Consider the following 144,179-nt stretch of genomic DNA (forward strand, 5'->3'; position numbering starts at 1 on the left):
TATGCCTAAAAGTAAAAATTACATCTCATTCACATGCATGGGACCCTAAGACACACTGTATCTAAAAAAACAAAACAAATTCTATTGATTTATTTGTTTGTATGTTTGTTATTGCATGCTCTAAAAATTCCATCGCTTCTGTCTAATCTTGATGCAGTTAATGCCAAATTGTTTAAAATCCCCTTCATATAGTAAAACTACAAAATTAGTCAAAATATACTTAAAGTACCAAAGGTAACAGCACTCATTATGAAGCCGGGACCATTTAAGAGTAACACATCCGTCAGGAGCCGGTGGAGATACAGTAGTGGAGGAATATAAATATCTGTGGCCGATCTTTGACAGCTTATTAAGGTTCTCCTCTAACACGGACGAAATGCTCAAGAAATGTCACCGGAGACAGTATCTTCTTAGAAAGCTGAAATCATTCAGTGTAAACAAGGACATTGCCACTACATTTTATTATGCATTCACTGAAACGGAATCACATATACGGCAGTCAGATAATGTGGAGACTTTTAAATCAAGACTGAAATTCATTTGTTTTCCTTGTTTTATCATTAGTTTTGTTGTGTTATGTGTTTTTATTGTTGTGCTCTTTTATGTTTTGTCTTTTTATTGTGTTTTTAACTTTTTATTCAGTTTTTTCTCTGTTTTCGGTATTGTGTCGTGTAAAGCGCCTTGGCGCTACAGAAATTATTCAAATTGAATTTGATCTTCTTTTTCACTTGCTGGATTCACTCTATCACCCTGCAAAACAGAAATTGTCTGCTGTATGTGGCCAAGGTTTGCTCTAAAATCACTGGGCAAACTGTTCGGTCTCTCACCTCATTATGTCATCAACTGACTGTTAAAACTGCTTGCAAAATACTACACAACTCTACCCATGTGCTTTATTCAGAGTTTGAGTGGCTCCCTTCAGGACGCAGACTTCCTTGTCCATGCTGTTGGACCCAGAGGAGGAAGATAGCCTTCATCCTCAGGGCTGTCAGCTCCTCAGCGCTGAACATTAACCTCATCATGGTTTGAAACTGATGCTTGAAGCACATTTTAAAAGCACTTTATAATTCAGCACTTGTAACTTTTTTAGCTGTTGAATGTGGTTGCATGTCCTGTGTATTACTGATGGTTATGTACGTATGTTTTGTTGTTGTTTTTAAGTCCTGCAAGCTACTGTCGTCATGCCTTTTTACAATTGGCCCTTGGGGATAAATAAAGTGATTTGAATTGAACTGACATATCATACCAACTCCAAATAAGAAAAAGCTGGAACAATATGCAAACTGCAAAATCAAAAACAAAAAATAAACGAACAAAAAAACAAGCAACAAACAAAACACAGATTTTAAATTGACTTCAATTTTATTGCAGACAGTATGACCACGTTTCAGGTCTGCAACACATTCCAATTTTTTCTTTTTTTTTTGGAATGTGTTTTGGGTGCTTAGACCAAAGGTGGTGGCTAAGTGGTTAGTGTGGTTTCAGTGTGGAAGGTTCCAGGTTCCCACTGCCACATTTTTCCATGTAATGTGGAGTTATGTCAGGAAAACCATCCAGCATAAAATTTGTGCCAAATCAACAGGCAGATCCACCTCGGATCTGCTGTGGTGACTCCGAGGGACGCTGAAGGGACTTTTTTGTGAATGTTTTGGCTTTGAGGATACCTATCTAACCTTTCAGGTTGTATTTTCTCCCATTGTTCCTACAAACACATCTTAAGGTGTGCAACAGTATGGAGTCATGGTTGTTGCATTTTTTCATTTCAAAATTCACCACATAATCTCTAGTGGGAACATGTCAGGAGTACAGGCAGACCCAACCAGTATCTCTCACTTCTTCTTCAGGAGCCATGCCTTTGTAATGTTTGTAATGAATGTGGTTTTGTTGAAAAATGTGCCCTGTGATAGACTGGCATCCTGTCCAAGGTGTACCTGACTCTAGTCAGCGGATGTAGAAAATGAATGAATGACTGAATGAATGAAAAATGCATGAACATCCCAGGAAAAGATGCTATCTTGAACATGTCATATGTTGCTCTAAAATGTTAATTTACTTTTCTGATTTAAACTTTACTGCGCAAACCAAACAAAACAAAACAAAAACAAAAAAATCCTTATGTCAAGCTTGTCCAGAAGCAGTATTGGCTTCTCTGGGACCAGAGGCATCTAGGTTGGTCCATCACACTGTGGAATTGTGCATTGTGGTCAGAGATTCAGTTTTCCAGAATATGGATGATGTGTGCAAATGGTAAATGGGCTTCATTTATATAGCACTTTTCCATCTGCATCAGACACTCAAAGCGCTTTACAAATCAATGCCTCACATTCACCCCGATGGCAGGTTGCTGCCATGCAAGGCACCCACTACACACCGGGAGCAGCTAGGGGATTAAGGACCTTGCCCAAGGGCCCTTAGTGATTTTCTGGTCAGGCTGGGATTTGACCAGAGGATCCTCTGGTCTCAAGCCCAGCGCTTTAACCACGAGACCATCACCTCCCTCAGTGCACCGTGTTACTAACATATTACAGTATATTACTATCAGCAACAAGTCCAAAAGTCAGGGTCTGTGGTGGTATGGGGTTACATTAGTGCCCTTGACAAAGGCACACTGCTGAGATGGCAGCATTAAAGTTGCATTTGTGGATGTAATGACATATTGAAGTCTTTGACTAAGGTTCCCTAAAGTAATTCCTTACTGTGCGTTATATCAGCTATTGATGAATGACGGTTGTTGATGCAGTGGCATCTTAGATATTGAAGATCATGGCCATTCAGTTTGGAGTTCATACTGCCTGCAATGTTTTTTGGTTGTTATTTTGAGGAGGCAGTGCCACTGCACCGTCTATTGATCAGTCACCCCTGAAAATGACTTTTCCCAGCTTTTCTGAGTGTTGTGCTTGTGAGGTAAGACTAATTTATTTATCATTGAAAGTACTATAAGGTACTACAATGTAGACAAAGACTATTTTTAAATTCAGTGATACTGCTCATATTGTAGTTTGATGTGTTTTTATTCAGAGCAATGGACAAAAGTTCCTTGTTTTCATTGTTGGTTTTAAAATGTAAATCAAAGATGTATTTCTCTCTCTCTTTCTCTTTCTGATCCAAAAATGATCCTATCTTTTGCTTAAAAACCATGGTCTAATCAGAACTGTAGGTTTTGCCATCGCTTATGTAGTGGCTGCACTCCGCGTTGTGTTGTTATGACTCCGCCCATTCGCTCCCCTCGGGATGCGAACTCACGAGCTCTGACATGGGAGTCGGACTCTCTAACCAGAAGGCTAAAACCCAGGGCTCTGGCCTTGTGACCAGAGAATCCTTTTGAGCTGTTGGGAGTGAAGTTTACTAACTACATCTGCACAGCGACACCTGCTGGCCTTCATTACACTTACACTCCTAATACTGTGCCATCTCTAATGCAGTGTACAGGATGTGGATCACTACGCCACAGACATTATATCGTCTGCTCAAAGATTCCTCTAACAGCTCTTTGTCTGCAATCAGTGCTTTCAGAAATCCTTTGCTTCTCATTCAGCCTGATTATTATTATTATTACTGTTATTATTATTATTATCATCTGATCCAAAGTTATTAGTTAGTGCAGATTGGGTATATATTTCTTTTTATATAAACTCAATAATCTTTAATACAAAAACACACATTAATTTATAGTGGTGATTACATAATGAAATGAAAGGTAAAAAGGTAAAGGTCTAAGGTAAATCATGCACAGTAGACTTTTTGTTTACATGCCGTGTTTGAAGCCTTGTTGCTAATTACAGGGTCCTGGTTGTCACTAAAGCCACTGTTGCTTATATAATACCACTTACAAACACTGAAGTATTAATGTAGTGGCTGCACTCTGTGTTGTGTTGTTATGACTCCGCCCATTCGCTCCCCTCGGGACGTGAACTCACGATCTCCGGCATGGGAGTCGGACTCTCTAACCAGAAGGCCAAAACCCAGGGTAGGGCTCTGGCCTTGTGACCAGAGAATCCTTTTGAGGTGTTGGGAGTGAGGTTTACTAACTACATCTGCACAGCGACACCTGCTGGCCTCCGTTACATTAAAATATTTCCTTTAGTCATTTTTGAAAGGACATAATCACACTCAAATGTCTGACATGGATTTGTTGAGCTCTGTGCAGTTATTTTTACCCGAGGCCATTGCATTTCCATACGTCTGTTTGTCTGTCTGTCTGTCTGTGCTCTGCATAAGTCCAGTCCTATTACTGCAAAGGTCTTGAAATTCACAGGGACATTCTTGGGACACACACCTTGGACAAGTTCAAAGATGGCTAACCTTGGCCTATTTTAAGACGTCAAAAGGTCACATCCTGTTTCCTATTTTTTGCTTATATGGCTGAGGGTATTTCAGCATTGTGTTATATTTTCTTTTTTCTGATGGGTTTTCACATAAATAATGGCCCGGGGCTTCATGTACAAAGACTTACGTGGATTTCCTACTGAAATATGATGTAAAACTAACTAAAACCCAGAAACTGGCATAAGCCAAAAAAATATCTGCATGTATCAAAGTGTGCGTACGTTCCTTTTGTACATCCCACTAAATGTGAAATTGAGATGTACGAAGCTCCTCCCTTTCCATGCCCATATTTAAATATATAAATGCATGTAAATAGGCCCTGGGAGCTGGGAATCCCCCTCCATCAAAATAGTCAACATGAACAGAGAAAAGAAATTATACTGTGTGATCTACAGATGACTGGAAATGATGTGGAGACACACAGGGATAGTCTATATGGTACCCTGTTACACGGAATAAATATGAAATGGTAAAAATGTTAGTGGAAGTGTGTGTGTGTGTGTGTGTGTGTGTGTGTGTGTGTGTGTGTGTGTGTGTGTGTGTGTGTGTGAGGCTGTGAGCTCAGAGAAGCGCACATACACACGGAAGTAAAAAAAACGGATCTGCCACAATTGACAATGTGTGACATTCACAACAGTGCACGCGCATTTTTTGACAAATACTGAATACAGAGAGACAATCGGGGGCCTGCTAAGATTATGCAGCTCTAGTTTCCCAATAAAGAAAAGGAAAAGACACTAATATCAATAATAACAAAAATATATATATATATTTGAATGCACACATGTCCAAATGTGCCCACGCTGGATTTGTTTGGAACAATTACATGAATAAACTATTTACCCATGCAGCCATCCATCGTGCACTGTGCCAGCCTGTCTCCAGCTCAACCCAGTGCATCACATATGATCTGAACAACAAAAACACATTAATCATGTGATGGCCTTTATAGCAATAAGTGTGCAGTCAATAGCTTTGATTACGTTAGGGAAAACAGCTTTTGCTGCAAATTGTGCTTTAATGTTGTAATGTGATGTACCTGGATGACATTTGGATGATTGCATTCCACACAGCTGGCATGGCTCGCCTCAACATTGACAGGCACACATGCTGACTGATTGGCCAGCTCCCGCTGGAATGCCCCTGTTGCCATGAAGCCCATTGTGATCAGCAGCTGTGTGGGCACAGACAACCCCTGGCTCCTCACCGTATTGTGCTCTGGGCTGGGCCACAGTTCTGCGCGCAACTCCAGTAACAGTGGCGGTGGTAATGGAAATCAACTTATGAGCCAATTATCGTCATTTGCAGGTAAATCCTCTCGTTCCCAGAATAGTCGCTCACGTTGGCTTGCACCATTTGCAAGGTCCTCTAACAACACTAATGCAGCCATTGTTAATACCATTTTCCTCATCACTTTGCGTGTGCATTTATACCCATCCATATAATTGCAAACATGTGGGTGTATTAATTGTAAGTGTGTCTCTGATGTGTGCATCAGTCTGATGACTTGTTGTTTTCACACTATTAACAGTTTCCCAGCACCACCTCTATGTGTTGGCAGTGGACCAATAGCTGTGGAAACGTACGTACGCCAACCAGGAATTTTTGCGTGATGTACTGCACATTTCCACAGTCATTTCACAGTTGATACATCTGAACGTTAGCATGGAGACAGACCTACGCCACTTTTTGTGCATGTGCAGCCTTTGTACATGAGGCCCTGGTGTCCCTGCATGTACTATGCCTGGCTTCTCCCCAACCCTGCAAAACTTTTTCACATATTTTTTTAAATATTTTGATAGTGCAAATCAGCTTCAGGTTAATATAACTCAGATTATTCAAGATTCCTTTATGGATAATCAGATTTTTAAATCTCTATTTACACACACCTATTTGGAGTGTTTCATTACAATTTTACTTATTTAGGGTTTTCAACATCATTCTCCTATCTTTGAGCAAAGTTGCATCAACAGAGTATTGCAAAGTATCCTAAGAAAAACGGGCCCACTGACCTGAATGTATTCTGACCAGTGGCACTCACACTGGATGAAGACATTGGAGTGGCTCTTCCGTGACTTCCTCAAACCCCAGGTGCAACACAGCCAGGACTGTCTGCAGTTTGCATATCGGGCAAGTGTTGATGTGGAGGATAAATGGACTGCATTTATATACGAGGGCTGTGATAAAAGTATCCGACCTTATTATTTTTTTCAAAACCCATATGGATTTGAATCACGTGTGATTACATCAGACAAGCTTGAACCTTCGTGGGCATGCGAGAGTTTTTTCACGCCTGTCGGTTACGTCATTCGCCTGTGGGCAGTCTTTGAGTGAGGAGTGGCCCACCCTCTTGTCGTTTTTTTTCATTGTTTAGGAATGGCTCAGAGACTGCTGCTTTGTTTGATAAAAATTTTTTCAAAAACTGTAAGGCACAACTGAGTGGACACCATTCGATAAATTCAGCTGGTTTTCGGTGAAAATTTTAACAGCTGATGAGAGATTTTGGTGTGTAAGTGTCGCTTTAAGGATGGCCCACGGCGCCTGACGGCAATCTGTGCTCCGAGGCGGCGTCATCTCGCTGTTTCAAGCTGAAAACTTCCACATTTCAGGCTCTGTTCACCCGGTAAGTCGTCAGAGAACAGAGAACTTTCAGAAGAGCTCGGGATCAGCAGTTTATTCGGACATTCCACTGTTAAAGGAGATTTTGTAATGAAAGCACGTGCGGGCAGAGTCGCATGTTGGGCCGGACCTGACCGCGGGGGGTCACGACAGGAAAAACACCTCCGTTGGAAACCTTAACGGACAAGTTGGAACATGCCCAGCTGTTAAACAATTTCTCAGATACTCACTTGCTGAAAGCCATCAAAAGCCGCCTGAATTTTACAAATGGTTTTCAACACGGAGGTGTTTTTCATGTCGCGGCGCAGACGGATTTGCCACGTCGTCACGGATCCGACTCGGCAAATTCGTCCGCACGTTCTTTCATTACAAAATCTCCTTTAACAGTGGAATGTCCGGGTAAACTCCTGATGCCAGCTTCTTCTGAAACGTCTCTGTTCTCTGACAACGACCTGGGTGAACAGAGCCTTAAATTAGGATGTTTTCAGCTCGAAACAGCCAGACGGACGCCAACTGCGACCGCGCCGCGCCGATCCGCTTTGTGGGCTGTCCTTAAAGCGAAAGAAACTCCACAATCTCTCATCAGCCGTTAAACTTTTCACCGAAAACCAACAGAATTTCTCAAATAGTGTCCACTCGGATATCCCTCACAGGTCCTGAAAAAATTGAATGATAGATATTTGCCCAAGTTAGAACTCGGGCGAATATCTGTCATTTTGGGCGACTGGGCATGGACGGAGGGACTCAGAAAATGCATACTGTCCTCCAAAAGCATGTTACTGTATTATTATTGTTGTAAAGTGCTTTAAGTGTCTGATACAGATGAAAAAGTGCTATTTAAATACAGTCCACTTATCTTTTTCTTTTTACTTTCACTTTTGATACTCTGTGTGCTGCTATACAATGTCGCTGGAACCTCAATTTCCCTAAGGGAGTCTTCCCAAGGGATCAGTAAAGTTCTATCCAATCCAATCTAATCTAATCTATTGAGCAAAGAGTATGAATACTTATGTACATGTGATTTCTTAATTTTTTATTATTATTATTTTTTAAAGAATTTGCCAAAAAAAAAACCTTTTTCATGTTGTCATTATGGGGTGTTGTGAGTAGCGTTTTGAGGGAAAAAATGAATTTACTTCATTTTGGAATGAGACCGTAACATAAAATGTGGAAAACGAAACGCCGTGAATACTTTCCGGATGCACTGCATAGACACACATTCACACACTTACAGTCAACTTAGAGTCAATAATTCACCTAACACGCATGTCTTTGGAAATAAGAGGAAGCCGGAGCACCAGGACAGAACCTATGCAAACACAGGAAGAACAAGCAATCTCCACACAGAAAGGTCGAAGTGGGAAGCGATCCCATGACCTTCTTGCTCTGAGGCAACAGTGCTAACCGCTACATCACCATGCCACAGGGTTAGCACATGCACATTTTTTTTTATTCCTTGCATGCTAGTCACCAAAGAGGCAGCACAAATGAAGAATTGCACAAGTTCCCACTATCTCCTGCTTTGGACCTGCATAAAAAAAACAAAATGCTGAGCCTTTGAAATTCTTAAACACAAAGCAAAGACACCCACAGTGACTTAGTCATTCTGTTCATTTTCAAAAGACTCCATGTTTCCTCCACTGATGATTTTGATGAACCGGCGGTAGCAACTGACAATGCGTGACTGGCTCAGCTTGAAAGCCATGGACATTATTGCCATGCCAATGATGATGAAGAATGAGGTGAGCATGAAATAATTGGGGTGATTGGGGATAATATCTCCAAAACCAATGGTTGTGAGCGTGATGAAGCAGAAGTAATAAGGGTCAAATCCCTTGAATTCCTTTTCCCATAAAGGTAAAATCATACCAACAGAGAAAATGTAGGTAAACACAATGAAAAGAATCAGCACGAAGGGCACATCCAGCATTTCCATACTATCCCCCAATCCTGTGAAGTCCCATATGGGGTGTCCTTTGGGTGGTGGTGGCAAGCGATTCAGCTCTGGGCATGACAGACTCCTGAGCAGTGGGCCTTTTCTCAGTAAATTATCCCTGGCTATAATCTTCTCAAAAATCTCTTTGTTGTTTTGGAGTTGGATGGACTTGTGCCTCACATCCGCCTGGCTGTGCATCACCTGCAGAATATCAATAGGTTCACGAACCACAATGTCGTGGCTGTAAACAAAGGTTCCATCCTCCAGGGTCCATTGGTTTAAGGCACCCGCCCTGCCCTGGGGCTTCGTTGGTGACCAGGTATGTGAGCACAGATCTCTGCAGAAGGCATGAATGCGAGCATAGCATTTGGACATGAGCATAGCAAGGAAGTCTCCAACATCGAGGATCACCAGAAGCATGAGAGGGATGCCCACCATGGCATAGAAGACACACATCACTTTACCAGCCAGGGTAACTGGATAGATCTCCCCATAACCTGCAAGACCAATGACAAAAGTATGAACTGCATGATTAAAAGACACCTGGACCTCAGCTTAAACCACTACAGGACAAAAACAAATAACTGAAACTTTACAAGCATATCTCAGTCCAGTCAACACTATTTTTTAAATTCTATACCACATTATGAATAATTTCTCCTAAGTCTTTAACTTGGGTGGGCACTCATATTGCTGCTAAAAATAAAATAAGCCAGAGTGTGCTGGTACAAGGCAGATCAACAGCCATTTTTATCCAGATTTGTGATGTCACCTTGGGGATCAACTTTTATCTGTCTGACGGTCAGCCTGTAGCCAGTTGCAGTCCACTTCATGCTTGGATTTATGCCAGGATGCTCAGTCAATCCAGGTTGCTTTTTGAATACAAATGTAATATGGCTTTAATATGGCCTTCTTAGCTGGAGCTCTTGCTTGCCTCTACTGGTGGTTGGCTCTCACTGCGGTATTGTATCACTTCCTGTTCCGGAGCACAGCGGTGTTTTGCTGTATCTGTTAGCTGTTTAATCTGCGCAGTTAGATTGATCTACTTAACTAGATAACGATTTGTTTCACAGTGTAATCTTCACGTGCCTTAACTAAAGCACTCCCTCTGCTGAATCACCTCTAAATTATTTACACATTATTCACTTTGTGTGTTTTTAGGAATCCGCTAGCTTAGCGCAGCTACTAGCTCTTAGCCGGTTTAGCATGGCGGCTTCTCCTGTCTCTCCTGCACTTTTCTGCTCTGGGTGTGAAATGTTTAGTTATTCCTTGGCCTCCTTTAGCAGTAATGGTACTTGTAATAAGTGTAGCTTATCGTAGCTTTGGAGGCCAGGCTGGGCGAACTGGAGACTCGGCTCCGCACCGTGGAAAATTCTACAGCTAGCCAGGCCCCCTGTAGTCGGTGCGGACCAAGGTAGCTAGCCGCCGTTAGTTTCCCTCTGGCAGATCCCGAGCAGGCCGACTGGGTGACTGTGAGGAGGACGCGTAGCCCTAAACAGAAGCCCCGTGTACACCGCCAACCCGTTCACATTTCTAACCGTTTTTCCCCACTCGGCGACACACCCGCCGAGGATCAAACTCTGGTTATTGGCGACTCTGTTTTGAGAAATGTGAAGTTAGCGACACCAGCAACCATAGTGAATTGTCTTCCGGGGGCCAGAGCAGGCGACATTGAAGGAAATTTGAAACTGCTGGCTAAGGCTAAGCGTAAATTTGGTAAGATTGTAATTCACGTCGGCAGTAATGACACCTGGTTACGCCAATCGGAGGTCACTAAAATTAACATTGAATCGGTGTGTAACTTTGCAAAAACAATGTCGGACTCTGTAGTTTTCTCTGGGCCCCTCCCCAATCGGACCGGGAGTGACATGTTTAGCCGCATGTTCTCCTTGAATTGCTGGCTGTCTGAGTGGTGTCCAAAAAATGAGGTGGGCTTCATAGATAATTGGCAAAGCTTCTGGGGAAAACCTGGTCTTGTTAGGAGAGACGGCATCCATCCCACTTTGGATGGAGCAGCTCTCATTTCTAGAAATCTGGCCAATTTTCTTAAATCCTCCAAACCGTGACTATCCAGGGTTGGGACCAGGAAGCAGAGTTGTAGTCTTACACACCTCTCTGCAGCTTCTCTCCCCCTGCCATCCCCTCATTACCCCATCCCCGTAGAGACGGTGCCTGCTCCCAGACCACCAATAACCAGCAAAAATCTATTTAAGCATAAAAATTCAAAAAGAAAAAATAATATAGCACCTTCAACTGCACCTCAGACTAAAACAGTTAAATGTGGTCTATTAAACATTAGGTCTCTCTCTTCTAAGTCCCTGTTAGTAAATGATATAATAATTGATCAACATATTGATTTATTCTGCCTTACAGAAACCTGGTTACAGCAGGATGAATATGTTAGTTTAAATGAGTCAACACCCCCGAGTCACACTAACTGCCAGAATGCTCGTAGCACGGGCCGAGGCGGAGGATTAGCAGCAATCTTCCATTCCAGCTTATTAATTAATCAAAAACCCAGCCAGAGCTTTAATTCATTTGAAAGCTTGACTCTTAGTCTTGTCCATCCAAATTGGAAGTCCCAAAAAACAGTTTTATTTGTTATTATCTATCGTCCACCTGGTCGTTACTGTGAGTTTCTCTGTGAATTTTCAGACCTTTTGTCTGACTTAGTGCTTAGCTCAGATAAGATAATTATAGTGGGCGATTTTAACATCCACACAGATGCTGAGAATGACAGCCTCAACACTGCATTTAATCTATTATTAGACTCTATTGGCTTTGCTCAAAATGTAAATGAGTCCACCCACCACTTTAATCATATCTTAGATCTTGTTCTGACTTATGGTATGGAAATTGAAGACTTAACAGTATTCCCTGAAAACTCCCTTCTGTCTGATCATTTCTTAATAACATTTACATTTACTCTGATGGACTACCCAGCAGTGGGGAATAAGTTTCATTACACTAGAAGTCTTTCAGAAAGCACTGTAACCAGGTTTAAGGATATGATTCCTTCTTTATGTTCTCTAATGCCATATATCAACACAGTGCAGAGTAGCTACCTAAACTCTGTAAGTGAGATAGAGTATCTCGTCAATAGTTTTACATCCTCATTGAAGACAACTTTGGATGCTGTAGCTCCTCTGAAAAAGAGAGCTTTAAATCAGAAGTGCCTGACTCCGTGGTATAACTCACAAACTCACAGCTTAAAGCAGATAACCCGTAAGTTGGAGAGGAAATGGCGTCTCACTAATTTAGAAGATCTTCACTTAGCCTGGAAAAAGAGTCTGTTACTCTATAAAAAAGCCCTCCGTAAAGCTAGGACATCTTACTACTCATCACTAATTGAAGAAAATAAGAACAACCCCAGGTTTCTTTTCAGCACTGTAGCCAGGCTGACAAAGAGTCAGAGCTCTATTGAGCCGAGTATTCCTTTAACTTTAACTAGTAATGACTTCATGACTTTCTTTGCTAATAAAATTTTAACTATTAGAGAAAAAATTACTCATAACCATCCCAAAGACGTATCGTTATCTTTGGCTGCTTTCAGTGATGCCGGTATTTGGTTAGACTCTTTCTCTCAGATTGTTCTGTCTGAGTTATTTTCATTAGTTACTTCATCCAAACCATCAACATAGTCTATTAGACCCCATTCCTACCAGGCTGCTCAAGGAAGCACTACCATTATTTAATGCTTCGATCTTAAATATGATCAATCTATCTTTATTAGTTGGCTATGTACCACAGGCTTTTAAGGTGGCAGTAATTAAACCATTACTTAAAAAGCCATCACTTGACCCAGCTATCTTAGCTAATTATAGGCCAATCTCCATCCTTCCTTTTCTCTCAAAAATTCTTGAAAGGGTAGTTGTAAAACAGCTAACTGATCATCTGCAGAGGAATGGTCTATTTGAAGAGTTTCAGTCAGGTTTTAGAATTCATCATAGTACAGAAACAGCATTAGTGAAGGTTACAAATGATCTTGTTATGGCCTCAGACAGTGGACTCATCTCTGTGCTTGTTCTGTTAGACCTCAGTGCTGCTTTTGATACTGTTGACCATAAAATTTTATTACAGAGATTAGAGCATGCCATAGGTATTAAAGGCACTGCGCTGCGGTGGTTTGAATCATATTTATCTAATAGATTACAATTTGTTCATGTAAATGGAGAATCTTCTTCACAGACTAAGGTTAATTATGGAGTTCCATAAGGTTCTGTGCTAGGACCAATTTTATTCACTTTATACATGCTTCCCTTAGGCAGTATTATTAGACGGCATTGCTTAAATTTTCATTGTTACGCAGATGATACCCAGCTTTATCTATCCATGAAGCCAGAGGACACACACCAATTAGCTAAACTGCAGGATTGTCTTACAGACATAAAGACATGGATGACCTCTAATTTCCTGCTTATAAACTCAGATAAAACTGAAGTTATTGTACTTGGCCCCACAAATCTTAGAAACATGGTGTCTAACCAGATCCTTACTCTGGATGGCATTACCCCGACCTCTAGTAATACTGTGAGAAATCTTGGAGTCATTTTTGATCAGGATATGTCATTCAATGTGCATATTAAACAAATATGTAGGACTGCTTTTTTGCATTTACGCAATATCTCTAAAATTAGAAAGGTCTTGTCTCAGAGTGATGCTGAAAAACTAATTCATGCATTTATTTCCTCTAGGCTGGACTATTGTAATTCATTATTATCAGGTTGTCCCAAAAGTTCCCTGAAAAGCCTTCAGTTAATTCAAAATGCTGCAGCTAGAGTACTAACGGGGACTAGAAGGAGAGAGATATCTCACCCATATTGGCCTCTCTTCATTGGCTTCCTGTTAATTCTAGAATAGAATTTAAAATTCTTCTTCTTACTTATAAGGTTTTGAATAATCTGGTCCCATCTTATCTTAGGGACCTCATAGTACCATATCCCCCCAATAGAGCGCTTCGCTCTCAGACTGCAGGCTTACTTGTAGTTCCTAGGGTTTGTAAGAGTAGAATGGGAGGCAGAGCCTTCAGCTTTCAGGCTCCTCTCCTGTGGAACCAGCTCCCAATTCAGATCAGGGAGACAGACACCCTCTCTACTTTTAAGATTAGGCTTAAAACTTTCCTTTTTGCTAAAGCTTATAGTTAGGGCTGGATCAGGTGACCCTGAACCATCCCTTAGTTATGCTGCTATAGACTTAGACTGCTGGGGGGTTCCCATGATGCACTGAGTGTTTCTTTCTCTTTTTGCTCTGTATGCACCACTCTGCATTTAATCATTAGTGATTGATCTCTGCTCCCCTCCACAGCATATCTTTTTCCTGGTTCTCTCCCTCAGCCCCAACCAGTCCTAGCAGAAGACTGCCCCTCCCTGAGCCTGGTTCTGCTGGAGGTTTCTTCCTGTTAAAAGGGAGTTTTTCCTTCCCACTGTCGCCAAGTGCTTGCTCACAGGGGGTCGTTTTGACCGTTGGGGTTTTTACGTAATTATTGTATGGCCTTGCCTTACAATATAAAGCGCCTTGGGGCAACTGTTTGTTGTGATTTGACGCTATATAAATAAAATTGATTGATTGATTGATTCTTGTTAAATTCTTCTATTTTGCAGATCAACGTATGTCCACCATCCTCGTTTGTAACCCACAGTGTATTAAAAAATAAAACAGAATAAATTACATCAAATAAACAAGACTGCAGGAATAAATACACACCCTGAAAGACAACTGCACCCCACTGAATTTACACCTCCTGTGTTTGCACCCAGCAGACACATAAAATATCGTTGTGCTGACTGGCACTGCTCCAGTCAGCACTCAACTCGACTTGACTGAGTTGTGCACAGTCCATGTGCATGCCATGAATGCAGTTGGACTGTATTTGTGGCATGCCACTTAGTCTGCTGTCAGATTAAAGTAAGAATAAGAAGAATGCGCATCGGCTGCCGTACATAGTTCAAGTGCCACTTGAGGTCTGGGTGGAAGGCAAGAAAGGGGAGGGGCGTGGCAGAGCAACCATTGTGGTCCCCTACTTTTTGAAGACCTGCCATGTCACCCTGCTGGATTTTGAATGACATCCAATCTATGACCTGATAACATGTAACTCAGAGTCCACTGACAATCACAAGTAGCATGTATACACATGTGGTCAGATCATTACTGCCATTAGATCACTGATGTGCATACTTGTTATTACCGTGATGCATCACAGAAAACCCATATGCAGGACAACCTGGATTACATGTATCACACCATATATTGGATATCATATGTAAAATTGAAAAGTGCCAAGGCAGGTGTGGATATTAAAGCACTACACAGCAGCCGCCAACCCCCTTCCTTACTCAACACATTGTTTCTCTTTCTCTCCCACTCTCACGTGCCCCCCTCCCCCTCACACTGTTGCTCCCCCTCCCAGGACCTTAGCTCCATGAAGTGGTCACTCCGTGGTTTGCGTGTGTATCTTGGCATGTGTGTCATGGCTGTTACTTGCCCAGATGCACAGTGGGACATCCCGCTTTCTGGCTGGATGCCGGGCATTGCACCACTGGATGCTGCATAATATGAAAATTTATGTCGCAGTAGATGGCGCATTTACCCTCTGTACTTGGCTGTTGTTTCCATCTGATGTCACTCCCAGGATCACATGGATTATATCACAGGCTGCAGCCAGGCTGCATGCCAAGCAGTGGGAACTGCATCTGGAGCTGTTCCAAAAGTGATTATTTATTATATTCATACAGTAATGGCTTGGTAATGCAGTTCTGACATCATATGAGTTAGATGTTGCAACTGTCATATGATGTGTATTACAGCTGTGACAAGTTGTTCAGATGCACGCACTGCCCTGCAGTGCATATGAACGGGGTGTTACAGCCATGATGATGTGATATTATAGATACATCCTCCAACTCATAAGATGGACTAACAATCATATGATGCATATTACAGCTGTGACACACCGTTCAAACATATTGTGGTGTGCTGCGCCGGGCCACTGAAACACATTGACTTACTGTGGCGCAGCAGCATGGGGCAGATGAGATTGTCAGCAGTAGCACAGTTTTTGTCCCTGCTGTACATCTGTCGTTAACCTGGGCCTCCAGCATGGAAAATCAATTTGTGATTTAGTTTGCCCTTCCTGACACAGCCTTATTCACTGGCAGGCCCAAGTATTGTTGTTTCTGCTGCCTGCCCCCTCCTCTTTGCAAAACATGTTAACTCCTCTCCATATGCTAACATTTGGAGAGGAATTAACATGCAGCTCAAGTGAACCTGTCTGGGCACATTCCAAAGAAACAATGGGCCACATTCCTCTGTTGTGTCTGATTGAGCCTGAGTGCTAAAGTATTATTTCAGCTGGAGATGACTCAGTTTGACTGCCACCACTGCCCCTGCAACATTATTCATTTTGCAGTCAATTTCATTAAGGTAATATCTTCTTTCATGTACCAAGAGTAACCATTTTTCATTTTATATTTTATTGAGCCAACAAACAGCTTTACCCTATTTTTATCATTTGATCTGAGATACATTTTCTACTTGTCATAAAAACACTTACTGTAATAATTGCCTGTCATTTTAAGAAGGGCAGAAGTATTTCTGATGAAAATCCTTCATGAATGGTAATTTGGTTGTAGGCTAAACACCAAATACAATGACAATTTACTGTACTAAGCTCACAATGTCATAGAACTGAGATTAGCACCCCCCCCCTCCCCCAACAAACAAAATCATCTTGGAATAACAACAAACAGAAGGTATAACATCAGGAAGAAAACAAAATTTTATTTCTCCCAAAGAAAAGGCTTCTTACTATAAAAAGACTATACAAAGCACTCTCAGCATACAATTGTCATAACTAGCAGTTTCCACATTCCCAAGGTGCATCTTTCCTTTTGACAGCTTAAACTCTGTAAGTGAGATAGAGTATCTCATCAATAGTTTTACATCCTCATTGAAGACAACATTGGATGCTGTGGCTCCTCTGAAAAAGAGAGCTTTAAATCAGAAGTGCCTGACTCCGTGGTATAACTCACAAACTCGCAGCTTAAAACAGATAACCCGTACGTTGGAGAGGAAATGGCGTCTCACTAATTTGGAAGATCTTCACTTAGCCTGGAAAAAGAGTCTGTTACTCTATAAAAAAGCCCTCCGTAAAGCTAGGACATCTTACTACTCATCACTAATTGAAGAAAATAAGAACAACCCCAGGTTTCTTTTCAGCACTGTAGCCAGGCTGACAAAGAGTCAGAGCTCTATTGAGCCGAGTATTCCTTTAACTTTAACTAGTAATAACTTCATGACTTTCTTTGCTAATAAAATTTTAACTATTAGAGAAAAAATTACTCATAACCATCCCAAAGACGTATCGTTATCTTTGGCTGCTTTCCGTGATGCCGGTATTTGGTTAGACTCTTTCTCTCAGATTGTTCTGTCTGAGTTATTTTCATTAGTTCCTTCATCCAAACCATCAACATGTTTATTAGACCCCATTCCTACCAGGCTGCTCAAGGAAGCCCTACCATTATTTAATGCTTCGATCTTAAATATGATCAATCTATCTTTATTAGTTGGCTATGTACCACAGGCTTTTAAGGTGGCAGTAATTAAACCATTACTTAAAAAGCCATCACTTGACCCAGCTATCTTAGCTAATTATAGGCCAATCTCCATCCTTCCTTTTCTCTCAAAAATTCTTGAAAGGGTAGTTGTAAAACAGCTAACTGATCATTTGCAGAGGAATGGTCTATTTGAAGAGTTTCAGTCAGGTTTTAGAATTCATCATAGTACAGAAACAGCATTAGTGAAGGTTACAAATGATCTTCTTATGGCCTGAGACAGTGGACTCATCTCTGTGCTTGTTCTGTTAGACCTCAGTGCTGCTTTTGCTACTGTTGACCATAAAATTTTATTACAGAGATTAGAGCATGCCATAGGTATTAAAGGCACTGCGCTGTGGTGGTTTGACTCATATACATGCTTCCCTTAGGCAGTATTATTAGATGGCATTGCTTAAATTTTCATTGTTACGCAGATGATACCCAGCTTTATCTATCCATGAAGCCAGAGGACACACACCAATTAGCTAAACTGCAGGATTGTCTTACAGACATAAAGACATGGATGACCTCTAATTTCCTGCTTTTAAACTCAGATAAAACTGAAGTTATTGTACTTGGCCCCAAATCTTAGAAACATGGTGTCTAACCAGATCCTTACTCTGGATGGCATTACCCTGACCTCTAGTAATACTGTGAGAAATCTTGGAGTCATTTTTGATCAGGATATGTCATTCAAAGTGCATATTAAACAAATATGTAGGACTGCTTTTTTGCATTTACGCAATATCTCTAAAATTAGAAAGGTCTTGTCTCAGAGTGATGCTGAAAAACTAATTCATGCATTTATTTCCTCTAGGCTGGACTATTGTAATTCATTATTATCAGGTTGTCCTAAAAGTTCCCTGAAAAGCCTTCAGTTAATTCAAAATGCTGCAGCTAGAGTACTAACGGGGACTAGAAAGAGAGAGCATATCTCACCCATATTGGCCTCTCTTCATTGGCTTCCTGTTAATTCTAGAATAGAATTTAAAATTATTCTTCTTACTTATAAGGTTTTGAATAATCAGGTCCCATCTTATCTTAGGGACCTCTTAGTACCATATTACCCCAATAGAGCGCTTCGCTCTCAGACTGCAGGCTTACTTGTAGTTCCTAGGGTTTGTAAGAGTAGAATGGGAGGCAGAGCCTTCAGCTTTCAGGCTCCTCTCCTCTGGAACCAGCTCCCAATTCAGATCAGGGAGACAGACACCCTCTCTACTTTTAAGATTAGGCTTAAAACTTTCCTTTTTGCTAAAGCTTATAGTTAGGGCTGGATCAGGTGACCCTGAACCATCCCTTAGTTTTGCTGCTATAGACTTAGACTGCTGGGGGTTCCCATGATGCACTGAGTGTTTCTTTCTCTTTTTGCTCTGTATGCACCACTCTGCATTTAATCATTAGTGATTCATCTCTGCTCCCCTCCACAGCATGTCTTTTTCCTGGTTCTCTCCCTCAGCCCCAACCAGTCCCAGCAGTAGACTGCCCCTCCCTGAGCCTGGTTCTGCTGGAGGTTTCTTCCTGTTAAAAGGGAGTTTTTTCCTTCCCACTGTCGCCAAGTGCTTGCTCACAAGGGGTCGTTTTGACCGTTGGGGTTTTTACGTAATTATTGTATGGCCTTGCCTTACAATATAAAGCGCTTTGGGGCAACTGTTTGTTGTGATTTGGCGCTATATAAATAAAATTGATTGAATTGATTGATTGATTCCTGCATTTGCCACAGGTGTTTTTTCAGCAGTGTACACAATGTTCAGTGCTTCTGTTATTATTGCAGAGTATGCACACCTGACACTGTTTTTCTCTTCTGAGAAACTCTCATCTCACAATGATGTTGTTTGCACTCTTCCCCTAGTGCCTTTTTCTGCAAATGTCTGTTTTGAAGTTCCTCGGCGAGCTCTAGCATGAACAACTGCCAACTTTCTTTTGATACATGCTGTGTATAAAATGTGCGTTTGTGGCAGCCATGTCCAACAGATTGTAAAACACAGCCATGGGCCATATCTGTGTTCCTGCATGCACGGAGTAGTTGCGTAATTTCTGATCCATGATATCAACACCGCATTTGAAATGGTTGTAATCAACAACAGTGTTCATTTTTTGTTTTCGGGTGTCCACAATTTCCACCTTCTGATGCATGGTGCTCAGAAGACAGATTTCTTTTTTTTTTTTGCGTACACCATCAGCAAGGCACTTCCAGATGTGAACACCTGTGTTGAGTACAACTGGCAGCATGAGGTTTCCTTGGCAGTTGCTGGTAGCTCCCAACGATTTTTGTTGATGGTGCCAAGCAGAGTTGTTTTTCGTTGAGGAAGCCTGTTAGTCAAAGACAGCGAGGTGAAGAAATTGTCCATAGTTACAGTCCTTCCCTGGTCCATAAATGGTTCCATCAACTTCAAAACAACATTCTCTGACAGCCTCTCTCCCGCTGGATGAGTGGGATCTTTTCCCAAGTAAGGCATGGCATTACACATGTACAAAATTCCAAGCTTGTCAGGCTTGGATGCAATGTACTGCAGAAAGGGACAACAAACCTTTGATGGAAATAATTGCTCATCCACAGTAACATGCTGCCCTGGACTGTAGGACAACACACACTTCTTAACAAACCGCTGCCAGATGTCAGAAATTGCTGCAAATTTGTCCATTTGTAAGCGTTCCTTGCGGGTGTCCTTGTTGTCAAAGTGAAGGTACTGCTTTATTTCAAGAAAATGGTTATGGGGCATTATGGCCTTGATATCTGGGTTGCCGAATCTGTTGGCTATGGATCTATGTGGTGATTTGGCACAAGGTTTACGCCGGATGCCCTTCCTGACACAACCCCACTTTGCAAGGAGAGTTGACACAAGCAGCTTTCTATTTTGTAATCAATGCCTCTCCCATCTGAATTAAGAATACAATAATAATATGAGCGAAGCGTCGTGCAGCGGCGCGAAGCTCACTCATGGTACAGGGCATCCTGAACAGGAAGTGCCAAATTTCAAATGCACAGTAAAACAGGAAATGTTGAAATGTCAAACACTTCCTGGATTGACAGACGAGATCCCATGGAATCTTGTGGGAACTCAGTGGCATGCTCACTCTCAAACAGGAAGTGCCAAATTCTCAGTCACAGTGAAACAGGAAATGTCCATTGATGAACACTTCTTGGCATGGGTGGAGCTAGAGCGGAGGCAGGGTTTCACTGGACTCCCCTGAAATCTGATCGGACACAGATGATTGACATGTCACGGCACCACACGTCTGGTTGAAAGAGCTGTATTTTGAAATCAATACTGCTAGGTTCCTCCTGTCCAGTAGCTGGTGCTGTGTACCACAAAAAGTTCTAATCCAGTTTAGTAGAAGAAGAAAATTGTGCTTTAGATTTGAACTGAAGACGTCGTTTAAACTATGGACTTCTAATCACACCAAACTTATATTGGTGAGTAAACGACTGTATTTTATGCCAGAAATGAGGTCCAGGTTGTTAAAAGCAGCATTTCTCCTTTAATTTGGGTTGTCTTATATACATGTTTAAGCTAACAGACAGCAACTGGTTCATGCTCTGTTGGCTTCAAATGGTGATCCAAGCATCAGATTCAGCACAAATACAGCTGGAGCAAAATTAATGGAGTGACTTTAACTTTTGACCCCTGTACAAACTGAAACTGACCTTTGTCACGTTCTTGCTGCTTTTACCTCATAACTCCAGAACATTCAGTCACAAATTGTCCAAACTATACCTTTTTTTGGAATCTTTATGCTCAGGCAAATAATATTGTGTAGTTTTCTATACGATTGGAGCATCTTTTAATTTTCACTCCTGTGTAATTCTTCAATTGAACCCTACCTGGCCACCTGTGCTTGTCTCACCATTTGCAGGATTCCACTCTAAATATTGTCTTAACTGCTGCACTATATATGAGATGTAAGATGCTGCTCCTTAGTGTTTCTCAATTACCCTCAAAAGTATTGGAATGCTTGGTATTTCACACATTTGTATTTGTTTATTCCATTTCAAATACATTTTTTTTCTAAAATGATCTTCCTTAACTCAAACTGAAAGCAAATCTCCACAACTTGATATAAATTAATTAAAAATATAAAATCCAGCTTCCTGATGAAGTGGTGTAGAGGAGGATTTTTTTTAAAAGAAGACCTGAAAGTTCAGCTACAATTTGAAGAAAGTACATATGAGATGAAAGCCTAGATTTGATGTTTTGGTGAAAGAAACTTTTGTATTTCTTCATAATTGATGTAAATAAAGTCCAAGACATACGAGGGCTGTCAATAAAGTAACGGTCCTTTTTATTTTTTTCAAAAACTATATGGATTTCATTCATATGTTTTTACGTCAGACATGCTTGAACCCTCGTGCGCATGCGTGAGTTTTTCCATGCCTGTCGGTGACGTCATTCGCCTGTGAGCACTCCTTGTGGGAGGAGTCGTCCAGCCCCTCGTCGGAATTCCTTTGTCTGAGAAGTTGCTGAGAGACTGGCGCTTTGTTTGATCAAAATTTTTTCTAAACCTGTGAGACACATCGAAGTGGACACGGTTCGAAAAATTAAGCTGGTTTTCAGTGAAAATTTTAACAGCTGATGAGAGATTTTGAGGTGATTCTGTCGCTTTAAGGACTTTTCACGGTGCGAGACGTCGCGCTGCGCTCTCAGGCGGCGTCATCAGCCTGTTCAAGCTGAAAACCTCCACATTTCAGGCTCTATTGATCCAGGACGTCGTGCGAGAACAGATAAGTTTCAGAAGAAGTCGGTTTCAGCATTTTATCCGGATATTCCACTGTTAAAGGAGATTTTTTTAATGAAAGACGTGCGGACGGATCCGCGCGTCGGGACGCAGCCGATGCGGTGCGGCGGCACAGGAAAAACACCTCCGTGTTGATAACCATTTGTAAAATCCAGGCGGCTTTTGATGGCTTTCAGTGGAGTGAGTATATGAGAAATTGTTTAACAGGCAGGACATGTTCCAACTTGTCCTTAAGGCTTTCAACAGAGGTGTTTTTCCTGTGGCGGAGCGTCGCGGCGGCTGCGTCCCGACGCGCAGACCCGTCCGCACGTCTTTCATTAAAAAAATCTCCTTTAACAGTGGAATATCCGGATAAAATGCTGAAACCGACTTCCTCTGAAACTTCTCTGTTCTCTCACGATGTCCTGGATCAATAGAACCTGAAATGTGGAGGTTTTCAGCTTGAACAGGCTGACGACGCCGCCTGAGAGCGCTGCGCGACGTCTCGCACCGTGAAAAGTCCTTAAAGCGACAGAATCACCTCAAAATCTCTCATCAGCCGTTAAAATTTTCACTGAAAACCATCTTAATTTTTCGAACCGTGTCCACTTCGATGTGTCTCACAGGTTTAGAAAAAATTTTGATCAAACAACGCGCCAGTCTCTCAGCAACTTCTCAGACAAAGGAATTCCGACGAGGGGCTGGACGACTCCTCCCACAAGGAGTGCTCACAGGCGAATGACGTCACCGACAGGCGTGGAAAAACTCACGCATGCGCACGAGGGTTCAAGCATGTCTGACGTAAAAACATATGAATGAAATCCATATAGTTTTTGAAAAAATAAAAAGGACCGTAACTTTATTGACAGCCCTCGTATTGTTCATGTTTCCATCCCCTGACTTGTCTAAAGAAAACTGGCAATAAAACTGATTATTATTTACAGGTTTGATCAAGTTTTAAATATTTTCTTTCAGTTTGAGTTTGAGGAAGATAATTTTAGAAAATTTTATTCTTTATTTTTCTTCATTTTTATTTATTTATTTATTTTGTATTTCTTGTATTTAAAATGGCATAAACAAATTAAATGTGTGAAATTCCAACTGTTCCAATACTTTTGGAGGGCACAGTATCCTAACTTTATGATGAGTGCAAAATGAGTGTTGTATTATTACCGTTTTGTTTAAGAATGCTTAATTTTCACTGTTGCTGCACTTTGTGTCAAATCATAGTCATATTGTACATCATATTGATATGAAAATTCATTAAGGTATATCTTCTATTATACATTCTAACTCTAAGGTGGAACTCTACTAGTGTTTACTAAGGTACACCTAAATATCTTTAAAAAACAAAAAGAGAGTAGAGCCACTTAGGTGCCCGGTGAACCAGGGATGGTAGGTTGAAAAGCTTTTTTATCCCACGGGAACTCTCCCTACCCACCTAAGCGGCTCAAGAATATAATTGTCTAATGTTTGCATGGAAGCAAACATTAGACAAACATGTAAGCAAACATTTGCAAAAATCAATCAAATGTTTATAGAATGTATGCTTAATGTTCAGTGTGTTTGCAAACATTCACATAATGTTCATGTTGTATGTGTAAAGCTTGCCTCTAAATAAAAGTGTATATATTCTAAAATTTTGTAAAATTTCATATTACAGGAAAACATTAAATATCATTTACTGCCTACAAAAAGTTAATGTTGAACTTCATTTAAATTATGTGTGCAATCATAGGTAGAATGAACAATAGGAAATGATTTAAACACTCTGGTTACCATCGTAACCAATAATTTGTCGATTTATGATTTATTCAGGCCTACTGAATATATAATTTCAAGATTACTGTGATAAACTGACAGAGCTAACTCCGAAACATGTCTTGGGGCAACTTGCATAAACATGCACTCTGTTAATTGGAATATTCATTTTTGCAAAATAATTTAAGTCACTACAGACTGTAGGGCTGCAACAAACGATTATTTGGATCATCGATTAATCTGATGGGGTTTCGACACGATTAATCGATTAATCGGATTAGCGGGGAATTTTTAAAAAATGTGCCAGGGAAACAATTTTTCTCTCCTTCCATCACTTTATTTAACAACAGAACATTATTTGAAAACTTAAAATACTTGAAAATCAACAAACTGTCAAATGTCCCTTGGCTGTTGAAATATAAAATAATAAAGAATAAAACAGTTTATAATAAAGAACAAAAATAATTATTTCAAATGGCATTGCTTTATCAAAGGGCTGAGTTGCCATAAAACAACATTGAAACATATAAATGTTATAAAATATATGGTGAAAAAAGAGGTATTTTTATTGCTGCAAATGAGCAATTAGCATAACCAGTTAACCATAAAACCTAAATCAAAAACTGTAGCCTGACTCATTATATGTGCAACATTCTCTGTATAACTTGTAAACTGTGGTCATTTCACAGTGACACATGTGACTCATCCCACATATTTCTCTCTCTCTGTGAGGGAACGAGAGACTCTTCACTCTCGCACCGTATTTGAGCAAACGTTGGAAACATGAAGACTTTCAACTGTAAAATAAAGCCTATAAATGAATTTCTGGAGCTATACAAGCCAAAGGAGCTGGTTTTATGTGAAGACTTTGACGGAGTTTTTTTTTTTCCCCGCTGCAGTGCTGCTCGGCTCTCTGTCTGCAGGGCGGCCAGTGCAGCACAAACAGCCTGGCTGGATTTTACGACTGCTTAAACAAAAACAAACATTTGCTAACTTGTCCAGACACTGAGCTCTCCCCTTCCTCGTTGATGACTCCGATATGCTTTCGTTTGAGATGCATCATTACCGTCGTACTCCCCGCCATGTGAGGTCCGACTTGCAAATGTTGGAGTTAACAAACGTCTTTGTGTTGTTTAACGTAAAGTGCTCCCACACTTTTGAAGTCTTGATTTTCTTCTGTCTGCTTGTTTCTGCCATATTCTAAGTGTGTAGTTCTTCTACGAAACAGCGTCTGATCTGCTCTGTGCACTGGTCGCTACTGGTGTCAGAAGCTGCTCGACACAACGCATTGATGATGCAATGTGTTGCCAACGCCTGTTGTAATCGAATTTTATCGATTTTATCGATTCATTGTTGCAGCCCTAACAGACTGTGATTGTCAGCTACCAAAAATATGTTTTTTATGGAAACACATTGCAATGGCAGCTTATTATCAGGAAATCCCACAGACCTGAGTTACATACATTTTGCCAAATTTTATAAAAGCATAATATCTTTAGCATTTTTGGAAATACATTAAAGGTATTAAAAATTGATTTACAAAATAATGTTTTCAACATACATGAGCAGGAAACATTGGCATTTAAATAAAACAGCTCATAGACAAATAATATTTTTTACTGGTCACTTCACAACTTGCAGTTCAAACATTATCAGACATGTTTTTAAACAAACATGCTGAACATGAGATGAATAGTCACACGTTACAACAGAACATCAACTCGATTTCACATTTCCAGAATGAACATTTGTCCAGGGTTTACTGTTTCGCTCAGGCCTCATTTGAGGATGACTTCATGTCACAGTCGAACAGTGTTTGGTGGGAATTGTTACCATAACAACATATTTCTTGCTTTCTGATTCCTTTAATTTCAGCTGCTTAATTCATGTTTGCAGTGAGGCATGATATTATAATTATCCAGGGTAAAACATGTACGAGGGCTGTCCGTAAAGTATAGGTCCTTTTTATTTTTTTCAAAAACTATATGGATTTCATTCATATGTTTTTACGTCAGACATGCTTGAACCCTCGTGCGCATGCGTGAGTTTTTCCACGCCTGTCGGTGATGTCATTCGCCTGTGAGCACTCCTTGTGGGAGGAGTCGTCCAGCCCCTCGTCGGAATTCCTTTGTCTGAGAAGTTGCTGAGAGACTGGCGCTTTGGTTGATCAAAATTTTTTCTAAACCTGTGAGACACATCGAAGTGGACATGGTTCGAAAAATTAAGCTGGTTTTCAGTGAAAATTTTAACAGCTGGTGAGAGATTTTGAGGTGATACTGTCACTTTAAGGACTTTTCACAGTGCAAGACGTTGCGCAGCGCTCTCAGGCAGCGTCATCAGCCTGTTTCAAGCTTAAAACCTCCACATTTCAGGCTCTATTGATCCAGGACGTCGTGAGAGAACAGAGAAGTTTCAGAAGAAGTCGGTTTCAGCATTTTATCCGGATATTCCACTGTTAAAGGAGATTTTTTTAATGAAAGACGTGCGGGCGGATTGCAGCGTCGGCTCGCAGCCGCCATGACGCTCCGTCACAGGAAAAACACCTCTGTTGGAAGCCTTGAGGACAAGTTGGAACATCTCCAGCTGATAAACAATTTCTCATATATTTACTCCACTGAAAGCCATCAAAAGCCAACTGGATTTTAACAAATGGTTATCAACACGGAGGTGTTTTTCCTGTGCCGCCGTGCCGCGTCGGCTGCGTCCCGACGCGCGGACCCGTCCGCACGTCTTTCATTAAAAAAATCTCCTTTAACAGTGGAATATCCGGATAAAATGCTGAAACCGACTTCTTCTGAAACGTCTCTGTTCTCTCACGACGTCCTGGATCAATAGAGCCTGAAATGTGGAGGTTTTAAGCTTGAAACAGGCTGATGACGCTGCCTGAGAGCGCTGCACGACGTCTCGCACCGTGAAAAGTCCTTAAAGCGACAGAATCACCTCAAAATCTCTCATCAGCTGTTAAAATTTTCACTGAAAACCAGCTTAATTTTTCGAACCATGTCCACTTCGATGTGTCTCACAGGTTTAGAAAAAATTTTGATCAAACAAAGCGCCAGTCTCTCAGCAACTTCTCAGACAAAGGAATTCCGACGAGGGGCTGGACGAGTCCTCCCACAAGGAGTGCTCACAGGCGAATGACGTCACCGACAGGCGTGGAAAAACTCACGCATGCGCACGAGGGTTCAAGCATGTCTGACGTAAAAACATATGAATGAAATCCATATAGTTTTTGAAAAAAATAAAAAGGACCTATACTTTACGGACAGCCCTCGTACATTATACACAATATATTTGTAACACCTGGATACAATCATTTCTGTATGTAAAATGCAACATTCTCATTCTGGTAAAAAAAAAAAAAAAAAAAAAAAAAAAAAAAGCTTGCAGTGCTCTCCACCAAACAGTTAGTGGCAGTAGTGCACTGAGTTCGGTTAAAACCTGCTGTTTAACATGAGAAAAGAAGAAGAAGACGACTTAGCTAACTAACAGCGCCGCATGTTTTCCATTCTCTTTTGGCAAATAAAAGTTTATGTTCAAGATGTTAATTTGCCTGTTCAGTCTCTATAGAGGGTTTTCATGTGACATATCGGTCACGTCATTTTGTGTCCCGCGGCCATTCTGGATTATGACGCGGTGGCCGCTGTGTTACGCTGCGTGCATTTGGCGAACAATTGCAGAAGCTTTAATGTCGGTGTGAAGAAGCCTCACGGCACCATGGCGCTGAGAGAATTTTATTTTATTTTATTCTGCAATAAAATTATATAAGAATACATAAAAATACTGCCGAGGATAACACAAGAACGCTTCCAAGACAGATGCTTATTTACATTGTGGTCCTCCAGCACCGAGCTGCTGATCCGCAAGCTGCCCTTCCAGTGCCTGGTAAGAGAAATCGCTCAGGACTTCAAGACGACTTCCGCTTTCAGAGCGTTGCTGTGATGCTCTGCAGGAGGCCGGCAAGGCTGACCTGGTCGGCAGCTTCCTAATTCACAATATTGCAGTGTGACACTGTTGGCCAGTTTGTTAAATCACCACTAAATTCACTATCTGGTATAAGATACGGATCCACTGAACCAACTGCTACACATCTATCACAATGAATAGCTTTATCTCTAGGATTAAGCATCGTAATAACCGGACATTCTCTTCATTTTTCTATCACGCGTCAGCCTCCTTATAATCCAGAATGGAGACGGCACCTGTCCTGCAGCAAATCGGTCACATGATTGAAAACCCTCTATACTACGATTAAGAGACCACTGAGAGCAGAAGAAGAGACTAACGCTGGATGTTCATCGACTGGGATTCATCACAGAAAACCAACACAAAGCTACCACGAGTTAGCAGCTAGCTTCAAATGGTGGGGCCTTCCTACCAGTGTTGCCAGATATGAAATATGAAACAATCGTACCAAAACCTCAAAATTATCGTATTTTGGGAGAAATTATCGTACACAAACAAAACGCATACAACGTAGCTATTTTAGCGTTTTTTTAAATTTCCAAAGAATTTTATGTCACATTTTTAAACAGTAATTCACAATATCCCTATAGCAATGGGGAAACTATGGCACAAAAAGAACGCAAATGCACTACCAGACTAGAAAGATTTTTTTTTTCTGTGAAGGGACACAAACATGTGTTAATTACCAGACTAGAAAGAGTCGAATTTAACCTCAAGGTCGCTGTCGTCATCCGATGCCATGGCCACTTGTGCAGATTTTGTTGAACACAGAAAAAATGTTGACACCTCCATAAGGAACTTGAACTTTTTTATTTTTCTTGTATATCTCTTTGCTCTTGTGTTTTGTTCGTTTGTTACTGCATTTGTTGAAATAAAGTTTCGAAAAAAAAAAAGATGTTGTTTGGGGAATGTTCTTGTCACGGCACAGACTGGATGGAAACTCATTACTTTGTATGGAGAGGGGGCGGGCTTTCAAATGACGTTGTCCCGGCCGGCCAAAGCCAGCAGCAGCCCTGTGTGTGGTGTGTCTTTGACGCCGCCTGAGTGCAACGCCTGCAAAATGATTCTTGGGTGTCAGAGAGAGATGCGTGTTTGGGCAACCAACTGAAATTATCGTACATTTTGGATTTTTTCCCATTATTGATCGTACATTGTACAGAGGGCAAAACTATCGTACAAATATGATAATTATCGTACATCTGGCAACACTGCTTCCTACAGTCATCACGACGCTGTGACTATCAAAAGACACTTTAAGGTGATGGAACCTGATGTGAGCACGAACCCATTTTAGCCAGAAAAGACAGAACTTGCTTGAAGCTTGATTATGCCAGACATGGACTAATGAGAACCAAACCAACACACTTTTGACTAGCACGGAGCTAACGTTAGCCACAGAGAGGCACAGGCCTAATTCATATTTTGTCCATGTTTTAATTTATTCTGATATTAAGCCAGAAGCCTAAAGGTGTCAATAAGGTGTGTGTGGGCATCTCACTTCCAAGGACATGCAGGTTGGGTGAATTGGAAACTTTATAATTGTCCAGGTCTCACTTATAAAAGAGGTCTCGATCTCAAAGGGACTAATTTGCTTAAATAAATGCTAAATTTAAAATATACATACCTTTTTATGACCATGACTAAAATATATACTCTGTCTTTTCTTAGGTGTTGATGCAATTAAAGTTTAAGTAATGTCAGTGCCCAGAAAGAGACTTTATAAAGATAAGTTTATGATAATATTTTCAAATTATTATTTGTCTCTCCCCCCAACAGCAACCACGCCTGCTGAGATGTTAAATCACTGAATCCTCCATCTGATCAGTCATTTGAGTGTGTGCCTGGAGTTGATTCACATCAGCCTGGTATCCCGAGGTTTGTACTATAATGGTTCAATAACATTGTACAGTGTCTTGTGCCAGTAGATTCTAAAAATTCACATTCAGCAAGCAAAATATTCAAAATTTCTTGCAAGAAATATTCTGTTCTATTTGGGATATAATTTGAAAATACAGTAAAATCTGTTGTGTGGGCCGCTGAAGAGGAGGTACTGCTGGCCCACCACCACCAGAGGGCGCCCTGCCTGGAGTGCGGGCTCCAGGCACCAGAGGGCGCTGCCGCCTCACAGGAGCAGCCAAGATGACAGCCATCACCTATCAACTGAGACAGCTGACATCCATCAGCGGAGGGGTATATCAGCTGGACGGCATCTCCACCTCATTGCCGAGATATCGCTCTACCAAGGAGGTAACAAACTCAGCCAGCCATACGGAGTAAAACCTTGTTGCTTGTGTATAAAACAACTGAAGACTGAGAAGGACGTATTTGGATAAGTACTCTTATTCCTACATTACAGTGTTGTGTCTGATTAGAGGTGGAGGTGGTGTTTTCCACCCCACGTGTTGTTGGGTGCAGCCGCACCCACATCTGACTGTTTCTTTCCTCGCCAGCAGTACCGGATCCGACGAGCGGAGGCAGTGACCACCTGGGAGTTCGGGACTTGGCGGCTCCAGTATTCCCGGGGTTCGGTGGCGGAGGAAATCGGGTGGTTCCGGTTCGACTTGGACAGACGTCTCCTATCGTCGAGCCTGCCCACACGACACCGTTGGAATTCGACTTGTGACCGAAATTGTAATTTGTTGTGTTTGTTGTGCGTGTTCACAACAGAAAAGCTTTGTTATTTGACTTTCTTCATTGTCCGTTCATTTGCGCCCCCTGTTGTGGGTCCGTGTACTTACACTTTCCCAACAGGATATCTCGGCCAGCGTCATGGATCCCGAGGGGCGTCAACCGGCTGTTGAACGGCCAATGGAAGAACAGGGCGCACAGGCGTCCGCAGGAGGGGTGATCGGTGAGTTGCAGCGGATCCTCACCGCTTTCACGACTCGGTTGGATTTGATGACCGAGCAGAACGTCCTCCTGAACCGCAGGGTGGAGGCTCTCGCCACGCAAGTGGAAGCGCGCCCTCCGGGCGCCGCTGCGGCTCTCCCTCCCGTCGACCCTGTGCGTAACAGTGACGTTCCACTGGTCGTTCAACGACCCCTCCCACCTTCCCCTGAAGCATACATAAGCCCCCCAGAGCCGTACGGAGGCTGTGTGGAGACGTGCGCGGATTTCCTTATGCAGTGTTCGCTCGTCTTCGCACAGCGTCCCGTCATGTACGCGACCGACGCTAGCAAAGTAGCTTATGTGATAAATCTGCTTCGTGGTGAGGCACGCGCTTGGGCTACAGCGCTCTCGGAGCAAAATTCACGGCTCCTTCAGACATATGATGGGTTTGTGAGGGAGTTCAGAACAGTGTTCGATCACCCTAATAGAGGAGAAACCGCTTCAGCCGTGCTGCTGTCAATGAGACAGGGGCGCCGGAGCGCAGCTGCCTATGCAGTCGACTTCCGCATCGCGGCTGCGAGGTCCGGCTGGAATAGCACTGCCCTCCGCGCCGCCTTTGTAAACGGACTGTCGTTGGTCCTCAAGGAGCACCTGGTGGCTAAGGACGAACCGCGGGATTTAGATGGGCTCATCGATCTTGTCATACGATTAGACAATCGGTTAGAAGAGCGCCGTCGGGAACGAGACGAAGGGCGTGGCCGGGCACGGGTCGTCCCTCTCCCTTCCGGTTCCGACCGCGTTCCGCCCTCCCCACGCTCCACGGCCCCTGCGCTCCGTGCGGTTACAGCCCCCCCTGCTGACGAAGCTATGGACACGAGTAGGGCAACATTTAGGGCACCGGTTACACAAAGGAGGCTGGCCCACGGGGCGTGTTTTGTTTGTGGCTCGATTGAGCATCAATTAAGAGACTGCCCCGAGCGGTTAAACACCAACGCCCGCCCCTAGAAACTGGGCTAGGGGTGGGCCGAGACATTCACGTGGGACACACCCACATCGCCACACGGCTCCCAGTTACCATCCTGTATGAGGATTTAACCCTGAAGGCCCCAGCACTGGTAGAGAAGGGAAGTTGGAAGGGAATTTGCTAGACAGCAAATGGGCCAGGGAGATAGGGTTCCCTCTGGTGGCGCTTACCTCGCCTGTGCAGGTACGGGTGCTAGATGGCTCCCTACTCCCTCCAATCACTCACAAGACACCACCAGTAACTCTGGTGGTGTCGGGGAATCACCGGGAGGAGATCGAGTTTTTTGTGACTCCGGCCACCTCCCGTGTGATTTTAGGGTTCCCTTGGATGTTAAAACACAATCCCCGGATCGATTGGCCGTCCGGGGTAGTGGTTCAGTGGAGCGAGACCTGCCATCGGGTATGTTTAGGTTCCTCGGTTCCTCCCGGTTCCCAGGCCAGGGAGGAGGTCAGAGCCCCGCCCAATCTAGGGACGGTTCCGGTGCAGTACCATGACCTTGCGGAGGTGTTTAGCAAGGATCTGGCGCGCACCCTTCCCCCGCACCGCCCGTATGATTGTGCCATTGATTTGGTTCCAGGTGTTGAGTTCCCGTCCAGTAGGCTGTACAACCTCTCACGACCTGAACGCGAATCAATGGAGACCTACATCCGGGACTCTTTGGCTGCCGGGTTGATCCGGAATTCCACCTCCCCGATAGGTGCGGGTTTTTTTTTTGTGGGGAAAAAGGATGGCGGATTACGTCCATGCATCGATTACAGGAGGCTGAACGAAATCACGGTTCGTAACCGATACCCCTTACCCTTGTTGGATTCGGTGTTCACACCCCTGCATGGAGCTAAGATATTCACCAAGCTTGATCTTAGGAATGCGTATCACCTGGTTCGGATCCGGAAGGGAGACGAGTGGAAGACGGCATTTAACACCCCATTAGGTCATTTTGAGTACCTGGTCATGCCGTTCAGTCTTACAAACGCTCCCGCGACGTTCCAAGCATTGGTTAATGATGTCTTGCGGGACTTCCTGCACCGATTCGTCTTCGTATATCTTGACGACATACTCATCTTTTCTCCGGATCCTGAGACCCATGTTCGACATGTACGTCAGGTCCTGCAGCGGTTATTGGCGAACCGGCTGTTTGTTAAGGGCGAGAAGTGTGAGTTTCACCGCACCTCTTTGTCCTTCCTGGGGTTCATCATCTCCCCCAACTCTGTCGCTCCTGATCCGGCCAAGGTTGCGGCGGTGAGAGACTGGCCCCAACCCACAAGCCGTAGGAAGCTGCAACAGTTCCTAGGCTTTACTAATTTCTATAGGAGGTTCATTAAGGGCTACAGTCAGGTAGTTAGCCCCCTGACAGCCCTGACCTCGCCAAAAGTTCCCTTCACCTGGTCGGATCGTTGCGATGCCGCGTTCAAGGAGTTGAAACGGCGCTTCTCGTCTGCACCCGTTCTGGTGCAGCCCGATCCTAGTCGCCAGTTAGTGGTTGAAGTGGACGCCTCGGACTCAGGGATAGCAGCCGTGCTGTCCCAGAGCGGGAAGACCGATAAGGTCCTTCACCCGTGTGCCTATTTTTCCCACAGGTTGATCCCGGCCGAACGGAACTATGACGTTGGCAATCGAGAACTCCTTGCGGTGAAAGAGGCTCTTGAGGAGTGGAGACATCTGTTGGAGGGAACGTCCGTGCCATTCACGGTTTTCACTGACCACCGGAACCTGGAGTATATCAGGACCGCCAAGCGGCTGAATCCCAGGCAAGCCCACTGGTCACTGTTCTTCGGCCGTTTTGACTTCCGGATCACCTACCGTCCCGGGACCAAAAATCAAAGATCGGATGCTTTGTCCCGGGTACATGAAGACGAAGTCAGAACGGAGTCGTCGGATCCCCCGGATCCCATCATCCCGGAGTCCACTATCGTGGCCACCCTCACCTGGGACGTGGAGAAGACCGTCCGGGAGGCCCTGGCACGAAACCCGGACCCCGGAACCGGGCCGAAGAATAGGCTCTACGTCCCACCAGAAGCAAGGGCTGCGGTCCTGGACTTCTGTCACGGTTCTAAGCTCTCCTGTCATCCTGGGGTGCGAAGAACCGTGGCAGTCGTCCGGCAGCGCTTCTGGTGGGCATCCCTGGAGACCGACGTCCGGGATTATATCCAGGCCTGTACCACCTGCGCCAGGGGCAAAGCCGACCACCGCAAGTCCTCAGGATTACTACAGCCGCTGCCCGTACCTCATCGCCCCTGGTCTCACATCGGCCTGGATTTTGTCACGGGCCTCCCGCCGTCCCAGGGAAACACCGTCATCCTCACGATAGTGGACCGATTCTCCAAGGCGGCCCACTTCGTGGCCCTCCCGAAGCTCCCAACGGCCCAGGAGACAGCAGACCTCCTGGTCCACCACGTCGTCCGGCTGCATGGGATACCATCAGACATCGTCTCCGATCGCGGTCCCCAGTTCTCCTCGCACGTCTGGAGGAGCTTTTGCCGGGAACTGGGGGCCACGGTCAGTCTCTCGTCCGGGTATCACCCCCAAACCAACGGGCAAGCAGAACGGGCCAATCAAGAGATGGAGCAGACACTACGTTGTGTGACAGCCGCGCACCCGGCGGCCTGGAGTACTCATCTGGCCTGGATCGAGTACGCCCACAACAGTCAAGTGTCGTCAGCCACCGGCCTCTCCCCTTTTGAGGTGTGTTTGGGGTATCAGCCCCCATTGTTTCCGGTGGTTGAGGGAGAGGTCGGTGTGCCCTCGGTCCAGGCCCACCTGCGGAAGTGCCGTCGGGTGTGGCGTGCCGCCCGTTCTGCTTTGTTGAAGGCCCGGACGAGGGCGAAGACCCATGCAGACCGGCGGCGGACCCTGGCCCCTACGTATCGCCCCGGGCAGGAAGTGTGGTTGTCCACCAAGGACATTCCACTGCAAGTGGCCTCCCCGAAATTAAAAGACCGATACATAGGACCGTACAAGATCCTCAAAATCGTCAATCCCGCCGCAGTGAGGCTTCAGCTTCCGGCCTCACTGCGGATCCATCCCGTGTTCCATGTGTCAAAACTCAAACCGCATCACACCTCGCCCCTCTGTACTCCCGGTCCGGCGCCACCTCCTGCCCGGATCATCGATGGCGAGCCGGCTTGGACTGTGCGCCGGCTTCTGGATGTCCGACGGATGGGCTTTCAATACCTGGTGGACTGGGAGGGGTACGGCCCCGAAGAACGCTCCTGGGTGAAGAAGAGCTTCATCCTGGACTCGGCCCTCCTGACCGACTTCTACCGCCGCCACCCGGACAAGCCCGGTCGGGCGCCAGGAGGCACCCATTGAGGGGGGGGTCCTGTTGTGTGGGCCGCTGAAGAGGAGGTACTGCTGGCCCACCACCACCAGAGGGCGCCCTGCCTGGAGTGCGGGCTCCAGGCACCAGAGGGCGCTGCCGCCTCACAGGAGCAGCCAAGATGACAGCCGTCACCTATCAACTGAGACAGCTGACATCCATCAGCGGAGGGGTATATCAGCTGGACGGCATCTCCACCTCATTGCCGAGATATCGCTCTACCAAGGAGGTAACGAACTCAGCCAGCCATATGGAGTAAAACCTTGTTGCTTGTGTATAAAACAACTGAAGACTGAGAAGGACGTATTTGGATAAGTACTCTTATTCCTACATTACAGTGTTGTGTCTGATTAGAGGTGGAGGTGGTGTTTTCCACCCCACGTGTTGTTGGGTGCAGCCGCACCCACATCTGACTGTTTCTGTTCCTCGCCAGCAGTACCGGATCCGACGAGCGGAGGCAGTGACCACCTGGGAGTTCGGGACTTGGCGGCTCCAGTATTCCCGGGGTTCGGTGGTGGAGGAAATCGGGTGGTTCCGGTTCGACTTGGACAGACGTCTCCTATCGTCGGGCCTGCCCACACGACACCGTTGGAATTCGACTTGTGACCGAAATTGTAATTTGTTGTGTTTGTTGTGCGTGTTCACAACAGAAAAGCTTTGTTATTTGACTTTCTTCATTGTCCGTTCATTTGCGCCCCCTGTTGTGGGTCCGTGTACTTACACTTTCCCAACAAAAATCTGCCAGCAATGAAGTTGTATATACTAACTTTCCTTATTTAAAGAAATAATTTACAGGCCCTGTTACTTAATTAACATGTTTATTTATTGCTGATATAAAGAATTCCTTTTATAAAAACTCAATTTCTATGTCCCTTGCATAATGTTTCATTTGCATAGTGTGTGTGTACTGTCTATGGTACCATACACTTGAAACATAAGGACTTCTATGCTATACTACTGAGGTTTACCACCTTATCTGGGGTGGAAAAAGTGATCTGTCCAAACAAAAAAATAATTTTTTTTTTTTTTTTTTTTTTTGGAGATTCTTTTGGTGGGTAAATAGACCTGAGAAAGCACCAGAATTAGGGCTGAAATGATGAGCCGAGTAACTCGAATAATTCGATTACAAAAAATGTTTGAGGCAAATTCTGTTCCTCGAAGCTTCGTTTAATGTTGTAGTATATATGCCAGGCCTGTGTGTGGTGCTGCAATGTCTGCAGAAAAAAAAAAAGAAATAGGCGAGCATAACAGGTAATCAAATTAGCAACGATAGCTACTGCTTTCCAACGTGACACATAGAGTAAAATAAAGCCTTTTAAGAGAATGATGGTCCACGCTGATCATCTGAAATAGACTTACTGTGCATTTAAAGCGAAGCAGTGTGTTTGTCTATTTTTAAAAAACACACGGTCTGCTCTACATGGGGAGGGACTACTGACCCGGCGGCCAGCTGCTGTCTCTCTCTGCCCAGTGTGAGGATCTCTCAGACCGGGCGAGTCACAGCTCCATCCCCAGCTACACTGACAAACAGAAACAGAAAAATGTCTGAAGGACCTAAAGGACATGGTTAGATGGCGAGGAGCTTTTCCAGGCATGTGAGAGGCAAATAAAGAAAAAATGCTTAAAAAGGCGGGGAGTCGAAGCTGAAAGGTTTTTGCCATGGTAATGCTCTCCTGAAGCATTTATTCAAAATAAAGTCTAAAGGACCTACATGACATGGTGACATGATGACAAGCTTCACTCGTTTATGTCTGTGACATATGCATATTAAGAATGGACATGTATTCAACATCAACTCAATCATTACTCATTCTTTTACTGAATACCAATTTACATTGATTTTAAAAGTGACATCTGCAATCACCTTTTTAAAATACTGAAAACAGAAACAAAAGAGCTAAAACACTGATCCCAAGTCTGAACTAAAAGAGCACTCCATGTCTCCATGTTCAATAATCACAAAACACATCTGAGGAACTGGACTGGGCTGCATTTGTGGACAATCAATAAATCAATCAATTTTTTTATATAGCGCCAAATCACAACAAACAGTTGCCCCAAGGCGCTTTATATTGTAAGGCAAGGCCATACAATAATTATGTAAAACCCCAACGGTCAAAACGACCCCCTGTGAGCAAGCACTTGGCTACAGTGGGAAGGAAAAACTCCCTTTTAACAGGAAGAAACCTCCAGCAGAACCAGGCTCAGGGAGGGGCAGTCTTCTGCTGGGACTGGTTGGGGCTGAGGGAGAGAACCAGGAAAAAGACATGCTGTGGAGGGGAGCAGAGATCAATCACTAATGATTAAATGCAGAGTGGTGCATACAGAGCAAAAAGAGAAAGAAACACTCAGTGCATCATGGGAACCCCCCAGCAGTCTAAGTCTATAGCAGCATAACTAAGGGATGGTTCAGGGTCACCTGATCCAGCCCTAACTATAAGCTTTAGCAAAAAGGAAAGTTTTAAGCCTAATCTTAAAAGTAGAGAGGGTGTCTGTCTCCCTGATCTGAATTGGGAGCTGGTTCCACAGGAGAGGAGCCTGAAAGCTGAAGGCTCTGCCTCCCATTCTACTCTTACAAACCCTAGGAACTACAAGTAAGCCTGCAGTCTGAGAGCGAAGCGCTCTATTGGGGTGATATGGTACTACGAGGTCCCTAAGATAAGATGGGACCTGATTATTCAAAACCTTATAAGTAAGAAGAAGAATTTTAAATTCTATTCTAGAATTAACAGGAAGCCAATGAAGAGAGGCCAATATGGGTGAGATATGCTCTCTCCTTCTAGTCCCCGTCAGTACTCTAGCTGCAGCATTTTGAATTAACTGAAGGCTTTTTAGGGAACTTTTAGGACAACCTGATAATAATGAATTACAATAGTCCAGCCTAGAGGAAATAAATGCATGAATTAGTTTTTCAGCATCACTCTGAGACAAGACCTTTCTGATTTTAGAGATATTGCGTAAATGCAAAAAAGCAGTCCTACATATTTGTTTAATATGCGCTTTGAATGACATATCCTGATCAAAAATGACTCCAAGATTTCTCACAGTATTACTAGAGGTCAGGGTAATGCCATCCAGAGTAAGGATCTGGTTAGACACCATGTTTCTAAGATTTGTGGGGCCAAGTACAATAACTTCAGTTTTATCTGAGTTTAAAAGCAGGAAATTAGAGGTCATCCATGTATTTATGTCTGTAAGACAATCCTGCAGTTTAGCTAATTGGTGTGTGTCCTCTGGCTTCATGGATAGATAAAGCTGGGTATCATCTGCGTAACAATGAAAATTTAAGCAATACCGTCTAATAATACTGCCTAAGGGAAGCATGTATAAAGTGAATAAAATTGGTCCTAGCACAGAACCTTGTGGAACTCCATAATTAACTTTATTCTGTGAAGACGATTCCCCATTTACATGAACAAATTGTAATCTATTAGACAAATATGATTCAAACCACCGCAGCGCAGTGCCTTTAATACCTATGGCATGCTCTAATCTCTGTAATAAAATTTTATGGTCAACAGTATCAAAAGCAGCACTGAAGTCTAACAGAACAAGCACAGAGATGAGTCCACTGCCCAAGGCCATAAGAAGATCACTTGTAACCTTCACTAATGCTGTTTCTGTACTATGATGAATTCTAAAACCTGACTGAAACTCTTCAAATAGACCATTCCTCTGCAGATGATCAGTTAGCTGTTTTACAACTACCCTTTCAAGAATTTTTGAGAGAAAAGGAAGGTTGGAGATTGGCCTATAATTAGCTAAGATAGCTGGGTCAAGTGATGGCTTTTTAAGTAATGGTTTAATTACTGCCACCTTAAAAGCCTGTGGTACATAGCCAACTAACAAAGATAGATTGATCATATTTAAGATCGAAGCATTAAATAATGGTAGGGCTTCCTTGAGCAGCCTGGTAGGAATGGGGTCTAATAAACATGTTGATGGTTTGGATGAAGTAACTAATGAAAATAACTCAGACAGAACAATCGGAGAGAAAGAGTCTAACCAAATACCGGCATCACTGAAAGCAGCCAAAGATAACGATATGTCTTTGGGATGGTTATGAGTAATTTTTTCTCTAATAGTTAAAATTTTGTTAGCAAAGAAAGTCATGAAGTCATTACTAGTTAAAGTTAATGGAATACTCAGCTCAATAGAGCTCTGACTCTTTGTCAGCCTGGCTACAGTGCTGAAAAGAAACCTGGGGTTGTTCTTATTTTCTTCAATTAGTGATGAGTAGAAAGATGTCCTAGCTTTACGGAGGGCTTTTTTATAGAGCAACAGACTCTTTATCCAGGCTAAGTGAAGATCTTCTAAATTAGTGAGACGCCATTTCCTCTCCAACTTACGGGTTATCTGCTTTAAGCTACGAGTTTGTGAGTTATACCACGGAGTCAGACACTTCTGATTTAAAGCTCTCTTTTTCAGAGGAGCTACAGCATCCAAAGTTGTCTTCAATGAGGATGTAAAACTATTGACGAGATACTCTATCTCCCTTACAGAGTTTAGGTAGCTACTCTGCACTGTGTTGGTATATGGCATTAGAGAACATAAGAAGGAATCATATCCTTAAACCTAGTTACAGCGCTTTCTGAAAGACTTCTAGTGTAATGAAACTTATTCCCCACTGCTGGGTAGTCCATCAGAGTAAATGTAAATGTTATTAAGAAATGATCAGACAGAAGGGAGTTTTCAGGGAATACTGTTAAGTCTTCTATTTCCATACCATAAGTCAGAACAAGATCTAAGATATGATTAAAGTGGTGGGTGGACTCATTTACTTTTTGAGCAAAGCCAATAGAGTCTAATAATAGATTAAATGCAGTGTTGAGGCTGTCATTCTCAGCATCTGTGTGGATGTTAAAATCGCCCACTATAATTATCTTATCTGAGCTAAGCACTAAGTCAGACAAAAGGTCTGAAAATTCACAGAGAAACTCACAGTAACGACCAGGTGGACGATAGATAATAACAAATAAAACTGGTTTTTGGGACTTCCAATTTGGATGGACAAGACTAAGAGACAAGCTTTCAATGAATTAAAGCTCTGTCTGGGTTTTTGATTAATTAATAAGCTGGAATGGAAGACTGCTGCTAATCCTCCGCCCCGGCCCGTGCTACGAGCATTCTGACAGTAGTGTGACTCGGGGGTGTTGACTCATTTAAACTAACATATTCATCCTGCTGTAACCAGGTTTCTGTAAGGCAGAATAAATCAATATGTTGATCAATTATTATATCATTTACCAACAGGGACTTAGAAGAGAGAGACCTAATGTTTAATAGACCACATTTAACTGTTTTAGTCTGTGGTGCAGTTGAAGGTGCTATATTATTTTTTCTTTTTGAATTTTTATGCTTAAATAGATTTTTGCTGGTTATTGGTAGTCTGGGAGCAGGCACCGTCTCTACGGGGATGGGGTAATGAGGGGATGGCAGGGGGAGAGAAGCTGCAGAGAGGTGGTGTAAGACTACAACTCTGCTTCCTGGTCCCAACCCTGGATAGTCACGGTTTGGAGGATTTAAGAAAATTGGCCAGATTTCTAGAAATGAGAGCTGCTCCATCCAAAGTGGGATGGATGCCGTCTCTCCTAACAAGACCAGGTTTTCCCCAGAAGCTTTGCCAATTATCTATGAAGCCCACCTCATTTTTTGGACACCACTCAGACAGCCAGCAATTCAAGGAGAACATGCGGCTAAACATGTCACTCCCGGTCTGATTGGGGAGGGGCCCAGAGAAAACTATAGAGTCCGACATTGTTTTTGCAAAGTTACACACCGATTTAATGTTAATTTTAGTGACCTCCGATTGGCGTAACCGGGTGTCATTACTGCCGACGTGAATTACAATCTTACCAAATTTACACTTAGCCTTAGCCAGCAGTTTCAAATTTCCTTCAATGTCACCTGCTCTGGCCCCTGGAAGACAATTGACTATGGTTGCTGGTGTCGCTAACTTCACATTTCGCAAAACAGAGTCGCCAATAACCAGAGTTTGATCCTCGGCGGGTGTGTCATCGAGTGGGGAAAAATGGTTAGAGATGTGAACGGGTTGGCGGTGTACACGGGGCTTCTGTTTAGGGCTACGCTTCCTCCTCACAGTCACCCAGTCAGCCTGCTTTCCCGGCTGCTCGGGATCTGCCAGGGGGTAACTAACGGCGGCTAAGCTACCTTGGTCCGCACCGACTACAGGGGCCTGGCTAGCTGTAGAATTTTCCACGGTGCGGAGCCGAGTCTCCAATTCGCCCAGCCTGGCCTCCAAAGCTACGAATAAGCTACACTTATTACAAGTACCGTTACTGCTAAAGGAGGCCGAGGAATAACTAAACATTTCACACCCAGAGCAGAAAAGTGCGGGAGAGACAGGAGAAGCCGCCATGCTAAATCAGATAAGAGCTAGTAGCTACGCTAAGCTAGCGGATTCCTAAAAACACGCAAAGTGAATAATGTGTAAATAATTTAGAGGTGATTCAGCAGAAGGAGTGCTTTAGTTAAGGCACGTAAAGATTACACTGGGAAACAAATCGTAATCTAGATAACTAGATCAATCTAACTGCGCAGATTAAACAGATACAGAAAAACACCGCTGTGCTCCGGAACAGGAAGTGATACAATACCGCAGTGAGAGCCAACCACCAGTGACAAGCAGCACCAGACAAGCAGCAATTTGATTCATGTCATCCCATTTTTATGTTTTTTTTTTGTATCAAGGCTTGTGAGTTAGCGTTTGAGTAATTTAAAACAATTACAATACAGAACTATAGAAAGAGATAGAAGCCTCTCTTATCTAAAACGAGTAAGCTTTTGTGGTCACGTAAAATGCTTTTCTCAGAAAGCGTCCACTCTTCAGTCAGGGTTATAATTTCCAGGCTCTCAGTCACTGCAAAGCCATTCACCATTAACTGATAACCACTTATCATATGTCCGAATAAACAGACTCACTAATGTATGGGTATATCCTTTTTATATGGCAAATCATGTCCACATAAGTCTGTATTATAGTTGTGAAAAACCACAAAAGATGGAGGCAATTTATTCTAAATATAAGGATTAAAAGATCACTTTTACAGCCAGTTTTCTTGAGACAAGTCCAAGGATGAATACTTGAACATTTCCACTTGACTGAATATCGTTAAGAAATACAAACAATTCAATGGGCATCACAGAGATTAAGGAGCATTACAACCTGATTAAAGACGGCCCACAGCGGCTGAGGGCGCACCGCGCTTCGAGCGGCCATCGACAGGCTGAAACGACCAGATCATTTCCAAAGTGAAGGCTGTGTTGATCTGGGACGTCGTCTGACTACCAGAGACATAGCAAGAGAGGTGGACATAGCACTTTTTCGGCACATTACACTGTTACAGGAGATTTTGTAATGAAAGACGTGCGGCGGAATTCATGCATCAGGACAGAGCTGCGTAATGGCGCAGAACAAAAAGCACCTCCATGTTGGAAGTCTCACAGGACATGCCCAGCTCTTCCACCATTCGGAAGATTCAGACGGCTTTGGGTGGCTTTTCAGTCGAGTGAGTATCCGAGAAATTGTAGAAGAGCTGAGCATGTCACAACGTCCTGTGAGACCAACACGGAGGTGTTTTCGTTCTGCGCCATTAGCGGCTCCGTGGCGAATTCCTCCGCTCCTGTTTTCATGACAAAATCTCCTTTAACAGTGGAATGTGTCGGGAAAGTGTTGATGTCCACCTTTTCTGCCATTTCTCTGGTAGTCAGACGATGTCCCAGATCAACACAGCATTCAGTTTGGAAATGATCTGGTCGTTTCAGCCTGTCGATCGCCGCTCGGAGCGCGGCGCACCCTCAGCCACTGTGGGCTGTCTTTAATCCAGTTGTAATGCTCCTTAATCTCTGTGATGCCCATAAGATCTTCACCGAAAGCCATCTGAATTTTCCAAATGGTTTCCACCTGGCTGTCTCTCACAGTTTCTGGAAAAATTTGATGCATTGCTGCTCCAGCCGTTCAGACATTTTCCTCACAATGAAAATCCACAGAGGGGGAGGGCCAGTGCTCACACAAAGCCTGCTCACAGGCGAATGACGCAACCGACAGGCGTGAAAAAACTCACGCATGCGCACGAAGGTTCAATCTTGGCTGATGCAATCACACGTGATTCAAATCCATATGGTTTTTGCAAAAAATAAAAAGGTCCGTTACTTTTCTAACAGACCTCGTATATGAGAAACCCACACTCTGTTTTCTACAGTCCTTCTCTAGTACGTATCTGGATAAGGATCTGGAAGCCAAATTACCAAGAACTTTAGTATATAAATAATGAATGTTTATGAGTTCAATGGTATGGATGTTTCATGAGGTGAAAGCTGGAACATACCACATAACGAGGCAAAGCCAAGTGAATGGTATGTTCCTGCTTTCACCAAATTAAATATTCGTTCCATTGAATGAATGTAAAACATTCATTATTTGTTTGATATAATGGCTAAAATAGATCCTTGTCATTTGATATTATATTAATTTATAAACAACAGAAAAGGGACTTACAATTTGGTACAACACTGCTGCTAAAGTCCAACACGAACTTTAAATATGAGTCCAAATCTTGACATGTAGTCCAGTGATGCTGTGCAGTGAATTCGGACTTCCAAAAAAAAAAGTGTGTGTTTGTGTGTGTTGTTACAAGAACTAGCACCATCCCTTAGCTCAATCAAATTGTTGTCCCGCTTGTGTCGTTGTCCCATGTGCACGCGGTGCGCGCTCACACAACCGGGACAGCGCTTGTGCGCGCAGGTACTACCAAAAAAAAAAAGACTGTGTACTTCCTCAGTGCAGCAACCAAAAGTCCAACTTTTCATTCTATGGCTTACAGAGCAGTGGATTTGTTTCGTGTGTGCATGTGTGCGCACGTTGTGTGTGCAAGCACGTGTGTGTGTAGGTGTGTTTTGTGTGTGTGTGTGTGTGTGTGCGCGCGCACGCGCGCAGAATGCAATGTACCAAACGTATGGATCCAAATTTGCACTCTAAATGCAACAAGGGCTGCTAGGGTGCTGCCCCAATTGAAATTTGACAGAGGGAAAATTCTACATAAACATGGCAAAAATTTGTTATTATGTCTTGCTTGCCTCTACTGGTGGTTGGCTCTCACTGCGGTATTGTATCACTTCCTGTTCCGGAGCACAGCGGTGTTTTTCTGTATCTGTTAGCTGTTTAATCTGCGCAGTTAGATTGATCTAGTTATCTAGATTACGATTTGTTTCCCAGTGTAATCTTTACGTGCCTTAACTAAAGCACTCCTTCTGCTGAATCACCTCTAAATTATTTACACATTATTCACTTTGCGTGTTTTTAGGAATCCGCTAGCTTAGCGTAGCTACTAGCTCTTAGCCGATTTAGCATGGCGGCTTCTCCTGTCTCTCCCGCACTTTTCTGCTCTGCGTGTGAAATGTTTAGTTATTCCTCGGCCTCCTTTAGCAGTAACGGTACTTGTAATAAGTGTAGCTTATTCGTAGCTTTGGAGGCCAGGCTGGGCGAATTGGAGACTCGGCTCCGCACCGTGGAAAATTCTACAGCTAGCCAGGCCCCTGTAGTCGGTGCGGACCAAGGTAGCTTAGCCGCCGTTAGTTAACCCCTGGCAGATCTCGAGCAGCCGGGAAAGCAGGCTGACTGGGTGACTGTGAGGAGGAAGTGTAGCCCTAAACAGAAGCCCCGTGTACACCGCCAACCCGTTCACATCTCTAACCGTTTTTCCCCACTCGACGACACACCCGCCGAGGATCAAACTCTGGTTATTGGCGACTCTGTTTTGCGAAATGTGAAGTTAGCGACACCAGCAACCATAGTCAATTGTCTTCCGGGGGCCAGAGCAGGCGACATTGAAGGAAATTTGAAACTGCTGGCTAAGGCTAAGCGTAAATTTGGTAAGATTGTAATTCACGTCGGCAGTAATGACACCCGGTTACACCAATCGGAGGTCACTAAAATTAACATTAAATCGGTGTGTAACTTTGCAAAAACAATGTCGGACTCTGTAGTTTTCTCTGGGCCCCTCCCCAATCAGACCGGCAGTGACATGTTTAGCCGCATGTTCTCCTTGAATTGCTGGCTGTCTGAGTGGTGTCCAAAAAATGAGGTGGGCTTCATAGATAATTGGCAAAGCTTCTGGGGAAAACCTGGTCTTGTTAGGAGAGACGGCATCCATCCCACTTTGGATGGAGCAGCTCTCATTTCCAGAAATCTGGCCAATTTTCTTAAATCCTCCAAACCGTGACTATCCAGGGTTGGGACCAGGAAGCAGAGTTGTAGTCTTACACACCTCTCTGCAGCTTCTCTCCCCCTGCCATCCCCTCATTACCCCATCCCCGTAGAGACGGTGCCTGCTCCCAGACTACCAATAACCAGCAAAAATCTATTTAAGCATAAAATTCAAAAAGAAAAAATAATATAGCACCTTCAACTGCACCACAGACTAAAACAGTTAAATGTGGTCTATTAAACATTAGGTCTCTCTCTTCTAAGTCCCTGTTGGTAAATGATGAAGGATGAATATGTTAGTTTAAATGAGTCAACACCCCCGAGTCACACTAACTGTCAGAATGCTCGTAGCACGGGCCGGGGCGGAGGATTAGCAGCAGTCTTCCATTCCAGCTTATTAATTAATCAAAAACCCAGACAGAGCTTTAATTCATTTGAAAGCTTGTCTCTTAGTCTTGTCCATCCAAATTGGAAGTCCCAAAAACCAGTTTTATTTGTTATTATCTATCGTCCACCTGGTCGTTACTGTGAGTTTCTCTGTGAATTTTCAGACCTTTTGTCTGACTTAGTGCTTAGCTCAGATAAGATAATTATAGTGGGCGATTTTAACATCCACACAGATGCTGAGAATGACAGCCTCAACACTGCATTTAATCTATTATTAGACTCTATTGGCTTTGCTCAAAAAGTAAATGAGTCCACCCACCACTTTAATCATATCTTAGATCTTGTTCTGACTTATGGTATGGAAATAGAAGACTTAACAGTATTCCCTGAAAACTCCCTTCTGTCTGATCATTTCTTAATAACATTTACATTTACTCTGATGGACTACCCAGCAGTGGGGAATAAGTTTCATTACACTAGAAGTCTTTCAGAAAGCGCTGTAACTAGGTTTAAGGATATGATTCCTTCTTTATGTTCTCTAATGCCATATACCAACACAGTGCAGAGTAGCTACCTAAACTCTGTAAGGGAGATAGAGTATCTCGTCAATAGTTTTACATCCTCATTGAAGACAACTTTGGATGCTGTAGCTCCTCTGAAAAAGAGAGCTTTAAATCAGAAGTGTCTGACTCCGTGGTATAACTCACAAACTCGTAGCTTAAAGCAGATAACCCGTAAGTTGGAGAGGAAATGGCGTCTCACTAATTTAGAAGATCTTCACTTAGCCTGGAAAAAGAGTCTGTTGCTCTATAAAAAAAGCCCTCCGTAAAGCTAGGACATCTTTCTACTCATCACTAATTGAAGAAAATAAGAACAACCCCAGGTTTCTTTTCAGCACTGTAGCCAGGCTGACAAAGAGTCAGAGCTCTATTGAGCTGAGTATTCCATTAACTTTAACTAGTAATGACTTCATGACTTTCTTTGCTAACAAAATTTTAACTATTAGAGAAAAAAATGACTCATAACCATCCCAAAGACGTATCGTTATCTTTGGCTGCTTTCAGTGATGCCGGTATTTGGTTAGACTCTTTCTCTCCGATTGTTCTGTCTGAGTTATTTTCATTAGTTACTTCCTCCAAACCATCAACATGTTTATTAGACCCCATTCCTACCAGGCTGCTCAAGGAAGCCCTACCATTATTTAATGCTTCGATCTTAAATATGATCAATCTGTCTTTGTTAGTTGGCTATGTACCACAGGCTTTTAAGGTGGCAGTAATTAAACCATTACTTAAAAAGCCATCACTTGACCCAGCTATCTTAGCTAATTATAGGCCAATCTCCAACCTTCCTTTTCTCTCAAAAATTCTTGAAAGGGTAGTTGTAAAACAGCTAACTGATCATCTGCAGAGGAATGGTCTATTTGAAGAGTTTCAGTCAGGTTTTAGAATTCATCATAGTACAGAAACAGCATTAGTGAAGGTTACAAATGATCTTCTTATGGCCTCGGACAGTGGACTCATCTCTGTGCTTGTTCTGTTAGACCTCAGTGCTGCTTTTGATACTGTTGACCATAAAATTTTATTACAGAGATTAGAGCATGCCATAGGTATTAAAGGCACTGCGCTGCGGTGGTTTGAATCATATTTGTCTAATAGATTACAATTTGTTCATGTAAATGGGGAATCTTCTTCACAGACTAAGTTAATTATGGAGTTCCACAAGGTTCTGTGCTAGGACCAATTTTATTCACTTTATACATGCTTCCCTTAGGCAGTATTATTAGACGGTATTGCTTAAATTTTCATTGTTACGCAGATGATACCCAGCTTTATCTATCCATGAAGCCAGAGGACACACACCAATTAGCTAAACTGCAGGATTGTCTTACAGACATAAAGACATGGATGACCTCTAATTTCCTGCTTTTAAACTCAGATAAAACTGAAGTTATTGTACTTGGACCCACAAATCTTAGAAACATGGTGTCTAACCAGATCCTTACTCTGGATGGCATTACCCTGACCTCTAGTAATACTGTGAGAAATCTTGGAGTAATTTTTGATCAGGATATGTCATTCAAAGCGCATATTAAACAAATATGTAGGACTGCTTTTTTGCATTTACGCAATATCTCTAAAATCAGAAAGGTCTTGTCTCAGAGTGATGCTGAAAAACTAATTCATGCATTTATTTCCTCTAGGCTGGACTATTGTAATTCATTATTATCAGGTTGTCCTAAAAGTTCCCTAAAAAGCCTTCAGTTAATTCAAATGCTGCAGCTAGAGTACTGACGGGGACTAGAAGGAGAGAGCATATCTCACCCATATTGGCCTCTCTTCATTGGCTTCCTGTTAATTCTAGAATAGAATTTAAAATTCTTCTTCTTACTTATAAGGTTTTGAATAATCAGGTCCCATCTTATCTTAGGGACCTCGTAGTACCATATCACCCCAATAGAGCGCTTCGCTCTCAGACTGCAGGCTTACTTGTAGTTCCTAGGGTTTGTAAGAGTAGAATGGGAGGCAGAGCCTTCAGCTTTCAGGCTCCTCTCCTGTGGAATCAGCTCCCAATTCAGATCAGGGAGACAGACACCCTCTCTACTTTTAAGATTAGGCTTAAAACTTTCCTTTTTGCTAAAGCTTATAGTTAGGGCTGGATCAGGTGACCCTAAACCATCCCTTAGTTATGCTGCTATAGACGTAGACTGCTGGGGGGTTCCCATGATGCACTGTTTCTTTCTCTTTTTGCTCTGTATGCACCACTCTGCATTTAATCATTAGTGACTGATCTCTGCTCCCCTCCACAGCATGTCTTTTTCCTGGTTCTCTCCCTCAGCCCCAACCAGTCCCAGCAGAAGACTGCCCCTCCCTGAGCCTGGTTCTGCTGGAGGTTTCTTCCTGTTAAAAGGGAGTTTTTCCTTCCCACTGTAGTCAAGTGCTTGCTCACAGGGGGTCGTTTTGACCGTTGGGGTTTTACGTAATTATTGTATGGCCTTGCCTTACAATATAAAGCGCCTTGGGGCAACTGTTTGCTGTGATTTGGCGCTATATAAAAAAATTGATTGAATTGAATTGAATTGAAACTCCTTAATGATCTTTACAGGGAGGATAGCATCAGTACAGAACTGGATGTAACCCAGGACAGATGGTGTATATTCTTCCAGGTCTGCCCCATCCCTAAACACACTCCAGTCTGTATCCTCAAAGCAGTCCTGTAGTGCGGAGGAGGCCTCATCAGACCAAACTTGAACTGTCCTGATGGTTGGCTTTGATCTACATGCCAGAGGCTTATAAGCAGGAATCAGCTCCACTGAACTGTAGTCGGACATGTCCAGATGTGGTGCTGCTACAGCCTTGTAAGCACCAGGAATATTACAATATACCTGATCCAAAATATTATTGTCTCTGGTAGGGAAGTTTATGTACTTATGAAATTTAGGAAACACTGCCTTTAATTCAACATGATTAAAATCTCCAGCCACAATCACAGCCGCCTCTGGGTTGGCGTTCATCTGCTCATTAATCAGGCCGTACAGCGCCTCTAACGCTACTTTAGCTTTGGCCCGTGGTGGTATGTAGACAGTTACGATCACAATAGAAAAGAGCTCTCTCACCAGCTTAAAAGGTCTGCATTTCACCGCCAAGTATTCCAAATCAGGAGAGCAGAATGTTGCAACAATATATGTGGCTGTGCACCAAAGATTGTTTACATACAGCGTCAGGCCCCCACCTCTGCTCTTACCCGAAGCCACAGTCCTGTCCGCCCGGAAGAGAGAGCGTCCCTCTATCTTCACCGCTGTATCTGCTGAGTTTACACATGATCACAAGGTTCTTTTCACGTGGTACAGCCTACCGATGACACGCTGACATGGTCGCTCCAGCCTGTTGCAAAGGCGATACGTGCTTTTATGTACAACCCCAATTCCAGTGAAGTTGGGACGTTGTGTAAAATATAAATTAAAAACATATTTAATGTTCAAACTGATAAACTTTATTGTTTTTGTGCAAATATTTGCTAATTTTGAAATGGATGCCTGCAACACGTTTCAAAAAAGCTGGAACAGTGCCATGTTTACCACTGTGTTACATCACCTTTCCTTCTAACAACACTCAATAAGTGTTTGGGAACTGAGGACACTAATTGCAAGTGTCATGATTGGGTATAAAAGGAGCATCCCCAAAAGTCTCAGTATTTCACAAGCAAAGATGGGGCGAGGATCACCACTTTGTGAACAACTGCATAAAAAAAATAGTCCAACAGTTTAAGAACAATGGTTCTCAATGTTCAATTGCAAGGAATTTAGGGATTCCATCATCTAAAGTCCATAATATAATCAGAAGAGTCATAGAATCTGGAGAACTTTCTACACGTAAGCGGCAAGGCCAAAAACCAACATTGAATGCCCGTGACCTTCGGTCCCTCAGGCAGCACTGCATTAAAAACCGATATCATTGTGTAAAGGTTCTTACTGCATGGGCTCAGGAACACTTCAGAAAACCATTGTCAGTTAACACAGTTCGCCGCTACATCTACAAGTGCAAGTTAAAACTCTACCATGCAAAGCGAAAGCCATACATCAACAACATCCAGAAACACCGTCGCCTTCTCTGGGCCCGAGCTCATTTGAAATGGACAGACACAAAGTGGAAAAGTGTGCTGTGGTCTGATGAGTCCACATTTCAAATTGTTTTTGGAAAGCATGGATGACATGTCCTCTGATCAAGCAGCCAATCTGCTCTGTGTAACGCCTGGTTCACATGGCAAGATAATTAGGTTGACTTCAGACCCGATCTTCCCCTTCCGACAATCTTAAGGACGCCCCAATTATCATGATGATGTTAACGATAATCTTATCAGATGTTCCTGCTGTGTGTGGTGCGTTAAGAGCGCTCTGCTTGGAAGGACCTCAGGACCACTCAGACTGCAAATCGTGGCTATTCAACATGTTGGCTTGTCTTGGCCCTATATTCCAGCGTGGGTGGTGTCTTCTGACCACAAACAAGTACGCAGCCTGCTGAACGTGATGTGCAGCCAATCACAGAGTGAGGTGATGGACACACCGAGCGGAAAATAAAATCAAAACATCTGTTATAGTGCACCAGAAAGTCTGGTGGTCACACTGTCTCCACTCCTTTAACCCTCTGGGGTCCGAGGGCATTTTTTGGACAGTTCACTCGCCTGGCATAAATGTATTATTATTGCTGTTAACAGCTCTCCCTGCATCCCACAATCAAGTTTTTGTCTTTTTTTCAGGACAACCTGTGCTTTCAGAATATATATGTTTTTGTTGTGTTTTATAAATGTAATAAAGGTTTACAATCAAAAATAGGCAAGGAAAAAAAAAGCGAAAAAATAATTTTCCACACACATTTATTCAAAACACACAGAAAACTATAATAAACAACTGTTTTGACACTTTAGAAAGGTAATTTGAGGTCTTGTGTGAAACGTTGTACAACAAAAAGGTTCAAACAATAAACACAAATGCACATTTTGAACAATATATAAAATGGTCTATGCGTTTTGTTGTCCATTGATATGGTAAACAGAGCTTTACGCAGAGAAAGCAACAGAGTTATCCAGTAACATTCACATGCAAACTAGTGGAGCAATCCTGATAGTTACACACTCTTTGTTTGAGCATGTGAGATTGTCATCAGAGGCTCTCCGTGTGCTTTCACTTTTGCTGTGCATAATGGCGCAGGGCGCACTGAGTATGTACTAATAGTATGTACTTATTGGAACACCCAGGGGACTATTCAAATAGGCCAACTAGTAACACATCACTCCTGAAAACAATCTTTGGCTTTTCACGTGAGGTAAATCTGCCCTACAATTGGATTTTGGAAAACCATGTGACAGTGAACCAATTCCGATTGGACGCTCACATTGCGCACGTCATCACACAGCATCTATGAGGAGTACAAAGATGGCCGATGGCTGGCTCGAAAGTCCATGGAGTTAACTTTTCAGCAAAAAAAAGTAAGTCTCTATCTCATATCATTCAAAAGTTATTTATAATTTAGTAAAACTTGGTCTTAGCCGTCGTATATGACAGTGTCGACCCCAGAGGGTTAAAGAACACCTTTTTCTTTCTTTTTTTGTATCGTTTCTGGTGGTCACGCTGTCTCCACTCCTTTAAAGAACACCTTTTCTTTTTTTTCTTTTTTTTGTATTTTTTGTCTCTGTTAGAAATAGTCCACAAACTATCTCCATTTGTTTACTCTGAAGTCACATTTAATCTTGAGAGGTTTTGCGAGATTTCCTGTCTGACCTGGGGATGTTTGTGTGTGAAATCTGTTCATGTGTGGTGTTGTTGTCCTTACCGTGTGGCTGAACACCACACACTGTACGACCAAACCTGTTAGAGCTATGACTTTTTTATCTCCATGTGTGTGGTCTCAGGTTTTGGAAACCGACAGACAATTTTAAAATCTTGCCGTGTGAATCAGGCTTAAGCTTTGTGTGTTTCTCTAGGTAAAATAGTGATGCAAATCTGGCTGTGTCTGCTGTGGTAACCCGGAGTAAAGAAGAGCAGCCTCTGCACTGATTCATTCAGATCCACTCACGTGTTTCTGAAATATCCTGCTAACAAACAGGAACATCAGGTCCATCACAGAGCAAGTGGTCTGTACAAACCGCCGCTAATGGAGCTCGAAAAACAAAGTGGAGTCCAGAGGAAGAGGAAAAAAAAGGAAGACAGCAATTGCAAAACAAATGGTTTACTTTTTTAATTTTTTATTTAGGTATTTATTTACTTTGTGTGTGTGCTGTTGAGCTGTTTATTTATTTGATATTTATTTCAGAATTTGATGAATTCATTTACATCCTGGGTGTCACATAAAATGTGCATCCAGGTCTGCAGCAGCAGCTTCTTAGAAGTTGGAGGACGAAAGCACTCAGCAGCAGCAAAAGCAAGCAGCACAAACCCACACGAGGCTGTGGACAGTGGTGTGGTCCTCAGGCATCATCCTGCAGTGACGCAACAACCACACAGACAAGAAACACGAGAGCACCAAGAAGTGCCACATCGCCCGAATGACATCACACAACATGAACAAAGCAACGCACTCGCTCTGTGCACAGCAACAACAGCAGGGTGAGCCTGTCTGTCAGCTGTTTCTGTGTAGGCTCTCAGTTGTCCAGGTGGTTTCCATAGTATAGAAGCTTGAATCTTCGACTGGACTGGGTTACTTGATGCGAGGACGTTTCGCTTCAAATCACAGAAGTGTCCTCAGCTAAAATTCTTGCTCTGGTAGTCTGATTTCTGTCTTGACTCTTGTAGAGAAGAACAAACAGAAGCCACAAAAGCTGGAGTTTTAAACCTAACCAGCCCCTCCTACCGAGAGGCAGACTGCTATAGGCTAGTGACTAAACAATAGCTTTAATTAGCACCTATTGTGCTGTAGTTAGCACCCTCCTAATGACAGGGCAGCTGTACCTCCTAACGATGGGACTGACGGCTCTCCTGTCAAGTCTCCCGATGACGTGAATGAAGGTAATGGAGGTACAGATACCCTGTCATTAGGAGAGTCAGACTACCAGAGCAAGAATTTTAGCTGAGCAAGCTTCTGCGATTTGAAGCAAAACGTCCTCACGTCAAGCAACCAAGTCCAGTTTAAGATTCAAGCTTCTCTGCTATATCTGTCAGCTGCTGCTGTTCTTTATTATGTGGATGTTTTTGTGTGTTAATAGACCAGACTCTTATGTAAAAACAAACAAACAAACAAATAAATAAATTAAAAACTAAAATGATTGGAGATGTAGAGAAGTCAGTACTAAAGGTACTAAGTTAACCTGGTGTCATTTCTGTCACTCACCATGTGTCTGTGACTGGAGAGAATTCTGTTGTCATGAGAGAGGCTCTCAAAAATACAATTAATCTTATATTCATTTATAATTATAATATTATTATTATATAACATAATAACATATATTATTATAACATTATAATAATAATAATAAAAATATCAGCTTCATTTACAAATATAATTACATTTTACAGGCTATGTTGCAGGTTTTCATATAACTAACATAATTGTTGATGATTATTTATTTGATTTAAAAGTGCGATTACATAAGATACTTTCTTTAGAGAATGATATGGAGAACAGTTTATAAAACACCAGTTGTTGTTAAATGAGAACTGCAGCCCAAAGAGCCAAGTTGCACTGTTTCTTCCCAGTTTGTCCACTCACATTCACAAAAGCCCAAAACTCCTACAGAGCTGTCTGGTTGTCTTGGTGGCTTCCCTCACTAGTCTCTTTCCAGCATGGTCACTTTTGAGAACTGCCTATTTGACACAGTTTACCATAGTGTTTGTATTTCTTAAAGATTGATGTAAATGAACTCCAAGAGAAATTCAGTTACTTGGAAATGTTTGTGGTTTTAAAAGTGATCATTCATCCTTATATTTAGAAAAGTGGCCCCGTCCCAACTGTTTTTTGGAATGTGTTATGGGCCTTAAATGCAGGAAAGGATGCATAATAACAAATGAAAAGAAGTTAACCACATAAAACATGAATTATCTTGGGTTCATACCAGAGGTGGGATGAAGTCATCATCAAGTCACTCTCAAGTCACGAAACAGCAAGTCCCCATTCAAGTCTCGTTATAATGACCACCAATTGTTTGCAAGCTGACTTGAGACTTGACTTGGGGCTTGCAGATTGATGACTTGAGAATGACTTGACAGTCACTTCGCCCCACCTCTGGTTCATAGTCTCCAATGAAACAGAAGTCAAAGTAAACAGAAGGATTACTGCAGTTTTCTTTTTCTTTGCATTTTTAGTATTATCACAACTTTTTCTATTTTGGGGTTGTAGTTTATTTTTGTTGTAGGGGTGGTGGCCAAGTGGTTAATGCGCTTGGTTTCAGTGCAGAAGGTTCCGGGTTCAAATCCCACCTCTGCCACATTTCTCCATGTAATGTGGAGTTGCGTCAGGAAGGGCATCCGGCGTAAAACCTGTGCCAATTCAACATGCAGATTCACCTTGGATTTGCTGTGGCGACCCCGAGTGCAAACAAGGGAACAGCCGAAGGGACTTACTAGTTTATTTTTGTTGTGAAAATATACACATCACATGCTTTTGCACAGCCCCATTCCACTATGTTATATTTATTTATTGTACAGTAAACGTTGCCTATTTAACTCTTTTACTTCTTACAGAAGTGTTTTTTTTCCTTTTCTTTTTCATTGTCATTCATGCACCAAGAACACCAGATCAAATTCCTTGTGCACAGTAAATTTACTCTGCTGGGATAACATTTGGTCCCAGTCTAAATAGAGTTAAATACACTCTACCACAAGGCTAGATCAACTCAACACAGTGTAAAATCAAGTTTTATTGGAGTAGAACCACTTGCATTGACAAGACGGTGTCGTCGACCAAATGGTTTGCTCTAAAAATCGGTCCGCCCTACCATCACTGCACATGCATCACCTCCACACCTCCAGGGGAGGTGATGGTCTAGTGGTTAAGCGTTGGGCTTTGGACGAGAGGATTCTTGGTTCAAATCCCAGCCTGACCTGTAAAATCACTAAGGGCCCTTGGGCAAGGTCCTTAATCCCCTAGTTGCTCCCAGTGTGTAGTGAGTGCCTTGCATGGTAGCAGCCTGACATCAGGGTGAATGTGAGGCATTATTGTGTAAAGCGCTTTGAGCATCTGATGCAGATGGAAAAGCGCTATATAAATGCAGTACATTTACCATTTATGCGTCATCAGCCGCGGTTCACAGATTATCACCTCGTTTCTGCTTCAAACTGCACTCCAGTCATTATCTATCTCAGTGACAGATTTCTGAAACTTTTGTACAACCATCATTTCCACATAAATTCAGCATTATATCATAAAAGACGGAGGAATCGATCAGAGCGTAGCGGCTACACAAGCTGCTAGCTGCTGCATTCACATGAATCCATTTTATTGCTTTGGGTGAAGTGAGTCTGTCCACAGGAGCTGCTGTGGTCATTAATGATGCACATGCAGTGGAGGCAGGGTGGACCAATTTTTAGGGGCGGACCGTTCGGTCTGTGACAACAGTAGGGCTGCTTTCACTCTATAATAGTATATTTTATATATAGACTGTGACCAAATGTCATCTCAGCAGAGTATATTTTACTTAGAAAAATTGACTGTGTATGTAAGAACTCACTTGGCAATAAATTCAATTCTGATTCCGATTTAAAGAAAACATGAGTTATTCATGTGCTCACTGCTGTATTACATCATCTTTTCTTTCAGTGGCAGATTCATTTTAGAAAGTGGAATGTTCATATATTTATTGTCTATACAGGTTTTTATATACGCTGTTGTACAGGGTCCACATTGGTTTGGTGCCCTTTACACTTGTAAATGCGCTGCACGTGCTCAGTCAGAGACGGACTGCACGCAGCCACTGTAACACATGCACTCTCCCCCAACTGTGGCTACGTATCATGCAAAGAATTCAATTAGAGACACATGATGCTTTCATGTCGTGACATCTGAAGGCTCAGAGCTCATTCAGTAGTTTTTCTTCTTATCCTTTAAGAAATATGACCACATTTCTTGAATATTTTAATGATATTCTGGTGTCAAAGCTGAACATCCCAAAATCCTTCTGATGTGTCTCAGAGGGAAAACTGGGGTTGATGCAAGAACCACTCATATGAATAGGTTTGTTTTTAAGGGGCTTGTACAAGTATTCAAGAGAACATATTATTCACCATTTTCTTGTGTTTGACACATTGTACAGACCTGTAGTTGGAATCATGTGTACTTTGTCAACTTATCTTTTCAGTGACTGGTTGTATATCTCATTACTATTATGCAGTTTTAGTTTGAAAGTGCTGCACAAATTGCATGTCATAACTGTTTAACTGTACAATTTGAATCCTATATTATTCTAAATACATTCTTAAAGCCTAATGATATCAATAATGTATATTGGCTTTTCAGTGCTGCACAAAATCAATATGAACATCTGAAACCACAAAACCACTAATGGCACCCGTTATTTTATCAATAACAAATTGACAACCTTCCATTCCAGTCATAGAGCTGATCTTCTTGCTGTGGTGAAAGTTTTTCAATAGTAGTGATTTCACTGGTGTATCTGTGGACAAGATACTTTATCTGCAGGTTGGGACACCCCACCTCGAGCATCCGCCTGCCCCCCTTCTTAATAAAAGTCAGTAAAGGAAATAAAATGACCCACCCTAAATTACATACATTTTTATTTTAATGTTGGTTAAACACCCATCTTAAATTAAATACATTTTTTAGTAAAATTGATTGCTTGTTTTGTCTACCCTAAAAAAAAAAAAAAAAAAAAAAAATGGGGACCCCAATGCATCATTTCATGACATTTGACATTTTTCTTGTTGCTTCTACATCTTAGCTGTAACAATACCATCAGTGTGTGCTGGTAGAAAGTTGCATGACAATTACAACGTATGTCAAATTGAGACTTTGATGTTTCGGAGTTGCACACAAGGTGGAAATGATCTAGCAACATCTGGCATTAAATGGGCGAGTTATTTGTGATGTTTTTTGTGATAAAATCAAATGTTTTGTGTTTGAAATAATAGCAGAGTGTTTTAAAAAGTGATTAAAGCTCCAAATCCTTATAATAACTTTTATTTACATACACGTAAATGCATTGGTAAGACTGCACATTCTGTAACAAATCAAAGTATTAAGACAATGTATCAGATTTGTTATTACTTTACAGAAAGTGAAGGAAAAGAAATATCAGGCTGTTCAAAATAAAAAAAATAGCAGTGTCTGCATTTTTCTTTCTGTGACCCTTATTCCACCCTTGCAGTAGGCTGTTATTTAAGGGTGAAGACAGCAAATGTACATGGTGGTTGTTCTGCATTTCTCTCTGAAAATCTAAATAAAATGGGTCTTTCCAGACATTGTTCAGAAGAACAAGGCCAAGTTGACCTGCCATCGACTACAGCAGAATAAAGTGAAGGTTCTGGAGTGGCCATCTCAGTCTCCTAACCTCAATATCATTGAGCCACTGAGGGAGATCTCAAACAAGCAGTTCATGCAAGACAGCCGAGGAATTTACAGGACCCGGAGGCTTTTTGCCAAGAAGAATGGGCAGCTTTACCGTCAGAGAAAATAAAGAGCCTCGTCCACAACTACCACAAAAGACTCCAAGCTGTCATTGATGTTAAAGGGGGCAATACACTGTATTAAGAACAGGGGGATGTAAACTTATGATCAGAGTCATTTGGGTAGTTTCTGTTGTCATTATGATGACATTTAAAAAGAGTAAACACAGTTGTTTGACAATAAATGGCTTCACCCAACCACTAACCATGAGTGAAAAAAAAACTTTTCTGTTATTCATATTCTCTGAAAAATGGCCAAAAAATCAAAAATTTTGCCAGGGTATGTAAACTGTATATTTACATAGTAGTTTGTGGAGCATGCACAGTGTGCATCAGCCCTCTGATGCCTTTCATCTTCATGTCAAGCATTTCAATCTTTACTTCAGTGATTAGTGACAGGGTGTCTCCCTGTCTTTAGCAGATTCTTTGATTCCACTGCTTACATTACTGATGTTCTATTGTGGATACAGTGGTTTGCAAAAGTATTCATATCCCTTGGTATTTCATGCATTTTAATTTGTTTATGGCATTTCAAATACAAAAAGTAAATCACCCTTCTCAATATAAACATTTCAAAAATTATCTTCCTTAAACTCAAACTGAAACTAAATTTCTACAACTTGATATAAGTTAATTAAAAATATAAAAGCCAAGATGATGGTTGCATAAGTAATCAGCCCCCTTCAGTATAATACTTGTAAATAAACACTTTAATTGCCAGTTTTCTTCAGACAAGTCAGGGGATGGATACGTAAACATTTCCATGTCACTGAATATGTCTTGAACTTTATTTACATCAGTTATGAAGAAATACAAACAGTATGTCATATGAGTGACTGTGGAAGAAGGAGAAGAGTGAGGAAAGCCACCAAGACACCCAGACAACCCAGACCAAGTTACAGGCTTCTGTGCCTGTGACTGGAGAAATTGTGCATAGTGCAAGTTTTGCATTTTGCATCCCCAGTTATACATCTTAATGATGAAGTGGCACAGAGGAAGGTTTTATTAAAAGGAAGACCTGAAAGTTCAGCTACAATTTGCCAGAAGGTACATCTGAGATGCTAACCTAGATTTAATGTTTTGGTGAAAGAAAACCCTTCTCTATGACATGCTGATAATTATGTACAGACAAGATCACATGGGGACATAGCCACGTCTGAGTGCGCACAGCACAGCAAGGTGTCTCTGAGCTGATCACTGACAGCTAAAAATGATGACTTAGTGCACACAACGTGTTAAATTAAACACACAGAGAACACAACCAGAAGAAGTATATAAATAAATACAACAAAAACTACATAAAAAATTACATTACAAATAGATAAAGTGTTGTAAACACAGAACACAGAAACACAGAGTGACACTTTGTTCTGTGCACTGATCTAAAAGGTGGGCATGGCCGCAAACAGTCGCTACTGATGAGATCTCTGGACCCGCAAGTCACAGCTGGAGAACACGTACCGTGTTACGATGGACATGACGTTACAACTGTCCACTGTGAAGCATGTGCGTGTGCCTGCTGTCCTCATGTGGAAATACATAAAAACATATATCACCTTTGCAATGGGCTGGAGTGACCGTGTCAGTGCGCACATCAGCAGGCTGTGCCAGGTAAAAAGGACCTGATCATGTGTACACTCAGCTGGCAATCTGAATGTCTCATCACCCACGTCAGCTATGGTCCACACGACATGCCGTCCTTCAGTGTGCCAGTCAGTGGAAATGCAGGGCTCACTGGGCACGTGCATGTGGCCGGCTGGACACACGCACCAGGCCGCTGGACACGTGGGGCCAGTACATGTGGACATGATGAGTGCGTACTGCTTGCAGTGTTTTTTTTTGTGCGCATGCTTGCACTGTATTCGTGCATTGCATGAAACTGTCACAACAGTATCGTGCACACCTGTCCAACCATATGTCCCCTCCATCAGCAGGTGGAATGTTTTGCAGTTCCCCATTTAATTTTTTGGTCACGAATTTTCTTCTGGTTTCCACTTCTTTTACCCAACGTCGTGTTATGTGTGAAGGGGTCATAACACACCTCTGCTGACATTTTTGAAATGTCATTTTTAAAACATGAAACCACCAACCAACACAAACTATCATAATATTATTTGTTGTTGAGGTGTTCTCAGGAGTAAAACACTCCATTTTGGTTTTGTGAACATTCTCTCCACTCTGCCTTCTTTAGTGGTTTTAGATGAGAGGATATGTAATTCAGAGAAGAACAGAGATTATGTGGTCAGAAATGTCTGGCTGCTTGTCTTCTTCTTGTTTTAAATTGTAAAACTGAAATAGTAGATTACATTTTACATTGAGTTCCTGTCATGAAATAGCAGGACCTCAGTTGAAGAAGAAATTAGCAAATTTTGATGTTGATGTCATGATCTGGGGCCTCATGTACAAAGACTTGCGTGGATTTTCTACTAAAAGTTGCCATACACCAAAACCCTGAATCAGGAGTAAGCACAAATATATTCAGATACATGAAAGTGTGCGCAGGCATGAATTCACGCACATTCTGTTTGTATGAGGTCTGTCCATAAAGTATCGTACCTTTTTATTTTTTTCAAAAACTATATGGATTTCATTCATATGTTTTTACGTCAGACATGCTTGAACCCTCGTGCGCATGCGTGAGTTTTTCCACGCCTGTCGGTGACGTCATTCGCCTGTGAGCACGCCTTATGGAAGGAGTGGTCCCGCCCCCTCGTCGGATTTTCATTGTCTGGAAATGGCGGAATGAAAAGGACTTGCCGAGATAGACATGTCCCAACTTGTCCTCTAACACTCCGAAACGGAGGTGTTCCTTTGTCTCGCTTCATCAGCGAATCGGTCGTGATGCGCAAAGCCTCCACGCGGCTTTCCATGACAAAATCTCTTGTTAAAAGTAAAATCTGCCGGAAAATGGCTGATGTCCAGGTCTTGTGATAACCAGAGAAAGAGCACACGACGGTCTCGTATCCACAGAGCCATCAGCTTAGAAATGATCCAGTGGTTTGTGCCGCATCGTCGCAGCTCGCAGCGCGGTGCACCGACCGTCCTTAAAGGGGTCCTTAAAGCTGTAGTTAAAGTCCTTATTCTCTGTGAAGCCCGTAAAATTTTCACTGAAAGCCAGATAAATTTTTCGAATGGTTTCTAGGTGCCAGTCTCTAACAGCTTCTGAAAAAATTCTGATGGAAAAAAAGTCCTTTTCATTCCGCCATTTCCAGACAATGAAAATCCGACGAGGGGGCGGGATCACTCCATCCACAAGGCATGCTCACAGGTGAATGACGTCACCGACAGGCGTGGAAAAACTCACGCATGCGCACAAGGGTTCAAGCATGTCTGACGTAAAAACATGAAATGAAATCCATATAGTTTTTAAAAAAAATAAAAAAGGACCGTTAATTTATGGACAGACCACATACATCCCACTGAACATGGACTTGAACATGGAACCAAATTCCTCCCTGGCCACGCCCCATTTAAATATGCAATTTTATGTAAATAGACCCTTGGAGCAGGGATTCCCCACGACATCACATCAGACAACATGAACACAGAAAAGAAATTATCCTATAGATGACTGGATATTACGTGGAGACAGTGACAATTTATTCAGTGCGCTATTAAACAGATTCAGGAAACCGGCTCTCGCTGCAAAATGCTGTAATGCTGGAATGTACCTGTGCAGTGTCCATTTGGATAATTGTGGCTCGGTGCAATGACTGGCACATGCCTGACCGATCAGCCAGCTCATGCTCATGCCAGGACACCCAGTGTGGTCAGCACCTGTGTGGGCACAGACAACCCCTGGCTCCTCGCCGCATTGCACTCTGGGCCAACCGCAGTTCTGTGCACACCTCCAGTCACAGTGGCTTTGGTAATCGAAACCAGTTTATGAGCCAATTATCCTCATTTGGTCGTAAATCCTGTCATTCTCCAAATACACGCTCACATCGGATTGAACCATTTGCAAGGTCCTCTGACAACGCCACCGTTAGTGCCATTTTATGCATCACTTTGCGCGTGGTTTTTGTGCATAAGCACGCTTTGTACATGAGGCCCCTGGACTTTTTGGATCTTGTTTGCTCTGTTTAATTTTGCTTAGTTTAGTTTTGATGGCTTTGTCTGTGTGTGATTTCTCTTGTGGAATTTTCTTGCTTGGGCTTTGTCTTTCCCTATCTCTCTTGTCTGTCTCTCTTGGTACTTGGTGGTGGGTGGTGCACCCTGTCTGGGCTACACCCTGTTCTGGAGTTTTCCACACACCTGTTTCTCATCTGTAGCTCATCACCAGGGTGTATATAAGCTTCAGTGGTTGCACTCGTTCTCCGCCAGATTGTTGTGCTCTATGCCTTTGCTTCCAGCACTGTACCTGTTTGTTCCAAGTCCTACTAGCCACGTTGTGTTTTTTGACCACCTGGCTGTTTTTTTGACCACATCTTATCGCCTGATGTTTCTGATTTGTTTTCTGACACTGGACTGCCTTTTTGTGTACCGGACCCTGCATTACCATCCAGTAAACAATCTTAAAATTCATAGCTGTGAATCTGAGTCCTGCATTTGTGTCCAGACATCTCTGTCTACTCAACCTGATAGTTGACCCAAAATCTACTTCATCATTTTTGTACTCATCTCATTTCAAAGTTTTTAAAATTTCCTTTTATGCCACTCTGGACTTATGACACCATAAAGACATGACAGCATAAAAATAATAATAATGTCTACTCTCCTCTGTTTGTTTGTTGAGTATCAACACACAGATATTATTTCCACATCAGAGACATTCATTCTGTAAGTCAATCAATCAATCAATTTTATTTATATAGCGCCAAATCACAACAAACAGTTGCCCCAAGGCGCTTTATATTGTAAGGCAAGGCCATACAACAATTACGGAAAAACCCCAATGGTCAAAACGACCCCCTGTGAGCAAGCACTTGGCAACAGTGGGAAGGAAAAACTCCCTTTTAACAGGAAGAAACCTCCAGCAGAACCAGGCTCAGGGAGGGGCAGTCTTCTGCTGGGACTGGTTGGGGCTGAGGGAGAGAACCAGGAAAAAGACATGCTGTGGAGGGGAGCAGAGATCAATCACTAATGATTAAATGCAGAGTGGTGCATACAGAGCAAAAAGAGAAAGAAACACTCAGTGCATCATGGGAACCCCCCAGCAGTCTAAGTCTATAGCAGCATAACTAAGGGATGGTTCAGGGTCACCTGATCCAGCCCTAACTATAAGCTTTAGCAAAAAGGAAAGTTTTAAGCCTAATCTTAAAAGTAGAGAGGGTGTCTGTCTCCCTGATCTGAATTGGGAGCTGGTTCCACAGGAGAGGAGCCTGAAAGCTGAAGGCTCTGCCTCCCATTCTACTCTTACAAACCCTAGGAACTACAAGTAAGCCTGCAGTCTGAGAGCGAAGCGCTCTATTGGGGTGATATGGTACTAAGAGGTCCCTAAGATAAGATGGGACCTGATTATTCAAAACCTTATAAGTAAGAAGAAGAATTTTAAATTCTATTCTAGAATTAACAGGAAGCCAATGAAGAGAGGCCAATATGGGTAAGATATGCTCTCTCCTTCTAGTCCCTGCCAGCACTCTAGCTGCAGCATTTTGAATTAACTGAAGGCTTTTCAGGGAACTTTTAGGACAACCTGATAATAATGAATTACAATAGTCCAGCCTAGAGGAAATAAATGCATGAATTAGTTTTTCAGCATCACTCTGAGACAAGACCTTTCGAATTTTAGAGATATTGCGCAAATGCAAAAAAGCAGTCCTACATATGTGTTTAATATGCGCATTGAATGACATATCCTGATCAAAAATGACTCCAAGATTTCTCACAGTATTACCAGAGGTCAGGGTAATGCCATCCAGAGTAAGGATCTGGTTAGACACCATGTTTCTAAGATTTGTGGGGCCAAGTACAATAACTTCAGTTTTATCTGAGTTTAAAAGCAGGAAATTAGAGGTCATCCATGTCTTTATGTCTGTAAGACAATCCTGAAGTTTAGCTAATTGGTGTGTGTCCTCTGGCTTCATGGATAGATAAAGCTGGGTATCATCTGCGTAACAATGAAAATTTAGGCAATGCCGTCTAATAATACTGCCTAAGGGAAACATGTATAAAGTGAATAAAATTGGTCCTAGCACAGAACCTTGTGGAACTCCATAATTAACCTTAGTCTGTGAAGAAGATTCCCCATTTACATGAACAAATTGTAATCTATTAGATAAATATGATTCAAACCACCGCAGCGCAGTGCCTTTAATACCTATGGCATGCTCTAATCTCTGTAATAAAATTTTATGGTCAACAGTATCAAAAGCAGCACTGAGGTCTAACAGAACAAGCACAGAGATGAGTCCACTGTCTGAGGCCATAAGAAGATCATTTGTAACCTTCACTAATGCTGTTTCTGTACTATGATGAATTCTAAAACCTGTGTAATAAGTGCACTGTCTAGTTATTCAAAGTGATGAATGGACAGGAAGCCCCACCCTCTTGTTGGCCATATATGAATCATACAGATGGAGTTTATCTGTGAGATTACAGGGATACTGAGTGGGTTATAATGGTAAAATATGACCAGAAATTAATGCAGCAAAAATATGCACAACCCTTCAAAAGTTTAATGATTTTGAGATTTGTCTATTTATTTACCAAGCAATTGTTGACACCTAAAAAAATTACACAGTGAAGTTGAAAAATATACTACGAATAACAACAGTAAATGTATTTATGCAGCACTTTTCCATCTGTATCAGGCGCTCAAAGTGGTTTACATTAATGCCTGACATTCACCCATTCACACACGCGCTCACCGATGTCACGGTGCTGCTATGCAAAGTGCTCACTACACAACGGGAGCAGCTCCTGGATTGAGGACCTTGCCCAAGGACCCTTAGTGATTTCAGCCAGCCAGACAGGGGTTTGAATCAAAAACCTGCTGGTCTCAAGTCCAACACTTAACCACTACCCCAACACCTCAAAATAATAATAATAATAATAATAATAATAATAATAATAATAATAATAATAATAATAATAGGGTCCTGTGGTGGATTTGGCCCTGTGGAGTCAATAAACTGCTGAAATTGCTTTTTAAAAATTCTGCAAACTACACACAAAAGCCTTGATTTTTGTGCGTAGTTTGCATAGAGGAGTGACATTCTTCTTTATCTACACTATCATTCAATGTTTTAAAACATCAAATAAAATGTAAAAATTTCTTAAAATGTGTCCATTTATTAACAGAATCATCACTTACTTTAAAAGAGAAACAAACAAACATATTTGGGATGTGACTTTTTTATGTTTTCAACAATTATGTGGTTAACATAAAAATGTATATTTTGTGTGTCTGTTTTAATAGTTGGTTCTGTATTTTGAATAGTTGTTACCATAATGATGTCGTACAGCACTTTGTAACAATGTATTAGAAAGAGATGCATAAATAAATTATTGCTATTTTTGTTTTATTAGCAGTGTGTAGTGCTGAGAAGAGCATCAAACTACTGCTGCCACAAATGGTCTGAACACCAGCTCTGCCTTCACCTGCACTGTGATCTTATGCTCTTCAGCTCAGCACACACAAAAAAAACACTTCCAGAATGGAAGCAGCATTTCAATGAAACTTTTCCAGTAGCACTAAATGTGTCACCATCTCAGCACTTTAATTTTTTTCTTTAATCCTCTGATGACTGTTTCAGATATCTGAAAGTTGCTTTTAATGTTGTAACAGAATGAACTAGTAAGAAAAAGTGCTTTAATATCTTTTCAGTTTTATGTTTGAGAAAATGCTTACGAAAGGTGAATGGGTAGTCTGTATTTTCAGTTAAAACTTTCTCAATCAAAAGTATGTTATAAACAGTGACAACATTTTATCCTAAAGATGAGGATTCACAGCGCTTCACTTTTTCTACATTTTGTTATGTTACAGCCTCCTTTCAAAATGGAAGAAATTCATTTTTTGGTCACAGTTCTACACACAATACCCCATAATGACAATGTGGAAAACTTTTATATTATCATTATTTTTGCAAATTTATAAAAATAATAATAAAAAAACTAAGAAATCACATGTACGTAAGTATTCACAGCTTTTTGTACCTCGAGACAATCTTGTCTCGAGGTACAAATCTGGGGTCCCAGTGAGCACAGTGGCCTCCATCATGCATAAGTGGAAGAAGTTCGCATCCACCAGAATTCTTCCTAGAACTGGCCGCCCATCTAAACTGAGCGATCGGGGGAGAAGGGCCTTGGTCAGGGAGGTGACCAAGAACTCGATGGTCACTCTGTCAGAGCTCCAGCATTCCTCTGTGGAGAGAGGAGAACATTCCAGAAGGACAACCATCTCTGTAGCAAGCAGAAGCCACTCCTTAGTAAAAGGCACATGGTAACCCGCCTGGAGTTTGCCAAAAGGCACCTGAAGGACTCTCATGACCATGAGAAACAAAATTCTCTGGTCTAATGAGACAACGATTGAACTCTCTTGTGTGAATGCCAGACGTAATGTTTGGAGGAAACCAGGCACCATCCCTACAGTGAAGCATCATGCTGTGGGGATGTTTTTCAGTGGCAGGAACTGGGAGACTCGTCAGGATTGAGGAAAAGATGAATGCAGCTCCTGATTTCAGACTGGGGCGACAGTTCATCTTTCAGCAGGACAATGACCCTGTTGGATATATTTGTGTGTTTAACTATTGTTTTCTTTATTTGTTTTCTTTCTTTTTTTTGGTATTAAAGTAGTTATTTTACTCAGGATTATATTCTTAGTTTCATATACTTTTCTCTGTTATCTGTCAGAATGTGCATGTCAAACTGGATTTAACCGGTTTCACCACTCAGGACACAGATCTTCAGGTTACATTATAAATCATAAACATCTCGTTACCGCGTGACTCATTGGCAGGGGTGGGACCCCTCCCTCGAATGCCCACGGGGACCAATAAGGGAAGGATTTCGTGAAATAAGGTCTCCCTTTGTTACACCCATGGAGTGTTTTATAAAACTGTTTGTACCCATTGTTCTTGGTTCTGAAGGGGTGGATCTTCTGCATGAGAGAAGGTTTTCAGAAACCAGGCCTGATTTCCATTGTGACTTTGAATAAATTTAACAGTACAGAATAGTCTGAGTTTGTACTTTGTGAGGGACAATATTACAGAATGAGCCGGGAGAGTAACAACCCTAAACACACAGCCAAGATACCAATAGCTTCAGGACAACTCTGTGGATGTCCCCGAGTGGCCCAGCCAGAGCCCAGACCTGAATCTGATTGAACATCTCTGGAGAGATTTGATAATGGCTGTGCAAAGAAGCTCCCCATCCAACCTGATGGAGCTTGAGAGGTGCTGCAAAGAGGAATGGATAAAACTGCCCAAAGACAGGTGCACCAACCTTGTGGCATCATATTCAAGAAGACTTGAGGCTGTAATTGCTGCCAAAGGTGCATCAACAAAGTATTGAGCAAATGGTATGAATACTTATGTACATTAGTTTTTTTATTTTTAAGAAATTTGCAAAAATTAAAACAAAATTAATGTTGTCATTATGGGGTGTTGTGAGTAGAATTTTGAGGGGAAAAAGGAATTTCATCCAATTTGGAAAAAGACTAAAAATATTGAAGTGCTGTGAATACTTTCTGTATGACTGATGAAGAAGTACACTCACCATCAGCTCGACGCTGCTTTCAGAAGTGTCTTTTTTGTGGCATTGGAATGGTGTTTGATACATTATTCAGAAATTTTTCCTCCATTTTTAGATGCCAGAATCTGGCCACACTGTTTCACCACCAGCAGCACGACCATCTTAATGTAACAGCAGAAATCGAGACTCACCAGACTAGACAACATTTTTACAATCTGCTCAGGAGCCGATTAAAGTGGCCATAGGTCCCTGGACTAAACCTCTGTGTGGCCCTCAAACCCCTCTAACAGTCACAGAATATATAACTGAATGGACTTCTGGCAAGTTTTTCTTTGAACAAGTGTTCAGTTCCTAATATGTGGTGAGACGATCACTTTGTTGAATCTTTAACTTAATTTACATCTAAGCTTACATTTGTTATGTTTGATTTTGGTGTTTCATTTCTTTTTATAGATGTTTAAATTGGATGTTTTTATCATTGTCTTTTGGATGTTTTGGGGAGGACTTTGAGGTCTTATTCCAGTTCCACTCATGGATATTTGGGCAGCAAAAACTGAATCATTTCAGCAACTTGAAACTCACTACGGTACGATGTTATCATGACATCATCGAACGTGATGTCATTGAACATCACGTTACACTTATTTTGTGTAAAACAATCAGTTCTGTTAATGAATGTTTATTTTCTTTTATGCGTGAAATATTTATCTAATCACATAAATCTGAAAATGTCAGACATGAAAACTGAAAGGATGATGTCATCGCCCTGCCTCTGTAACATGTTGTTAACATTGTAATTTAACAGTCTAATTTAGCATAGTTTTTTTTTTCTTCTTGTTGGTGGTGGCACAAAGTGTCGGCGTCCTCCAGCTCAGGCTGAGAAAGTCACTCAGAGCAGACAAACACTGAGGAACTTCTTTGAAAACCCTTAACAAGTAACTTCCATCATAAAGAATTAATGCATTTCCAGACGTTATCTTCCAAAATAAGGGTGTCATGTGGAGAACAGTTTGCAGCTTTTTAATCTGTGTGCCGCTTTCTAAAACGTCTAGCATCCGTTGCTACATTGATTAGCCCCACGTCTTCTCCATTTTTTTTTTGTAGGAGCGTTACAGTGCTACATACAGGCATGGCATGTGTACTACAGCATTTCCAAGTAGTTTCACTGGATCTGTGAGAATGGAGATATTTGTTGTATGGCTGGGGGGCCTGGCTGCCTTTTTGTTTCTGTCTTTTTGGGTTTATGACTAACCAGACTGTGAACATGGTTGGACAAAGGCTGACCGCACAGGTTTAAGAACTCCTGGCCACACCTGTGCTAAGTGACTGACGGAAACAAAGGCAAAGATGCAGCTAGAGGAGAAGACATCAACCGTTCTGTTTGATGAGGATTCTGCTGGAAGATGAATGCGGATACGGTTTCCAGCCATGGTCCCTGGAGGGGGGTGTTTCTCCTGGGCCAGGTTTGTGTGGTCACCGGGAGGCTTCCCATGAGGGTGGGGTACTGTTGTATGGCTGGGGGGCCTGGCTGCCTTTTTGTTTCTGTCTTTTGTTTTTCCTTCCAGGTGGCTTGCATTTGGAACTGAGTGGCTGTGTTGCTGAGTTTATCAGGACCTCACCCTGATCACCTGAAGCTGATCACCTGCGGCTCATCAGGACTCACAGCTGTGGTGCATCTGGATGGATTGGAACATGGTGGCATTTAAGACTGGAGTGCACAGTGTGTATTTGCCAGAGACTCGACCTTGTGACCAGACGGGTGAGATCGTCGTCTCGGGAGCCATCTCATCATCAGTGGATGCAGAGAACGTCCAGGTTTGATGCACGGTCTGTGAAAGAGGAGGGGGTGAGGTCTCACGCTCGTCAGCACACTTCCTGAGGTACGTTAGATTTTGTGACTAACATTTATACAGTCAGTAAATGTGGTGTCCCTCACACCTTATTATATTGAGCTGTACGTTAGTCATGTATCGGCTTCCACTGCAGTGGAGTTTTGTGAACTGGATGTTCCATGCCTGCAGGTTGGGAAGCTGATTAGTAATCAAGCCAGGAAGTGTTTGCTGTTTGTACACCTTTAAGTGTTCTCTCTGTGTGTAGAGTGTGGACTCACATAATGGTTCCTTCTTTCACAGACTCGGTTTGTTGCGGCCACCTGGAGGGTGTCGGCGGGGTCCTTGGGTCCGAACAGCTTCTGGCTCCGGACCGTTAGCGCTGCTGGGAGCGCACCACGCCAGACCGCACTTTGTTTTTTATGTATCACTGTTATGTATTAAATTCAGTTAGCCTTTGTACCGTGCTCTGCTTATTTTATACTGGGTCCTTCAAACACTGGTCAGTTCTCCGAGCTGCGTCCGACACATAACAGTAGTCTCTGGCCAAACATCACGGACCCAGCGGTAGCAGAGACGGTAACGCGCCGGGAAGGCGGCAGCAGACGTTCAGTAGTTATCCGGATCAGTTGCGGGTGCTCTCCGCCCGGACGGTGCGTGTTTGAGCCCCATTACTGAATACTGATTTGTGCTCTCTTGCAGCCGTGTTCCTGTGTTTGTGCCTTATCCGTGGGTCGTGGTGGAGTGTGACTGGCGACAGCTTCGCGTCACGCTCCGACCGGATAAGAGGTTTAAACGGGAGCTGCAAGAGTGAGTCTGTAATGGGTGAACGCGCACGGCGGAGCTCTGTGGCACGGGTCGCTGAGCTTCCTGTGTTACAGTTGTAGCCCCGTTTCCCCGGATAAAGATAACTACTGCGTCTGTTGTATCAGCTCCGGCGTTATTTAGTTGAGCACATTTTGGTTGTGTTGCACACAGCTGCGCACGAAGATGCAGCTTGTTTGTTTTTTGTCACCAAAGGGGGTTTTTCATTTTTAGCACTTTGGCTCCCTCTTTTGGTGACTGAGTCACATTACCGTCAAGCTCTTAAGTTGGAACAGGTGTGTTCCATTTGTTGGAGCTTGACGGTATAAATCACTTGTTTTGTGTTAGTTCATTTTGTGTGGGTGTTTTTTGAGTTGGTTTTTGTGTGGGATTTTATTTTTTGTTTTTCACTATTTAGTGTCTGGGGTCGTGACCCTGCAGTTCTGCCAAAAAACAAACAAACAAAAAAAAAAAAGGACCCAAGCAACTGTATGTTAGTCTGGTTAGTCTTTCTTTTATTTCTTTCAGTTTCACCTCCCAGGGTTTGATGGGACGGTCCCCTGGGGGGTCATGGGGGGGTAATTGGGTTTTTTTTTCTCTTGTTTTTTTGTTTTGTTTTTTGTTGTGCCCTCTCTTCTCCTCTGACTCCAGCTGGGTGAGCCGTAGTGTCGGCGTTGCTGGAGTGGTGCAGTTTGGTTATGCTGGGCGTTTCCCAGGTAACCTCTGCACCTGGGGGGGGGGGGGGTTCTCCTTTTGTTTTTTCCCCCCCCAGTTTCCGCCCTCAGGGTTTGACTGAGGTGTCCTCTGGGGGGGAAAGGGCTGTGGGTCCATCTAGCCATAGTCGGCCGGGCTGGGTCCGTTGGTCATGGGGGGAGGCGTTTCCTGGGGTTGACGAGTGGTCCTCTGGGAGGCGCTGGGAGTCCCCGTGGGTGACGTTGGATCCCAGAGGGACCTCGGCTGTGGTTATTACTCCTGGAGCTGGCGGGATGTCCTCTGGGGGGTGTTGGTCCCTACATGTCATTGGGGAGGGGGGGGGTGTTAGCATTTTTATTTGTTAGCTTAAGTTTGGGTTGTTTTTCTTTTCTCCCCTTCCCGGGGTTTGATGGAATGGGCCTCTGGGGAGGGGGAGGGGGTGTTTTGGTTGTTTGTTTGTCTTTTTGGGTTTATGACTAACCAGACTGTGAACATGGTTGGACAAAGGCTGACCGCACAGGTTTAAGAACTCCTGGCCACACCTGTGCTAAGTGACTGACGGAAACAAAGGCAAAGATGCAGCTAGAGGAGAAGACATCAACCGTTCTGTTTGATGAGGATTCTGCTGGAAGATGAATGCGGATACGGTTTCCAGCCATGGTCCCTGGAGGGGGGTGTTTCTCCTGGGCCAGGTTTGTGTGGTCGCCGGGAGGCTTCCCGTGAGGGTGGGGTACTGTTGTATGGCTGGGGGGCCTGGCTGCCTTTTTGTTTCTGTCTTTTGTTTTTCCTTCCAGGTGGCTTACATTTGGAACTGAGTGGCTGTGTTGCTGAGTTTATCAGGACCTCACCCTGATCACCTGAGGCTGATCACCTCATCAGGACTCACAGCTGTGGTGCATCTACATGGATTGGAACATGGTGGCATTTAAGACTGGAGTGCACAGTGTGTATTTGCCAGAGACTCGACCTTGTGACCAGACGGGTGAGATCGTCGTCTCGGGAGCCATCTCATCATCAGTGGATGCAGAGAACGTCCAGGTTTGATGCACGGTCTGTGAAAGAGGAGGGGGTGAGGTCTCACGCTCGTCAGCACACTTCCTGAGGTACGCTAGATTTTGTGACTAACATTTATACAGTCAGTAAATGTGGTGTCCCTCACACCTTATTATATTGAGCTGTACGTTAGTCATGTATCGGCTTCCACTGCAGTGGAGTTTTGTGAACTGGATGTTCCATGCCTGCAGGTTGGGAAGCTGATTAGTAATCAAGCCAGGAAGTGTTTGCTGTTTGTACACCTTTAAGTGTTCTCTCTGTGTGTAGAGTGTGGACTCACATAATGGTTCCTTCTTTCACAGACTCGGTTTGTTGCGGCCACCTGGGGGGTGTCGGCGGGGTCCTTGGGTCCGAACAGCTTCTGGCTCCGGACCGTTAGCGCTGCTGGGAGCGCACCACGCCAGACCGCACTTTGTTTTTTATGTATCACTGTTATGTATTAAATTCAGTTAGCCTTTGTACCGTGCTCTGCTTATTTTATACTGGGTCCTTCAAACGCTGGTCGGTTCTCCGAGCTGCGTCCGACACATAACAATATTACTTGAATGGAACACTTTAAAAAAAAAATGACAAAGATAAAGATTATACAGAGGAAGTTCAGTTTCAGTGTGGACAAGGCCCCCAAAACATGGAATGAAATTAATTTAAAATAAGAAATATTTTCTTGGGGGTGCTGTGACTAATCCAGGGGGAGCTGTAATACCCCCTAGCGCCACCTGGTGCTGCCCATGTATCTTCACCCTGTACTTTCATGTTAAAGATAAAAGCTGCAGATGTTGTAATGTTTGTACCTGCTGTGCAATTTGCTGCTGGGGCAGCACGGTGGATTAGTGGTTTGCACTGTTGCCTCACAGCAAGAAGCTCATGGGTTTGGTTCCCACCTTTGGCCTTTCTGTGTGAAGTTTGCACGTTCTCCCTGTGCACGTGTGGGTTCCCTCCAGGTGCTCCGTCTTCCTCCTACCTCCAAAGACATGCAGGTTACGTGGATTGGAAACTTTAAATTATCCGTAGGTGTGTGTGCAGGTGTCAATGTGTTTGTTTGTCTGTATGTGACCCTGTGACAGACTGGCGTCCTGTCCAGCGTGTACCCCGCCTCACGCCTATGACTGCTGGGATAGGCTCCAGCCCCCCATGACCCTTTACTGCAGTACGCAGTTGAAGATGAGTGAGTGAGTGTAACTGTGACTGTTTTAAAGCCCACCGCATTAGAGCAACACATCATATATCTGCACCACGTCCACTACAGTGGTTCACATACTTTTCTGCATGGCCACCCTTTTGTAGATAGGAGTATTTTTGAGCAACTCCCCCAAAACAAAAAATGTTCTTTTGCTTCCAAACTCTGCTGGAATTTATTTTAAACACTGTAATTTATACAAAACTACAACATCTTATTGAACAAAACAAAATAAATAAAGTTATAAATCACCTTAACAGTGGAATTATTAAAAGCGACATGCATCATGAATCCTAAATAAAAAATTCACACAAACTTGTCCATGTTCTGCGAGCAATGCTCAAACATGATATTTGAATCAATACTAATTCCCTTCAGCTTCTCCTTCGTTTTCACTCTGGGTCACCACAGCAGACCTGAGGTGGACCTACATGCTGATCTGACACATGGAGAATGGTCTGGGGTGGGTTTGAACCAGGAACCTTCTGCACTTAAAACAAGCACACACTGCTTGGCCACTACCCCTGCCCCAGATAACATTTTAACTAATATAAATAAATATTTTAACTGTCCTGGTTGCTTAGAGTATAAAGAGCAATACAGCAATACATAAAAATACTCGAAGAACAAACTGTGCCTCATTCATCAGGTTATGAATGAGGCACAGTTTGTTTGCTTGTTTTGAACAGCCTGGAGCCCACAATTTTTTTATATATCATTATGAAATTTTTACTGAAGATTCATATCCTGATAGGCAAGAAGTGATTTTCAAAATCAAAGGTCAAAGTCAGGAATGAAAAATCTTGAAAAAAATCCCTATATTTAACATTGAATGAATTTTCAAAAAATCATACCTGTGTCAAAAAAGATCCAATTTCTTTCATATTTGACATCATTGGTATATTTTATCGACTACCAAAGTTTGATCCAGATCTGATCCGGAATGCAGATTTTGTGGCCATTTAAATTTAACATTGAAAACACAATGTAATGTATATTTTACATTATATCTTAATCAAATGGGCCCCAATCACTTTCATATTTGAAAGTGAGGTGCAGACTGGCACTCACTATCACCTGACAATATATATATATATATATATATATTGAAAAATAATTCAGAAACCAAAAAGTTGGGGGGAAAATCAGATTCAAGTGCATGAATTAAATGCATCCTCCTGACATTTGATCACATCTAATTTAGCTTATGAAAAGCCACTTCTATCCCGAATTTGACAATGAAAATTTTTTCCAAGGTAAAATTTTGTGGAATTGGAAACTATTCCCCCTCAACACCTTGGGTGCATCCTCAACTTTGGGAACAAATAAGCAGGTCTAACATCCATACAGTAAGACAGGAAACACTTGTCCTTATCACCATCACCAAACACCACTGTCCAGTCATCTCATGACCCCATAAGCTCTTCCCAGGCGCCACTAAGCCTGGATCTAGTCTTGGACCAGCACAATCACAATCTCACACACACACACACACACACACACACACACACACACACACACACACACACACACACACACACACACACACACACACACACACACACACACACACACACACACACACACACACACACAATATGAACTGAACACACAACTTTCAGAGGAGCGTTTTTAACTGTATGACGTTTTTGGAGAATGAAGGTGCCTGATGTCTCTGAGACTCACCCACAGTGGTGAAGACTGTGCAGCAGAAGAACATGGAGCCAAAAAAGGTCCATCTGTCAGGACTCTGAAGCCAGATGGACTTGAACTCTGTGCGCATTTTAGTCTCCACTTGCAGCACGACGTCCTGGTGCGTGTACGAGCCCGTCCCTGAAACAGCCCGTTTCCAATCAGCTTCTGCACAATTTCAACTTTTGGTTGTAAAATGAAGATAGCTGGTTAAAGTGAGCGCGGTTACCGGTCACGTTCTGGACGCTGCTGACGACTTCTCCCAGGAACGTGCGGAACTCGTGCTCGGTGCTGGACGCACTCCCTCCTTCGATGTGCCGGAACATCAGCGCGCCCAGAGCCGCGTACGCGACCAGGGACAGGCAGAGCAGGAGGTGCGGCACCAGCCTCCACAGGCGCGCCGCGCACTTCTGCGCCTCCGTCTTGGTGTCGATCCTCCTCCTCCTCAGCGCTCCTGACATGGTTCTGTCCCGTGCGGCGGCTCCGTGTGTGAGGAGACCCGGCAGGAGGCTCTCCCTCTGTGAAAGACTCCCCTTCCTTCTGTGTCAGACTCCCTCTCTGTGACTCCCTCTCTGTGTCAGACTCCCTCTCTGTCAGACTCCCTCTCTGTGACTCCCTCTCTGTGTCAGACTCCCTCTCTGTCAGACTCCCTCTCTGTGACTCCCTCTCTGTGTCAGACTCCCTCTCTGTCAGACTCCCTCTCTGTGACTCCCTCTCTGTGTCAGACTCCCTCTCTGTCAGACTCCCTCTCTCTGTAACTCCCTCTCTGTAACTCCCTCTCTGTCAGACTCCCTCTCTCTGTAACTCCCTCTCTGTAACTCCCTCTCTGTGTCAAACTCCCTCTCTGTCAGACTCCCTCTCTCTGTAACTCCCTCTCTGTGTCAAACTCCCTCTCTGTGTCAGACTCCCTCTCTGTAACTCCCTCTCTGTGTCAAACTCCCTCTCTGTGTCAGACTCCCTCTCTGTAACTCCCTCTCTGTAACTCCCTCTCTGTGTCAAACTCCCTCTCTGTGTCAAACTCCCTCTCTGTGTCAGACTCCCTCTCTGTGTCAGACTCCCTCTCTGTGTCAGACTCCCTCTCTCTGTCAGACTCCCTCTCTGTGTCAGACTCCCTCTCTGTGTCAGACTCCCTCTCTGTGTCAAACTCCCTCTCTGTCAGACTCCCTCTCTGTGTCAGACTCCCTCTCTGTGTCAGACTCCCTCTCTGTCAGACTCCCTCTCTCTGTAACTCCCTCTCTGTGTCAAACTCCCTCTCTGTAACTCCCTCTCTGTGTCAAACTCCCTCTCTGTCAGACTCCCTCTCTCTGTAACTCCCTCTCTGTGTCAAACTCCCTCTCTGTGTCAGACTCCCTCTCTGTAACTCCCTCTCTGTGTCAAACTCCCTCTCTGTGTCAGACTCCCTCTCTGTAACTCCCTCTCTGTAACTCCCTCTCTGTGTCAAACTCCCTCTCTGTGTCAAACTCCCTCTCTGTGTCAGACTCCCTCTCTGTGTCAGACTCCCTCTCTGTGTCAGACTCCCTCTCTCTGTCAGACTCCCTCTCTGTGTCAGACTCCCTCTCTGTGTCAGACTCCCTCTCTGTGTCAAACTCCCTCTCTGTCAGACTCCCTCTCTGTGTCAGACTCCCTCTCTGTGTCAGACTCCCTCTCTGTCAGACTCCCTCTCTCTGTAACTCCCTCTCTGTGTCAAACTCCCTCTCTGTGTCAGACTCCCTCTCTGTGTCAGACTCCCTCTCTGTGTCAGACTCCCTCTCTGTCAGACTCCCTCTCTCTGTAACTCCCTCTCTGTGTCAAACTCCCTCTCTGTGTCAAACTCCCTCTCTGTGTCAGACTCCCTCTCTCTGTCAGACTCCCTCTCTGTGTCAGACTCCCTCTCTGTGTCAGACTCCCTCTCTGTCACACTCCTTCTCTCTGTGATTCCTCTCTGACAGACTCCTTCTCTCTGTGACTCCCTCTCTCTGTCAGACTCCTTCTCTGTGTGACTCCCTCTGTGTCAGACTCCCCTCCCTGTGACTGCCTCTCTGACTCCCTCTCTATAACTCCCTCTCTGTGACTCCCTCTCTATGACTCCCTCTCTGTGACTCCCTCTGTGTGTCAGACTCCCCTTTCTGTGACTCCCTCTCTGTGACTCCCTCTGTATGACTCCCTCTCTATGACTCCCTCTGTGTCAGACTCCCTCTGTGTCAGACTCCCTCTCTGTGACTCCCTCTCTATGATTCCCTCTCTATGACTCCCTCTCTGTGACTCCCTTTCTGTGACTCTCTCTCTGTGACTCCCTCTCTGTGACATGCCCAGCTCTCCACAATTTCTCTTATACTCACTCGACTGGTAAGCACTGAAAGCCGAGATAGGCATGTCCCAACTTGTCCTCTAACACTCTGAAACGGAGGTGTTCCTTTGTCTCGCTTCATCAGCGAATCCAGCGTGACGCGCGAAGCCTCCGCGTGGCTTTCCATGACAAAATCTCTTGTTAAAAGTGAAATCTGCTGGAAAATGACTGATGTCCAGCTCTTGTGATAACCAGAGAAATTGCACACGACAGTCCCGGCTCCACACAGCCATCCGTTTAGAAATGATGTGGTGGTTTCTCCCTCTCGATGGCGGGCGCGCCCTGCGCCATTGTGGGGCGTCCTTAAAGCTGTAGTAACACTCCTTATTCTGTGAGAAGCCCGTAAAATTTTCACTGAAAGCCAGATAAATTTTTCGAATGGTTTCCAGCTGCCTGTCGCTAACAGTTTCTGAAAAAATTCTGATGGAAAAAAAAGCCCAAATCATTCCGCCATTTCCTCGCAATGAAACAACGACGAGAGGGGTGGACCAGTGCTCACTCAAAGCCTGCCCACAGGCGAATGACGCAACCGACAGGCGTGGAAAAACTCACGCATGCACACGAAGGTTCAAGCTTGGCTGACATAAAAACATATGAATCAAATCCATATAGTTTTTGCATAAAATAAAAAGGTACGATACTTTTCTCACAGACCTCGTATTTCGGTGTTTTTGTTTATATAAACATGTTTTTCATTGTGTCATGAATTTTTCACACCCAAACACATTATGGTGAAAAACGTATTGCTTGTTTTTCACTTTTGTCCAGAAGGAACAAACATCTCAATCAGAAATGAAAAGCATTCAGATTTTTTTCTTTTTCTTCTTATTTAAAAGTAAGTGGCACACACAGGTGTGTTATTTTAGAAACACAGGGTGAAGACAAAAAACACTCATTGTTCTCAAATATTGATAATATCAAAAGTTACCTGAATAATTTTACAATTTTGAAGAAGAAGAATCTGCAAAAGAGAGAGAGAGAGAAAAAACTTTTTGTTTCTGCAACTGTAGATACCAAAATTGTAAATTTATTCAGGTAACTTTTGATATTCTAAATATTTGAGACAAATGAGTGTTTTATGTTCACCCTGTTTGTGTTGCAGTGACTAATTTCTTGTTTTGTGTATTTTCTGTTACTTTGGCCTGGAAATGTCAATGTGACTTTTACTGAGGTTTATGATGTAAAACATGAAGGGGATGTGAAACTCTGAATTCTTCATATTAATTCTTATCCACACTAATAGTTTGGTTCTATTTTCAGATAAGTAGACTACCCAAAGCATTTTCTGTTAAAAGCAGACAACAGCTTGTTTCTTTTGTATTTTGACTGGATTTGTGTTGTCTGCTGTTTGCTGATTCTCTTTATATACACTGTGTAAGGTTGCCAGTGTCCCTTGTCACTAGACTGATTTGCATATAATCTTGAAAGTGTTGGGTAGTAAGATAATATAGTTGAATCTCTGTGTTCTCTAGCATTTAGGTTTAGTTGCGTTCATCACTTCAATTGTGGAGTGACTTCCTCTTGTTAGCACTTCTCTTGTTGCATACTTCAGTGGTGATCAAAGCATTTGGACTGTTCTCAGTACTTATCTAGGTAACAATCTCTGTTGTCTTGAATTGAAAAATGGAGGCTTTAGGCAGCATGAAACGAGATTCCTCAGTGGATGGTGATATCTGCATCATTTGTCTGCACTAAAGACAATCTTGCTCAGAGTAAATCAAATCAAATCAAATCAATTTTATTTATATAGCGCCAAATCACAACAAACAGTCGCCCCAAGGTGCTTTATATTGCAAGGCAAAAGCCATACAATAATTACAGAAAAACCCCAATGGTCAAAACGATCCCCTGTGAGCAAGCACTTGGCGACAGTTGGAAGGAAAAACTCCCTTTTAACAGGAAGAAACCTCCAGCAGAACCAGGCTCAGGGAGGGGCAGTCTTCTGCTGGGACTGGTTGGGGCTGAGGGAGAGAATCTGAGAGAGAGTAGTGACAAAGGAAGCGGGCTACATTTCAGGGTAGTGCAAGAGTCCGTCACAAGCTCAAAGATATGGAGAACAAACAGTTTTACACACATCTGACCTTTAGAGACATGCATGTTTATCCATGAAACGTGATTCATTTCAAACTATCATTATTTTTTTACTTCATTTTGCTCATTTGCTCGCCTTGGTCAAATCAAAGATGACTTACTTTTTTACCAGTAACAATACCAGGCAGTAAAGGTTGGCGAATACCAAGTAAATACAGGCCCAGTATCACCGATATTGATACTGATACCGATACTTTTTCATATTTAAGCTTCATAGATCCAAAGGATCCTAAAGACCTAGGACAGAATTTCGCCAAGCATTGTACGTGAGAACAAAATACTTTATTGTCACAATCAACATTTTTGCTTAAAAAATATCACTCAACACAACTTAAAACAAAATCTCCTGAGGAAGAGGGCTGACTCGAGGACAGTGCTGAGTGGGCAGGCCAGGCTGAGCCTACCTGCATGGCTGTTGGCTGGTGCCGCTGAGCCACGTGACGGCACAACAACAAAAGACCAGAGGGCAGTGCACTGCTCTGTGTTGTGTGACACAGCAGAGCGCAGCTCTTACAGACAGAGAGTAGACTTTGATGAATCTGCGTGCACAGCAGTCATTGCGTGCAGGAGAGAAAAAAAGCTTGAGTATCGTTCTTTTTACACGAGGATCATTCAATATCAATACCAGCGTTGGTATCGATATTATCGATATTAGGATCGATCCGCCCACCTCTACCAGGCAGTCACTAAATTAATTTTTTGCTAATTATGACTTTGTAGACTTTGATGACTCTGCGTCCGCAGCAGTCAGTGTGTGTGGGACAGAAAAAAAGCTTGAGTATCGATCTTTTTACATGAGGATCATTCAATATCAATACCAGCGTTGGTATTGATATTGTCGATATTAGGATAGATCCGCCCACCTCTACAGGCAGTCACTAAATTAATTTTTTCTAATTATGGGGTGAAGGAGTAGGGATACATCTTTCCAACAACAATATTTATATTCAGCAGGTCAAATTACATAGAATATAAGTTGTATTTTGTCATCCAAAGCAAATAGCACCACACTTCTGACAAATTTGATGAAGTGGGCACCCATTGTGTTTTATGCAAATTAGGGGTGAAGGAGTAAAGATACAGCTTGCCAACAATAATATCTGAATTCAGCTGATCAAAATACATAGAAAATGATGTTTAGTTTGCTTTTATAGTACATATACAACCAAAATTGTGGAAATTTTGATGTAATTGGCAGCCATTTAGCTTTATGCAAATTAGGAATGAAGGGGTAAAGATATAGCATGCCAACAGCAATTTTTGAACTCGGCAGCTCAAAATGCAGAGGAATCATTATCTTGTTTGCTTTTAACAGAAATACCTTGGGCACTTTATATAAGCTTCTTTTCTGAAAATGGAACCAACGTGATGATGGCCATCCTCTGCTGTTTAAAGACTGTCATGGGGAACTTGGAAGTACTGAAGCTTAAGGAACATACAAAGCCACATGAAGTCCAAGCAGATTGGACAGCAGTGTCTCAACTCTGAGGCCACCAAATTGGACACCCTCTGGTCCTTGAATATGCTTTGAAATCCTGACCATGGACATCACAAACAGGATGGTAACAATGGGCAGCCCTGGTGGAGTCCATCACCCACTGGGGACATGTCCGATCGAATGTGGACACAGCTCCTACTTTGGTCATATAGAGACCGGAACCCCATATTCCCACAGCACCCCCCACAGGACACCTGGAGGGACCTGGTTGCATGCCTTTTCCAAGTCCACAAAACACATGTAGAACAGAGCACAGCACTCATAAAGCGCAAACGTCTGCCAACACTAGTTTCCAATTCCATAAATTTTTACCGTGGAAAAAAGTTTTCAAGGTCAAAGTCCTGTTCACAGTGACTTTTCGCACGCTAAATTAGAGTGATCAAATGTCAGAAGTAAATATTTACTTCATGCACTTGGAAAAAAAAAATGGACAGAAAATCGGTAATCTGGATCCGATTTAGATCAAATGTTATCAGTCGATAAAGGATACCATCCTACATAACTCTCTCAAATATGAAAGAAATTTGATCTTTTTTGACAGAGTTCTGAATTTTTGAATATTCATTCAATGTTAAAGATAGGGATTTTTCCTAATTTCCAGGATTTTTCCTGGCTTTGACCTTTGACCTAGAAAATGTAATCAGTTGTTGCCTATGAGGATATGATTCCTCTGTAAAAATTTCAAAACGATATATCAAAAATTGTAGGTTACAGGCTGTTCACAAACAGAAAAACAGACAAACAAGCAAACAGGGTGGAAAACATTACCTCCGCCCAACTTCAGTGGTGGATGTAATGTTAGGTTATCACAGTCCCAAGTCCCTTCTATTATCCTTGCTAGGGTAAAGACCTGGTCCACCATTCCATGAAAAGGATGGAGCCCACATTGCTTCTCCTGAGTCCTGAGGTTTGATCTAAGTCTCTTCTCTGGTACCCTGGCAAAGGCTTTCCCAGTGACGCTCAGAAGTGTGATTAATCAATAACTGGAACACACTCTCCAGTCCCTTTTGTTAAAGATAGGGACCACCACCCGTTTCCCAATCCAGTGGTACTGTCCCCACCTTCCATGTAACATTGTATAAGTGTGTCAGCCATGACAGCTCAAAAACATCCAGAAACTTCAACATCTCCCAGTGAGTCTCTTCGACCCTGGGAACTTGCCATGTTGCCATTTTATTCATTTATTTTAATGTTGATTATATTGTAAAACATCACTTGTACAGCTTTCATTGTACTGGTTACAATGACAATAAAGAATCTGTATCAGTACCACTAATCTTAATCAGTGTCTCAGTGCAGTGAATTCAGAGAGAATTCCATGCAGGTCACAGAAAAAATACTGCTGCATATGAGAAATAATTTAATAACTATATAGTTGTATTTGCACAGTATGCACTGTGATAGACTGGTGTCCTGTCCAGGGTATACTCAGCCGCTCACCCAGTGACCACTGGAATAGGCTCCAGCTAACTCATGATCCTTATTTGGAATAAGTGGGTACAAAAAATCAATGACTGAATGTATGCACAGTGTAATTAGCCTGTATTTTAAAAATGTTTTAAAAAATTTTGTCAGAAGGCATGACCACTGTGAAACACTGACTCAAATATAATACATTGTTGATTCATTTTCAACTTTTGTAAGCAGCAATCAAAAACGGTATGATGCTTTTTCCATTGTGGAACATCAGATGTAAGTTATCATTTTTTGGATTGATAATATGTATATGTCGCAGACATGAACAAGCAAAGCTCTTCAGCATTTCACCTTGTCATTGAGGTCCTTCAGGCTGTTTTTGAGCAAATGCTTCAGGGGAGCATTAGCATGGCTAAAACCTGTCAGCTTCTTGGTGGTGGTGGTGGTGGTGGTGGGAGCTCCGCCTTTTTAAGCATTTTTCCTTTGTTTGCCTTTCAGCTTCTGGGGAGCTCCACCCCCCAAACCCCCCTAATTACAGTCCTCTTAACCCCCTGCCACTTTAAGCATTTTTTAAATGTAGATGTAAATTAATATTCAAAGTTTTCAGCTAGTTGGCTCCTTCTAGCAGTTTGAATGCAGAGGAAATAAGTGGTAAAGGGTACCGATTTTTGATTGTGATGTCATTAAGTCCTCGATAATCAATGCAAGGGCAGACGGTCTTATCTTTTTTCTCTACGAAGAAGAATCCTGCCACTGCGGGTGAAGATGAAGGACATATCGACCTGGCTGCGAGTGACTCCTGAATATAGGTGTTCATAGCTAGACGTTCTAGTGCAGACAGAGAGAACAACATTCCCTGGGGGTGGGGGGGTGTAGTCCCCAGAAGAAGGTCTATAGCACAGTCATACTAGCGGTGGGGGAGGAAGTGACTTAGCCTTAGTTTTGCTAAAGACTTCAGCGAGATCATGGTAGCAAGATGGGACGCCCTCGAGATCTGACTTATAGTGAGGAAAATAAGTATTTGAACACCCTGCGATTTTGCAGGTTCTCCCACTTAGACATCATGGAGGGGTCTGAAATTTTCATCTTTGGTGCACGTCCACTGTGAGAGACAATCTAAAAAAAAAAAAAAAAAAAAAATCCGGAAATCACAATGTATGATTTTTTAATAATTTATTTGTATGTTACTGCTGCAAATAAGTATTTTAACACCTGTGAAAATCAATGTTAATATTTGGTACAGTAGCCTTTGTTTGCAATTACAGAGGTCAAATGTTTCCTGTAGTTTTTCACCAGGTTTTCACACACTGCAGCAGGGATTTTAGTCTACTCCTCCATACAGATCTTCTCCAAATCCTTCAGGTTTGAAGTTTCAGCTCCCTCCAAAGATTTTCTATTGAGTTCAGGTCTGGAGACTGGCCAGGCCACTCCGGGACCTTGAAATGCTTCTTACAGAGCTCCTCCTTAGTTGCCCTGGCTGTGTGTTTGGGGTCATTGTCATGCTGGAAGACCCAGCCATGACCCATCTTCAATGCTCTTACTGAGGGATGGAGGTTGTTTGCCAAAATCTCGCAATGCATGACCCCATCCATCCTCCCTTCAATACGGTGCAGTCATCCTGTCCCCTTTGCAGAAGAGCACCCCCACAGTATGATGTTTCCACCCCCATGCTTCATGGTTGGGATGGTTTTCTTGGGGTTGTTCTCATCCTCTAAACATGGTAAGTGGAGTTGATTCCAAAAAGCTCTATTCTGGTCTCATCTGACCACATGACCTTCTCCCATGCCTCCTCTGGATCATCCAGATGGTCACTGGTGAACTTCAAATGGGCCTGGACATGTGCTGGCTTGAGCAGGGGGACCTTGCTGCCCTGCAGGATTTTAAACCATGACAGCATCATGTGTTACTAATGTCATCTTTGTGACTGTGGTCCCAGCTCTCTTCAGGTCATTGACCAGGTCCTCCTGTGTAGTTCTGAGCTTTCTCAGAATCATTCTTACCCCACAAAGTGAGATCTTGCATGGAATCCCAGACCGAGGGAGATTGACAGTCATCTTGTGTTTCTTCCACTTTCTAATAAACAATCATAACAGTTGTTGTCTTCTACCAAGCTGCTTTCCTGTTGTCCTGTAGTCCATCCCAGCCTTGTGCAGGTCTACAGTTTTGTCCCTGGTGTCCTTAGACAGCTCTTTGGTCTTGGCTATGGTGGACAGGTTGGAGATTGATTGATTGAGTGTTGAACAGGTGTCTTTTATACAGTTAACAAGTTCAAACAGGTGCAATTAATACAGGTAAAGAGTGCAGAATAAGAGGACTTCTTAAAGAAAAATTAACAGGTCTGTGTGAGTCAGAATTCTTGCTGGTTGGTAGGGGGGTCAAATACTTATTTGCAGCAGTAACATGCAAATAAATTATTAAAAAAAATCATACATTGTGATATCTGGATTTTTTTTTTAGATTATGTCTATCACAGTGGACATGCACCTAAGATGAAAATTTCAGACCCCTCCATGATTTCTAAGTGGGAGAACATGCAAAATCGCAGGGTGTTCAAATACTTATTTTCCTCACTGTAATTACACTTGAAGGTACAACGGATATTGTCAGACAGGAATCATTACATGCAGGTCCCCATGACTCAATTTTACCCCGAGACCAATCAAGTCGTGGCTTATGGCGTTGAAGCCAAGGATGCCCCAGTATAACCGAGTGAGTAATTTTATCAAATATGTGGAAGCTAATTTGTTCAGTATGATTTTCAGGGATGGTCATACTAACAGATTGCATGCGAAACTCAATTTGGCCCAACTTGCGGCCATCCATGGCATGAACCACCAGAGGCCGTGATAACCGGTGCAATTTAAGGCTGAGGGACCTGGTGAGAGATGACAACATAAGATTAGAATCGGCTCCGGAATCAGTAAACACAGGGTTGGATAAGGTAACATGATCAGACAAATTCTGCAATAAGAACATCCTGTGAGGAAGGAACAATTGAGCTCTAACTCACCCGCACTACTGATCTCGGGGCACCCCTTACAGGACAGAATGTGAGAACATGACCTGATTGACCACAGTAATAACAAAGTCTCTCCACATGGCGTCGCTCTCATTCTTCATTGGAAAGACGTGCTCTTCCCACTTGCAAGAGGCGTGGCTTCCGCCATGCGTCAGCCATGGAGGCAGCCTTTGGAGCGGGATGATGGCAGCCCCGGTGAGGTCAGTCGGATAGGCAATGATCAGTTTGGATCGCCAGTGTGATGAGGTCATCAAGATTTTCGGACAGATCCACCGCAATGAGCAGACTTTGGATGCTGTCATTCAGGCCATGGAAAAACACATCTTGGAGCACCGCATGATTCCATTCACTCTTTGAGGCCAAAATACGAAAATCTATGGCGTTGTCAGCCACCCAGCAATTGCTTTGCTTCAGCTTCATCAGCGAGCACGCCGCCCCACGCCCCGGAGAGGTGTGTTGGAATACCTGCTGTAGAGAGTTGGTGAAGGCTACGAGGGAGGAGCAAGATGGCCCATGCTGCTGCCCGGCCGGTCAGGTGAGTGATCACAAATGTTATCTTTGCCCTTTCAGACGGAAACATTGGTGACATCAACTCGAAATGTAGCTCACACTGTGTGATAAAGGGCTTCACATCCCCTGACTCTCCGGAAAACTGCTCAGGTCAGGGGAGTTGATTACAGACGTCAGAGACGGTTATGGAAGCTGGCAGAGCTGCTGACGGTCCCAGAAATGGTGAGGCGGCAGGAACCATGTCAGTCATAGCCTGATGCTTCATGGTTGACAGTAGTTGCTCCATCTGAGAGCTCACGGAGGCCATGAAGGTGTCTTGCCGCTTAGCTAGTGTGCTAATACCAGAGTTCAGGGCGGCAAGCTGGTCCTCCTGCTGAGCTAGCTGCTGGCTGTGGTGGAATACCGCCCGCTGGAAAGTGTCTGTGTTTGCTGAGTCCATAGTTGGCCAGATCAATCTGTCAGAGTTGGCTGGTGAAGCAGGCTGGACACAAATGCAGGAAGCAAGTACACAGCTCAGTGGATTAAAAGTATTTACTTGGTTCGTTAGCAGGGGTTGGTACACAGATAAGCAGTCCAAAAGAAACAACAGTAAAAAAATCATCAGGCTTAGGCGTGGTCGAGGTACACAGGCAGGTAATCAAAAAACACAATGAAGCAATCAAGGCAAGGCAAAAAACACAAGGAACTGAGCTTGAAAGAGGCACAAGGCACATCGATCTGGTGAAGGACAGAGACAAACTGTGAGGCTTATAAAGCACCCAGGTGATTAACTGCAAACTCAGAACAGGTGTGTGGAGAAACTCCCAGAACTGGGGTGTGGCCAGACAGAGGGAGACACCCACCACCAAGAGCCAGGAGAGAAAGGCAAGAAACAACAGGACAGAGAAAACCCAAGCAGAAAGATAGAACAGAGACAGAACAAGACACAGACAGAACACAAAAACAACCCATAAAACCAGGAACCTGACAATATATATGTATGTATGTATGTATGTATGTATGTTAGGGCTGCAGCTATTGATTATTTTTAGTAATCGAGTATTCTATCGATTATTCTGGCAATTAATTGAGTAATCAGATAAGAAGTACTTTTGCATTTTTAAACAACATCAATAGTACAGGAATCTCCCTGACCAATGGCACAATCTCTCTGCACTAAAAACCTGAGCGGTCCCATGCAAAAAGCTTTATTTGGACACAAATCGCAAAATGGCTGTGCCAGAATCTTGACCTTTTTGCTGAAATGGCGATGGGATGTGTTTTCCGTTTGTTTGTTTTTCACCAACTTGTAAAATTTAACCTTTTTTTTTTCTTCAAGGTTGGTGGAATGGGTCCCTGCATTTTTTTTATCCCCCTTTCTCAGTGATTCAGCAGATGCATTTCAACTGGAGGTTGAACATGCAAGCCTCGCAGCCACCTTTTTTTATTATTATTATTTTATTTAAGTTACCGTGTTTGTTAAGCTTTGTGTGTAGCCCAAAAAAGCGAAAATTAAAAAGTGAAATATTCAGTGCGAGTCAGTAAAACAGAAGAAAGAGTGGACTTTTGCTGAGAGGATCTTTCAGAAACTGTTTTGTCAGTGTTGCCGGGGACGGAGCTGTGAGTCACCCAACCTCTCACTTTCCTGTGACCTTGACCTTGATCCTTTTGTGTGCTGAAAAGTAGGGCTGGGCGATATGACCTAAAATTCATATCGCAGTATGAATTAAAACCCTTCATGGTAACAGTATATATTGCGATATAAACGTAAGTGTAAAAATTATGATGGAAGTGTTTCTGAATGGGTCCCTTAGATATAAATATACATTTAAAAAACAACAAAAAACAAAAACAGATATAATTTAATTTTGATAACACTGTGCCAATCTCAAAACTACAGTTACAATTTACCAGAAGGTACATCTAAGATGCATCTAAGATGATGTTTTGGTGGAAGAATTAAGTAAATTTATTTATTGTTGGGTCAGTGGCTGAAGTTTCATCTCTTGAACACTAAATGGCACACCCGCTCTGAATACTAGACGGAGCGCTTTCCGTAATTTGCAAAACTCAACATGAAACCACCAAAAAAACAAACAAACAAACAAAAACCTTAATTTACTCATATTGGAAGTCAGTCTGGGTAAATCGTCGTTTTCTGGCTGATTTCGTGTTTCTGCTCTGGTTAAAAAATCCTTGCATTATTTAATTTGGCGCTTTCTCAAGTGTTTGATTCAGGTCATGACAGAGCGTTCACTGAAATAAATAAATGGACTGCATTCATATAGCACTTTTCCATCTGCATCAGATGCTCAAAGCGCTTTACACACTAATGCCTCACATTCACCCCGATGTCAGGGTGCTGCCATACAATTCGCTCACACTGAGAGCAACTAGGGGATTAAGGACCTTGCCCAAGGACACTTACTGATTTTCCGGTCAGGCTGGGATATTGATGAGGATCCTCAGGTCTCAAGCCCAATGTTTTAACCACTAGACCACCTCCCCAATGGCTAAATACACAATGGCTTTGCAAATATTGCACGTTACTGTCTCGGTTTTGCAGTGTTCAGCGTCAGAACTGCGTCTCACTCCTCGTCTCACTGAGAGACACACCTCAGCTCAGCTCCCCTCTGCAGTAGTGGTTCACACACACAGAGCAGCTCTGTGGTCACACACAGATGTTTCACAGAAGAGTTTTTCTGGATTGAAAAACTCCGCGGGTGTTAGCACGATTAGTTGTGGAGTCCAAATCTCTACCATCGGCCAAAATTATACCATGAACCAGTTTACCGGATATACCGTGACCCCTACTGAAAGGTATTTCTATAGGGCTGCTATATGTGAACTTGCAAGAGTCTGCAATGTAAACTGTGTGACTCAGAGTGAGCAAAATGTGAAAAATACAATGATTACAAAAAACAAACAGGCAAACATACATACTGAATAAGAGATCTTGCCAAAACAGATAACAAACAGGGGTCCAAACAACTTTGTTGGCAGAGGTTATTATAATTCTGTCATTCTATTAAACATGTATTCTATTACTACTGAAAACCTAGTTTATGGAAAATAAAGCTATGAGACAACAAAAAAATAAATAAAGAAAGAAAATAAAACTGATGATTTTCCAAAGCCACTTTGTTGACTGCTGTTTCTACACCACAGAATGTTGCATTGTTGACATTATTTAACACTGGAATTCTGTGTACTTGATGCAGTGTTTGAGGGAATGGTGTCTGCAGAATAGTTTGGTTAAGAGCAGTGTTGCCACAGTTACTTTGAAAAAGTAATCCAATTACTCATTACTGATTACTCCTTGAAAAAGTAACGTAGTTACTTTACTGATTACTCAATTGTAAAAGTAACTAAGTTAGATTACTAGTTACTTTTTTAGTTACTTTCCCCAGCTGCCGACAACAACCCTCTGCCACCCCAACATGACAATGATACCTGTTTTGCCAAAACTTACTTTATAGTCACCCTTTCTTGACTTCAATGAAAATAAATATTGTTTTATAAAAGTAAAATAAAGACCTCTTTCTTGACCTCATATTTAACTGTTGACAGCACTGTAACAGTAAAACTTGCAATTTCGAACCTACATTGTTTATAAATGTAACTATTAAATTCATTCTAGCATTTTCTAACATTTAAATTCTCTCTAAATATTTTACTTGTCGAAATTAATATTATTTTAAGTAGTATTAGTAGTTGTAGTAAAAAAAGGCTTCAAAACTGGACCTTTAATCTAGGGGTGTTGTGAGGGGGGCACATCCCTGCCCCACGCCCCCATTCCATCTGGATTCGCCCCTACTTTGGCGTTTGAGCACAAAGAATGGATAACATTTATTTATGCAGAAAACGTGACCAGATTTACAGGTAAGAAAGTTTTATTGCGTTTTCACATCATGTGGTCCTCAGAAAGAGAGTTTAGGTGCATTTGAGTGGAAAATAGTGTTAGTTGTTGACGCGTCGCGGAGGATCAGCTGTTTTTAATGACCAGATACAGAGCGGCTCAGCTCAGCTCTAAATAAAGGAGGAAAAAAGTATAAAAATGTCTTTGTAAAGCTCAGTGCAGGTGTGCTGTTGTCACCGCCCTTTAAGAGGTGAGGACGAGTCGAGCAGCTGCAAAAAACCGCGGATTAAAAGCTCACAGCTCGCTTAAAGTGGGCAGTTCAGTCGAACCCCGACCCCCTGCTCACGGACCAAGTTTAATGCTGCTATCGACCCACAATGAAAAATAATAGTAACGCACAGACATGGAGAAGTAACTTTAATCTGATTACTGATTTGGAAAGATTAACGCGTTAGATTACTCGTTACTAAAAAAAGTGGTCAGATTAGAGTAACGCGTTACCGGCATCACTGGTTAAGAGTTATGCCACATTTTATCCATTTTTATTTGGCATGTCTCACTGATTTGCAGGCTAGTTTATTACTGCAGTCAGCCACTAGAAGGCGACAGAATTTTTTGGCTTCAATTCTTGGAAGGAGTTGGTTAGTAGGAGACAGAACAAAAGTAATTATAAAGAACAACAGCTATAATAATCTGTCCATACAAGGTCACATTTTAAGGTTTTGTTATTAACATACAAAATCCTTCCTGGACTATCTGGCCGATCTGATTAAACCTTATGTAACAGCCTGTGCTCTGCATTCTGCATTCAGAAGGCAGGATTACTGTGTGTGTGCCAAAGATTAAAAAGAAGTCAGCAGGCTACAGAGCTTTTTTCTTACCATAAGCCTGATCTGTGGAACAATCTTCCTGCTGAGATAAAACAGTCTGATTGTCTGGAGACATTCAAGTCCAGATTAAAGAACCACATTCATATGACTAACATATTCGTGCTGTACTGAACCTTTTTAACCTCATCTTCTAAAGTTTGTTATTAACAGTGATGGAGGGCTCAATTCTCATCATATCTAATACTAGGGGAGCTACGACCACTACTTTGGCATCCCCCCCCCCAAGGACTAAACAAAACCAACTGTTTTAGGTTCCTTAGATGACCCCAAAACACAATCAGTATGTTCCCACAAATAAAAACTGGCCTCAAGCCAGTTATCCAAGATGGCTGCCAAAATAGGGTTTTTCACTAAAACACCTTTAAATAACACATAAACAACTTAAATATCACAGAGATTCAATGGGAAGACCATTGCAGGTCATAGCAAACTCACTTGTGCCTAAATTTATTCATGGGTTTAAGATTCAAAATGGTGTCCAAAATGGCCGCCAATAGACCCTGATCATTAAAATACATAGTAGGAACAAACAATAAACTTAATAATGACAGAAATCATTGGTGTGAAAAAAACTTATTTTGGTGGCCATCTTGGACGCCATCTTGGATAACTGGCTTGAGGCCAGTTTTTATTTTTAGGAACATCCTGGGGGGGTGCAAAGGTAGTGGTCGCAGCTCCCCTAGTATAAATTCTGGATCTGTTAGTGAAGCAAAGGGTGAGCTGCCAGCGACCACATTAGCATCCTCTCTGATATTCTGTTGGTTTAATGCTGAGAATTAGACTCTGTCACACTTAGTATGAATGAGCACAAGCCAAGCCGAATCAGGAAGAATGTAAAAAAAAAAAAAAAAACAGGATTAGTGCCATATCTGGGGGGGATAAGAATTAATTTGGCCGGGATTCAGGTTCATTCGGCCTCAAGTGTGACGGGGGTATTCATGTTTTGTGTGCTGTTGGTTCCGGCTGATTGATTCTGCTCTCTCTTTCTCTGTTTGAGGTGCTGTTGCTGGGATTCTTGATGATGGATGACGCTGATCTCATTTACTGGATGAAGATGCAGTCAATCTACAACCACAACATTTTCATCCCTGTGGACGACATGGACAATTTAAATGATATATAATCAGATTTTTGTTTAGTTCCTGCTTTGCATGTGTGATAATTCTTTCTTGTACTTTGTTTATTTGATCTCCATTAATTTTAGTTTGCCCCAAGCAGTGGGTCACCACTCTGAGTCTGGCCTGCTTGAAGTTTCTTCCTCAAAAAATGCCAGCGGGAGTTTTTTCATGCTGCTGCTGCCGACATTCTTGCTCAGGGAGGGTGGTAGGCTTAGACCTTACCCTTGTGAAGCACCTTGGGGTGACATGTAAATTGAAACTATGCAAATAAACTGAATTGAACTGCCTCACAGCAAGATGGTCGTGGGACCGCTCTACACCTCGTCCTTTCTGTGTGGAGTTTGCATGTTCTGAAATTCAACAGAGCTTTATTGACATGGGAAACATATGTTTACATTATCAAAGCAAGTGTTACATAGAGCAGCAAATAAAAAATTAAGAAGATGTACATACAGTTAGCAATATTCTACACTAAATAAATGTGGAAACAGGAGATGTGGGATGGAAATAATCATAAAAATTGTGCTTTCGGTGTAAAAACACACTATCCTATAAAAATGTGTTATATTATACATAGATAAAGTGCTACACATAGCAGTTTAATCTCCTGTTTTGGGTTTACAGTGCTTTATGTCTGTTGCTCCTTTTCATGTTGCAGCAGCTCACAAACCTTGCTGCTGTGTTTGCACATTGTTGCACTTCACCCAACAGATACAGTAGTTTGTTGATGTTGGTCATGCTCTCAAAGTCTGTTTGGGTGTTTGTGATCTGTGGGAAGTACGTGTCTCTGATGTCTTGGTACAGTTGGCAGGTGGTTCTGAAGTGCAGCTTGGTCTTCACCTCGTGTTATGAGCAGTGGGTGCACAGTCTGTCTTCTCTGGGGAGCCCGGTCTGTCTGTGGTGGCCTTCCTCCATGGTGAGGCTGTGCTCACTGAGTCTGTACATGGTCAAGGATTTCCTGAGCTTTGGGTTGGTCACAGTGCTCAAGTATTCTGCCATGGAGTTCTGTCTGTTTAGGACTAAATAGCATTACAATTTACTTTTGTTTTTGGTTGATTTTTTTTTCCAATGCATTACATAGTTTTGTTTTTGTTTTCCTATAATTTGGGATTGTGTTAGGTGGCTCCGCTTGTGTTTGTGTAGAGAGACCCAGAACCAGCTGGCTGTGGGGTTGGGGGTGGGGGGAGTGGTCTCTACAGTCTGTCTGTGGATGAGGGCTTTGTTATGGAGGATATTGGGGTTGCTGTTTTAAGGTGATCATAATTTAATTGCTCTCTTTTGAACTTTAATAATTAGTGGGTATCGTCCTAATTCTGGTCTGCATGCATCGTTTGGTGTTTTCCGTTAGACGTGGAGGATGTAATTGCAGAATTCTGCATACTGAGTCTCAATTTGGTGTTTGTGCCATTTTGCAAAATCTTGGTTGGCGAGTGGGCCCCAGACCTCACAACCATAAAGAAAAATGGGTTCGATGACGGAGTCCACTATTTTCAGCCAGATTTGAATTGGGATGTCTACTTTGATGTCCTTTTTGATGGCATAAAAAGCCCTTCTTGCCTTGTGTCTTGGGCCATTTACAGCTTTGTTGAAATTGCCCATGGTGCAGATGTTTATTCTGAGGTAGGTGTAGTTTTTTGTTGTGTGTTCAAGGGCCGTCTTATCCAGGAAGAAATTATATTTGTGTGACTGGAGGCTGGGTCCTTTTGGAATATCAGAATTTTTGTCTTGGTTAGATTTACTGTCAGGCAGGTTCTCCTACTGAACTCTACACTACGTAGTGTAGAGTTCAGTGGGTTCTCCCCATGTTTGCATAGGTTTCCTCTGGGTGTTCCACCTTCTTCCCACTTCCAAAGACGTGCAGATTAGGTGGATTGGTAACTCTAAATTGACCGTAGATGAGAGTGTGAATGTGTTTGTCTGTTGATGTCACGTTCTCCTGCCAGACAGGCCGCCGGTACAAGGTGTACCTCACCTCTTACTCAGTGACTGCTGGGACAGGTGCCAGCCCCACTGTGACCTATAATTGTAATAAGCATGTTCAGCAAATGGATGGAGCAATCCTTACATTTAGTTTATCCAGTTACTTCTGACCTCTGAAGATGAACAGAGTGTGAATATCAATCAATCAATCAGTTGTATTTATATAGCGCCAAATCACAACAAACAGTTGCCCCAAGGCGCTTTATATTGTAAGGCAAAGCCATACAATAATTACGTAAAAACCCCAACGGTCAAAACGACCCCCTGTGAGCAAGCACTTGGCGACAGTGAGAAGGAAAAACTCCCTTTTAACAGGAAGAAACCTCCAGCAGAACCAGGCTCAGGGAGGGGCAGTCTTCTGCTGGGACTGGTTGGGGCTGAGGGGAGAGAATCGGGACATGCTGTGGAAGAGAGCAGAGATCAATCACTAATGAATAAATGCAGAGTGGTGCATACAGAGCAAAAAGAGAAAGAAACACTCAGTGCATCATGGGAACCCCCCAGCAGTCTAAGTCTATAGCAGCATAACTAAGGGATGGTTCAGGGTCACCTGTCCAGCCCTAACTATAAGCTTTAGCAAAAAGGAAAGTTTTAAGCCTAATCTTAAAAGTAGAGAGGGTGTCTGTCTCCCTGATCTTGGAGAAGATCTGAAATAAATTCAAACTTGTGCGCCCAATTCTTGTTTTTTAAAGTCATTAATGATGTATGTGTACAGTCATTCTACCCTGGCAAAAGAACAGTTCAGAGACTTCATTAAAAGCTCCAATTACCATGACATTCATGCCCATGGTGTTTGCATTTTAAATATAGGTTTTCTAGAGTATTGATTTTTGATTGTTCATGAGAGATTTCAAATCACAGTAAGTGAAATCATGCAGTGACAGAAAAATGGAAATAAGATATGTTGTGAACACATTTTTTCTGATGGTTTTGTTTATCAGATGTTACATTTGTTGCAAGATCCTTGTCTACATACAAACATAGTGCAGAAGGTTCCTTGTTCAAATCCCACCCCTGCCAGTTTCTCCATGTAATGTGGAGTTGCCTCGGGAAGGGCATCCGGCGTAAAACAGTTCAACATGTAAATCCACATCGGATCTGCTGTGGCGACCACGAGTGAAAACAAGGGAGAAGCCGAAGGGACTAACTTTCAGTCCGTATTACCTCTAGTAGGGAGGGGTGTTATTTCAAAAATTTTTGAAATCTACAAATTTTTGCATGGAATATGGAAATATACATGGAATAAACCGTAACAGTATACTTTTTGGGTCATTTGGTTCCAAAAACCCATACGGACTGAGCGTTTGAAAATTTCAAGTAATGCGTGTGTCGCTGTTGACGTGGAAAACCACTCTGTTGCTTATAATTAGTTAATTGTGGCCATGTCATTCCTTACATGTGATGATTATACTCAACTGACGTTCCTGAAATAAAAACTACATAGATTTTGTTTGTTACAATTGATCGTAACATATGTACTGAAATTAGGTTTTTTGTCAGTTACTCTTAAAAAACACCAGATAGGCTTATTGTTACTATAGAAGTTGAATATAAAGTTGGGGTCAAGAAACATTTGGAGCCAAATTTCAAGTCTCTAGGTGCATCGGTTCTCAAGATATGACATTTTCTTCGATATTCTTGGCAATTTTTGAACCCGATATCTTCACTGGCTCCGTCCATATGGGTTTTTGGAACCAAATGATCCAAAATTTATCCTGCTATGGTTTATTCCATGTATATTTCCATATTCCATGCAAACATTGGGTACATCATGGGAAACCCCCCAGCAGTCTAAGTCTATAGCAGCATAACTAAGGGATGGTTCAGGGTCACCTGATCCAACCCTAACTATAAGCTTTTTCAAAAAGGAAATTTTTAAGCTTAATCTTAAAAGTAGAGAGGGTGTCTGTCTCCCTAATCCGAATTGGGAGCTGGTTCCACAGGAGAGAAGCCTGAAAGCTGAAGACTCTGCCTCCCATTCTACTCTTACAAACCCTAGGAACTACAAGTAAGCCTGCAGTCTGAGAGCGAAGCGCTCTATTGGGGTGATATGGTACTAAGAGGTCCCTAAGATAAGATGGGACCTGATTATTCAAAACCTTATAAGTAAGAAGAAGAATTTTAAATTCTATTCTAGAATTAACAGGAAGCCAATGAAGAGAGGCCAATATGGGTGAGATATGCTCTCTCCTTCTAGTCCCCGTTAGTACTCTAGCTGCAGCATTTTGAATTAACTGAAGGCTTTTCAGGGAACTTTTAGGACAACCTGATAATAATGAATTACAATAGTCCAGCCTAGAGGAAATAAATGCATGAATTAGTTTTTCAGCATCACTCTGAGACAAGACCTTTCTAATTTTAGAGATATTGTGTAAATGCAAAAAAGCAGTCCTACATATTTGTTTAATATGCGCATTGAATGACATATCCTGATCAAAAATGACTCCAAGATTTCTCACAGTATTACTAGAGGTCAGGGTAATGCCATCCAGAGTAAGGATCTGCTTAGACACCATGTTTCTAAGATTTGTGGGGCCAAGTACAATAACTTCAGTTTTATCTGAGTTTAAAAGCAGGAAATTAGAGGTCATCCATGTCTTTATGTCTGTAAGACAATCCTGCAGTTTAGCTAATTGGTGTGTGTCCTCTGGCTTCATGGATAGATAAAGCTGGGTATCATCTGCGTAACAATGAAAATTTAAGCAATGCCGTCTAATAATACTGCCTACAGGAAGCATGTATAAAGTGAATAAAATTGGTCCTAGCACAGAACCTTGTGGAACTCCATAATTAACCTTAGTCTGTGAAGAAGATTCCCCATTTACATGAACAAATTGTAATCTATTAGATAAATATGATTCAAACCACCGCAGCGCAGTGCCTTTAATACCTATGGCATGCTCTAATCTCTGTAATAAAATTTTATGGTCAACAGTATCAAAAGCAGCACTGAGGTCTAACAGAACAAGCACAGAGATGAGTCCACTGTCTGAGGCAATAAGAAGATCATTTGTAACCTTCACTAATGCTGTTTCTGTACTATGATGAATTCTAAAACCTGACTGAAACTCTTCAAATAGACCATTCCTCTACAGATGATCAGTTAGCTGTTTTACAACTACTCTTTCAAGAATGTTTGAGAGAAAAGGAAGGTTGGAGATTGGCCTATAATTAGCTAAGATAGCTGGGTCAAGTGATGGCTTTTTAAGTAATGGTTTAATTACTGCCACCTTAAAAGCCTGTGGTACATAGCCAACTAATAAAGATAGATTGATCATATTTAAGATCGAAGCATTAAATAATGGTAGGGCTTCCTTGAGCAGCCTGGTAGGAATGGGGTCTAATAGACATGTTGATGGTTTGGAGGAAGTAACTAATGAAAATAACTCAGACAGAACAATCGGAGAGAAAGAGTCTAACCAAATACTGGCATCACTGAAAGCAGCCAAAGATAACGATACGTCTTTGGGATGGTTATGAGTAATTTTTTCTCTAATAGTTAAAATTTTATTAGCAAAGAAAGTCATGAAGTCATTACTAGTTAAAGTTAAAGGAATACTCGGCTCAATAGAGCTCCGAGTCTTTGTCAGCCTGGCTACAGTACTGAAAAGAAACCTGGGGTTGTTCTTATTTTCTTCAATTAGTGATGAGTAGTAAGATGTCCTAGCTTTACGGAGGGCTTTTTTATAGAGCAACAGACTCTTTTTCCAGGCTAAGTGAAGATCTTCTAAATTAGTGAGACGCCATTTCCTCTCCAATTTATGGGTTATCTGCTTTAAGCTGCGAGTTTGTGAGTTATACCACGGAGTCAGGCACTTCTGATTTAAAGCTCTCTTTTTCAGAGGAGCTACAGCATCCAAAGTTGTCTTCAATGAGGATGTAAAACTATTGACGAGATACTCTATCTCCCTTACAGAGTTTAGGTAGCTACTCTGCACTGTGTTGGTATATGGCATTAGAGAACATAAAGAAGGAATCATATCCTTAAACCTAGTTACAGCGCTTTCTGAAAGACTTCTAGTGTGATGAAACTTATTCCCCACTGCTGGGTAGTCCATCAGAGTAAATGTAAATGTTATTAAGAAATGATCAGACAGAAGGGAGTTTTCAGGGAATACTGTTAAGTCTTCAATTTCCATACCATAAGTCAGAACAAGATCTAAGATATGATTAAAGTGGTGGGTGGACTCATTTACATTTTGAGCAAAGCTAATTGAGTCTAATAATAGATTAAATGCAGTGTTGAGGCTGTCATTCTCAGCATCTGTGTGGATGTTAAAATCGCCCACTATAATTATCTTATCTGAGCTAAGCACTAAGTCAGACAAAAGGTCTGAAAATTCACAGAGAAACTCACAGTAACGACCAGGTGGACGATAGATAATAACAAATAAAACTGTTTTTTGGGACTTCCAATTTGGATGGACAAGACTAAGAGTCAAACTTTCAAATGAATTAAAGCTCTGTCTGGGTTTTTGATTAATTAATAAGCTGGAATGGAAGATTGCTGCTAATCCACCCCCTCGGCCCGTGCTACGAGCATTCTGGCAGTTAGTGTGACTCGGGGGTGTTGACTCATTTAAACTAACATATTCATCCTGCTGTAACCAGGTTTCTGTAAGGCAGAATAAATCAATATGTTGATCAATTATTATATAATTTACTAACAGGGACTTAGAAGAAAGAGACCTAATGTTTAATAGACCACATTTAACTGTTTTAGTCTGTGGTGCAGTTGAAGGTGCTATATTATTTTTTCTTTTTGAATTTTTATGCTTAAATAGATTTTTGCTGGTTATTGGTGGTCTGGGAGCAGGCACCGTCTCTACGGGGATGGGGTAATGAGGGGATGGCAGGGGGAGAGAAGCTGCAGAGAGGTGTGTAAGACTACAATATATATATATATATATATATATATATATATATATATATATATATATATATATATATATATATATATATATATATATATATATATATATATATATATATATATATAATATTATATATTATATAATAAATATAATATTATATATTATATATAAGTTTGAACATGCCTATCTCGGCTTTCAATGCTTACCAGTCCAGTAAGTATCAGAGAAATTGTGGAGAGCTGGTCATGTCCAAACTTGTCCCATGACACGCCGAAACGGAGGTGTTCCTTTGTCTCGCTCCATCAGCAAATCGGTCATGACGCGCGAAGCCTCTGTGCGGCTTTCCATGACAAAATCTCTTGTTAAAAGTGAAATCTGCTGGAAAATGGCTGATGTCCAGCTCTTGTGATAACCAGAGAAAGACACACGACGGTCTCGTATCCACAGAGCCATCCATTTAGAAATTGTCCGGTGGCTTGTGCCGCGTCGTCGCAGCTCAGAGAACAAAGCTGTAGTAACAGACCTTATTGTCTGTGAAGCCCGTAAAATCTTCACCGAAAGCCAGATAAATTTTTCGAATGGTTTCCAGGTGCCTGTCTGTAACAGCTTCTGAAAAAATTCTGATGGAAAAAAAGTCCTTTTCATTCCGCCATTTCCAGACAATGAAAATCCGAAGAGGGGGCGGGACCACTCCTTCCCAAGTCGTGCTCACAGGCGAATGACGTAACCGACAGGCGTGGAAAAACTCACTCATGTGCACGAGGGAAAAAAGCATGTCTGACGTAAAAACATATGAATGAAATCCATATAGTTTTTGAAAAAAATAAAAAGGACCGTTACTTTATTGACAGACCTCGTAAGTGCCTGTAATTCCTTAATGTTAAGCCACATGACTTATAGTAGAGCGGGTACCTTGTTTCATTTCAGCTTTGTTCTGGTGGTGTACAGAGACAATGTGATAAAAACAGACTCTTCAAATACTTGCATCCTCACTGTATCTGTTTAAACAAACTAATTCACTGTATGTTCTTCAATTTGTCAAGATTCAACAACTAACATGAAACACATTCTACCTGGTTCATCCTTTTATTCATCATGATCTATTTTAATTCAAGCTCCGTCTACTGAAAACGTTGGACTCCTTTAATGTCAATGAATAAATTGCTTTGGCCTTTTTCATGCACTGCAGACAGCAGCTGGTGTAGGATTTCTATATTTAGTGGACCATCTGTGGGCCAATTGTGAATCAGAAAACAACTGTTGCATGTTCCCTGTGGTGGTAACCGTGTAGGGCTTCCACAGCAACACTGTAGCTGAGTGGGTGAGTGAGTTAGTCCATCACAGCCGGCTTCTGCACACAAACAGTGAAAAACAGTAAATACTGTCAACCTCATGTACAGTATATATATATATATATATATATATATATATATATATATATATATATATATATATATATATATATATATATATATACAGTGCAGAAAAGAATGAAAAATGTTGTTGTATTGCATTAAACCTGCTTTTTGTGCATTTTCCAGTGTATAAGTTGTGCTTTTTTGTTTTGTTTTTACTAGCTTGAGGGGCCCTGTGACTTCCATACCGAAAAATTACGTTTGTATTAATAATAAAAAAAGTTCCATTGGCTTCTCCCGTGTTTTATTTGGGGTCACCTGCATATTGTTGTGACAGAAGTTCTACACCGGCTGCCCTTCTTGACACAACTCCATGGAGAATGGGCAGGGGTGGTGTCAAATCAGAAAACTTTCACAGTGGACACAAGCATACTTAACCACTTGGCCACCACCACTGCTTTTGTATTAACAGAATTTCTAGTAGTTATTTCTACAGGAAGTTCCCAGGATTCAAAGCAATAAACAAAACAAATTCCAACAATGAACAAATGAATATATTTATATATAAATGATAAGAACTACATGACAACAATACAAAAAAATCCCAAATTAAAGAGCTGATGATAAAGAAAAAAGGAACAACTTGTACTCTTGAAAACACAGTATTTATTTTTCTCTCAACTTCCACTTTAACTTAATTGTATTTGATTCTAATGTATTCGACTGAGTACTTTTATGACATCACTAAATAGCTAAGGAGTGACCGACATCACTCACACACACACACAGTGAGGTTTGGCATCTGTGTGCCGGTGTGTCAGTGTTTCTTTCTGCATCTGTGTGTAAATCACCACAATAAAGTCTGTGTAGAGCCGCTGGTCCGAGAGCAGCCTGAAGCCTTTCAGTGAACATTCACTTTGTCTTTCAGTAAAAATGTCACAGTTTAATTTGATTCCACTTCATGGGGTCACAATTTGATTAAAAATGATTTTCAATTCAAAAATCGTTTTTTGTTTTAAATCAGTTCAGCGCATAGAGCTGCTAATTTCAGGATCGCCTCTACTGGTGGTTGGCTCTCACTGCGGTATTGTATCACTTCCTGTTCCGGAGCACAGCGGTGTTTTTCTGTATCTGTTAGCTGTTTAATCTGCGCAGTTAGATTGATCTAGTTATCTAGATTACGATTTGTTTCACAGTGTAATCTTCACGTGCCTTAACTAAAGCACTCCTTCTACTGAATCACCTCTAAATTATTTACACATTATTCACTTTGCGTGTTTTTAGGAATCCGCTAGCTTAGCGTAGCTACTAGCTCTTAGCCGATTTAGCATGGCGGCTTCTCCTGTCTCTCCCGCACTTTTCTGCTCTGGGTGTGAAATGTTTAGTTATTCCTCGGCCTCCTTTAGCAGTAATGGTACTTGTAATAAGTGTAGCTTATTCGTAGCTTTGGAGGCCAGGCTGGGCAAATTGGAGACTCGGCTCCGCACCGTGGAAAATTCTACAGCTAGCCAGGCCCCTGTAGTCGGTGCAGACCAAGGTAGCTTAGCCGCCGTTAGTTCCCCCCTGGCAGATCCCGAGCAGCCGGGAAAGCAGGCTGACTGGGTGACTGTGAGGAGGAAGCGTAGCCCTAAACAGAAGCCCCGTGTACACCGCCAACCCGTTCACATTTCTAACCGTTTTTCCCCACTCGACGACACACCCGCCGAGGATCAAACTCTGGTTATTGGCGACTCTGTTTTGAGAAATGTGAAGTTAGCGACACCAGCAACCATAGTCAATTGTCTTCCGGGGGCCAGAGCAGGCGACATTGAAGGAAATTTGAAACTGCTGGCTAAGGCTAAGCGTAAATTTGGTAAGATTGTAATTCACGTCGGCAGTAATGACACCCGGTTACGCCAATCGGAGGTCACTAAAATTAACATTAAATCGGTGTGTAACTTTGCAAAAACAATGTCGGACTCTGTAGTTTTCTCTGGGCCCCTCCCCAATCAGACCGGGAGTGACATGTTTAGCCGCATGTTCTCCTTGAATTGCTGGCTGTCTGAGTGGTGTCCAAAAAATGAGGTGGGCTTCATAGATAATTGGCAAAGCTTCTGGGGAAAACCTGGTCTTGTTAGGAGAGACGGCATCCATCCCACTTTGGATGGAGCAGCTCTCATTTCTAGAAATCTGGCTAATTTTCTTAAATCCTCCAAACCGTGACTATCCAGGGTTGGGACCAGGAAGGAGAGTTGTAGTCTTACACACCTCTCTGCAGCTTCTCTCCCCCTGCCATCCCCTCATTACCCCATCCCCGTAGAGACGGTGCCTGCTCCCAGACTACCAATAACCAGCAAAAATCTATTTAAGCATAAAAATTCAAAAAGAAAAAAATAATATAGCACCTTCAACTGCACCACAGACTAAAACAGTTAAATGTGGTCTATTAAACATTAGGTCTCTCTCTTCTAAGTCCCTGTTGGTAAATGATATAATAATTGATCAACATATTGATTTATTCTGCCTAACAGAAACCTGGTTACAGCAGGATGAATATGTTAGTTTAAATGAGTCAACACCCCCGAGTCACACTAACTGTCAGAATGCTCGTAGCACGGGCCGGGGCGGTGGATTAGCAGCAATCTTCCATTCCAGCTTATTAATTAATCAAAAACCCAGACAGAGCTTTAATTCATTTGAAAGCTTGTCTCTTAGTCTTGTCCATCCAAATTGGAAGTCCCAAAAACCAGTTTTATTTGTTATTATCTATCGTCCACCTGGTCGTTACTGTGAGTTTCTCTGTGAATTTTCAGACCTTTTGTCTGACTTAGTGCTTAGCTCAGATAAGATAATTATAGTGGGCGATTTTAACATCCACACAGATGCTGAGAATGACAGCCTCAACACTGCATTTAATCTATTATTAGACTCTATTGGCTTTGCTCAAAAAGTAAATGAGTCCACCCACCACTTTAATCATATCTTAGATCTTGTTCTGACTTATGGTATGGAAATAGAAGACTTAACAGTATTCCCTGAAAACTCCCTTCTGTCTGATCATTTTTTAATAACATTTACATTTACTCTGATGGACTACCCAGCAGTAGGGAATAAGTTTCATTACACTAGAAGTCTTTCAGAAAGCGCTGTAACTAGGTTTAAGGATATGATTCCTTCTTTATGTTCTCTAATGCCATATAACAACACAGTGCAGAGTAGCTACCTAAACTCTGTAAGGGAGATAGAGTATCTCGTCAATAGTTTTACATCCTCATTGAAGACAACTTTGGATGCTGTAGCTCCTCTGAAAAAGAGAGCTTTAAATCAGAAGTGTCTGACTCCATGGTATAACTCTCAAACTCGTAGCTTAAAGCAGATAACCCGTAAGTTGGAGAGGAAATGGCGTCTCACTAATTTAGAAGATCTTCACTTAGCCTGGAAAAAGAGTCTGTTGCTCTATAAAAAAGCCCTCCGTAAAGCTAGGACATCTTTCTACTCATCACTAATTGAAGAAAATAAGAACAACCCCAGGTTTCTTTTCAGCACTGTAGCCAGGCTGACAAAGAGTCAGAGCTCTATTGAGCTGAGTATTCCATTAACTTTAACTAGTAATGACTTCATGACTTTCTTTGCTAACAAAATTTTAACTATTAGAGAAAAAATTACTCATAACCATCCCAAAGACGTATCGTTATCTTTGGCTGCTTTCAGTGATGCCGGTATTTGGTTAGACTCTTTCTCTCCGATTGTTCTGTCTGAGTTATTTTCATTAGTTACTTCATCCAAACCATCAACATGTTTATTAGACCCCATTCCTACCAGGCTGCTCAAGGAAGCCCTACCATTATTTAATGCTTCGATCTTAAATATGATCAATCTATCTTTGTTAGTTGGCTATGTACCACAGGCTTTTAAGGTGGCAGTAATTAAACCATTACTTAAAAAGCCATCACTTGACCCAGCTATCTTAGCTAATTATAGGCCAATCTCCAACCTTCCTTTTCTCTCAAAAATTCTTGAAAGGGTAGTTGTAAAACAGCTGGGTGATCATCTGCAGAGGAATGGTCTATTTGAAGAGTTTCAGTCAGGTTTTAGAATTCATCATAGTACAGAAACAGCATTAGTGAAGGTTACAAATGATCTTCTTATGGCCTCGGACAGTGGACTCATCTCTGTGCTTGTTCTGTTAGACCTCAGTGCTGCTTTTGATACTGTTGACCATAAAATTTTATTACAGAGTTTAGAGCATGCCATAGGTATTAAAGGCACTGCGCTGCGGTGGTTTGAATCATATTTGTCTAATAGATTACAATTTGTTCATGTAAATGGGGAATCTTCTTCACAGACTAAAGTTAATTATGGAGTTCCACAAGGTTCTGTGCTAGGACCAATTTTATTCACTTTATATATGCTTCCCTTAGGCAGTATTATTAGACGGTATTGCTTAAATTTTCATTGTTACGCAGATGATACCCAGCTTTATCTATCCATGAAGCCAGAGGACACACACCAATTAGCTAAACTGCAGGATTGTCTTACAGACATAAAGACATGGATGACCTCTAATTTCCTGCTTTTAAACTCAGATAAAACTGAAGTTATTGTACTTGGCCCCACAAATCTTAGAAACATGGTGTCTAACCAGATCCTTACTCAGGATGGCATTACCCTGACCTCTAGTAATACTGTGAGAAATCTTGGAGTCATTTTTGATCAGGATATGTCATTCAATGCGCATATTAAACAAATATGTAGGACTGCTTTTTTGCATTTACGCAATATCTCTAAAATCAGAAAGGTCTTGTCTCAGAGTGATGCTGAAAAACTAATTCATGCATTTATTTCCTCTAGGCTGGACTATTGTAATTCATTATTATCAGGTTGTCCTAAAAGTTCCCTAAAAAGCCTTCAGTTAATTCAAAATGCTGCAGCTAGAGTGCTGACGGGGACTAGAAGGAGAGAGCATATCTCACCCATATTGGCCTCTCTTCATTGGCTTCCTGTTAATTCTAGAGTAGAATTTAAAATTCTTCTTCTTACTTATAAGGTTTTGAATAATCAGGTCCCATCTTATCTTAGGGACCTCGTAGTACCATATCACCCCAATAGAGCGCTTCGCTCTCAGACTGCAGGCTTACTTGTAGTTCCTAGGGTTTGTAAGAGTAGAATGGGAGGCAGAGCCTTCAGCTTTCAGGCTCCTCTCCTGTGGAACCAGCTCCCAATTCAGATCAGGGAGACAGACACCCTCTCTACTTTTAAGATTAGGCTTAAAACTTTCCTTTTCGCTAAAGCTTATAGTTAGGGCTGGATCAGGTGACCCTGAACCATCCCTTAGTTATGCTGCTATAGACGTAGACTGCTGGGGGGTTCCCATGATGCACTGTTTCTTTCTCTTTTTGCTCTGTATGCACCACTCTGCATTTAATCATTAGTGATCGATCTCTGCTCCCCTCCACAGCATGTCTTTTTCCTGGTTCTCTCCCTCAGCCCCAACCAGTCCCAGCAGAAGACTGCCCCTCCCTGAGCCTGGTTCTGCTGGAGGTTTCTTCCTGTTAAAAGGGAGTTTTTCCTTCCCACTGTAGCCAAGTGCTTGCTCACAGGGGGTCGTTTTGACCGTTGGGGTTTTACATCATTATTGTATGGCCTTGCCTTACAATATAAAGCGCCTTGGGGCAACTGTTTGTTGTGATTTGGCGCTATATAAAAAAAAAATTGATTGATTGATTGATTGAAGTGTGCTGAGGCAAATTATGTCATAAAAGCAAAGTGTGTCTAAGATTATGTAGTTTTATAATTGAACAAGACAATGTAAAGCCCCAGTCACACGGAACTAACGAAGGACACCGAAGCCAAAACGAAACAAGAAATCTGGACTTCTGTTGACTTTCGGAGACATCGTTTAACCATCGTCCAGCTTCATCAGAATTTTCAAACTGTTGAAAAATGTGAACGAATCTTGACAACAACCGCTATTCCTTTGTATTCCATTTTGCTTTCTGTCTTGACAGTTCCTCATTGTTTGCGTAGTTCCCGTACCATCAGCGTTCTGTTTGATTTGTCGTCCAATTTCATCCAACCTCCCAAGTCTGATGTCTTGCACAAACATTGCAAAATCTGAACAGATCTATAACTTAAGATCCGACGAGCTGAACGTGACTCGTCCATGTGTGGGACGAAAAGCAACGTTTACATACAGAAACAATAGCAGCAACAACGTTTGATCAACTACTTTAACTATTTACGCACGTTGCAGTGCGCGTACATGTTGTTATAGTGAAGACAAACCTGTTGACAAGACAATGCAGCTGCAGGTGGCTGTGGAGAGCACAGACTCACTGCAGAAATGTTCACAAGTCACAGTTCGCTTCGTTTTTCTTTTGTTAGTTTCGGTTTCGTTTCGGTTGAACTCTGCACTCACAGGCTTTTCAGTGATGGGACAAGTACAGGCTCATTCGTCCACTTTTTCTCAACGATTTGTGGCTTTGTGACTTTTTTCCTTTGTTCAGATTGTCCTAAAAGTTCCCTGAAAAGCCTTCAGTTAATTCAAAATGCTGCAGCTAGTGTACTGACGGGGACTAGAAGGAGAGAGCATATCTCACCCATATTGGCCTCTCTTCATTGGCTTCCTGTTAATTTAAAATTCTTCTTCTTGCTTATAAGGTTTTGAATAATCAGGTCCCATCTTATCTTAGGGACCTCATAGTACCATATCACCCCAATAGAGCGCTTCGCTCTCAGACTGCAGGCTTACTTGTAGTTCCTAGGGGTTTAAGAGTAGAATGGGAGGCAGAGCCTTCAGCTTTCAGGCTCCTCTCCTGTGGAACCAGCTCCCAATTGGTATCAGGGAGACAGACACCCTCTCTACTTTTAAGATTAGGCTTAAAACTTTCCTTTTTGCTAAAACTTATAGTTAGGGCTGGATCAGGTGACCCTGAACCATCCCTTAGTTATGCTGCTATAGACTTAGACTGCTGGGGGGTTCCCATGATGCACTGAGTGTTTCTTTCTCTTTTTGCTCTGTATGCACCACTCTGCATTTAATCATTAGTGATTGATCTCTGCTCCCCTCCACAGCATGTCTTTTTCCTGGTTCTCTCCCTCAGCCCCAACCAGTCCCAGCAGAAGACTGCCCCTCCCTGAGCCTGGGTCTGCTGGAGGTTTCTTCCTGTTAAAAGGGAGTTTTTCCTTCCCACTGTCGCCAAGTGCTTGCTCACAGGGGGTCGTTTTGACTGTTGGGGTTTTTCTGTAATTACTGTATGGCTTTTGCCTTACAATATAAAGCGCCTTGGGGCAACTGTTTGTTGTGATTTGGCGCTATATAAATAAAACTGATTTTATTTGATTTGTTCAGCGATCACATTGTACCGTGTGACTGAGCCTTAAACAAAAACAAATCCACAAATACAGCTATTCATTTTCCATAACTTTCATTCTGCACAGGTTAAATATTCTCAAGGTTGGCGCTATTTCACTTCAGCAAATTGGCCAATCTGAAGGCGAGAACTCATACTTCCATGAGAGGCCACTCGGTGAAAACACACTTGGTCTGTATGCTGTTCTAAAGAACTCACTTCTAATGGCCAGCTATCATTGCCTGGAACAATGAGATTTATATACTGAGCTGACCTCAAATGATCCATTGTACATTAAATTGACTTTATTGATGAGCTGGACCCGTTTGAAAAGTGACCAAATTATCTGGGTCAAGATGTGCTGTATTGTCTGAAATCTAATTCCTTTATTCTCTGCAATAGAATCTTTGGTGGAAAGTGAAAATGAAAGCAGAACCAAGGTTTTGGAGATTTCCTGATTCTCTGAAATAAAAGCAATTATTTTCAAGCTAGGAAGCATTTTAAATCAATCCCACAATGAAAATGTACACATTAAATTGTTTCTGTAAAACAACCATGGAAGTGTTGCGATTGTTAATTATGGATGACTGCCATATTCTTTATCAATTCAGAAAATTTATTGAAACCCTATACTGAAAAAAAAAAATACAAGTACAGAGATTTTTGAGCGCTCAGCCGACACACACACACTCCCGTTGCTGACATCTCTTTTTCTTCAGCTATCCACTTCCCCTTTATTAAAAACTTCGTGTGCTACTCTGAGATACTCATCAATTCTGAGAAAGATTGCTTAGTTCTAAGAACAATGGTTTAGTTCATCACACCTTGTCTTTGAAACAGCCTGTTTTCTTATTACTGATGTGGACATTAGGTTTAGGGCATGAGACATGCCACTAAAATAACTTTATGTGCAGACAGTGCAGCTTTCAGCAAGGTTGCATAACAATTATTCCATAACAGAATGAACATACCTATGACAGAAGCCATAGACATACATCACCTACACAGTTGTTATAAGCAGGTTATTTGTCTTAATGACATGCCCTTAATTTGAATGAAAATCATGGTAATTAAATTATGCGGCACTTGCTAGCAGTAGTCAACTATTACATATTATGACTAGTCGTACCAACCCTGCCGCCAAGATGGTGAACCACTCCTCAGAAATCCTACGGGTTAGGACACAGAAGACGTGTCCACTATATATACAGTCTGTGGGTTTGAACACAGTAACATTGCCTCTTTATTTAATGTACCTTTTTTCACCCTGTCTGCATATATAGTGATGGTATGTTGGCAAAGCTGGCAGAACTATATATATATATACGAGGTCTATTAGATAATAAACCGACCCTTTTATTTATTTTTTTTAACTATATGGATTTGAATGACGTGCGATTACACCAATCATGCTTGAACCCTCGTGCGCATGCGTGAGTTTTTTCACGCGTGTCGGTGACGTCATTTCCCTGTGGGCAGGCCTTGAGTGAGATGTGGTCCCGCCCTCTTGGCTGAATTCCTTTGTTTCACACGGTGCTCGAGACGGCGCGCGTTGCTTTATCAAAAATTTTTCTGGACCTGTGAGGAATATTCGAGTGGACACTATTCGAGAAATTAAGCTGGTTTTGGTGAAAAGTTTAACGGCTGATGAGAGATTATGGGGTGTTTCTGTCAGTGTAAGGACTTCCCACGCAGCGGGACGTCGTGCAGCGCTTCCAGGCGCCGTCATCGGCCTGTTTCGACCTGAAAACATCCTAATTTAAGGCTTAATTCACCCAGGACGTCGTGAGAGAACAGAGAAGATTCAGAAGAGGCTGGCATGAGGACTTTATGCGGACATTCCACTGTTTAAGGACATTTTGTAATGAAAGACGTGCGCGCAAATTCGCCGAGTCGTTTCCGTGATGACTCGGCAAATCTGTGTGCGCCGCGACAGGAAAAACACCTCCGTGTTGAAAACCATTTGTAAAATTCAGGCGGCTTTTGATGGCTTTCAACAAGTGAGTAACTGAGAAATTGTTTAACAGCTTGGGCATGTTCCAACTTGCCCGTCAAGGTTTCCAACGGAGGTGTTTTTCCTGTCGCGACCCCCCGCGGTCGGGTCCGGCCCGACATGCGACTCTGCCCGCACGTTCTTTCATTACAAAATGTCCGTTAACAATGGAATGTCCGAATAAACTCCTCATGCCGACTTCATCTGAAAGTTCTCTGTTCTCTGATGACTTCCTGGGTCAACAGAGCCTGAAATGTGGAAGTTTTCAACTTGAAACGGCGAGACGCTGCCGCCTCGAAGCGCAGATCGCCGTCAGGCACCGTGGGCCGTCCTTACGGCGACACTACCAGACCAAAATCTCTCATCAGCCGTTAAAATTTTTACCGAAAACCAGCTGAATTTATCGAATGGTGTCCACTCAGTTGTGCCTTACAGTTTTGAAAAAAATTTGATCAAACAAAGCAGCAGTCTCTGAGCCATTCCTAAACAATGAAAAAAATCGACGAGAGGGTGGGCCACTCCTCACTCAAAGACTGCCCACAGGTGAATGATGTAACCGACAGGCGTGAAAAAACTCTCGCATGCCCACGAGGGTTCAAGCATGTCTGATGTAATCACACGTGATTCAAATCCATATGGTTTTTGAAAAAAATAAGGTCGGATACTTTTCTAATAGACCTTGTACATATATATATATATATATATATATATATATATATATATATATATATATATATATATATATATATATATATATATACATATATATATATGCAACTTGATCTTGCAAGACAGATAACATATGGTGCGTGGGTGAACATAGTGTGCTTGTGTGACATTCACCTGCCCTAACTGATCAGCGTATAACGTTTTATTTAGTGAGCATATCTATACGCCTATTCTAGGACACCAGAGCCTTGATCCCCTTGGGAACACCCAAAACCAAATTGTGGTGAAGGCCACAAACAGGCCACGAACACCAGAGACTCAGATCACCGCTAAATATCTTATCACTACTGAGGCTAGTGTGTGGCCAAGACCAAAGTACAGAAGGAAGTGACGGATGCTCGGTTCAAATCCCAGCCTGACCGTAAAATCACTAAGAGCCCTTGGGCAAGGTCCTTAATCCCCTAGTTGCTCCCGGTGTGTAGTGGGTGTCTTGTATGGCAGCACCCTCACATCGGGGTGAATGTGAGGCATTATTTGTAAAGCACTTTGAGCGTCTGATGCAAATGGAAAGCGCTATACAAATGCAGTGCATTTACCATTTAGGTGTCAATCAGTTCTGGAGTAAAGCTCACGTTTCTGTATTTTTCATTATCTGCTCAGTTGCAGTGAGTCTATTGATTTTTTTTTTTAATTCACTGTCTGCTCATTGGTGCTGAGCGTCTAATAAAATCTCATCAGTCCCTGAAGGTTCACAAGAGCCTGAATCATTATCTCACTGATACATTTTGGTGATACATTTAGACTTTCATTCGTTTTCTATACCTGCTTACTCCAATCAAGGGTCACAGAGGGCTGAAGCGTATCCCAGCAGTCACTGGGCATGAGCCAGCATGGACAGGCCATCTGGCGTACCGGGCAGTCCATTTATTTATTTTACAGAATCTTCCCATGTGACATGGATCACTTCATCATGACAGGAGCCACACAGTCAAGTGCACGTACCTTGACAGAATAGGATCCAGGATGCAGAGCCCCAGGGGAAACCAGGAGATCCAGGACAGCAGAAGGTCCCAGGGGTAAGGGAGGCACCCACCTGGGTCATTGGAGCAGCCTGATGAACCACCAGGGGAGCAACCCAGGCGCAACCCCAATGCACCCTCCCCAGACTGATCCCAATTGAGTGTTTAGTGGTTCACTTAGAACTTGAAGCTCTCTGACAGTAGCTTTCAGAAACTGCTGCACTTCCCCTAAACATCAAGTCTGTTATCCTCTCTTGTGGTTTTGCATCTCATGCTATGTGGTAATCCTCACATGGACATGGGCTTTGTTCATCCAACACGATGCTTACAGGCTGATGGGTAATTTTAAGTCTTAAAGCAATTTACTTTCCTCTTTGGGATTTACTCCAGCAGTGCGGCTAATGCACTTTATGTACCTCTGTGGAGCTCTAAGACGTCTCAGACACAGGCTCATTCCTGTCCAGTCTGTGCTGAATTCAGTATATATGTTTGACCTGCTCTTGGTGTCAGTCAGTTCTAGAGTAAAGCTGACATGTTTCTCTATGTTTCATTATCTGCTCAGTTGCAGTGAGTCTATTTTTTTTTATATTCACTGTCTCTGCTCATTGGTGCTGAGCATCTAATAAAATCTTATCAGTCCCTGAAAGTTCACAAGAGCCTGAACCATTATCTCATTAATACATTTTGGTGATACGTTTAGACTTTGATTCATTTCTATACCTGCTTACGCCAATCAAGGGTCACAGAGGGCTGGAGCCTATCCCAGCAGTCGCTCGACGTGAGCCGGCATGGACAGGCCATCTGGCATACCGCACAATGCCTGATGGGCCGACACTCATTTTTGGGCCAGTTTTCATAATTTAAGCAAAAAAGTATATTAAAAATCATTTTTATCATTTATAAATAGAATAATAGCAACAATTAATTCTAAATGATCTTGTATATATGTCTTCAGAGACATTTCTTTACTGGTGTCATCATCATGTATTTCAGAATACAGTTCTCAAACCCTCAAATACCTTTAAGCTTCCTGTTCTTCTCTGTGTTGGGGGCTGTGTTTTGATAAAGTTTTCAGCTGCCTGTGGGTCAGTGAGGGAATATTCAGTGTTGTTCACCATGATGATGAGTTTAGTTGGGTAGTGCTGGCTGCAGGATATTCCAGCGTTGCGTAGTTTCACCTTGACAGGATTGAATGTGGTCCACAGTTTGTTGACTTCGGGACTCATGTCAGGAAAGATGTGTACAGGTGATCCTTTGTAGAATAGGCGGCCTTTGTTTCTTGCTGTGGAATCTTCTCCCTGTCAGGGATGTAGTGTAGACGGATGATCAGGGCTCTCAGGCGTTCTCCTGCTCATAGTTTGGGGGCAAGAGTCCGATGAGATCGATCTATCAGGATTGGTAATTATAAGTTTTCTTCTCTAAGCACTTCTGAAACAAATTCTGTAATGAAGAGGGTTGTCTTCCCTGCTTCTGTGTCTTCACTAACTCCCACCACCTGAAGATTTTGCCTCCAGGTTCTGTTTTCTAGATCCATGTATTTTTCCTGTAGTTGACTATAATCTTTCTGTAAGGTTCCTGTGCTTTTTCCATGGCAGTCATTTTGTCTGAAACATCACAGAGAGATCTTTCCATTTCTCATTTCTGAATGAATTCTAAGCAGTGTTTCCATTTTCTGAGTTTGTTTCAGAGCATATTAATGTCTGCTTTAGCTTCTAAACATCTCTCCGTATCACCTGATGCATCGTCTCAATCTCTGCTGTAATATCATTCTTTAAATCTTCACAGTACATACACGTAGTTCACTTTGTCCCAGAGAAAGAGGTGATTCTTCCCCCATCATTGCACCTTCCGCTTGTTGTAATTTTCACTAGCATAAGCCGTGCTAATCAGTGTTTTATTAGCTGTAGCCTCATTAGCTGTCTCGATGCTAACCGGCGTAGACGGTCTAAGCATTTGATACAGCATCCCAACAGCATTCGAAACAATCTGATCGCTGATTTTTGATCCAGCCTGTTGAACTTAGGACTTGGACAACATGTTGCTTGAAAAGACCTTGACAATGCAACATATAGTAATGTACATTCTGATTAGTGTGACACACAACTTGTCTATGGTATACCAAAGCAAAACTATTTATATACATAGTACATATTGCAATTCAATAACTTTCGTTTGATCAATCAATCAATTTTATTTATATAGCGCCAAATCACAACAAACAGTTGCCCCAAGGCGCTTTATATTGTAAGGCAAGGCCATACAATAATTACGTAAAAACCCCACGGTCAATGTAATTGTACACCTACCATAATCAATGATTATTACCAGTTTCACCCTTTTATATAAGATTCTTGCTGTACTCAGTTCTTTTTAAATGCTTGTCAAAGTTTTGACAAATTCGGGGCAGATTTGCTTCAACCAATATTTGAGTGAGGCACTTCTTAGGAAATTCTTCTTAGGACCAGTGACTTTATAAGACCAGACAAACGGGAGGTGATTGGAACGCACCTCTCAGTTTCCAGCTGTGTAGATGAGGTTCCACGTGTAGTCACAAAAAAACCTGTAGATCACTGTGACCAAAATAGTTTTGTTCCACATTACACTGTCATTTATGTCAGCATCTGATGGAAGGTAAACAATGTCTGTGGGACAGATAGTAATACTGTTATACATTTAGAGAAAAGGTTTTAATATTGAAGACAGGCAGAGGTTTGGTACACAGTTTGTCAAGTAGCCAAATATCGGTAACTGGCAGTTGTGAGGCAGAGGCGTGGTCCAAGAAACAAGCAGAGTTCAAATACATGACGTGGTGGAGTTCCATGGCAGAGACAAAATCAAGGTTAAAAAAAAAACATGGCAGGGACTGTGGAAAAGGATGGAATGCGGACATAAAGTTCCATGAACTGGCAGAAAACACTGGAGAAGCAGGGTTTAAATACACTGGTGGTAACTCTGGAAAATTAGACACAGACCTGTGCAGAGAACATTCAGGAAGGGGGTGTGGTTGGATGAATCAAAGATGAGGGAAGACAGGAGGCAAGAGAGTGCAGTAAGACAAAGCAGACAGAATTAGAATGAAGGTGAGGGAAGCTGGTGCAAGATAGTGCAGTAGGACAAACACAAAGACAGAATCCCAACAATAATACAAAGTAAATGCAAAACCCACACATGAAAGGAACAAAGAATCAAACCAGGAACCAAATCTTAAAACCTGAAAAGAGATCAACTCGAAGACCGAGGGCTAAACATGGACGGAACTAACAATGAGTCAAAATATAACACACAGATAATACAACCAATGACTAAAATACACCCTCACCCTCTGCACCGGACTGTAGCGGAGCTGACCAGCTCATTCAGTGACAGGCAGGTCCGATACCGCAGGTCATTTCTCCCTGCCGCTGTCAGACTGTACAATAACACTGTGAAATAACCACATGCAATAATATGTCCACAAATCACGTGCAATATGAATATGTCCACAAATCATCTGCAATAACAACTTGTTTACAAATCCCTGCACTAATGTCACCTTATCACATCTAAACTCCATTTCACATATTGTAAATAAGATGCTCCTGCCTGTTTTTCAATCCCAGTCATGTTTATATATATGCATATGTATATGTGTATGTGTATAGGTATGTGTGTACATATGTGTATGCGTGTATGTATGCATATGTGTGTGTGTATATATATATATATATATATATATATATATATATATATATATATATATATATACACACACATATATATACATATATATATATATACACATACATATTCTCAACAAAATATACATTGACTGGTGGTTGGCTCTCACTGCGGTATTGTATCACTTCCTGTTCCGGAGCACAGCGGTGTTTTTCTGTATCTGTTAGCTGTTTAATCTGCGCAGTCAGATTGATCTAGTTATCTAGATTACGATTTGTTTCCCAGTGTAATCTTTACGTGCCTTAACTAAAGCACTCCTTCTGCTGAATCACCTCTAAATTATTTACACATTATTCACTTTGCGTGTTTTTAGGAATCCGCTAGCTTAGCGTAGCTACTAGCTCTTATCTGATTTAGCATGGCGGCTTCTCCTGTCTCTCCTGCACGTTTCTGCTCTGGGTGTGAATTGTTTAGTTATTCCTCGGCCTCCTTTAGCAGTAACGGTACTTGTAATAAGTGTAGCTTATTCGTAGCTTTGGAGGCCAGGCTGGGCGAATTGGAGACTCGGCTCCGCACCGTGGAAAATTCTACAGCTAGCCAGGCCCCTGTAGTCGGTGCGGACCAAGGTAGCTTAGCCAGCCGTTAGTTCCCCCCTGGCAGATCCCAAGCAGGCCGACTGGGTGACTGTGAGGAGGAAGCGTAGCCCTAAACAGAAGCCCCGTGTACACCGCCAACCCGTTCACATCTCTAACCGTTTTTCCCCACTCGACGACACACCCGCCGAGGATCAAACTCTGGTTATTGGCGACTCTGTTTTGAGAAATGTGAAGTTAGCGACACCAGCAACCATAGTCAATTGTCTTCCGGGGGCCAGAGCAGGCGACATTGAAGGAAATTTGAAACTGCTGGCTAAGGCTAAGCGTAAATTTGGTAAGATTGTAATTCACGTCGGCAGTAATGACACCCGGTTACGACAATCGGAGGTCACTAAAATTAACATTAAATCGGTGTGTAACTTTGCAAAAACAATGTCGGACTCTGTAGTTTTCTCTGGGCCCCTCCCCAATCGGACCGGGAGTGACATGTTTAGCCGCATGTTCTCCTTGAATTGCTGGCTGTCTGAGTGGTGTCCAAAAAATGAGGTGGGCTTCATAGATAATTGGCAAAGCTTCTGGGGAAAACCTGGTCTTGTTAGGAGAGACGGCATCCATCCCACTTTGGATGGAGCAGCTCTCATTTCTAGAAATCTGGCCAATTTTCTTAAATCCTCCAAACTGTGACTATCCAGGGTTGGGACCAGGAAGCAGAGTTGTAGTCTTACACACCTCTCTGCAGCTTCTCTCCCCCTGCCATCCCCTCATTACCTCATCCCCGTAGAGATGGTGCCTGCTCCCAGACTACCAATAACCAGCAAAAATCTATTTAAGCATAAAAATTCAAAAAGAAAAAATAATATAGCACATTCAACTGCACCACAGACTAAAACAGTTAAATGTGGTCTATTAAACATTAGGTCTCTCTCTTCTAAGTCCCTGTTGGTAAATGATATAATAATTGATCAACATATTGATTTATTCTGCCTAACAGAAACCTGGTTACAGCAGGATGAATATGTTAGTTTAAATGAGTCAACACCCCCGAGTCACACTAACTGTCAGAATGCTCGTAGCACGGGCCGGGGCGGAGGATTAGCAGCAATCTTCCATTCCAGCTTATTAATTAATCAAAAACCCAGACAGAGCTTTAATTCATTTGAAAGCTTGTCTCTTAGTCTTGTCCATCCAAATTGGAAGTCCCAAAAACCAGTTTTATTTGTTATTATCTATCGTCCACCTGGTCTTTACTGTGAGTTTCTCTGTGAATTTTCAGACCTTTTGTCTGACTTAGTGCTTAGCTCAGATAAGATAATTATAGTGGGCGATTTTAACATCCACACAGATGCTGAGAATGACAGCCTCAACACTGCATTTAATCTATTATTAGACTCTATTGGCTTTGCTCAAAAAGTAAATGAGTCCACCCACCACTTTAATCATATCTTAGATCTTGTTCTGACTTATGGTATGGAAATGGAAGACTTAACAGTATTCCCTGAAAACTCCCTTCTGTCTGATCATTTCTTAATAACATTTACATTTACTCTGATGGACTACCCAGCAGTGGGGAATAAGTTTCATTACACTAGAAGTCTTTCAGAAAGCGCTGTAACTAGGTTTAAGGATATGATTCCTTCTTTATGTTCTCTAATGCCATATACCAACACAGTGCAGAGTAGCTACCTAAACTCTGTAAGGGAGATAGAGTATCTCGTCAGTAGTTTTCATCCTCATTGAAGACAACTTTGGATGCTGTAGCTCCTCTGAAAAAGAGAGCTTTAAATCAGAAGTGTCTGACTCCGTGGTATAACTCACAAACTCGTAGCTTAAAGCAGATAACCCGTAAGTTGGAGAGGAAATGGCGTCTCACTAATTTAGAAGATCTTCACTTAGCCTGGAAAAAGAGTCTGTTGCTCTATAAAAAAGCCCTCCATAAAGCTAGGACATCTTTCTACTCATCACTAATTGAAGAAAATAAGAACAACCCCAGGTTTCTTTTCAGCACTGTAGCCAGGCTGACAAAGAGTCAGAGCTCTATTGAGCTGAGTATTCCATTAACTTTAACTAGTAATGACTTCATGACTTTCTTTGCTAACAAAATTTTAACTATTAGAGAAAAAATTACTCATAACCATCCCAAAGACGTATCGTTATCTTTGGCTGCTTTCAGTGATGCCGGTATTTGGTTAGACTCTTTCTCTCCGATTGTTCTGTCTGAGTTATTTTCATTAGTTACGTCATCCAAACCATCAACATGTTTATTAGACCCCATTCCTACCAGGCTGCTCAAGGAAGCCCTACCATTATTTAATGCTTCGATCTTAAATATGATCAATCTATCTTTGTTAGTTGGCTATGTACCACAGGCTTTTAAGGTGGCAGTAATTAAACCATTACTTAAAAAGCCATCACTTGACCCAGCTATCTTAGCTAATTATAGGCCAATCTCCAACCTTCCTTTTCTCTCAAAAATTCTTGAAAGGGTAGTTGTAAAACAGCTAACTGATCATCTGCAGAGGAATGGTCTATTTGAAGAGTTTCAGTCAGGTTTTAGAATTCATCATAGTACAGAAACAGCATTAGTGAAGGTTACAAATGATCTTCTTATGGCCTCGGACAGTGGACTCATCTCTGTGCTTGTTCTGTTAGACCTCAGTGCTGCTTTTGATACTGTTGACCATAAAATTTTATTACAGAGATTAGAGCATGCCATAGGTATTAAAGGCACTGCGCTGCGGTGGTTTGAATCATATTTGTCTAATAGATTACAATTTGTTCATGTAAATGGGGAATCTTCTTCACAGACTAAAGTTAATTATGGAGTTCCACAAGGTTCTGTGCTAGGACCAATTTTATTCACTTTATACATGCTTCCCTTAGGCAGTATTATTAGACGGTATTGCTTAAATTTTCATTGTTACGCAGATGATACCCAGCTTTATCTATCCATGAAGCCAGAGGACACACACCAATTAGCTAAACTGCAGGATTGTCTTACAGACATAAAGACATGGATGACCTCTAATTTCCTGCTTTTAAACTCAGATAAAACTGAAGTTATTGTACTTGGACCCACAAATCTTAGAAACATGGTGTCTAACCAGATCCTTACTCTGGATGGCATTACCCTGACCTCTAGTAATACTGTGAGAAATCTTGGAGTCATTTTTGATCAGGATATGTCATTCAAAGCGCATATTAAACAAATATGTAGGACTGCTTTTTTGCATTTACGCAATATCTCTAAAATCAGAAAGGTCTTGTCTCAGAGTGATGCTGAAAAACTAATTCATGCATTTATTTCCTCTAGGCTGGACTACTGTAATTCATTATTATCAGGTTGTCCTAAAAGTTCCCTAAAAAGCCTTCAGTTAATTCAAAATGCTGCAGCTAGAGTACTGACGGGGACTAGAAGGAGAGAGCATATCTCACCCATATTGGCCTCTCTTCATTGGCTTCCTGTTAATTCTAGAATAGAATTTAAAATTGTTCTTCTTACTTATAAGGTTTTGAATAATCAGGTCCCATCTTATCTTAGGGACCTCGTAGTACCATATCACCCCAATAGAGCGATTCGCTCTCAGACTGCAGGCTTACTTGTAGTTCCTAGGGTTTGTAAGAGTAGAATGGGAGGCAGAGCCTTCAGCTTTCAGGCTCCTCTCCTGTGGAACCAGCTCCCAATTCAGATCAGGGAGACAGACACCCTCTCTACTTTTAAGATTAGGCTTAAAACTTTCCTTTTTGCTAAAGCTTATAGTTAGGGCTGGATCAGGTGACCCTGAACCATCCCTTAGTTATGCTGCTATAGACGTAGACTGCTGGGGGGTTCCCATGATGCACTGTTTCTTTCTCTTTTTGCTCTGTATGCACCACTCTGCATTTAATCATTAGTGATCGATCTCTGCTCCCCTCCACAGCATGTCTTTTTCCTGGTTCTCTCCCTCAGCCCCAACCAGTCCCAGCAGAAGACTGCCCCTCCCTGAGCCTGGTTCTGCTGGAGGTTTCTTCCTGTTAAAAGGGAGTTTTTCCTTCCCACTGTAGCCAAGTGCTTGCTCACAGGGGGTCGTTTTGACCGTTGGGGTTTTACATAATTATTGTATGGCCTTGCCTTACAGTATAAAGCGCCTTGGGGCAACTGTTTGTTGTGATTTGGCGCTATATAAAAAAATTGATTGAATTGATTGATTGAATACTCAACAAAAATATAAACGCAACACTTTTGGTTTTGCTCCCATTTTGTATGAGATGAACTCAAAGATCTAAAACTTTTTCCACATACACAATATCACCATTTCCCTCAAATATTGTTCACAAACCAGTCTAAATCTGTGATAGTGAGCACTTCTCCTTTGCTGAGATAATCCATCCCACCTCACAGCTGTGCCATATCAAGATGCTGATTAGACACCATGATTAGTGCACAGGTGTGCCTTAGACTGCCCACAATAAAAGGCCACTCTGAAAGGTGCAGTTTTATCACACAGCACAATGCCACAGATGTCGCAAGATTTGAGGGAGCATGCAATTGGCATGCTGACAGCAGGAATGTCAACCAGAGCTGTTGCTCGTGTATTGAATGTTCATTTCTCTACCATAAGCCGTCTCCAAAGGCGTTTCAGAGAATTTGGCAGTACATCCAACCAGCCTCACAACCGCAGACCACGTGTAACCACACCAGCCCAGGACCTCCACATCCAGCATGTTCACCTCCAAGATCGTCTGAGACCAGCCACTCGGACAGCTGCTGAAACAATCGGTTTGCATAACCAAAGAATTTCTGCACAAACTGTCAGAAACCGTCTCAGGGAAGCTCATCTACATGCTCGTCGTCCTCATCGGGGTCTCGACCTGACTCCAGTTTGTCGTCGTAACCGACTTGAGTGGGCAAATGCTCACATTCGCTGGTGTTTGGCATGTTGGAGAGGTGTTCTCTACATGGACGAATCCCGGTTCACACTGTTCAGGGCAGATGGCAGACAGCGTGTGTGGCGTCGTGTGGGTGAGCGGTTTTCTGATGTCAATGTTGTGGATCGAGTGGCCCATGGTGGCGGTGGGGTTATGGTATGGGCAGGCGTCTGTTATGGACAAAGAACACAGGTGCATTTTACTGATGGCATTTTGAATGCACAGAGATACCGTGACGAGATCCTGAGGCCCATTGTTGTGCCATACATCCAAGAACATCACCTCATGTTGCAGCAGGATAATGCACGGCCCCATGTTGCAAGGATCTGTACACAATTCTTGGAAGCTGAAAATGTCCCAGTTCTTGCATGGCCGGCATACTCACCGGACATGTCACCCATTGAGCATGTTTGGGATGCTCTGGACCGGCGTATACGACAGCGTGTACCAGTTCCTGCCAATATCCAGCAACTTCACACAGCCATTGAAGAGGAGTGGACCAACATTCCACAGGCCACAATTGACAACCTGATCAACTCTATGCGAAGGAGATGTGTTGCACTGCATGAGGCAAATGGTGGTCACACCAGATACTGACTGGTATCCCCCCCCAATAAAACAAAACTGCACCTTTCAGAGTGGCCTTGGGAGCAAAACCAAAAGTGTTGCGTTTATATTTTTGTTGAGTGTATTTCTACCTCATTTTCTTATGTCTTGTACTGTTACAAGTATTATTATTATTGCTTATCCTTGCACACGCTGTTTGATGAACATTTTCCTCGACTTGCATCAATCTTGTGTGTTTTTTTAAGAGCTGACGTAACATGTGAATTTCTCCTCTGTGAGATCAATAAAGTTTATCTTATCTTAAATATAATAACAGGAAATCAAAGACCAAGGGTCATCGTTCCTCCAAGGCTTGTCTCCCTCAATGTCGTCTACTATAAATAAGGCTCGAAATGATAAGGCTGTATCCCCCACAGCTTCTTTAGAAACACCTTCAGACTTGACTTCACAAAAAAGCTCCACACTGGAAAAAGAATTGTCCGAAAACAGCTTGACCTCTGATGTATTTACAATTGATTTGGGCTTGAATCAGCTGCTCCCGTTCAGTTTACATGCATATGTATATTTGGAAAACACAAAAATATCAATGTTCTGTTTTTTTCAGGTGCTCATGTGAACACAGTCAACCAAATCGCATCGTATTGCATTGTGAGGAATTGAATCACCATCAAATACATATAAAATCGCTATCGAATTGGGAACAGGGGTGAATCGTATCGCACCAAATCATCAGTATCGTCATGTATCGCTATATGTATCGAGGTGCGTATCGATCGGTGTCAGTGATGAGATTCACATGCCAAAGCTTGATGCAGTGCTGTCTGAGGGATCAGAGACTATGGGTGTACAAACTATTCTTTCGTCCTTGCTCTTTATGCACTGAAATTCATATCACACACTGTAGAGGGAGAAAGAAATCGCTGTTTTGAAAGGTCTATAATTTTATGTAACTGTAACTTTTGCTGCTCACTCAGCCTTTTGTGGATACCGCTTTAGGACTAATCATGATTACAGTCACTTGTTGATATCACCTGTTTGAAATAACATTATTTCTTTTTTAACCTCATTACTATCCCTAATTTGGAATGTGTTGGGGTGTGGTGATGGTTCAAATCAAATCAAATCAATTTCATTTATATAGCGCCAAATCACAACAAACAGTTGCCCCAAGGCGCTTCATATTGCAAGGCAAAGCCATACAATAATTACAGAAAAACGACCCCCTGTGAGCAAGCACTTGGCGACAGTGGGAAGGAAAAACTCCCTTTTAACAGGAAGAAACCTCCAGCAGAACCAGGCTCGGGGGGGGGGGGGGGGCAGTCTTCTGCTGGGACTGGTTGGGGCTGAGGGAGAGAACCAGGAAAAAGACATGCTGTGGAGGGGAGCAGAGATCAATCACTAATGATTAAATGCAGAGTGGTGCATACAGAGCAAAAAGAGAAAGAAACACTCAGTGCATCATGGGAACCCCCCAGCAGTCTATGTCTATAGCAGCATAACTAAGGGATGGTTCAGGGTCACCTGATCCAGCCCTAACTATAAGCTTTAGCAAAAAGGAAAGTTTTAAGCCTAATCTTAAAAGTAGAGAGGGTGTCTGTCTCCCTGATCCGAATTGGGAGCTGGTTCCAGAGGAGAGGAGCCTGAAAGCTGAAGGCTCAGCCTCCCATTCTACTCTTAAAAACCCTAGGAAATACAAGTAAGCCTGCAGTCTGAGAGCGAAGCGCTCTATTGGGGTGATATGGTACTATGAGGTCCCTAAGATAAGATGGGACCTGATTATTCAAAACCTTATAAGTAAGAAGAAGAATTTTAAATTCTATTCTAGAATTAACAGGAAGCCAATGAAGAGAGGCCAATATGGGTGAGATATGCTCTCTCCTTCTAGTCCCTGTCAGTACTCTAGCTGCAGCATTTTGAATTAACTGAAGGCTTTTCAGGGAACTTTTAGGACAACCTGATAATAATGAATTACAATAGTCCAGCCTAGAGGAAATAAATGCATGAATTAGTTTTTCAGCATCACTCTGAGACAAGACCTTTCTAATTTTAGAGATATTGCGCAAATGCAAAAAAGCAGTCCTACATATTTGTTTAATATGCGCATTGAATGATATATCCTGATCAAAAATGACTCCAAGATTTCTCACAGTATTACTAGAGGTCAGGGTAATGCCATCCAGAGTAAGGATCTGGTTAGACACCATGTTTCTAAGATTTGTGGGGCCAAGTACAATAATGGTTGAGTGGTTACAGCACCAACCACTTATGCAGAAGGTCACCAGTTCAAGCACTGGCTGAGACTGGCACATGATGACCTGCTCCTGGTAACCCAGCAATAAAAGGTGTGCCTGACTAATAGCTGAGGAATGTATAAATGAGGTTGAGCACATAAAACATGAAACAGCTTGGGTTCATGCTGTCTGCAGTGAAACAGAAGTCAAAGTAAATGTAAGAATCACTGCAGCTTTTTTTATTTGCATTTTCCATATGGTCCCAACATTTTCTGACTTTGGCTGTAAGTGGGCTGTAGTGTGCATTTTAGTATGATTTGTAATCCACGGTACATTTGGTAATAATTTATGTTCAGTATTTTTATTAAGAAAATCAATCTGCATGACTGCGATTGGTTCCCATCTTTCACAAACTCTGCCATGATTCCAAGAATATTCTGTCCTTAATTATGTTATAGCAGCAAACTTTATTCAAAATGCCGACATTTTAGTCTGTAAATAATGCAGAGGTTCAAACGGGAACAAACAAGGAAGACAAAAAATAATGCAGCATTACCTTTTTTTCATTGTTACTTTATTTTTTGTTTCTGAATGAAAACACTTTTAAATTGTTCAGTTTTGTTTGACTGTGTTTCAACAGCAGAACATTTCCACTTAAATGTTTGAAACATTTTGACAGCAACATTATGTGCTGGTGTTGGCATATATCGATGCAGAGACAATATATGCCCTGCGACAATACATGTCGTAAAAGCCTCCATCATCCATAAATGGAAGTCATTCAGCTCCACCTGGCCTGTTCCTCGAGCTGGCTGCCCGCCTACACTGAGCAATCAAGGGAGGATGGCCTTAGTGAGGGAGGTGACCAAGAACTTGATGGCCACTCTGTCAAAGCTCCAGCATTCCTCTGTGGATGGACGAGAACCTTCCAGAAGGACAACCATCTCTGCAGCAATCCACCAATCAGGCCTGTATGGTAGAGTGGCCAGACGGAAGCCACTCCTTAGTAAAAGGCACATGGCAGCCGCCTGGAGTTTGCCAAAAGGCACCTGAAGGACTCTCAGACCATGAGAGGCAAAACTCTCTGGTCTGATGAGACAAAGATTGAACTAGTAAAGAGACTAATCAGGATGAGGGAAAGATGAATGCAGCAATGTACAGAGACATCTTGGAAGAAAACCTGCTCAGAGCACTTTTGACCTCTTACTGGGGCGACAGGTCATCTTTCAGCAGGACAATGACCCAAAGCACACAGCCAAGACATCAAAGAGTGGCTTCAGCACAACTCTGTGAATGTCCATGAGTGTCCCAGCCAGAGCCCAGACCTGAATCTGATCAAACATCTCTGGAGAGATCTGAAAATAACTGTGCACCGATGCTCCCCATCCAACCTGATAGAGCTTGAGAGGTGCTGCCAAGAGGAATAGACAAAACTGCCCAAAAATAGGTGCACCAAGGTTGTGGCATCACATTCAAGAAGACTCGAGGCTGTAATTGCTGCCAAAGGTGCATCAAAGGGTGTGAATACACCCTGGATAGGCTGCCAGTTCATCACAGGGCCACATATAGACAGACAAACACATTCACTCTGATGGTTAATTTAAAGTTTCTACTTCACCTGCATGTCTTTTGGAAGTGGAAGGCAGCCGGAGCACCCAGAGGGAACTCACACAAACACTGGAAGAACATGCAGAAGTGATCTCATGACCTTCTCACTGTGAGGTAGCAGTGCTGATGATCTAAATGAAGTTCAAAACATGTTTTGTGACTTGTAAATGTTCATGGATCTGTCCCCTGGTCTGTCTCAAGAAAAGTGGCTGTAAAATTGTGTGTTGTATTTCGTAATTAGTAATTATAAAATTGTCAATGTGGTATTTTTTTTAAACATCTTGAATCTAAAATTCTACACCACAACACATTTTGATTGTGTCATTTAAATTACACACAGAAACAAAATCACAAAATTTGTATCAGTGTCCAAATTTTCACGGACTGAACTGCAATTTCACATCAAAATCATGCTTTATTTCATGCCATTCTGTTTGATTTGCTTGGGTATTGTCTGCTGCTGTAATGACCCTACATAACAGGAACATGGCGACTTCTGTAAAATCTGCGCTCTTGTGTCTTTTCTGCTTCAGTGGAGCAAACTCTTTGGGTGGCATTCTGATCAACTCAAACACATCACATTGTCTCTGTGCTCTCCCACTGCTCCTATATAACTCAACATCTCCACCATACCAGAGCAGCGAGTCACAGGAGAAACAATGACATCACCGCCGTGCTCGCACAACGCTTTTAAAGGCAAAGCAAGTCAGCCGTGTTTGTCTTAATGTGATTTGAAGGGAAGCTTTGTGTATGGCCATTAAATCACTCTGTACTGTTTACACTTCAGGCTAAATTTAAATAAAATCCCACATGAGCCATCAGCATTTAATACTTTCAGAGTGTCCACCTGCTTATTACTGTGCATGTATATATGTGTGTGCAGGGAAGCTTCAATTCACCATATTCTTTCTCCTACGTACATTTTAGGATTAATACTCCATCATTTTTTAAATGCACAAAATGAAACTATAAAAATACTGAACATAAATTTCTTGGGCCCACAAAGCTGGAAAGAAAACATCTGACTAATGCCTGGAGTTAAAACTATACAAACTTAACAATCCAGCTCTTTGGGATGGTTCTGTGATCCACAAAAAGCACTGTGACAGTCAGTTGTCCACTGCAGAAAATATTAGAATGAATCCAGAACATGAAATGTATACCCCCATCACACTAGAGGCCGAATGAGCCTGAATGTCATCCCAATGAAAATTCAACCTCCAGTCGGGCAAAGTCGAGGCGCAATGGAAAACCTCCAACAGCATTCCACATGCACTCCAAAAGTCGGGTAAGTTGGCGTGGCGGGCCCGAATGTTTAGCTCAAGTTCAAAACAGCTGAGGTGCAGTCGAGGTGGAAAATATTGTACGGCAGTCGAGGTGGACTCTAACTGCAATCTGACTGCGTTCTAAATATTCTCACAGTGTCAAAACAGCATTCAAAAGAGTCTGACTGCCTTCAAGGGAAATTCACCATGGAAATATTGTAATGTGTAAAGTCTGTGGCACGAATTCATTTTATGAAGTAGACGTGAACATTGTGCAATCATACCAAAAACATCGTGTGTCGCCGTGAGTCCATGCGTCTCAGCTGCAGGGCAGGGCATGCGTCTGAACGGCCTGTCACAGCTGGAATATGCATCATATGACAGATATATTGTAAGTCCATCTTATGAGGTAGAACATGTATCTGTAATATTATGTTATCATGGCTGTTACAGTCTGTTCAGATGGCTGTGCTGTGCAGCAGCACATCTCTGAACGGCAGAGCAACGCACGCAGCTGTACACAGTGTTACTGTTATGTGTAGGACGCAGGACGGAGAACCGACCAGCGTTTGAAGGACCCAGTATAAAATAAGCAGAGCACGGTACAAAAGATAACTGAATTTAATAACATAACAGTGATGTGCAAAATACAAACAAATAAGTGCGCGGTCTGGCGTGGTGGAATGCCGGTGTGCTCCCAGCAGCACTAACGGTCCGGAGCCAGAAACAGTTCGGACCCAAGGACCCCGCCGACACCCCCCAGGTGGCCACGACAAACCGAGTCTGTGAAAGAAGAAACCATCATGTGAGTCCACACTCCACACACAGAGAGACCACTCAAAGGTGTACATAAACAGCAAACACTTCCTGGCTTAATCACTAATCAGCTTCCCACCCTGCAGGCATGGAACACCCAGTTCACATTATCACTGCAGTGGAAGCTGATTAAACGACTAACATAACAGCTCAATATAATAAGGTGTGAGGGACACCACATTTACTGACTGTACTAATGTTAGTCACAAAACCTACTGTACCTCAGGAAGTGTGCTGACGAGCGTGAGACCTCACCCCCTCCTCTTTCACAGACCATGGCATCAAACCTGGACGGTCTCTGCATCCATGATGATGAGATGGCTCTCAAGACGACGATCTCACCCGTCTGGTCACAAGGTCGAGTCTCTGGCAAATACACACCGTGTACTCCAGCCTTAAATGCAACCATGCCCCAATCCATAGAGATGCACCACAGCTGTGAGTCCTGACGAGCTGCACATAACAAGCTTCAGGTGATCAGGGTGAGGTCCTGATAACTCCGCCACACAGCCACTCAGTCCTAAACGCAAGCCACCTGGAAGGAAAAACAAAAGACAGAACAGAAGACAGAAACAAAAGGCAGCCAGGCACCCCCAGCCATACAACAGTTACGTCCATAATAAGTATGATATTACAGATCCATTGTCAGACCACCTCATGATTTAGAAGCTGTATCTGTAATATTATGTTATCATGGCTGTAACACCCCATTCAAATGGCTGAGCTGCACGTCAGCACGTCACAGAGATGCGCAACAGTGTGGCGCTTGTGACCGTGTTGTCACAGTTGTAATAAACATATAATGACTATATATTATCAAAACCATTAGAAGGACTGACTATTCATTACCAAGGCACTACAATGTAAAAAAAGTAAGTAATCACCTTTGGAACAGCTCCAGATGAGCTTCCTACGATACGTAGTCCACTACGAAATAATTATTCCATTTCAAGCCGCATCTGTCTGTCGGATCTGCCTCGGGAATCACTACAGCTACTTCAGTGATGTCACCTGAACCTGCTCTCTTGGCAGCACCAGCTGGTTCCGTCTCGGTGCACACCATAATCGCCTCTTCATTACCTTTTTTTACAGCTGGCTCTACGTCATCAGCAAGCGACTCAGCTTCAGTAAGACCCACTGCAACGTTGCTTGTGACGTCACTCAGTTCTACAGCTATGATGACACCAGCCGGCTTGTCTCCTGCTATCAAGTTAGCCTCCGCACGTTCCGCTGCCGTTTTTACACCGGTTGGAAGAGCCGGAACATGTCCTGCTTCACAACCAGTAATGGGATTGGAGAGTGCTGTTCATACGCACACACATCTGCACAGTTCTGCCATTCCAGAGCCTCTACAGCTGGTTCAATCGTCTATGTCTTCTGGGAAGATGACTTCTGAGACTTCTTTTTGTATCTGGTTTCTGCTGTACTGTTTCACTGTCAGTGAGTCTGTTAGAAGTCTGCTTAAATTGCCACGTATGAACCTGAAATGGTTCTCTTATGAATCTGTCAAAAAGCTGTCACAAGCACCATTCCTGAATCTGAGAAGGTGTTTTTGTAAATTTATGGAGAAACTGCCTATGTTGCCTTGTCACATTCTGAATTGTATTACATGCATGCTACCGTTACGATTGTTGATTATGTGTGTAATGCTGAGCTGTTGTCAAGTTGCTATCTTCAGTTCCTTCTCTGAAAGAGTTGATCATTTTGGAAGATGCAACTCCACCCAAGCTGGTGCCGAATCCAGTCAGTGGTTCCCAGATTGTTTTTCCTGTTCGGCTCACTTTAAGGACTTATTGGGAAGGAGCAGTTATCATTTGTATCCTTGGAAGGAAATGATACGTAACGTTGGCCCATACTTTAGAGAAAAGTCATTGTTTGAGTTGTGTTCCATATCTTTTATTGAGGCACGGGACTATTTATGCTTCTGGTTTTCGCATCTGTGTGCCTTATATAAGTTCTCTGTGTCAGTTCTCTTTGATGCGTCATATGATCTGGTGAGGTTTCATCTGCACAATTTGGGGCAGATGGTTAACTGGATGTGGGGTTTTGCAAAGTGTGCTGATGTCTCAACTCTTGTGGTTAGTGGGATGATTTGGGTTTTGAGGTCTTCATATTTTTGGATTAAGCACTTCGGTGCCTCACATCTTGCTCACCTTCGGTGCACTACTTTTGAAATGGTTTATTCTTACCTGTCATCTGTGACCAACCATTTTTTGTACTCATCGGAGGGGATTGTTCTCTGGGAAATGAGTTTAGGTACCATGGGAGAGTGTTGGTCTCATTGGTTATTGGGGATGTTTTGGGCTTGGTTGTTTTTTGAATTCCTTTGTCTTTTCTGTTTGATGGTTTCCGTCTTGAGGCACCTCTCTCTGTGCTTTCCTTCCTTCACTATCTTGTACTCTGCACAACCTTTGGCTCCCACGGTCATGCACCCTTCCAGAGACTTCCACGCACCTGCTTCACATCACCCTAATTTGTTTGCTCCTTATTTAAACCATCACAGTCTCACAGCTCACTGCCAGTTTGTCGTCGTTAGTACACATCCTAGCTCTCGTATCCAGTCCTGTTTTGCCTAGCTGTGTGTTTTGAAATCTGCTCTGTTTTTTGACTACGCTTTTTGCCTCATCCCTGATGTCCATGTTTGCTCGTGCTCCTGAACCCTGCCTGAATATGACTGCATTTTTGCCTGACCCTGCTTGTACCTCCGCTCCGCTGACTGATCACCTGTGTACCGTACCTCAACCTGAAATAAAGACGACGTTTGCTTTTACACGTGAACCTGATGTGGGAGTCAGACAGACAGAGCTTTGCTCTCGCTCGCTCGCCAGCTGCCCTGTCTCCCTCTTACTCTCTCCAGCACATCAGCTCTTTAGCAGAAAGCAGACCTTCCCGCTGTCCGGCAGCTGCAAGTGGCCATGAGAGTGAATGTGTTGTGAAAGTGTAGTGACACGGACCCACAACAGGGGGCGCAAATGAACGGCCAATAGATGAGCCAAAAAGTAACAATTTAATGTTGTGAAACGTGCACAACGAATATACAGACAATCTCAGAATATAATTACAGTCAAATCACAAAGGTGACGTGTGGGCAGGCTCGAGGATAGAAGACGTCTGTCCTGAGATGAACCGGAACCACACGATTTCCTCCGCCACCGAACCCAGAGAATACTGGAGCCGCCAAGTCCCGAATTCCCAGGTGATCACCGTCCCCGACTGTCGGATCTGGTACTGCTGGCGAGAACAAAGACAGTCAAGTGTGGGTGTGTGTACACCCAGTAACAACAACGATGGGAATGCCACCTCCACCTCTCACTCAATATGCTGATGTGTTTGCAGTGATCCCTCAGAGAAAAAGAGTGCCGTCCTGCACTCACTCAGCTTCCACAAAACAAGGGACCGGTACGCCTGCAAACACTCACAATGTACAGATTACAGATAAACACAAAAAGGCTGAGGATATTACCTACAATGAAGTACGATATCTCAGCAACGAGGTGGAGATGACGTCTGGTCTTTATGGAGTGTGATGATGAAGAATGTGTGACAGCTGTCAGGAATTAATGAGTGACAGCTGTCCCTCCCAGCTGTGTCCGTGGCGGCAGCGCCCTCTCGTGCCTGAAGCCCGCACTTCAGGCAGGGCGCCCTTTGGTGGTGGGCCAGCAGTACCTCTTCTGGCGGCCCACACAACAGGACCCCCCCCCCTCAATGGGCGCCTCTTGGCGCCCGACCAGGTTTGTCGGGGTGTCGGCGGTAGAAGTCGGCCAGGAGGGCCGGATCCAGGATGAAGCTCCTCTTCACCCAGGAGTGTTCTTCGGGTCCATACCCCTCCCAGTCAACCAGATATTGGAACCCCCGGCCCATTCGACGGACGTCCAGGAGACGGCGCACAGTCCAAGCCGGCTCCCCGTCAATGATCCGGGCAGGAGGCGGCGCCGGACGGAGAGCACAGAGGGGTGAGGTGTGGTGAGGCTTGATCCTGGAAACATGGAACACCGGGTGGATCCGCAGTGAAGCCGGGAGCTGGAGCTTCACTGCGGCAGGGCTGAGGACCTTGAGGATTTTGAAGGGTCCAATGAACCTGTCCATCAGTTTTGGTGACTGTACTTGTAGAGGGATGTCCTTCATCGACAACCACACCTCCTGCCCGGGCTGGTATGCAGGGGCCGGGGACCGCCGGCGGTCTGCATGGGTCTTCGCCCTCGTCCGGGCCTTCAACAAGGCAGAACGGGTGGTGCGCCACATCCGACGGCACCTCCGAAGGTGGGCCCGGACCGAGGGCACACCGACCTCTCCCTCCACCACGGGAAATAATGGGGGCTGGTACCCCAAACACACCTCAAATGGGGAGGGGCCGGTGGCAGAAGACACCTGGCTGTTATGCGCATACTCGATCCAGGCCAGATGGTTACTCCAGGCCGTCAGGTGTGCGGATGTTATGCAGCGGAGGGTCTGTTCCAGTTCTTGGTTGGCCTGCTCTGCCTGTCCGTTCGTCTGTGGATGGTACCCGGACGAGAGGCTCACGGTGGCCCCCAGTTCCCTGCAGAAGCTCCTCCAGACGTGTGAGGAGAACTGGGGACCACGATCTGAGACGATGTCGGTGGGTATCCCATGCAGATGGACGACGTGGTGGACCAGGAGGTCTGCTGTCTCCTGGGCTGTTGGGAGCTTCGGGAGGGCCACAAAATGGGCCGCCTTGGAGAATCGGTCCACTATCGTGAAGATGGTGGTGTTGCCCTGGGACGGCGGGAGGCCCGTGACGAAATCCAGGCCGATGTGGGACCAGGGGTGATGAGGCACGGGTAACGGCTGAAGAAGTCCTTGGGACCTTTTATGGTCTGCCTTGCCCCTGGCACAGGTGGTGCAGGCCTGGATATACTCCCGGATGTCGGCCTCCATAGACGCCCACCAGAAGCGCTGCCGGACAACTGCCACGGTCCTTCGCACCCCTGGATGACAGGAGAGCTCGGAACCGTGACAGAAGTCCAAGACTACAGCTCTGGCCTCTGGTGGGACATACAAACGGTTCTTCGGACCGGTTCCGGGGTCCGGGCTCCGTGCCAGGGTCTCCCGGACGGTCTTCTCCACGTCCCAGGTGAGGGTGGCCACGATAGTGGACTCCGGGATGATGGGCACCGGTGGATCCGACAGCACCGTTTTGACTTCGTCTTCGTGTACCCGGGACAAGGCATCCGATCTCTGGTTCTTGGTCCCGGGGCAATAGGTGATCCGGAAGTCAAAATGTCCGAAGAACAGTGACCAGCGGGCTTGCCTGGGGTTCAGCCACTTGGCGGTCCTGATATACTCCAGGTTCCGATGGTCAGTGAAAACCGTGAATGGCACAGACGCTCCCTCCAACAGGTGTCTCCACTCCTCAAGAGCCTCTTTCACTGCAAGGAGTTCTCGATTGCCGACGTCATAGTTCCGTTCAGCTGGGGTCAACCTGCAAGAAAAGTAGGCACACGGGTGAAGAACCTTATCGGTCTCTCCGCTCTGGGATAGCACGGCTCCTATCCCTGAGTCAGAGGCGTCCACTTCAACCACTAACTGGCGGCTAGGGTCGGGCTGCACCAAAACTGGCGCAGTAGAGAACCGTTGTTTCAACTCCTTGAACGCGGCTTCGCACCGATCCGACCAGGTGAAGGGGACTTTTGGAGAGGTCAGGGCTGTCAGGGGGCTAACTACCTGACTGTAGCCCTTAATGAACCTCCTATAGAAATTAGCGAAGCCGAGGAACTGTTGCAGCTTCCTACGGCTTGTTGGTTGGGGCCAATCTCTCACCGCCGCAACCTTGGCCGGATCAGGGGCGACGGAGTTAGAGGAGATGATAAACCCCAGGAAGGACAAAGACGTGCGGTGAAACTCGCACTTCTCGCCCTTCACAAACAGTCGGTTCTCTAATAACCGCTGCAGGACCTGATGTACATGCTGGACATGGGTCTCAGGATCCGGAGAAAAGATGAGAATATCGTCCAGATATACGAAGACGAATCGGTGCAGGAAGTCCCGCAAGACGTCGTTAACCAAGGCTTGGAACGTCGCGGGGGCGTTGGTGAGGCCGAACGGCATGACCAGGTACTCAAAGTGACCTAACGGGGTGTTAAATGCCGTCTTCCATTCGTCTCCCTTCCGGATCCGAACCAGGTGATACGCATTTCTAAGATCCAGCTTAGTAAAGATTTTGGCTCCATGCATGGGGGTGAACACAGAATCCAACAATGGCAACGGGTATCGGTTGCGAACCGTAATCTCATTCAGCCCCCTGAAATCAATGCATGGACGGAGTCCGCCATCTTTCTTGCCCACAAAAAAGAAACCTGCCCCCATCGGGGAGGTGGAGTTCTGGATCAGCCCGGCAGCTAATGAGCCCCGGATGTGGGTCTCCATTGATTCACGCTCAGGTCATGAGAGGTTGTACAGCCTGCTGGACGGAAACTCAGCGCCTGGAACCAAATCAATGGCACAATCGTACAGACGGTGCGGGGGAAGGGTGAGTGCCAGATCCTTGCTGAAGACGTCAGCATGATCGTGGTACTCAACCGGCACTGCCGTCAGATTGGGAGGGACTTTGGCCTCCTCCTTAGCCTGTAAACCGGGGGGAACCAAGGATCCTAAACACACCCGATGGCAGGTTTCGCTCCACTGAACCACCACCCCAGACGGCCAATCAATCCGGGGATTGTGCTTCAACATCCATGGGAAGCCCAAAATCACGCGGGAGGTAGAAGGAGTTACAAAAAACTCAATCTCCTCCCGATGGTTTCCAGACACCACCAGAGTTACTGGTTGTGTCTTGTGTGTGATTAAAGGGAGGAGGGTGCCATCTAGTGCCCGCACCTGCACTGGCGAAGGAAGCGCCACCAGAGAGAGCCCTACCTCCCTTGCCCATCTGCTGTCTAGCAGACTCCCTTCTGACCCCGTGTCCACCAGTGCTGGGGCTTAAAGGGTTAAATCCCCGCTCAGGATTGTAACTGGGAGTCGTGTGGCAATCTGTGTGTGTCTCACTTGAATGTTTTGACCCCCCCTCAGCCCAGTCTCTAAGGGCGAGTGTTGTTGTTTTGGCCGTTTGGGGCAGTTTTTCTGTGTGTGCTCAGTTGAGCTGCAGAGAAAACTCCCCGCGGATCAGCCTCCTCATTTTGGCCCTGTGCGTTTCTCTAACAACGTCAGCAGGGGGAGCTGTTGCCCCACGGAGCGCTGTGGCTGTGGAGCGTGGGGAGGGCGGCGCCTTTTCGAACCCGGAAGGGAGAGGGGCGGCGCATATCCGGTCACGTCCTTCGCCTCGCTCCCGGTGGCGTTTCTCCAACCGATTGTCTAACCGTATAACGAGATCGATAAGCCTTAGCTACCAGCTGCTCCTTCAGAACCAACGACAGTCCGTTTATGAAGGCAGCGCGGAGCGCAACGTTATTCCAGCCGGACCTCGCAGCCGCGATGCGGAAGTTGACTGCATAAGCGGCTGCGCTCTCGCGTCCCTGTCTCATTGACAGCAGCACTGTTGAAGCGGTCTCTCCTCTGTTAGGGTGATCAAACACTGTTCTGAACTCCCCCACAAACCCAGTGTGTGCTGATAACAACCGTGAGTTCTGTTCCCAGAGCGCCGTAGCCCAGGCGCGTGCTTTACCCCGAAGCAGAGCAATCACATAAGCTATTTTACTAGCATCTGACGCGTACATGACGGGACGTTGTGCGAAGACGAGCGAACACTGCATAAGAAAGTCCGCGCACGTCTCCACACAACCTCCGTACGGCTCAGGAGGGCTTATGTATGCTTCAGGGGATGGTGGGAGGGGTTGTTGAACCACCACTGGAACATTTATATCCTGCACAGGGTCGGCAGGAGGACGAGCTGAGAGAGTCAGGATTGGCCCTCACATAGCCACAGCTCTCACACTCAGTACCATTTCCCCTCAAGGCTGCATACTGAGCCCGCTGCGCTTCACTCTCTACACCTCTAACTGCACCCCTACCAACACCAGCAACACCTTCATTAAATATGCGGGAGGAGATGAGTCAACCTACCAGGGTGAGGTGGAGCAGCTGACGGTGTGGTGGAAAGACAATTACCTGCTCCTGAATACATGCAAAACCAAGGAGCTAATCATAGACTTCAGGAGTTACAAAACAGACATTCAGCCAATTATCATTGGGGGGGACCTGTGTGGAAACGGTTAGGGACTTCCATTTCCTGGTAGTCCACATAGTTGAGAAATTGTCCTGGAACAAGAAGATCAAGAAGGCACAGCAAAGACTCTAATTTCTGAGAATGCTCAGGAAAAATAATATAAACCAAAGATTGCTTGTGTCTTTTTACTGCTCTACCATGGAGAGCGTCCTCACATACTGCCTCTGTATGTGGTTTGCCAGCTTCACAGTGGCAACCAGGAAAGAGCTCCAGAGGTTTATCAAAATGGCAGAGAGCATCACTGGGTGCCCTCGGCCCACACTGGGTGATCTTCATGGCTCTTACTGTCTCAGGAAAGCCAACACCATCCTAAAGGACTCATCCCACCCTGGCCACTGTCTGTTTGAGCTACTGTCATCAGGCATAAGGTACAGGGCCATTAAAGCAAGTACAAATAGATGGAAAAACATTTTGTACCCAACTTCTGTTTGAGCTTTGGAACATCTCACAGACAGGACACCAGGACGTAATGAAATGACATGGATTCCTGTTCTCCCTTTTACAACCCCAATTCCAATGAAGTTGGGACGTTGTGTGAAATGTAAATAAAACAGAACACAATAATTTGCAAATCATCTTCAACCTATATTCAATTGAATACACCACAAAGACAAGATATTTAATGTTCAAACTGATAAACTTTATTGTTTTTGTGCAAATATTTGCTCATTTTGAAATGGATGCCTGCAACACATTTCAAAAAACCTGGGACAGTGGTATGTTTACCACTGTGTTACATCACCTTTCCTTTGAACAACACTCAATAAGCGTTTTGGAACTGAGGACACTATTTGTGAGTGTCATGATAGGGGTATAAAAGGAACATCCCCAAAAGTCTCAGCCATTCACAAGCAAAGATGGGGTGAGGATCACCAGTTTTGTGAACAACTGTGTGAAAAAATAGTCCAACAGCTTAAGAACAATTTTTCTCAACGTTCAATTGCAAGGAATTTAGGGATTCCATCATCTACAGTCCATAATATAATCAGAAGATTCAGAGAATCTGGAGAACTTTCTACATGTAAGCGGCGAGGCCGAAAACCAACATTGAATGCCAGTGATCTTCGATCCCTCAGGCAACACTGCATTAAAAAAGACATCATTGTGTAGAGGATCTTACTGCATGGGCTCAGGAACACTTCAGAAAACCACAGTTCAGTTAACACAGTTTGTTACTACATCTACAAGTGCAAGTTAAAACTCTACCATGCAAAGCGAAAGCCATACATCAACAACATCCAGAAATGCTGCCGCATTCTCTGGGTCTGAGCTCATTTGAAATGGACAGACGCAAAGAGGAAAACTGTGCTGTGGTCTGATGAGTCCACATTTCAATTGTTTTTGGAAATCATGGATGTCGTGTCCTCCGGACAAAAGAGGCAAAAGACCATCCAGATTGTTACTGGCGCAAAGTTCAAAATCAAATCAAATCAAATCAATTTTATTTATATAGCGCCAAATCACAACAAACAGGTACCCCAAGGCGCCTTATATTGTAAGGCAAGACCATACAATAATTACGGAAAAACCCCAACGGTCAAAACGACCCCCTGTGAGCAAGCACTTGGCAACAGTGGGAAGGAAAAACTCCCTTTTAACAGGAAGAAACCTCCAGCAGAACCAGGCTCAGGAAGGGGCAGTCTTCTGCTGGGACTGGTTGGGGCTGAGGGAGAGAACCAGGAAAAAGACATGCTGTGGAGGGGAGCAGAGATCAGTCACTAATGATTAAATGCAGAGTGGTGCATACAGAGCAAAAAGAGAAAGAAACACTCAGTGCATCATGGGAACCCCCCAGCAGTCTAAGTCTATAGCAGCATAACTAAGGGATGGTTCAGGGTCACCTGATCCAGCCCTAACTATAAGCTTTAGCAAAAAGGAAAGTTTTAAGCCTAATCTTAAAAGTAGAGAGGGTGTCTGTCTCCCTGATCTGAATTGGGAGCTGGTTCCACAGGAGAGGAGCCTGAAAGCTGAAGGCTCTGCCTCCCAAAAGCCTGCATCAGTGATGTATTGAGGCTTTTCAGGTTTCAAATCCCGCAAAACCTCGGAGAGGTCGCTGCGCTGCGAGATCTCAGTAACATTGAGAACTGCATTGATAAGCTCTGATCACGCTTCACTTTAACCGCTGCGCACGGACAACACAATTAATATTGCAACATAAAACTATTTTTGTATTGTGCCTAAAACTCTCATGAATATATTCTCTGGGTTTATAGATGTTGTTACTGCGTTTGTTTTATGTAAACATGCGAGAATCACTGGCTGTCTCTCCGTTATTTTCAATGGGAGCTGCTGTGAGCTACACTCGCTTCCTGATCATGTCGTTCTGGGGGAAAGTGAAGTCTTCTCTTTAAAGTCTTGATTATTGTTCTTTACAACACTGTTTGTCCTCTTTATTCCAGAATAATATATATAATATGTCTGAAATTCGGTTTGCGCTTATTAAATTCCATGCAGATTAAACATAGCAGACACGGATTTTTTGTTATCATTGTTTTAGCAATTTTTCAGGGTATCATGCAGCAGTCTCTTATTAACGTGACGAAAAGCATAAAAAATTACGTTTTTGTAGTATAATATTCATTTACAATTGTCATCGTGTGGATTCTCTATGTTGTTTTGACTGCAGCGACTCTCTGGCATGCAAGGGATTATGGGATACGTGAAAACCCCGAATGGGGGTGTGTTAGTGCCCATGGCATGGACAACTTACACATCTGTGATGGCACCATCAATGCTGAATGGTACATTCAGCTTTTGGAGCAACACATGCTGCCATCCAAGCAATGTCTTTTTCATGGACATCCCTGCTTATTTCAGCAAGACAATGCCAAGCCACATTCTGCATGTGTTACAACAGCGTGGCTTCGTAGTAAAAGACTGCGGGTCCTAGACTGGCCTGCCTGCAGTCAAGACCTGTTGTCCATTGAAAATGTGTGGTTCATTATAAAGTTTATCAGTTTGAACATTAAATATCTTGTCTTTGTGGTGTATTCAATTGAATATAGGTTGAAGAGGATTCGCAAATCATTGTAATCTGTTTTTATTTACATTTTACAAAATGTCCCAACTTCATTGGAAGTGGGGTTGTAGGAAATTGCTACACATCCAGCTTTTCACTGATACAAGGCAATCTTCTAAGGATTTTATGTGGATGAGATTGCCAGCAGTTATTGGCATGTATATCTGAGTATCATCAGCATAGCAATGGAAGTCAATCCAAAACGCCGCAGTATATTCCCAAGGGGTGCTATATACAGTAGTTTTCAGAATAATAGTAGTGCTATGTGACTAAAAAGATTTTGAGTATATTTCTTATTGTTACATAGGAAACAATGTACCAGTAGATTCAGTAGATTCTCACAAATCCAGCAAGACCAAACATTCATGATATGCACACTCTTAAGGCTATGAAATTGGGCTATTTAGTAAAAAAAGTAGAAAAGGGGGTATTCACAATAATAGTAGCATCTGCTGTTGATGCTACAAACTCAAAACTATTATGTTCAAACTGCTTTTTTAGCAATCCTGTGAATCACTAAACTAGTATTTAGTTGTATAACCACAGTTTTTCATGATTTATTCACATCTGCGAGGCATTAATTTTGTTGATTTGGAACCAAGATTTTGCTCGTGTACTAGTGTGCTTGGGGTCATTGTCTTGTTGAAACGCCCATTTCAAGGGCATGTCCTCTTCAGCATAAGGCAGCATGACCTCTTCAAGTATTTTGACATATCCAAACTGATCCATGATACCTGGTATGCGATATATAGGCAAAACACCATAGTAGGAGAAACATGCCCATATCATGATGCTTGCACCACCATGCACCACCATGCTTCACTGTCTTCACTGTGAACTGTGTCTTGATGTACAGGTAACTCCAGACTGTCTTTGACTATCCTGGAGCTGATCAGTGGGTGAGCCTTTGCCATTCTGGTTATTCTTCTATCCATTTTGATGGTTGTTTTTCATTTTCCAAAGACGTGCGGGCGGATTGCAGCATCGGCTCGCAGCCGCCGCGACGCTCCGCCACAGGAAAAACACCTCCGTTGGAAGCCTTAAGGACAAGTTGGAACATGTCCAGCTGTTAAACAATTTCTCATATACTCACTCCACTGAAAGCCATCAAAAGCCGCCTGGATTTTACAAATGGTTATCAACACGGAGGTGATTTTCCTGTGCCGGCGCACCGCGCCGGATGCGACGCAGCGCGCGGACCCGTCCGCACGTCTTTCATTAAAAAAATCTCCTTTAACAGTGGAATATCCGGGTAAAATGCTGAAACCGACTTCTTCTGAAACTTCTCTGTTCTCTCACGATGTCCTGGATCAATAGAGCCTGAAATGTGGAGGTTTTCAGCTTGAAACAGGCTGACGACGGCACCTGGGACCGCTGCACGACGTCTCGCTCCGTGGGAAGTCCTTAAAGCGACAGTATCACCTCAAAATCTCTCATCAGCCGTTAAAATTTTCACCGAAAACCATCTTAATTGTTCGAACCGTGTCCACTTCGATGTGTCTCACAGGTTTAAAAAAATTTTTGATCAAACAAAGCGCCAGTCTCTCAGCAACTTCTCAGACAAAGGAATTCCGACGAGGGGCTGGACGACTCCTCCCACAAGGAGTGCTCACAGGCGAATGACGACACCGACAGGCATGGAAAAACTCACGCATGCGCACGAGGGTTCAAGCATGTCTGACGTAAAAACATATGAATGAAATAAAAAGGACCTATACTTTATTGACAGCCCTCGTATATTACAGAATACCATAAAGTGACAAAAAAATGTACAAAAAAACCCTATACATTAAAGTGGCAAAAATGGTAAAGCACAATCATGTATCATAAATAAATGAACTAACGACAGAGGTAAATTCTATACCCATTACTGTACACATAAGAAGAAATAACAAACACTATTGTGTATCATAAGTAACAGGAAGCAACAAGTGAAGAAGTTAACACTCTTTAAAGGCAAAAATGGCAAACCACAATAATTTGTCATAAATAACAAGAAGTGCAAAAGAAGTAAGAAGAAAACAGTCTATATACAAAAGTTTGCAGGAGGGCATCATAATTGTTTGCCACAGTGCTCACTATCCGCACCGTGGAAAATTCTACAGCTAGCCAGGCCCCTGTAGTCGGTGCGGACCAAGGTAGCTTAGCCGCCGTTAGTTTCCCTCTGGCAGATCCCGAGCAGCCGGGAAAGCAGGCCGACTGGGTGACTGTGAGGAGGAAGTTGTTGTGTGGGCCGCTGAAGAGGAGGTACTGCTGGCCCACCACCACCAGAGGGCGCCCTGCCTGGAGTGCGGGCTCCAGGCACCAGAGGGCGCTGCCGCCTCATAGGAGCAGCCAAGGTGACAGCCGTCACCTATCAACTGAGACAGCTGACATCCATCAGCGGAGGGGTATATCAGCTGGACGGCATCTCCACCTCATTGCCGAGATATCGCTCTACCAAGGAGGTAATATACTCAGCCAATTGTGTTGTCTTCTTGACATAATACCTTGTTACTTTTGCGCAGATAGCGAGTGGAACAGCAGGAGACTGTATTGGACCTTATTGATAAGTACACACCTTCCTGCACTAACCAGTGTTTTTCTGACGAGAGGTGGAGGTGGTTTTTCCACCCTACGTGTTGCTGGGTGCAGCCGCACCCACATCTGACTGTCTCTGTTCCTCGCCAGCAGTACCGGATCCGACGAGCGGAGGCAGTGGCCACCTGGGAGTTCGGGACTTGGCGGCTCCAGTATTCCCGTGGTTCGGTGGCAGAGGAAATCGGGTGGTTCCGGTTCGACTCGGACAGACGTCTCCTATCGTCGAGCCTGCCCACACGACACCATTGGAATTGGTTTATTTCCACAATTGTGATCTGTTGTGTTTGTTGTGCGTGTTCACAACAGTAAAGCTTTGTTATTTGACTTTCTTCATTGTCCGTTCATTTGCGCCCCCTATTGTGGGTCCGTGTTCCTCACTTTCCCCAACAGAAGTGTAGTCCTAAACAGAAGCTCCGTGTACACCGCCAACCCGTTCACATTTCTAACCGTTTTTTCCCACTTGACGACACACCCGCCGAGGATCAAACTCTGGTTATTGGCGACTCTGTTTTGAGAAATGTGAAGTTAGCGACACCAGCAACCATAGTCAATTGTCTTCCGGGTGACAGAGCAAGCGACATTGAAGGAAATTTGAAACTGCTGGCTAAGGCTAAGCGTAAATTTGGTAAGATTGTAATTCACGTCGGCAGTAATCACACCCGGTTACGCCAATCGGAGGTCACTAAAATTAACATTGAAATCGGTGTGTAACTTTGCAAAAACAATGTCGGACTCTGTAGTTTTCTCTGGGCCCCTCCCCAATCGGACCGGGAGTGACATGTTTAGCCGCATGTTCTCCTTGAATTGCTGGCTGTCTGAGTGGTGTCCAAAAAATGAGGTGGGCTTCATAGATAATTGGCAAAGCTTCTGGGGAAAACCTGGTCTTGTTAAGAGAGACGGCATCCATCCCACTTTGGATGGAGCAGCTCTCATTTCTAGAATTCTGGCCAATTTTCTTAAATCCTCCAAACCGTGACTATCCAGGGTTGGGACCAGGAAGCAGAGTTGTAGTCTTACACACCTCTCTGCAGCTTCTCTCCCCCTGCCATCCCCTCATTACCCCATCCCCGTAGAGACGGTGCCTGCTCCCAGACCACCAATAACCAGCAAAAATCTATTTATGCATAAAACTTCAAAAAGAAAAAATAATATAGCACCTTCAACTGCACCACAGACTAAAACAGTTAAATGTGGTCTATTAAACATTAGGTCTCTCTCTTCTAAGTCCCTGTTAGTAAATGATATAATAATTGATCAACATATTGATTTATTCTGCCTTACAGAAACCTGGTTACAGCAGGATGAATATGTTAGTTTAAATGAGTCAACACCCCGAGTCACACTAACTGCCAGAATGCTCGTAGCACGGGCCGAGGGGGAGGATTAGCAGCAATCTTCCATTCCAGCTTATTAATTAATCAAAAACCCAGACAGAGCTTTAATTCATTTGAAAGCTTGACTCTTAGTCTTGTCCATCCAAATTGGAAGTCCCAAAAACCAGTTTTATTTGTTATTATCTATCGTCCACCTAGTCGTTACTGTGAGTTTCTCTGTGAATTTTCAGACCTTTTGTCTGACTTAGTGCTTAGCTCAGATAAGATAATTATAGTGGGCGATTTTAACATCCACACAGATGCTGAGAATGACAGCCTCAACACTGCATTTAATCTATTATTAGACTCAATTGGATTTGCTCAAAATGTAAATGAGTCCACCCACCACTTTAATCATATCTTAGATCTTGTTCTGACTTATGGTATGGAAATTGAAGACTTAACAGTTATTTTCATTAGTTACTTCATCCAAACCATCAACATGTCTATTAGACCCCATTCCTACCAGGCTGCTCAAGGAAGCCCTACCATTATTTAATGCTTCGATCTTAAATATGATCAATCTATCTTTATTAGTTGGCTATGTACCACAGGCTTTTAAGGTGGCAGTAATTAAACCATTACTTAAAAAGCCATCACTTGACCCAGCTATCTTAGCTAATTATAGGCCAATCTCCAACCTTCCTTTTCTCTCAAAAATTCTTGAAAAGGAAGTTGTAAAACAGCTAACTGATCATCTGCAGAGGAATGGTCTATTTGAAGAGTTTCAGTCAGGTTTTAGGATTCATCATAGTACAGAAACAGCATTAGTGAAGGTTACAAATGATCTTCTCACTGACCTCAGACAGTGGACTCATCTCTGTGCTTGTTCTGTTAGACCTCAGTGCTGTTTTTGATACTGTTGACCATAAAATTTTATTACAGAGATTAGAGCATGCCACAGGTATTAAAGGCACTGCGCTGCGGTGGTTTGAATCATATTTATCTAATAGATTACAATTTGTTCAAGTAAATGGGGAATCTTCTTCACAGACTAGGAGTTCCACAAGGTTCTGTGCTAGGACCAATTTTATTCACTTTATACATGCTTCCCTTAGGCAGTATTATTAGACGGCATTGCTTAAATTTTCATTGTTACGCAGATGATACCCAGCTTTATCTATCCATGAAGCCAGAGGACACACACCAATTAGCTAAACTGCAGGATTGTCGTACAGACATAAAGACATGGATGACCTCTAATTTCCTGCTTTTAAACTCAGATAAAACTGAAGTTATTGTACTTGGCCCCACAAATCTTAGACACATGGTGTCTAACCAGATCCTTACTCTGGATGGCATTACCCTGACCTCTAGTAATACTGTGAGAAATCTTGGAGTCATTTTTGATCAGGATATGTCTTTCAAAGCGCATATTAAACAAATATGTAGGACTGCTTTTTTGCATTTACGCAATATCTCTAAAATTAGAAAGGTCTTGTCTCAGAGTGATGCTGAAAAACTAATTCATGCATTTACTTCCTCTAGGCTGGACTATTGTAATTCATTATTATCAGGTTGTCCTAAACGTTCCCTGAAAAGCCTTCAGTTAATTCAAAATGCTGCAGCTAGAGTACTAACGGGGACTAGAAGGAGAGAGCATATCTCACCCATATTGGCCTCTCTTCATTGGCTTCCTGTTAATTCTAGAATAGAATTTAAAATTCTTCTTCTTACTTATAAGGTTTTGAATAATCAGGTCCCATCTTATCTTAGGGACCTCTTAGTACCATATCACCCCAATAGAGCGCTTCGCTCTCAGACTGCAGGCTTACTTGTAGTTCCTAGGGTTTGTAAGAGTAGAATGGGAGGCAGAGCCTTCAGCTTTCAGGCTCCTCTCCTGTGGAACCAGCTCCCAATTCAGATCAGGGAGACAGACACCCTCTCTACTTTTAAGATTAGGCTTAAAACTTTCCTTTTTGCTAAAGCTTATAGTTAGGGCTGGATCAGGTGACCCTGAACCATCCCTTAGTTATGCTGCTATAGACTTAGACTGCTGGGGGGTTCCCATGATGCACTGAGTGTTTCTTTCTCTTTTTGCTCTGTATGCACCACTCTGCATTTAATCATTAGTGATTGATCTCTGCTCCCCTCCACAGCATGTCTTTTTCCTGGTTCTCTCCCTCAGCCCCAACCAGTCCCAGCAGAAGACTGCCCCTCCCTGAGCCTGGTTCTGCTGGATGTTTCTTCCTGTTAAAAGGGAGTTTTTCCTTCCCACTGTCGCCAAGTGCTTGCTCACAGGGGGTCGTTTTGACCGTTGGGGTTTTTACGTAATTATTGTATGGCCTTGCCTTACAATATAAAGCGCCTTGGGGCAACTGTTTGTTGTGATTTGGCGCTATATAAATAAAATTGATTGAATTGATTGACTATCCGTGATGTGAAATTCCATCGAGTAGGAGCATTTCTGGGCAACCTTGAGCAGCCTGCAGACTCAAGAAAAGACATCCTCTTTGTGGATTTTGAGAAAAATGTGGCAAACCCACAGAGTGATGCAAAAAATATTCTGCACTCAGATAAGCATTTAGCCCCCTGAGACAGAACCAGATTCAGTCTGTGTGCATAGCAATGCACAAACATTGCACTGGGGGCTATTGCTTTAACTTTGGCCTGCAAACCATTGAGAGCTGAAGCCATGACAGCAGCCATGGCTTCTTCGTAAGGAAGACTATCAAATGGCTTCGCCAAAATCCGGTCCACAACATTCAAATTGTCTGCCACTGCTACCTAGCTAGCTCGCTAGCTGGGACTGGCGCGAGGCTAGTGTGAAGTG

The 144,179-nt window shown here is 42.9% G+C and overlaps 1 protein-coding gene and 2 long non-coding RNA genes across 3 annotated transcripts in view; all 3 read right to left on the bottom strand.

Moving 5' to 3' along the window:
• Positions 1-8,459: 8,459 nt before the first annotated feature.
• Positions 8,460-75,169, bottom strand: kcnk18 (potassium channel, subfamily K, member 18). The gene is made up of 3 exons (XM_034185675.1): positions 74,913-75,169; positions 74,678-74,824; positions 8,460-9,378 (listed from the first exon to the last, which is right to left on the bottom strand). The coding sequence occupies exons 1-3, from the start codon at positions 75,142-75,144 to the stop codon at positions 8,543-8,545; spliced, it is 1,215 nt and encodes a 404-aa protein (XP_034041566.1). The 5' UTR covers positions 75,145-75,169; the 3' UTR covers positions 8,460-8,542.
• Positions 75,170-99,332: 24,163 nt separating this feature from the next.
• LOC117523594 lies at positions 99,333-123,890 on the bottom strand. Its single transcript, XR_004564551.1, has 4 exons — positions 123,732-123,890; positions 119,074-119,079; positions 106,571-106,579; positions 99,333-99,343 (listed from the first exon to the last, which is right to left on the bottom strand). It is a non-coding gene; the product is annotated as an uncharacterized LOC117523594 (long non-coding RNA).
• A 13,337-nt stretch (positions 123,891-137,227) lies between these two features.
• The window catches only part of LOC117523699, a 10,233-nt gene continuing 3,281 nt past the window's right edge, over positions 137,228-144,179 (bottom strand). The window contains exons 2-3 of the long non-coding RNA XR_004564586.1: positions 141,203-141,208; positions 137,228-137,238 (exon numbers count right to left, since the gene is read on the bottom strand). This is a non-coding gene — a long non-coding RNA (uncharacterized LOC117523699). The remainder of the gene's footprint in view (positions 137,239-141,202; positions 141,209-144,179) is intronic.

Source organism: Thalassophryne amazonica, chromosome 13 (assembly GCF_902500255.1).
Source record: "Thalassophryne amazonica chromosome 13, fThaAma1.1, whole genome shotgun sequence".
Taxonomy (NCBI): Eukaryota; Metazoa; Chordata; class Actinopteri; order Batrachoidiformes; family Batrachoididae; genus Thalassophryne; species Thalassophryne amazonica.

What these genes read in the sequence shown, in the direction of transcription:
- kcnk18 (XM_034185675.1), bottom strand. Translation starts at nt 75,144, where the DNA reads ATGTCAGGAGCGCTGAGGAGGAGGAGGATCGACACCAAGACGGAGGCG. An exon ending in CAGCGTCCAGAACGTGACCG is followed by an intron (nt 74,825 to 74,912) that starts GTAACCGCGCTC and finishes GGGCTGTTTCAG; the next exon opens with GGACGGGCTCGTACACGCAC. An exon ending in CACAGTCTTCACCACTGTGG is followed by an intron (nt 9,379 to 74,677) that starts GTGAGTCTCAGA and finishes TTGGTCTTGCAG; the next exon opens with GTTATGGGGAGATCTATCCA.